At 41.8% G+C, this 144179-nt stretch overlaps 1 protein-coding gene across 7 annotated transcripts; it reads left to right on the forward strand.

Annotated features, from left to right (window-relative positions):
• The first annotated feature begins 16165 nt into the window (after positions 1–16165).
• On the forward strand, positions 16166–106594 carry ZNF462 (zinc finger protein 462). Of its 7 annotated transcripts, none has more exons than XM_026098265.2 (14): positions 16166–16786; positions 19693–19838; positions 56798–57049; positions 57636–63121; positions 64049–64213; positions 65835–66109; positions 69193–69311; positions 73556–73747; positions 88977–89241; positions 91429–91565; positions 97391–97614; positions 100025–100157; positions 104817–104931; positions 106215–106594. In XM_026098265.2, exons 3-14 carry the CDS (start codon positions 56830–56832, stop codon positions 106417–106419), a joined length of 7536 nt encoding a protein of 2511 aa, XP_025954050.1. In that variant the 5' UTR covers positions 16166–16786; positions 19693–19838; positions 56798–56829; the 3' UTR covers positions 106420–106594. The 7 variants fall into 7 exon arrangements, with proteins under 7 accessions (XP_025954050.1, XP_025954060.1, XP_064357808.1 ...); XM_026098275.2 differs by lacking the exon at positions 19693–19838 and adding an exon at positions 33451–33489; XM_064501738.1 differs by lacking the exon at positions 19693–19838.
• The last annotated feature ends 37585 nt before the right edge of the window (positions 106595–144179 follow it).

Genomic DNA, 144179 nt, shown 5'->3' on the forward strand with positions numbered 1-144179 from the left:
CTGGGAGAGTCTAATAGCCTCACCCTTTCTCAGAGATGGGAAAATCCATACAAGAAAGAGATACTGAAAACCAAAATTAATTATTTCTGCCACTCATGGAAGGCTTTTTTCTTCATTAAGCCAAGTGTCTTAAGGCCACAAGAGAGCTTTAAATTCCTTTTACTTCAGTTCAAACTTCTGCTCTTGTTTCCTTTTAAGACACCATCTATGTCTCCACTTACAGCACTTGTGAATCATTTTTTGTGATTTTCCATTCTTCCTGTCACTAACCCACATCTCTCCAGGAAGGATTCCTTTAAAAATAAAGACAACTTCTCTACAATACATGAGATGCCTCTATTTATACATGGTGTACAAAATACATGCCTCATATTTTTACCGTCTGCTGTCAAATTAGGTAACAGAAGATAATAGAGTGGGAAACACAGGAATAGTCCTACTTAGCTTTCCAGTATTGATGCTAATGAAAAGCTTAAAACTCTTTTTATTTTTTCTGAATGTTTACATTCCAAAACTTAAACATGTTTATAATATAGTTGCTCATAATTTTCTTTCTTTCACTCATGAAAAATGCAATGACAGATAATACATTCTGCTTGTTTTCATTAAAAAAAAAAAAACAAAAAATCCCCAGAAAGTCTGGAATTTAGCTTTCTAACAAAGACTGACAAGTTTAGATTTAACTGTTACTTCACGTGAATGATTTCACCCTGTAGAGATTCCAATTTTGTAATTAAAAAGTCATGAGGGAAAATTGCTCTGCTGGTCTAATAGTTAATATTTGACATAATAAACTTACGGAAAATTGAAGAAGGGCCTATGAAAAATGGAGTTTGTCAGAGGGCTTCTGTGGGAGAAGCAAAGTAGGTAGACTTTCAGTCCTTAATGTCCAGACCTTCATGCCTAATCAATAGCAGAGGCATGCCAATACAGACTTTGTTACATGGAAGTTTCTGGAATTATGAATTATCATGTATGCTGATATCACTCTCTACAAGTGTCTGGATTCCTGTAGTGGAATGGGCACTCCGTTGTTTAACCATTAACATCTCAAGCCAAAAAAGAAAACATGAATTTAGCTAAGGTACATAAGATTTGTCACATTAGGTCAGACCGATCCTATGACCAGCAATGACCAATAGCAGATTCTTGAGGAAGCAATAGGAAGCCAGAACAGCTACAGAAACATCTTTTCCTGTTACAGACTTCCAGATTTGGGAAGATGAGCCTATACAAACCTGAATATATTATTACATGCTGTGGGAATTAAGTTGCATACATTCTTACACACAGTAGTATGCATGATTGGCCGGAAGGGGCTTCCAGTCAATTTATTGCAGCCTCTCCCTTTGAACAGCAGCTGGCTTACAGGACAGTAAACCCAAGAAAAAATATCGGACCTGCTGCTCCCCAGAACAGAGCTTTAAAAATGAAGTCTTTGAATGTGGTATTAGAGAATAGCACCTTGTCAGGTCATTCTCCTTTCATTGAACATAGCTCAAATTTTCAGCTCTGCTCAGGCCAATTATTCATCCCAGGAAGCTTGAACCACCCCCTTAGAAAAATGGACTTAATTGGGAATGAGATAAAACACACATCTAAGCAACAGAAGCAAAACCAACATGGGATCAAACTACTCACTGTGCAGTGGAAGATCTAAACACAGAGGAATCTGAGGGCCTCTGGGGGAGTTAATGCTGAGGATGACAGTCACTCTTAAACCCAAGTGTTACTAATACTCAACCCTGTAAACTATTTGGCCAAAATAGAACAGGCAATCCCTTCATTTCTGTAGAACAATCCACACTATATTGAGCTTGGATTGAGAAGCCTGGAGCTTGCCAAAACTTTGACTTTATCAAATGTTCTTTAGTAGCCCAGCCAAAATCAACTTATTATGACTGGTTGAAGAGCTTTCTGTTCTTTTCTGCTTGGGGTTCATATAGCATGCTTATTCCTAGGGTCTCTGAGCATTTGCACCAGTGCATTAAGGAAGCCAGTTGAGGTGTGTTGCTCACCATTCTCTTACCCTCCTTTAACAGGTTATTTGGGATGGCAAGTATACATTTATACAGTTGTATGTGTTTGCATGCATACAACCTTCACATAATCATATGTTTGCGGCTATACATTTGCATGAGACAAATTTCAAAGAAACAAGCTTCCCTTTTTGAACATTGGAATAGTTTGCAATTGTTCTCATGAGGCCATTTCTTAATGTTGACTGCAGCCCTGAGAAGGTGCTGTCTCTTGTTCAGCAAATGTTGCCTTTATGGTGTGAGGATGCACTCTGCCATTGGGAGGAAGGACATTATTATTTTGGAAAAAGAGAGGGAAAGCTTACTTGAGTCCCATGGGACATTATCCCCCAGATGAAACTTCCTTCTGAATTAAAGAATTAAGGATCCTTTTATGAAGAGCAAAGGAGAAGTGCTTCTAGAAGGAAAGGCAGCTCTTTGTCAATTGGTCTAGATGGGTGGCAGGGAGGTGCTAATTTTTTGGAAAGAACCAGGTGAGAAAGCACATGAAACCTGAACAGACAGCTCATTAGCTCTGCCTGTCCTGCTGTCTCATGTACAGAGGAGTTTGACAGGCTTTCCTCATAGGTGAGACAACAAGCGGGATCATGGATGAGGAGAGCGTGGAAGTATTCTGCCTCTGCTTATGAAGCTAAGGCCAGGGTGAGCCATACTGGAAACCAATAAGGATGTTCCTCCCTTCCCACTCCACTATTGAAGCAAGTTGTGTTTCCAGCCTATGTGGCTGAAGAAAGAAAAGAAGAAAGTCAGCAGCTGTACTGAAGAAGAGGTGGCAGCTCCTGGAAATAAGGACAGCTGGAATACGTCCAAAGTGAAGCACCATTTGGTGCGAGAAAGAGTAGGTGCATGAGGCCCTCAGGGTTTGAGTCAAACCCCATTGTGGTTGATGGAAAGCTTTCCATTCATTTCAATAGAATAAATGAATGATTCATGACATATGTTGTTTAGATGATAGTGAGTAAGCAGTTCCCTATGACAGGAATATATTACAAAGGTGCAGGCTCACAATGTGTATGAAGTCTTTTTTATACATAGATTACACTACAGGAAGACTTTGGTCTTTGAGAAAAATCTTTACCCTCTCTTCACAATATGGGATACATGCACAATCCAGCTGGTATGTCCCCTGCAAGGCACAGTCTTACCTTGGTTTCACTTCTGCAACCCAAATGTGAGTGATAAAATGACAGGGCTGAAAATGCTGGGTGGAGAACAAGACCACAGGTTAGGACAGTTGTTCTCTTTATGAAGCATTGCTCTCCTGGTTTCCTGATTGATCAGACTGGATAAGACAGATTCAGTTTCTCACAAAGTTCCTCCTATATTAGGTTCCAGCAAGCTTTCCGTTCCCCACCCAGCAAAGCCCTAAGGATAGGACTTGTAGGTACTGTAAGCACGGGACTCATCACAACCACTCATGTTAGAGGTGGTAACAGGCATTGGTGCTTTGCAGGCTTGTACCAGAAAATAATCTACATTATTAGCCTGCAGATCAGCACTGGTTTGTGCTACTCTTTGCTACATGTAGTAAAAGTAAAGTGCTTACAGCTGCCAGAAGTAGAATAATTAATGATTCTTTCTTTATTTATTCACTTACCCAGCCAAATCCACCTATGCCTTAAATTGAGTACAGACCCTCTTTTCCTGCGAACGGCATGTTTCCTCAGGCAACACTGGTATTGAAAAGTTCACTTTACCTTTTTTGTTTCTTCACCCTTATTACAACTCCACTTAGCTGCAGTCATTGAAACGCGGTTTGTTCACCTTCCCATTTTTACTCTTCCTTCTTTATTTTGAATATATTGGTAAGCAACCTAATTTTGATAATACTTCCTTGGGAAACTTCTGTTCAGTGAGTATTTGTCTCCAGTATGTGCTGTGCCTACCCACTATTTTAAGATGCTTAGTTCAATTTTATACTGAAGTATATTACAGTTATCTATATTACAAATACTCATATCAAATTTACCATCACCAATGACATACAAATTCCACTTAAATAATTAGGTGTATCTCAATTACTATGGCTACAATTCTGAAATTCACACACTAGTGGATGAATCTGTTTAATAAACTGTGATGTCAAAAACTCCTAAGGGGTTGTGAACAAAGTGGCATGAAAATATTCAATCTATATTTAAAAACTCTTCAAATTCCCATATTTGTATTCACAGAATTTTTATAAAACCAAAGATATTCCAGTGAAACTATTCTTCTATTCTAAACCATTGTTGAAGACATCTAATTTCTTTTAAAACCTATGTAGTTACCAGCAAGCTATCAGGATTCCATTTATATGTTGCTAACAAATTATTATTAAAATTGGATCATCAGTAATCAGTTTATGGCCTACTGCTAGACATATACATAGATGCATATAAATATAATTATTTGAATGACTTTTGAGCTAACAGTTTTCATTGGAAGATGCAGTTTTACCAAAATGCCATGTTAAATTATGACTGTTATGAACTCAGTATTTTTAATTGGAAAATGAATCATTGAAATGAAATGTGTTGAAATATTCATAGGAATTTTTGACTTCTCATACTGAATTAAAGCAAAAACCAATTTCGAAATATCAAAACTCTCATGAAATCAAAATTGCATTTCCCAGCCAACTTTATTTAACATTTATTAAATGTAACATGCCCATTTATGAAAGAAACCCTAAAATAAGGAGTGCCAAAATTCACCAGTGTCTCTTTATGGTGTGTTTTTTAACCTTTAAAATAGGCTCAGTTGGGTTTCATTGCATGGCTAAAGTCACCCAGTATACCAATTGTTCTCAAGATCAATTGCAAGCCATTGCATCTTGTTTTCTTGCATTTCTGAGGAAGGGAGAGACTAGAGAATGACTTATATACACAAGACCACAGAGAAGAGGTCATTCTACCAATGGCACAGAATGGGATTAGCTGGACCTCTGTCCTCACCTGCAAGAATATTTCTTAGCAAGTCCAAAAAAGTAACCAACAGTCTTCTGGTTTAAAAGTTTTAAAGCTTTTTCTACCTTTCATATACTCTTTCTGAGACAGAAGAAGGTTAGACTGAAATCCAAGCATACATTTCCTCAGCTTTACAGCGTTTGTTTTCAACACTTTGTTCCAGGTCAGTTCTGAGGTTTTCAAGGCCCTCCCCAATGTCGACTCTCAACCTTCATCTGTATTCATTGCAGAAAAATAAGCTGCAGAAGAACAGTTAGGAGAGCAGGATAAAAGATGTGGTTAGAAGTAAGAAGACATCCTTTCATTTACTTCAAACAGGTAGGTGGGTCCCTTTTAGGCCTTAGGACTAACCAGCCCTGTTTGAAACCAGGTCCTAATAAAGGACAAGTGAGGCCAGTTTGTGTGGTCCCCAAAGGCTAAGTGTATGTGAGAGGGGAAAGACATAACTGGTAGGCTGAGCCTGGTGACAGTCAGGAGGACAGCAGTGGAGGTTAAGGAGACCTTGAGGGTTCAGTGGAAGGTCCAAACAGTACTACAGCTTTGAGTTTTGTGGTAGAAATATGGTTGAAGTTGTGAGGAAAAGGCCCTTGACTGTGATCTTGGATGCTATGTTGTGATGATTGTTTTCTTGGGTGAAGGGACAAGCCATCAGGCCACACAAGTTATCACATACACTACCTGAGAGAGTTTGAACAGTGGTTTTCTTACCTACTGGTGAAATTTACACAGCAAGGAGAAGAATTATAGTTATACAGTAGAACTTGTGTGTCTGTTCTTTCTAAAATGCGTGTCCAAAATGCTAAAATCTCCATTAAGCTGTGGCTGTTCTGGCTAGGGATCTTTTATAAAAAAACTGGGGGAATACTGTGTGAGGCTAATTAATACTGAATTACACTAAGCCAATAAAAAAATCCACCCTGTGTATTTGCATTTAGGTGTCTTCATAAAACACATCTGTCTATATCACTGCAAATCTGTTACATATTTTGGTGCTTTCTTCCCATAATTTAATAATGTCATGCGTAAAATAACCTAAAGCAAAAATAGAGAGAGGTAGAAAAGCATGAAATAAAGAGTCCAGAAGGAAGAATGTCATCTTTGCCTGCTGTTTTCACAGAGGTGAGTTGATGAAATCAGTGTCTGCTGCTTAAACAACGAAAAGGATTGAAGAGGCATGATGGAATTGCTTGATTTCATCAGGTAACACTAGAGAGAGTGGAGTGTATCATTTCCTTCACAACTCACAGGAGTGGGGGCCTCTACATCCATCTGTGTGAAAGTTAGCAATGAGGAGTAGGAATAAACCTGTTCAACCTCAGATGTGCATTCTGGCTTGAAGTTGTCCATTGCTTGGTTTGTTCAAGTTTGAACAAGGTTAGATATCCATGGACAGAAGAACAGAGAAGGATCTTGAGCTTGGCAAAAACAGAAGCATCCTGGCGGTTGGATGTATGTGACTTGGCTGAAGAATCTTTGCTGATTGGCAAAAGATCTGAATTCAGATGGGGTCCAGGGCTGCAATGGCAGGAAGCCTTGAACAAAATGAAAAGGCTTGGCATGCTTTGGAGCATAAGACTCATGCACATATTCCAAGGTGTCTGCAAGTGGGGCCATGGGTCAGAGAAGAAGATTAGTCTAAGGATATGTCTACACAGGAAATGGACTGGTTATGTTGAAATAATGATACTGCTATGCCTTGGCTGGTCAGTTTCCCAGTGTAAACAAGTCTTTAGCAAGGCTAAGAAATCTTTGTGAGAAAGGAAAGAAGTGAGGTTGGCTGGGATTTTCAATCAGACTAGACAGTGGTGACCCTGGAGCTGGTTAGTCTAAGGATGGCTTTCTGTCCTGCTTCTTGGGGAAGACCAAGGAAAACAACTTCTAACAGGTGGACATGTTAGCTAGGAAACACGAGTTCTTCTGGCCGTGAACACTGAAACAGAGCTGCACATTTCACAGAAACCACAGTGGTCATCTCCTATGACTCATACTTCTTCTACTAAGCATTCTTATGTTCTCATGCACAGGGGATGAAGAACAATTTTTTAATTTAAAGGAAGAGGAGGATGTTTAAATAAACTTGTAGACCACTAAAATACTGTGAACTGACATTTGATCAGTGCAATTACGTAGTCTTTGAAGGAACAAAACTGGTTAACATCAGCACTCTGACTCTGGAGTGCAAGATCAAGTGTGAGAAAGAAGTTCAGAGGTCCAGGCCAGCAAACCAGACCTGAGTTGGTCTACCAAAGGATTTTTGCTAGCATGAAATTCCATGGTAGCTTGATTTTTAGATTTAAGATATTGATGCATTATTATATGAAATTATTATATGAAATTAACTAACTATGAAGGCAATTAATCATTTAGCCCCGTAATCCTTCAGACAATTAAGTAGGTAGACAAATCAACTAATACACTGTAGTCCCAATGTTTTTTTTTTTGGTATGCCATGTGTTTTTGTATTGGCAATTCCCACCTGTAGCTTAAAAGTTATCAAGAAGAAAAGTAGATAGCATTGCAGCTCTGGACTTTCTCACCTGGAGGGCACAGGAGACACTTTGAAATTAGGGAATAAAAAACTTCAGAGTGTTTCTGCTGAAATGATCAAAAGAGAAATGGTTAAAAATGTGGAGCTATCTCTAAAGCTGATGATTAAGTTAGAAGCTGAAGAATGACAATTCAAGAGCCTATTGAGATGAATGGGAAGGTTCAAACCTCTTGGAGCTATTGCTCCAGGCTCTCAGCAGACTCAGACTTTATCAGCTGGTGTTTGAGTTACATTCATCAGAATTTCCTTTGTGGTCACAAAGGCTAGAAACACATTACACAACATGCTCACTTGGACCTTGGAGCACAACTGAGCGTCTGGGAGAAGCTTGCACAGGCAACAGCACCTGCAAGAAAAATTACCACCAGAGAACAGCACAGACAAGCAGCAACAGCAATGATAAGCCAGCCTGGTACCAAGGAGCAATTTTTAATGCCAATGCCACTGACCTGGATCTAACTGTCTCCAGCACAGATCTGATTATGACCCCTTCATAGATAATCCATGCACTTTTCTTTCTAAAGAGCTGCAATCTTGCTGTTGACCTCAGATTTTTTCCCCTTTATATTTATCCAAAGCATGAATCTTGACTGTTTTCCCCGAAGCTGTTAATTTCTCTTTGCCTGTTCTGTAAACCTCCGGCATGATTACTTTTGCTACAATCAGTGTTCCACAGGATTTCCTGATACCTGCTACGTCCCCTTCGATCTGTCCCACATACTACTGCCAAATATCAGTCTGCCATTACAGCTACATCTCAGTGCTCTCCTAAATCCCCTTCTCTGGTTAGTACTTGCACCCATATAAAATCTGAAGCTTGCTTTCTTTTCTTTCTTTCTGTCTTAGTCCTTTAAACAGTACGCTGCTTTTCTTTGGCACTTGAATGCTTCCTGCTTCCCTCCCCCTGCCACCCCACTTATTTTTAAGGACCAGACAGGGCTGAACTCCTTCTCCCTAATTGCTTGCAGTGTATTATCAGAAGGACCAGACTAAATGGAACTGGATTCTGTTGAACTAGGCACTGTACATATCTCATAACAGCATCTTCCATTTGGCTATTTAAAATCAAAGCATTTTTCCCTTTACTGGCCATATTTCCTTTCTTTTCTCTTCCAAGTCCTTCCTTAAGGTACACTTTCTCCAAGAAATTATCTCTCTCATTAAAGGTGTCTGTGTGTGTGTGTAGAAAGATTTAAAGATCTGAAGCAAAATGTCATGGAACTAACATATCTGCTAAATTTCTGTTCAATCATATCACTTCTCATTACATTCCATGTCAAGTTTTGATGCTCGGCATGCTTTACTATTAGAATAGTTACTATCAGCTTGATTGCAGCAGTATTTTTTGTAAGACTACACGGAAAAGAGTACCACCCACTTGCAGTTGTCAGATTTTCAGATAAATTAGTTCATTACTGAGGAAACGATGTTTTTTCTGCCATCTTCTTTTGAAATTAATTCAAATATTAATACATTGAATGGACAGGTGGCATTTACATAGAGACTGATATGTATAAATAATTGTTACCTTTCTGAAGGCAGAATGGGTTGCTGAAATGTTTTTGTAATTATAGGTGAGGATTTTTTCCAAGTGTACTAATACTATTTATGGACTTCCTTTTGTGCTCTTCTTTACTTTTTTCTTTTGTCCTTCCTTCCCCCTGTTAACAAGATCTACCCAGTCCCTTTGAAACCAGAGATGTAGAGTGGGTTTCAGGAGCCTGAAAATTCTGATACTGAAATGGTGCTGCTGAAAAGGAAGCAAAACACACCAAACCATTTCCAAACTTTAATGCAGAAATTTCACTATGAGCAGGCTCAAGCCACAGGTTAGAATGCTACAGGTTATGAAATATATTTTGAAGTCTACACTATAGCACCTGTCTTCTTTTACATATGCAGTTATTTTTGTGGGTGTGTAACCGCCCACCTCTTGACTTGACCAATATTTCATGGGCAACAGTGTAAATATGAATCTTACATTAAAAATGGTGTCTCTTTAGTTCACTTCTAGAGGACACAAGAGCTAGTTAAAGACAAAAGCTGGAAGCCTACTGTCTATTTCACAAATGGCAAAGTACTAGTCTAGATGGCATATTATAGAAGAAGAAAGGCACCTTTGAAATTTAGCAGATGGAAATAAATTAATGCACAGAGAAACTCAATAAAATACTATATTTTAAAAGGTAGGAAGACAAGGTGGGCATAAGGACACTTGGTAAGTCTGAAAAGAGCAGAGAGGGTAGAAGAAAAGAAACTTGAATTTTAAAAATAGTCTGTAGAAAATGTCAATAGAGAATGACACGTAATTTCAATACATAAGCACCTACAAGTACAAGGGGAAAAATTTAAACTACTGAAAGTCATTGATAAAGATTATTAACCGAGCTAGATGCAAGAATGAGCCCGTCGGATGGTTTAAATTAGCGGTATATCCATTGGAGTCAATGAAGCCGGCCAAATTACATCAGTTGAGGATGATCATGTGAAGATGTGGAATGGAAAAAAAATGTGCCATAAATACATGGGAGTAGAACAAATCCAATCTTTAATAGAGATAAATGGACAGCAGATGGATGAGGAAGACCTTCATTTTGTATTGGTCACAAGCTTAAGAACATGAGAGAGTACAGTCCTAAGTATTTACAGAAACATCTCCAGATTGACAGTAACAGCAACAAGCTCTCAGGCAGGAAAGGCGTGCCCCCAGCAAACGAAATTATTAGAAAAATAAGGTAGAGTTTTGGCATGCACTTTGAGAGTGTGCAACTTTCTGATGTGTGTGTCCCTGTGCTCACAGAGAAAATGAATTGGAGTTGACACACATGTACAACTGAGGACTACAGCAAAAGCTGAGGAAGAAACAACTTCATTAGAAAATAAATTGCAAGTTGAAGTAGTTCAGAAGTAGGAGAAAAAAACGCATTGTTTCCTTTCTATACCTTCAAAGACATGCAAGATAGGAAATCAACTATGCCTGAAACACTTCCATGGGATATGAAAACACCTATTGGAGTTTGCTTCAAAAAATGAAACTTGGGCTAAATTTGAAATGTATCAATAAAAATATCATAAAACTGCATACACTAGACAGATTATTCAGCAGCACCGGGCACTTCTCTACAAAGCCAGAGATGTCCTTGTTCAATTTTATAGTAGGTCTAGAAAAAATAAATATCAGACATACTGGCTAGAAAGTAGAACTCAAACCTATCAGAGGCTGTACATTATATAAGTAGAATAGGACATATAGAATAAAAATGATTTGACAGTCATTTGAGAGCTTAAGTTTCCAAAGTACTGGAGGGCTGGAGAAAAAGAGAGAGATGCAAGTGTTGCATCCAGATCTTAAAAAAGGGGGAAAATTGTGTTTTTCAAGGGTATGCAAGTATGAATAGCATTGTATTGAATTGCAAACAGTAAAGTATAGAGTGTGGCAGGGATTAAGAAATGTCTAGCAAATATAGCCACAAACCATTTATATCTCACCAACAAATTCAAAACCATTCCATAAAGCACTCAGTGTCTATCTTTTCTAAAGACAGAATCAAACTGTTTCTCTCTTGAACTCTTCATACTAGCAAGTATAATATAATGTTCAGACATAATGTTGCTACACTAATCAGCAAGCAGTTGTCATGATCCAGAAGGTCAGATGTAAAGTGACCGCAGTTTCAATCTCATTGACTCCATCTAAAACCATGCAGAAGTTAAATGAAATCCAGCTGTGTGTTGGGAAGGACTGAATTTCATAAAACTTAATTTGCACTTGTAGTAAAGAATGTTTTGCATCTAAAGATTTCAAAAGTGCAAAGTGAGTTAAATTAAGCTTCATGGTCACTGTTTTTTAAATAGTAAGAAGTGCAGTCAGGATGTGCCTTTCATTGCTTAGCAAACCCTTGCAATAGTAATTATGGATATCCCCCAAATCAGTTCATCGCCTGTCTTCTGATGATGGCTAAAACACCCTTTCAACTGATTGCATTTTATTTTTTTATTAAATCAAGATGATCATTTAAAAGAGGACACAGTCTGATGAATTACTTAGTAAGGATCTTGGGCCATTTGTGAGTCATGTTTCAGTTACTATGGATGTGCTCTGCTTGGTTCCAACCCAGTTAATTTTAACACTGAAGGAATTTCTTCATTAACTCTACTTGGAGTTTGACTGAGCTCTAAACGCAAGGTTTCTGCAGCCTGGACTTTCAGACATGTTCTGAGGTTGGAGAAGTGATGACCTGTGGTACTCACCAAATCCACCCTAAAGTTTACTGTACCTATTACTCCTGACTCACCCCTAAATTAAAAGGCTTTGAAGCAGGACTCTCCTCTTTGTAAAGTGACTTCTTGGATCCCAGTCCTGGTAAAGAGTTTCCGAAGAAGCTTGGAAGTAGACCTAAAATATAACCATGAATTTACCCAAACATCTGACAACTGAAGATTCAGTTTTCTCAAAGGAGCAAAAACAATGTTCCTAACAGTTGTGGCCTATAAATTTATCAGGTAATAAAGTGTCTTCAAATACCCAATGGGTACTTACCAATGTACTTTTCTTAACCATTCTCAGCAACCTAGAACCATATCTATCTATGGGTCTACAACATGTGTACTATATTCCGGGGTGCCCTTGAAGATAATAAAGTGATTTTATATTTGAAAAAGATTGCTTTCAGAGATTTCTGTCTGAGCTCTGCCAGAAATGAAAGATTTTAAATTTTATTAGCAGGTAAAAAGTTTTAATAGAAGGGTTCTTAAGGGTTGGGTCTAGGGGTCTGGATTATTTACAAGTATACCTTCTTGAATGCACTGTCCTCTAAAAGACGGTTTGCTAAAAGAAAATTTGCTGAGTAGATGTATTTGTCTTTCACAGATCTGTGTAGGATTTCTCTGCTTCCAGCCAACCAGTTTCTTCTCAAAGTCCTTCACACTAAGGAAACCCTTGGAGGTTAAAGAAATAAGTGAGTTGCCAGGGTAAAGGTCAGAACAGCACATTTCTAATCTTCTTAGATAGGAGAGTGAAATTCTCTCAATAGCTGCAGAACATAATATTCTAGAGAGATAGTGATGTTCAGTTCTCCAGTGAGCTGATACACGGCTTGCCTCTTGCATAAACAAGGCTGAGCAGCCTCAGTCTGGTAGGATAAAATACCCATGAAGAAGTGGAGAATAAATAAGAAGTTCACTCAAGCTCATTGCAGGAAAAGGAAGAAACTCTTCCATATCTGAGGACAAAAAAAGCCACTTTCAGTTCTGTGATGGGACATTAAGAACAGTGTTCCACTGTTGGTTATGTACAAAGGAGTGTATTTTTGTCGTGTTATTTCCCACGTTGCTTTCCTAAAGTCTCCTGCTCTCTGAGACTGTGCTCGCTGCCCAGGCTAAATGTACCTGAGCTTCTCATCCTGAGGAGCTAGCTAGAGCCCACAGGGAAATGGGGCTGGCTGAGAAAAATGGGAAGGCAGAATAGCACCATCTTGAGCTTCCTGCTGTCTGCTCACCCCTCTCTCTCCGCTTTTGGCCTTCCCTGCCATGGGGCTCGACGCAGCTCCCAGGGGCTGCCAGGGGCTCCGGGAGCAGGACCGGGGTGCCAGGCAGAGCAGCGCACACCTAAATCACTGTGCGCCGGCCGAGACCCGGCCTGGGCATGAAGCGCCTGAGCCCGCGGAGGTTTCCCTCCTGGGTTGCTCAGATTTCCAGGGTCAGGGCAGAGACGTCCTGACCCAGGGGCTGCAGCCCCTTCCCTCCCCAACCCCAACCCCAACCCCAACCCCTCCCTTCTTCCCCACATGAGGGGACATCACCTCTCCGCTCCACACTGGAGGGGGACGGATATTTTTTGTTTTTTCACCCAGAACCCATTTTTTTCCAGTGGCCTCGGCCAGCCCTGCGGCGAGGGGGAGACGGACAGAGGCCGAAGCCCCCCCGCCGCCCCCGCTGCGACACCACCCCCCAGGCGCTCCGTCGCCGCTCTGCCCCTGCCCTCGCGGGGCCGCGGAGGCAGCAGCGCCCTGCGCGCAGCCCGGCGTCCCGGGGCGCCCCCGCGGAGCCAGGTGCCGGCACCGGCGGAGGTGCCAACTGCCTCCATCCCCCTTAATGGACTGTTAACTCGCGAGGCTAATGAGGCCCGGGGGGCGCCGGCGCGGTTAAACCTCTCTCCCGCCGGGCACGGCGGCTGCCCCGGGCCCCCCCGCGGGGCCGCCGCGCCGCGCCGCGCAGCGCGGAGCAGAGCCGCGGGGACCGGCCGGTGTGCGCGGGTGCCCGCGGGCAGCTCGCCGGCGCCCGGGGCCGCGCAGGGATGGAAGAAACTCCCCGGGAGGAAGTTACGGATTAACCTGCCCGGGGGGCAGAAACCTGCCTCCCGGCGCTGCCGTCCGGCGCCGCCGCTGCCGGCCGCCCCCCGATCCGCCGGCCGCTGCGCGCAGGGGGGCTCCGCTCGGCTGCGCGGCCGCTGGGCAGGGCCCCCCGGCCCCTGCGCTCCGCTCCGCCCCGGCGGCCCCCCGGGCGGGGGTGCCCGGCGGGCAGGGGTCCCGCTCGGGGCGGGCGGCAGCAGCGACCCCCCTCCCCGGGAGGGGGAGAGGGCGGGGAACGATCTCCAGACCACCTCCACGACGGGGCATACGTATATATGCGCACATATATATTTTTATATATATATATATATATACACACATATATTGTCTCCAGGCTTGATGCCCAGTCCTCCCGAGAACCTTCATTTTGAAATGGGATTGTTGTTTCCCTCGAGGGTGGCTTGTCAGAAGTCAGGTGTTTTGGGGTTTGTGGTTGTGGGGTTGTTCTATTTCCTTTCTTTCTTTCTTTCTTTCTTTCTTTAATTTAAAATGTAATTTCTGAGAGACAAAGAGGTAAATTATCTGCCTCGGCGTTGATGGTACGTCAAAGATTGCAAAGCCCAGGCTCTCTCTTCCTGCGAAGAGGATGATTTATAGAAAATTGCAGGCAGAACACATGCACATTCTGGCAGCCGTAAAGACAGTCCCTCCCTTTTCCTTAATGTTCTTTTATCAGCTTCTTAGGAGGTGTCCGCTTCATTTGTCTGCATGAAACCAGTAGTCTTAGTAGGAATCCCCAGTTCTGATGTTTTTCCCCTTTTCCTTAAGAAGGATTCTCTAAATCCAACAGTGCTCCTTCTGCCCAGAAATTATTCATTCTCCTATTTCTCACAGCACTTGTTTGGGGGGGGGGGGGGAGTGGAGCGGAGAGAGGAGGAGGGAGAAGATCTTTCTCCTGTTTAGTGATTAACTTGCACGGCTCAAAGAAAGAAAAGATTTAATGGGAGAGATCTTGCCTGTGTGCTTTGTACTCACAGCAGTCTTGGGGATGGGAAGATCGGAGAGTACATGGGTTTAATATTTGACTAGTACCTGGGCAACCGATTTTTGTTATTTTATTTTATTGCTGTCATCGGTGTTTCTGCATTTGGTCTTCAGCTGAGCTGGGAGAGTTCAGACAATGAAGTTCTAACATGCCTGACCTCTCCCACAGCCAGTAAAATCTGGACTGCTTTAAGAAGATCATCTCAGCTTCACCACTCAGATAAAACTTCCTCAGAGCAGGGGAGGGATCTCCCCCTTCACCCGGACCGGAGCTTTGTGGTTCTAGTCTCTCTTCCACCCATGCAAATTGCAGTGCTTGAGGGCTCGAGAAATCCCAGCGATGTTCCAATACCAGTCATGCCCTTGTGTTCAGATTGATTTAGCCTCACTCCCATGCATTGATTTTCTGAGTCTGCACACAACCCCTAATCCCCCCGCCCCGATAGCCCCCCTCCCCCCACTCTCCGATGTTAGACAGAAACCTAGAAAGTGTCTGACTTGGTGTTTTGGGAAGAAATGGAAGGGTGGGGGGTGTGGGGGGGGCGAGAGAGATAGCTTAGCACAATGATTAATAGAAACGAGACTAAATAAAAATGCAGGCTACAGCAGCTTTGTCTTTGCTTTCTTGCCATCATCACCACAACACCTTTCTTTGTGAGCCTTGATCGTTTCTTTCCACGGTTTTAAATAATCAGCCACAAAAGAGCAGACAACTTAGGGTTGGAAGGCATAAAAGTTATTTTAAGTAGGATTATTTATTTTATTTTGCAGCTAAAAAACGTTTCACCAAGCTAGGAAGCAATTTTGGTGCTCATTACTACAAGCTCTCTTTTCTCCTAAATGCTTGTGAGAAATAAAAAACCTGGAGATGACAGTGTCTTTATTTCCGGGAGAAGACTTCAAAATACGTGCCAGAAATGGACAATTCGAGTCTCCTTTCTCCACATCAAATGAGAGCTGGAAGGGGGATTAAAAACCAACCACGTGGTAGATCTGGTTTTATACTTTGCAACCTCCAGCTCCATTTATGTTCTTTACCCTGCTCAGGGAAGATTAGCCTCTAGATGGATGTGTCTGAGGGATCACCTCAGGGGCAGATCTGCCTGCAGAAACCGGTTTTTGCCATGGCTGGAAGAGAGCTATGACCCAGCAGAGAGCTCCATCCGAGCGGCTCCCCCAGCAACGCAGGAGCTGCTGAGCGCTCCTGTGCAGGAAGCTTTGTGAAGGCAACAGCTTGGAAGGGGAAGCTCTTCAGATCTTTCCCCCCTCCTTCTCCTCCTCCCTGGCCTGTGAGTGATTCAGTGTCCCAAACCTTAACTTTTTGTTACCACCTTCCTCCTCTTAATCTCCTTCATCTTCAACACCTCCTCCTCTATCACTACCATCTTCTCCTCCATCTGTCTGCCTCCTGGATCTCTCTCTTGTTTGCTTGCTTTCCCCCCTCCTCTTCCACCTCCCTCCCTCTCTTTCTTCTTGCCTTTTCCTCCTCTCTTTTCTTCTCTTTTCTTTCTCTTTTTCCTCCTCTTCCCCTACACGTTGTTGTTGTTGTTAGAAAGGATTCTTGCACCCCCTGGTGCTCTTGCGTTTTGTGTGGTAGGAGAGGAGATTGTCTTCTTTCTCTCTCTCCCTCTGGTTGCTCATTATTCAGAGAGAGACACAGAGGGTGAGTGAGAGAGAGAGAGAGAGACGGATATCTCAGGTCATCTGCAGCTGCAGCAAACCAGTGAAGGAGAGAGAGAGGGAGAGAGAGAGAGGGGGGGAAAAGCAGGGAAAGATGGCGATCCTCCATTGCTGAGACCTGGCAAGGAGCACATGAGACTCACAAAACAACTTCCACAACAATAACAAGAAGAAGAGCTAGGCAGAGAGGAAGAGGAGAGGAGGCAGCAGCCAGAGCAGCAGTGCCGGGACGCTCCTGTAAGTTCTTGCAATTAAAACCCATCTCCGGTTTGGCATTGGAGAGATCATCTCTCATGTGTATATGTACATATATATCTATATCTATATATTTTTTGGTCTTTTCTGTCTTTCTTTCTTTCCACCACCTTCCTCTGAAATCCATTCATTCGGCCAAGGGAGGAAGGAGGAAGAAAGAAAGGAAGAAAAAAAAAAAGGAGAGAAGAGAGGGAGCGAGAGCGGGGTGTTTTGTTTGAGAGAGAAGTCTCTTGCATGGAGGAGGAGAAGAGGAGGAGGTGCTGGTGGTGGTGGTGGTGGTGGTGGTGGGAGGAGGAGGAAGGCGGTTAATTAATTTTTTGTTGTTGCATTAAAGGGGGGGGGGATATGGGGAGATAAGTGAGATATCAGCCGAGCTTTCGGGGTGGGGGGTGCCCGTGTGGATGTGTGTGTGTGTGCGAGGTCTGGATGGTGCTGTGCGTGTGGACTTGGATCAGAGACGGGAGAGACACGGAGGAGAGAAAAGCTCCGTGCTGGCACGACCCAGGCAATCGGGTGACCTCTTTCTTCCTTCCTTTCCTTCTTTCTTTTCTTTCTTCCTCTCTCGCTCTTGCTCTGCTCCTCTGTCCCCTCTGGCTGCCGTCCTCCTCGCCGCTGGCGAGGCTGGTCCCTCAGCCGGCGGTGGTGCCCCCTCCGCGGCTCTCCTGGAGTTGGGATGCGGGGGTCCCCGGCGGCTTCGGGGCTGGGGGGCTGGTGGTGCCCGCAGGAGGTTGCTTGGAGGAGGACAGCGTTCAGCTGGAGAGCAGGAGCCATTACACACGCTTCTGCTCTCCTCTGAGAGAAAGAGAGCGAGGAGGGAAGAAAGGAAGGGGAAGGAGCCCAGTTCTTCTTGCTCAGTTCCCCGATGTCCCTACCTTTAAACCAGGCGAGGGAGAAGGAGCTTCCTCCCCTGTCCCTTTCTCCACCACCCGGAGCAGCTTTCTCCCTATCTCTCCCCCTCTTTCCCTTTCTTTATCTCCCTGTCCTCCATTTGCAAGCTGTCTGCTTTGGTTCCAGTCCAGGCTCCACAACACAAAGCTTCTCCTCGCTCTCGCACACATGCACACACACAGTCCACAGGCTCTTTATGTCTTCTGGAGAAACCTTCTCCTTCCCCCCTCCGCTCCTCTTAGCATCGTAGTTTCTATCTTCTACACAGAGAGATCCTCCTGGAGCTTCATGTAGTTGTGATCTGATAGGATTTCTCCCCCCCTCACCTCCCTCCTTTGGGGAGAAAAAGGAAAAGTTTCATTCGTTTTTCTGGTGTTTGGAAGGAGAAAGACCTTCAAGTTTGAGTGCTTTCTGCTGCTGCTTTTGTGTGTGTGTCTGTGGGGGTCTGTTTGTCTCATGAAGCTGCTTGCATGTCTAAGAGGAAGTGACTAGTTTGGCAGAGAGCTGTGATCTGAGTCAGGTAAGCCATGTCATGTTCTCTAGCTCCACCAGAAAATGGAGGAGAGAGAGAGTAGACAAAGCTGAGATGGGAAGTGCTCCTAACATCGTGGATGTCTCTCCATGTTTTGAAGCTTTGCTGGCAGTAGCTGGCTTAATCATGATTTTTTCCCCTAGGGTTTCTTCAGCTTTTTCAATGTACAACATTGTGATGGGTCTTCTCTCTGACTTCATGCTATCAGGAAATGAGGATTGGAGGAAATTGCTCAGATTCTCCTTCACACAGAGAAACACATCCTCAGGCTTTTTTGCTCTTATGCTTTCATGTGGAGGTCACCTTTCTAGAGATTTTTCTTTGGTTAAAGACCACAGAATTTAGGAGGTTGATCGGTTGGCCAAAGAAATAGTGTATATATGTATATATTTATAGATTTTTGAAAACATTTGGAGGTAAGTGCCCACAGCTTGAGGCTGCTCAGGTTCTTCCACAGAACATCATGAAATGTTATTTTTTTAAAGTGATGATGGTGATGCCTGATTTTTGGGATTTTTAACTTCTGATTTTCAAGAGCATTTCTTCTTTTGGATGTATTTTAAATTAAGATGAAATATTTTTCCTCACTCCCTAGGTTGCATGAAAATGATACTGTGAAGCTTTTAGCAGGTTCCTCAGAGCACCATAAAACACACAATTTCTCCTGGAAAAAGCTAAACAGTTTTCATAGTTATCTTTTTTGGTGTCCTAAAATATCTTTTTTCTGAAAACTTCTGGCAACATTCTTGTTAGGATTTTAATGTCATTATGGAAACCTAAGATCTTTAAAGTAAGATAGAAGTTGAAAAGGAATTTGTTTTATTTTTTTTAACCCACTTTTTCATCTGTAATCATTTTGAGTAGTCTCAAACCAGGCCTCACTCTTTTTTCACCAACCTCAATTTGCACATCAGTTGCATAGTAGATGCAGTTCCTCAAAAAATTCAAACTACATGCTGAAATGCATAAGGGTACAGAGTGCAGTCCTAGGGAGTTTGAAGGCACAGCTCCATGGGAAGGTATCAGTAATTTTCAAACATAGACCACTCTGAGGAGCTTAAGAAGGAATGTTTTACATATGGGAGGTGTAAGTGATAGGATGGGAGAATTGATACACTCCCGCATGTGTACCAAGAATAGAAGGATTTGAAGATTGTAGTGACTAGTGATGAAGTTGGTATCCAGATGCTGCAAGGTTAAAATCAATGCCTTTCTTTTATTTTTGCTAAGAAGAAATTGTATATAATGTAGCATACTTGGAAAGCATGTTGCATTACCAACTGTGCATTTCCTAAGTTCTGGTTGCTGATAGGTCACCCAGATCACTGAGATAATGTGGGTACCTTCCATCTTTCTGAAATGAAACACTTTCTGAGGTGGGCCATGGAAAGTGCTATTTCGGATATGTTTAATGTTACATTTGGATGAAGTAAAGAGGAAATTTAACTGTTTTTTTTTTTTCCCTGAGGTGGTATTCACTGGTGCAGTTTGCAACCTCAATACAGGTCTCAATCAGAACCCACAAAAGAAAATGAAAAGCTCCCTACTGAACTTCGCTGATTTGGGTCAGATCCTAAGCGTCCATCCCCTTCATCATGTATATATCCTTCTTAGGTATCTGCCTGTATTTCAAGTTGTGAATTTCCTCTTAGTTAATGAATGGTCAGTAGGGTGCTTGCAATGTAATGTGGCCTACAGATACCTTGCTCTTGAACATGGAATGAACAATCCAAGAAGGGGTTCGAGATTTAAGCCGAGGATCTTTCTAAGGGGGGCAGGAGCACCTCCCCTGTGGTGACAGACACCCTAGAAAGCCAAACATTATTGGAACAGTTTGAGCTGGAGTGAGGGTGGTGCTACTTCTATGGGGATATTCTGCACTGTGAGACTGAAATCTCTTTAGAGAATAATATTCTTGTTAATGCTGTTAGTTCCTGTAGTTCTTTCCAGACAGACTGAAACTGAAGTTCACCTTGCTGTTAAAAGATTAGGCAAGGGACTTTTTCGATTTAAGAAACAACAACAACAAACAAACAAAAACTTCCACTCCAAAACAGGTTTAAAGGAACTCTAGAAAGATGATCTTAATTCATGAGGTAGTGATGACTAGCATGTTTCTGGTTATCAGTCACTAATTTCTGTGTTTAGACAATGGATTTCAATTGCTTTTGATTTGTGAGCACCGAGAAGTTTTTGATGGTGCAAGCTCTTTCAGAAGCTCCATATTCATAGCTTGCATATAAACGTATTTTTCTTAATCACTTTTCTCAAGAAAAAAAATTAGAAATAGTCTACAGACCACTGTCTAAAAACATTAGATTAAACAATGAATTGATTTCCTCATATGGTTTTATTAGGTTCATAATGCATTGCATTGTTGAGAAATACAGCATTTAAAAGGTCACATTTTGAATTTCTTTCCATCAGTTTTCAAAATTATTGTGTTATATGAGAAAAACTAAAAAATATGTTGTGTACGCTCAGACTGTGAAGAATATGAGTACATAATTGGATGCTGGGTATGGAAAGTCGAGAAACTGCAAGCAGAAGTGGAAAAAAAGATGATCATTTTAATTCAGTAAAGTTAAAACCAAATTTCATAGTCTTGTGGATTTTGACTTAAAGGAGGATTGATTTTTTTATGAAGACATGAGTGATTAAAAATTGAGTTGGTAGGTGCTGGAGGAGAACTGTGTTCTACGTAGATGTTTGGACATCTGGCAGATGTTACTCTGGGCCCTAAGGAATGGACAGATTTAATTTTAGCCTTAGAAAGGAAATGGGAAGAACTAGCATCTTATAATAGAACAAGTTACAGTTTGAGGAAGGTTACTTCACAAAAGCCTAAAGATACCTCTTGAAATTTCAGACTCCCAGAAACAAGTGTAAATGAGTTTTTCCTAAGATAGTTTTTGGATTATTTACAAACAACGTGTGTAGAGTTACAATATAAATTGAGATTGCTCTAGTTGGCTGTAACACTTTCTCTGCATGTTGTTGCAGATAATTTCTCAAATTGAGCAGAAGAACACTGCTTTGTAGTACAAGACTGTGGAAAAAGGACTTACATCTGTGAAATTGTTGAATAGCTATGTAGTATTCATTAACTAACTTTTGCTCTATTATGAAGCTATCACTAACCAAACCTAAGGACAAAAAGTGTAGATGTGCAATTATCCAAAAAAACTCCCACTGAAATCCTGAAAAGAGTGACTTGAAGAAGGATACTGGTAGAGGAAGGAGATCCTCTTTTGATAGATCAGAAAAGGTCTATGGATACCAATGTCTTTGTGTCTTTTTGCTTATTTTGTTCCTCTTGACTTTCTATTGTACTTCCAGTGCATTGCAATAGGAAATGATATAAATGCTCTTTTCATGGAGGTTTCTCTATTTTGAACTGAAATAATGTATTTTGTGAACTTGTTCCAGATGAAAACTGTCTACTGCTAGTGGCAGAATTGTATGATTTACTAAACACTTAAAGGATATGATCAAGTATGAACTTCTAAATACTGACTCCAGTAGGAATGTTTAACTTCATCAGTCTAAATGCTTGCTGTCTTTTTAAACAGTTCCTGCCTTCCAGAGTGCTAAATAATCAAGCAACCTCCCTGTGAAATATTTTTTTAATGGAAATATTTCAGGTGCTTAGTAAAATATATTATGGGCCCATAGGACTTGAACAGGAGTCTACAAAGTGTTAATTGTGCACGGAATGAGGAGAACTCCTACCTCACTCTTCAACAAGTGAGAGTAATTTTGAAGGAGTATGATAAGAATGAAGGCTGCTCAAATATCCTCTAACCTCTTGGAGAGAGGAACTCAAATTCTTTAATCAAAGAGGTGCTGGAGAAGGTGGTGTGATGCAAGTCTTCAGCTGCTGGCAGAGACACAGTTAACATTGTAAACGGTTGAACTTCAGCATGGCACTTCTCCAAATGAGTTGACTGTTGAAAATAAAATGTTCCAGAAGAACTGGGAGAACAGGAAAGAAGTTAAAATAGCATGGTTTGTATGCCAGTGCTGAAAGAAGAAAAGGGGGGAGGAAGGGAGATAGCTCAACTTATGATAATTATCTTGTTGGTTGTAGTGAAAAGGCTTTAATAGAAGTTTCCAAATGAGGGGACTAGATTTGATAGAATTCAGTCTTCATTTATGTCCTGAGTTTTGGAAGTATTCTTCTGCTTTCTGCATGTGTTTGGGAAGTTGAACACATGGGTAAATAAAAAGTCACATGAGATTATTTTGGGTTCTGTTCCATTTTATCCCTTTAACTTTGGAAACAATACCAAAGATCTAAAGTCTGCCACTCATCTCTTGAGTTTTATGAAGCTGTGCCACATGTTGCGGTACAAACACAGCTCTGAAGGGGTTTGAAAGATGGCTTAGGAGATGGGAAAAGAGGAATCTTTATTGCTAGTGTATTATATTTGAAACAGCAGGCTTGTGTAATGCTTGCCTAATCACTACTTGAAGAAACTTTTCTTTAAGCAGTGCTTGGGAAAGAACCTTCTCTTCACCTTTGGTGCTTGTGATCACTTTGTAGTCATTTTTGAGACCCGGGTTAACAGAGCATCAGTCCCACCTATAGCAATAATGCTGTGCCTCTTGTTTCCCCTTGATCTAAAGACCCCTTTGTACCTCTTTGGGGATTTTTTGTGATATACAGTAGGTTTTTGGCTGAGGCTAAAAGCAGTTTTTTGAGAAGGGGATAGCAAGGTTCCTCAAGGAAAACAGTCAGTATAATTTTATTTGGTACTTTAAATTTAAAGATGGAAATGAGACATTTCAGGATATGCAATCATCATTCTTGAGTGAAGAGTCAAATTCAGTCTTTTTAAGAATACATATTTAATAATGTCAGCATAAAGAGCTGTAGGCACAGCATCAATGTCATGAGTGATTAGGGAGGACTTACTGAGAGATTATCAGGGTAGCAATCACTGCAAGGCCAGCATGGTGAGGACAAACAGTTAGAGGAAAACACTTGATTCGCTGGGCTACTCCTCTTAGTTTTAAATCAGTTAAATCAAGAATCCAGTTGTTAAAGCATATTGCTTGTTTTTTCATGGTAGAAGATAAAACAGTCTAATTAGGATTGTGCAGAAAATTTGCGAGTTATTTCATGCTTTCGTGAGAGGAGAAGCTAGATGCCGGCATTGCGTGCCTGAATTTTTCCTTCTTCTTTCAATGGCAGGAATATGCAATTAATAACTTGCTAGTCATTTAGGTAATGGGTGATCAGCAGCACTGGGCAGTGTATCTGCAGCACTTGTTACAGGTACAGCCTCTATGCTGACCTGAAGATTAAGAAGTAGGATGTTGAGTGATGGCATTACTGTTGCTAATAAAAAGCTCTGGAAAGGGGCCTGAGAACCCCAGCTGCTGTCATGGTAGAGGAAGTCAGGCCTTCAAAGGATACAAGGATTAGAGTGTCAGGAAAAGTAAATGGTAGCATCAGCACAAGTAGAAAATAGGCAGAGCTATTCAGCAAACAGAAAAGTAGGCTAAGGCATGCCATAATTATGTGTAGTGGAAACTTGCTGCTAATAGAGCGATTGCGTGGGGTAGAGAGGCAGGAGAATGATTTTTCAAGACAAAACAAAGCAGACATTACAGAGAATGATATAGGAAGACTGAGGATTCAGTGTGCTCATGATAATGTGAAAGAGAAGACTTTGTTTTGAAAGATGCTAAAAATGGAATCTTCTGATGTACATGTGGTCACTGTTTCCGTGGCCTTGTAGGACAATAGGGGCTTCTTTGCACTGCCCGAATGAGCAAACTCTTCCTTCCCGCTGGTAGTTCCTAAGGTTCAGATAGTGCTGCTTCAGAGTAGTGACAGTGATTGTGGGAAGAAGGCATCATAGGATATTCGTTCTGAGAAGAAGATGGTTCATACTGCTGATACACAGCAAAGTGGACTGGTCAATTGTCATGCAAATGGATTCAAAATACAGTAGTTATTTATCTCAGGAGACCCAGGAGTACTTCCTTACCACACATTGTCCCCAGATCTTTGATTGCTGGCAAAGGAAAGGGGGAAATGGGAGAAGGTGACACCTAAAATGTGTGCTCCAGCAGCCTATTTTTTCACTTTTTCCTTTAGTTATCAAATAAACAGGGTGGATAAGTGAAGACTATGTGCTGGAAGATTTGAGTCAAGAATGAGTTTGACATGTAGGGTGATGTATTTACCTTCTAATGACTTGAAAGTTAGTTGACTGGTTGAAGACTTTAATTTAATGTCTAGCTGGGAAAGGGATCATTAATAAAGGACTCGCTGAAGTCTGAAAGTCAGAGTTCGGCTGTCTGATGATGATGATGCCAAAAAGACAATATTTTTTCCTTTCTGCTTTCCTCTTCTTTTTGATTTTAAATTGGCAGCTCAGATAGTTCCGTATTTCCTATGTCAGGTTAGGCAGAAGTTCTAAAGTGATTAGTGAACTTGGTTAATGTAGGAGTTGGTTGGTTGACAACTTCTTCCTCCTTCCTCCTTTCCTTTCCTCTCCTTTCCTCTCCTTTCCTCTCCTTTCCTCTCCTTTCCTTTCCTTTCCTTTCCTTTCCTTTCCTTTCCTTTCCTTTCCTTTCCTTTCCTTTCCTTTCCTTTCCTTTCCTTTCCTTTCCTTTCCTTTCCTTTCCTTTCCTTTCCTTTCCTTTCCTTTCCTTTCCACTTTTTTTCTTTTTTTTTCTTTCTTTTTTCTTTTTTCTTTTTCTTTTTAAACCAAGTGGACACTCCAGTCCAGGCTGAACTTGTGAGACTGCTTGGAGGAGTGCTGGTCTTGTGGTGTGTGCTGTGAATCAGGCATGAGTGTTTGTCTCTTGTTTTTCCAGAGACAACTTCTACTGTTTCAGGCAAATTGCTTCTGGCCAGAACTTCGAGAGGCCCCTTAATACTTGTTTATTTTAACTTAGACTTAGATTCTTCAGGTTCTGTCAGACTCTGCTGGATTCGTGGGCATGTGGCTCTTCCTAACTGGGTTTTAGGGGTCTCTGACCACTAAAGAGACCAAAGAATTAGTGGTCAGCTCTGGAAATCTTGCTCTTAATTTTTTGAATTCCTTAAACCATCCATCCCTCCACCCAGTAGAATAGACATAAATAGGATTTAAGAGGGGTACTAGGACTTAAGACCTTGGTGCTGCATTCTGTTGCTGTGTATGTTGAAACAAATGAATATATAGATAAGAAAAAAAGAAGCTCCTTCTTTGTGGAGTGGTTCTGGTCAGTAAGAGTGGGGCAGATCTCATCTGTTGTTTGCAAATACGGGGAGATCTAGGACTAGTGATATCTGGTTTCTATGTCACTTTGGTCATTCAGACTGACCATTTGTTTTCAGATATGCTGTTGACTGTGGTGAGTATGGAAAACATACTAAGTATCTATACAGTTTATTAGGTAATGCAGTAAAATCTAGGAAGGAAATGGCTATAAGGAGTCATTCTATCTTCTTCTATGTTGTATGACAAGTGGCACTGCCAGAAAAATAAATAAATGACAACATGTACAAATTAGGAATAATTTCTTTCCTTACTTGATTGGTCTCCTATCTTGCCTTTCAGTTTTTCCCTTCCTTGTCTACAATCTGGGTGGCTTGGCTACAGGATATTGAACCTCCCGCACTGGTGGGCTCTGAAACCATGCTTCTATTATGCCCAGCTAAATAACTTGACAAGTGTAAAAATGTTAACAAATGGCTGATGGAAAATTGAGAGCAGCCAGACAGCTCTCAGTCTAGTTAATTAGCTCCTGACTGCTGAATTGTTACTGCCCTCTCAAATAGCTGTAGCTTGCAGCCCTGCAAGAAAGGGTTTGGGTTCCTGGCCAGGAGTGCATCCCCAAAGTTGATCTCTGTAACCTGAAGTCCATGTGGACCAGTTCCTTTTGGTCTAACTGACCTTTTATCTTTGGTGGGGGAGGGCAGTGGGGAGAAAGCATATCAGCTTTCAGCTGTGTTAGGTCATATGGAGGTCAAGTTCTCTTGTCTGCAATCAAGCGTATGGTGTAAAACAGCACTGCCTGCGATAGCACCAGGACCAAGGGAGAGGAGGACCTTATCAGGCCTTCAGGAGGTAAATATGACCGAAGGCCATTGTGTGAATCAGCGTATATGATGTCTCTCAGCTCAGGGTTTGCTGGAGTTGGGTATTTAACCCTTCAGGTGCTGGCTCCTGGTGTGTTTCCTGGGCCCTGCTCTGCTAGGTTGAGAAGAAGCTGCTGTTTCTCAAGAGCTTGCAGGTTTCTCCTGCCAGGTTATCTGGGCACATGTGAGATCTTCTGAAATTACTGGCTCCAAGGGCATAATTGTATTACTCACTCAAGCTCCTGAAGGAGTGAGTCAATATATTTGGGTCTACCAGCTGCATGAATAAATGAGTAAACCTGAATTATTTTTAAATGATCAGATTACAGAGGTGATAATGTACTACAATGAATTTTCCAGTCCACACCCTCTCCACAAATGCTCTGCTCTATTTCCACCTTGGGGATATGAGTGTGTGTGGGGGAGAATACAAAATCTTCAATATGTTGGGCTCCGAAGGAACCACATTAAAACTACTGAGGTCATGCTCAGAAAACGTCTTTCAGACCAAAAGCTTTGAGTCAGAAGTTGCTTGGCAGGATGACAGGCAGTTGACCAAAGGTTGCGTGTGGTGTTCTGTTGCAAAACCCAAAATGTTCATTGCCCTCCATGGTTCTTCAGTGCTTCCAGAGGTTCACCCATGTAACTTCAGTCGTGTGGAGGAATATAATTTGCTTACTGGTGTTGTGATCTTATCTCTGAAGATACTTATTTTAAGAATTCATGTCTACATAGGTTTGCTAATACTGTACTGTAATATCAGATGGGCTGCTGAGACCTCAAGGGGGTGAGCAATCTATTTTTAGTGTGTTTGAAGGGTAGATGATGTTTCAGATTGTGGAATGACTTTCTGGGGGGCCTGTTACCATACACTGAAGTTTTGTATGTCATGGCAGTGGAGGCCAGTCATATGACGATGAGGTAGTAACTTAAATGGGACATAAAAAAAATCCTACTCTTTGGGGAAATTTTAAAGATAGATGGAGCTAAAATGCCACACGGTCTATTCTTATACTTGTTTCCTTGATATGCTGAAGACTTCTAATCCTCTTTACAGGTGAAATAAGCAGCCTGCTTATGGGCTGAATGCTGTGCCTGCTGATCTGTTGACATCCAGATTGGAGGGTTATTCATGTCTAACTAACAATTTTAATAATGGGTGACCAAAGAGCTCCTTTTTTTAATTGTCCAAATGGTGTGAGGATGATTTGTGATCTCGTTCCACACCAGAACTTAGTCACAGGGGGGAACTGGATAGTGGGAGTGCTGTTCTGTTTGAACGCATTTGAGATCCCAGCCCTGCAGAGGCTGGGAGCTTTAGTTTGAGAAGATTGCATCTGACAAATGCATGCTCGCAGGAATCTGAACAGTGAATCCAGCCTTGCTTTGGAAGCAATGCACTGTAGTGGTAGCCATGAAGAACAGATTTTAGTGATTTATTATGGTTAGATTTTATATGGATTGGCTTCCTATTTTCTTTGGAAGGCAGTAGAACTGCAACTTTTACAGGATTCTTCTTACATTCCTGGGAGTTTGTTTTGTGTGCAGGCGTGTATGCTTTATTTATTTATTTAATAAATCCTCACTGCCACTGTTAGAACATTAACAAAGGCTTTTTAATAGGTCAGACCTCAGCTACCATTGCATTCTCTTGTTACTGTAGCACGTTTGGCAGATGATAGAAGATGGGGCTAAAGCCCTTACCCTGCAAAAGCTTATTCATGTGTATAGTTGCTATGATCTGATTTTGAATTTCACTGCAGCTACTCCTGTGAGTAAACATTTGAAGATCAAATCCTTAACTACATGGACTGATTCTTCTGGAGTTTTCAGGGAGGCATTTGGAAATGGCATCTTAAATAGAAGATGTCCTCACCTTCAACACCTGCCACCTACATACATGAGATATTCATTTGTGGTTGCATGTGAGGGCATGGCTGTAGTTCATCTGCAAGAGCCAACAAGTGCTAATGCACTGGATAATTCTTTCACTTCCATTCATGTGCTCCTTTTTTCATTCTCACTCTTTGTATTGTGGCAGGGGGAGCATGCATGTGATAAATACTTAAGCTAGACTTCAGTTAATGCTGGCGTGTTCTTCATGTATGATTTCATATGGGTTTGGGAGTGTTCTGATGAGAACATTCACATTGCTTGGCTGCCTGCAGATGATGTTCATGCATTTTGGAGCCCCCTTACTAACTGTGGTGTTTTTGGAATCCACAGCTTTTGATATGTTTTTTTCCATGAAGACGTTCCTTTGAATGGTAATAGATGTTAATGAGGTAATTGCCTGTTCAAGACGGAGCTGCTTTGGATCAGGGAACATGCAGTCTAGGCCCTTCTACAATGAGAGGAGTGTGTACATTTGCATGTGTGTACATAATACAAGTTGCTATCCATGTGGTTCATACTGCTATGGTACTTCATCTGGCAGATCATTTAAATATTTACTCCAAAAGATCTTGTTCTCTGTTGGTGTGAAGCAGCATTTCCAGTTATTTTTAGGTCATTTTCATCTTAGCAACCCTGTTGGAGATAAACCAGACACAAGTGCTGTAAACTGTCCCTGCATTTTGATAGAATTTAATAAAATAAAGTTTAATGATTTGGTCCCAAGGGAAGGACAGACCATCTGGTTAACAGAAGGTTAGGCCGAGTAATGCAGTGTTGAGAGTGCCACAAACCAACCCAGAATATCTGGTAAAGTGTCCAGTTGCTGTGTGTATTAAGCATTGAAATGGTGCTTTCAGATCTGCAGAGCCAGCAGTTCTGTTACCACTGCTGTGACGCAGGAGATAATTCTGTTGGGCAAGCATCAGCATGGGGGTGGATCTACAGTACAGGATGTGTAATGTCAACATGAAGCATGGGAGCTGGCAGTAAGAAGGAAAGCAGCCATTTCATGCCAGTGCAGGAAGCCTAAATAGATTTTTCCCCTCTGCATCTTGTCCTTTTATGTTGCTTTCATACTTGGTATTAAATGATTACCTTCTGCTTTGTCATCTGAAAACTTCAGCCCAGCAGGGTTTCATTTCTTTCTCCTTTTGAACCTGTTTGTTTTTTTAAACAAGTGAAGTGCACTCCAAAAGCATGTCTGATGGATTATGAAAAGGGCTGGGGGGAGGCTGAAGGGCTAGGCAGGTCTGGAGAAAGAGAAGAGTTCAGTCATGTGAAAGTCCTGAGCTTCAGATGAAGTTTTGCTGTAGATCCTTCTGGCTTTAGTGCAGAGACAGTTTGCTCAAAAGCTGTAACCATGTGAGAACATTGTACTGCAGCTGCAAAATGAAGAAAGATAGGAAATACTGCAAGTGATATTGCATAGACTTTGCAATTCTGTAATTATTAAGAAGCTGTAGAAAAATATTGCAATTGTTTCTGCTTTCTTCTTAGCAGGAATGTCCTGTTACTTCTAATTTCTTTTTCCTATTTGGTTAAAGCTAGTGACAAATTACCATGGTACCATTACTTTAAGAGCCAAATCCAACAGTGCATGACTGTCTAAATCTGCAGAAAAAGAATTCCTAAATAATCTTGCCAGATATTCTGTGGACTCTTGAATCTTAAAAATCCAGTGATTTGATTTCTGTCAGCCCAGTCTTCGGTCTTTTTCTGTGTTGCCTTTTTTTTTTTTTTTTTTTTTTTTAAACATTTGGAGACATCTTCCTGTAGCTGCCATCAGGGAAGCTCTAGAAAACTAGAGCTTACTCAGTGAGGGGCATAGCAGAGCTGTGCTTCATAATCAGAGCTCTCAGGATTTCTGTTGCCTGTTCAGCAGGATTTTCAAAGAATAATATTACAGCTGCCCTTGAATGAATCCTTGTCTTAGATCCTGTTCTGTGGTAGCCTTGCAAAGGTATGACTTTCTTCATATGTTCTTAAGAGCTGGGGTGGGAGTGTGGGAGTAGTCAACCCACAGGTATGTTTTCCCAGTCGCAGTTTGGTGATGGGAGGAGGGGACGCATGTGAAACATGGCTTGTCTGTGAAGACTGTTTGTTCTCTTCTGCAGTAACTTCATCCCTACAAAGTCCTGCTTGCTCCATTGGCCCCATTCAAGAGATCTTTTGGTTAAAGCTATGGAAGTCTAGCACTTCTGCATAGGGTACTTGCAAAGAAATGGCACTGAAGAATTATGTGAAACTTGAACACGATCTCCCAGGGCAGAACTTTTTCTTAGGCAACTCCATGTTCTGGTAGCTGTTTCAGCATCAGAAGTATCATGGATGCAGTCAAATCAAGAGACTTTTTTAAAATAAGGTATGGTTGTTCTGTTGTGTCTGTCTATATAATTTCCCTTACAGGTTTTATTTTCCAGTACTGGTAGCTCAGTGATTTTTCTAGTGGTGTTAGACAGTTTCTAGAGCACATTGGAGAACTTTCATCAGAAGTGTTTCTTCATATGTAAACGAATAATGCCTCTAGATTTTGTCTAGAACATCTCTACATAGCAAAGAAAATACATTGTCCTTGACTTTTTCATACCGAAAAAGGTACTACTTGCTGAAGATAGTTTATTATAAATAACTACTAAGATGATAATCTCACCACAGCAGGCTTGGCAGCCTTCCACTGAGTTAGCCTGTTTCAGCAAGGAGCTGTCGCTTGAGATACAAAGCAATCTGCAAGGACATATGATCACACACACACAGAGTTTTCTCTGTCATCATGGATGCCTCATCATTTCCTGTGTCTGATAATTAGAAACTGGAATTACTGTCTGAGAGGCCAGCAGGATCTAGCACCAGAAGGAGGGACACAAGTTCCCAGCTCATAAGTATCAGGTGATAGGGAAGTTTTTGGTTTTGGAGATCCTGGTAGGAGAATGTCTGTTGGACATGGGTTCTTTGTTTTGTTCGCTTTTGTTCTGTTTTTGCCCCAGTCATATTTGGCAGTGGATATCTTCCTGAGTGATGGCCATATGAACTCCTTGAGAAACTCTTGACTTACGTATGGTCACAGCACACTTTCCTATTAGAAATGGTAGAGAGATATAGATCTACTACTGACAGTGAAAATGGTAGTGTAGAGGGAATTTTTGTTTTTTTTTAGCTATGTTTGCGTAAATAAAACAGTGACTTCAAAATCTCTGAATGCTTGGTTTGTATAGAAATATTACCCAAAGAAAGACTATGATGTAAAGAGATAAGAGTCCATATCCATTTTTCTGAGAGCATCAGAAGACTGATGTTAATATCCTTATATGTTCAACTTCAAGATTTGGTTGTAGTCACATAGCTTGATGGTGACTTATTTTGAATTTGAGAAGTTGATGCTGCTTTCTGGTACACAGCTCTTGAATTATCATGTTATTGCAACAGTTGTGATGGATATCAGTGACTGTTGCATGCAGAATTTAAGTAGAGTGTTGGCAAGTTTTGTATTATTAATTTATTTGGAAACAATTTAATGAGGCCATCTCTACTGCTTTTTAACAGTATAGTAAAAATCAGAACTTTGTCTAACCTTGGTGTTACTCAAGGATTTTGTTCCTTGGCAACTGATGCTTTTCAGAAGCCCAGCAACTTACCTTTCAAACCTGGGGTCCTGTGGTTCTTTAAAGATGTGGAATGTAGTATTTAGTGGAAATAAGAGATACGACTAATATGGAACAAATGAAGATACCAACAATGGTGTTGATTTTTATTCTCTAACAGATCATGCTAAATTCCATATGTATCTCAACAAGATCAAGGGAAAAAACAGAATATGAAGATTTTAATCAGACACTGACTTGCAAGCCTTAATAACAGTCATTTTTTGCAAACATGACAAGTGTTTGGAGTGGACTTTCATCTGGGAAATAATTTGCCCTTCTCTGAAAGGGAAGTATGGAAAGAGGCAGGCAGATGGTATCACTTTATCTGGTGATGGTGTCCCACCCCACAAACTGTACAAAGGCAGATTCCTGTGTTCTCTGCTGAAATTGTTGGAATGGATTAGTGATGGGATGGGTTGTCTTCACTGTTAAGGTGAAGAAATCACTGGAACTGATTCCTGATGTTCACTGAGCCATGCGTGTTTGTGGAGTGTTCTTCATCTCCTAGCATCTGACCTAGCTGCTTTAGGGATGAGGTTGGCTGTTCTCAATCTGTCGTGTCCAGAAGCTGCCTAACTCGGGTGACCTTGTGGCTTTAAAGAAAATCCCGTGGAATGGTTAGTTTCAACCTTAGTGAAGGACACATTCTGAAGAGCTAGCTCATTAAGCTAGCTTTGAAGGGTGTGCTCTGCAGAGCAGCTTCCTGTTATTTGGTTAATGGTTGACCTAGTTCTATTGCCATATGCTTCCTGGAACGCGTTCTAATATAAAATATGTGCTAAAGCAAGACTGGGATAATAGCAGGAAAGTCAAAGCCTTTATGAAACAGAAATCATGTAATGCTGTTGCATTTTGGAGGGTATTTTAGTTTCAAAAAATGGCAGTATCTTCATGGAACTGTATTGATTCTGATTGCAAACTCAGGAGCGTTAATCAGATCCATTTATGTATTTTTTCAGCCTGGCTTTGTACAAAAGGTTTGTATCAGTAATTCTTTGTGCTCTATGTGTGAAGCTAACATTAGAGAGTGCGGTACTCGGAGTGATACTATAGCTGTGAGGAAAGATTAGATTAGATTTGGTTAAAGGCAGGACAATTCCTCCCCCCCCCCCCCCCCCCCCGTGGTAGCTTTTTTTCCATTGCAAACCATGGATTAGCAAATCTTTTTCTGTTTAAAGCCTGGCTAGAAGCCAGAAGTGGGGATTCAGTCTTTTACCGGGCATCAGACATGATACAGGATGCATACTTACACTTAGGCATAATACAAGAAATTTGGAGGTAGTAGATAAATTTCAACGTCCAACATGAATGAGTACTTTGTGACAGACTGAAGTTCTGAAGAACCTATAGGCTGTGTTTTCTGTCTTTCTTAATATGATTTTCTGCCCTAGGAAAAAGGAGGATGTGTGATAACAATTGTTTCAAAAGTAAGTGTGCATTATGGTACGAGAAGGGAAGGGAAAATTAAAAGCCATCCTTTGTAACCTTTTGAGAGCTCATGACCGTATATCATTTATTATTCTGCTCTCAGTGTGGGAAACTGAACTTACTGCTTTGAATATTCATATGACCTGGCAGTGGCTAACCTGTGTCTCTTCGGTTGCAGATGGCTTGCAGGCAATCCAGGTGTGAGTTCTGGGCAAAGGTATGTCACAGACAGCATTGGGGGCTGCTGGGCCAGTCAATTTTGTAGCTGTGAGAAGAAGTGAGCTGTTGGGGTCTGTAAAGGCAGCTGTTGCTGATCACCACTGGGGGGGATGTATCCTGCAGAGAACTTGTCGGGTGTCTTGGGAGTCATAATCATTTTGTACCTAGAGGTCCTTGACTCGAGGCCCTTCAAGTGCCTCTTACAGCTCTGGGACAAATGAAAATTATGTCTGATTTGGTTAGGATACAAGTCATGACCGGGTTTTACACAGTTTCCCCTTCTTCCTTCCTCAGCACATAACTGAGTTGTATATTTGTGGGAGAACTCCTGAACTGGGGGAAGGCGGGGGAGAGAACCAAAACATTTGCAGTAGGACACAATGTGTTGTGTGAGCTGTAATCATACTGGTCACGAAAAGAATCTCTGCTCTGGGGACTGACACAAGCACATCTATTTGTGCAACCTGATCAGAACAAAGGATAATGCTACTGCTGCAACATCAGACAGATCTGACGCTTCAGCAGGCTGAGCAAATGAATGGAGGAAGTGGTCCGCCTCCTCTTATCCATTGTCTCAAAGATGCAGACTCATAGACAAGAAAGGGAGGTTGAATAGTGCTTCTGAGGGAATATGCTGCTTTGTGTTCTGTGGGAAGACAGCAAGCAGGAGTTCTGGAAGTTCTCTGTGTTGGCATGCTGACAAGCTTGTAATAGGAAAGTGTGGCAATGGACTACTGGTATTGAACAAGTACTTTCTCTTCTGTAGCTTGCCTAGAAAATCTTAACTGTTATTAGGAAGCTGACGAAATGTTCCAGGCTGCAATATGGGACCAAGCCTGTGTTGAAGGAAGCTCAGTGGGTGTAGAAATCCAATTAATGCTGACCTGCTAGTAAAAAGTGATTTAAGACTTCTCTTGTACATGAGGAAATTCAGAGATTTTTTTTTTCTTTTGTCTATCCCTCTCTCCCCTGAATAACTCATCTTTATATTCTGGGATACCTCTAAGTTGTGTTTATGATGGGATTTTAACATGTGGAGAGCTGAGTTGATCAAATTATGGGGATAGTCAGAATCTTCTTCTATTTGGGAGTATTTTTCTAGTTCTCTTGCTCCAGTTGTCATAGCCAAATTAGCCCAAGTGGAATTTCAGTACTAAACTCCTATTTTAAAGGAATAATGAGGCTGAGGAAGTGTAGGAAGTGATGGAGCAGGAGAAGGAGCTGTAATACTTGAATTTCAGGCTCAAAGGGGATTTCAACTGGGAAATTAATCCTTTAAAGGGAAAAGTATAGAAGTCATGGCAGTATCATAGCTGGTTAGATCTCTGTATGTTACCTTTTTGCATGGTCATTGGGACTGGAAATTGCTAAGAGTTAGGTTCCTTACGGTCAGGAGGTATTCACACATAACCAGTTTCCTTTGAAATGAGATATGCAAGTGACATTGTAGCAGGACACAGAATCAGATCTGTCGGTCTTGGGACCAAGATTAATCTCTTTTGGGGAGTTTGACTATGACATAGAAAACAGAAAGGTGTACTTGGGCAATTTATTTCAAAGATGTTGGGAGCACACTGCTTAAATACCTATATGCTTCTTTAAAACCAAGCTTTTCTTGGCTCAGGGACCATAGCTGTCATTTCTATAGAGAGCATACATTTTTTTCTCTTTTTCAAGTTAATGGTGATAAGATTGGTGTCTGCGATAGCAGAGAACCATCTTGGTGATCAATGCAAACACTTCCATCCTTCATTCTTCAGCATACTGCCTGGAAGGTTATGTTGATTCTACAGAGAAGTAATTAGTTCCAGAAGATACTGACATGGTCTATCACCACTGTGCAGTGGGGATGAAGATGTTGCCTTGGGAGCCCTTTTATGAAAACACATCAGAAAGTCATCGAACTCCTCTGAGTGGAAACCTATGTTGAAACTTTTAAATATGTGAGCTGTCATGACTGACATATTTTATATCCAAAAGCAATTGTGAAAATTTCCCGTTTGTTCTTAGGAAAGGGTTAAAACTAATCCCAGGGGGTGTGCTATGCTGGATTTGACCAACAGATACTTCAGTATGTATTTCCAAGTTGCTCTGAACTGGAGAAAACACTTCCGGAGAGAGGAAATGATGACATTAGTTGCTCAGCAGCTGAACTCTCATGACTGCTTTTCAACCTTTATACAACCTTGGTAACACAGTGTCTAAACTAAATCAGGGTTATTTAGTCAGAATGATCAAAACTGTGTATAGTCTTGTAAGAAAAAGTTGAGTGATCTTTTGGGTGATGTCTGGGTGTGAGAACAAGAGGGAAATTCTCTTGGGCGGACATGAATCTAACAAATCGAGGAGCATTCTCTCAAATGATAAAGGTTTGGGCACTTTGTTAAAAGAACAGTATCAGCCTTGTGCTAAACAAAGCCAGAAAGTCAATTGTGTATTGACAAAGACTTCAAAAGAATGTATTATCTTCTGTTTACTCACCTCTTCAGGAAGTAGGAGGCACAGCAGAGGATCTTGGCTAGTTTTGGAGATCTTCAGAACAGCATCCTTGGAAGCTGTTATATTTTCTAACTGTATAGTATGCAGTGGTTTTGACCTTTTGGGGGGTTTTGTTTGTTTGTTTGTTTTTAATAATAGAACTCTTTAAGATGCAGTTGGATATGTTGCTTTTTCCTAGGAAGTCAGAACACTGTAGGAATCATAATTGTGATAATTCTTTTATGAAAAAGATAGACTATAACATGTCCTAGACAACTGAGGAACCATGAAGGGTTTGTTTTGTAGGAATCTTTGAACAAGAGCAGTGTGATTGGTTTCTCAGTCATCCTTCAAGTGAAAGAGGGCTCTTTTGAAGTTCCTGTGGCCAAATGATGCATTTTGGCATTCATCTTGTGTCCTTAAAGACCACATCAAATTTTTGGGCAGTCATCAGATGTTCACAAAATAATTGAGCTGAAGAGGGGAAATCATCAAAACACATATTTGCACCATCTTTCAATGACAGTCTAACATTTTTTGTACTTTTTTTTCAAGTAAAAGGGATTGGGAATTGGGTTAGTTCCTTGGGGATCATCCAGATGGAGGCATCTGCTTTTGCAGCTCCAGAAGAAGGTGACTTTGGTACAGAAAACCTCACACAGAGAGCAATCTTAGGTCGCATTGGCCATTTGCTTTTCTGGTGTATCAGAAAACACTTTTTGGGCTTTGTATGACCAAAGTGAATGCTTACCTTCCTTTAATAGATCAAACAGATAACACCAGTGTTGTGCCTTTGAGAGCCCTTTAATCCCTGAGAGAAAACCAAGGATCTTCCTTTTTCTTTTGGACCCATTCCACTGCAAACAAAAACATTCTACAGGTCAGGCAAGAAGACTATCTGATGAGATTTTTAAAAAAAACTTTTCCTTTTTCCTTCTGTTCGCTACACCAGTAATTTATATTTAAAAATAAAACAGACTTAAAAGCTCCTCATTCAGCTTATATCTGTAATGAATAGAAAATGTGGAACAGCCTCAGGAGATGTCTTTTCTTCATAGTTGACATGGACTTCAAGAGTCTTGTCTTTCTCCTGAATTAGAAAATAGTTTTTCTGCAAAATAGTAGATACCAAAATGGTTAGAATAGCTTAGTGGACTAACATAGCATTTAGATGTATAAACAGAGGAGATACTGCTCAGGAGATGCTGCAGAGGAGGTATTCTACTGGTCTGTACAAGTACTGCTCTTGGAATACTAAATTTATACCTGAATTTGGCATTTCTTTTAAAAAAGAGAGTGGAAATGCTGTGGATAGCAATGATTTGAAGTCTTGAAAATTTTGCTTTACAATAAGAGCTTTCAGGAATTCCATTTTCCCCTTTCAAAGGTTTTCAGAAGTGACATTGAGAGGGCTGAAAGTAGTTAATTTGCCAGGCTATGCCTGATATTATAGGAATCTGGAATCTGTACCAAGCTGTAACAAGATGCAGTGGCTGGAATCTAAGACTAGAAAATGTTTGCTGTATAAATAGTTCTTTACTTCTAATTTAATAATGGAAAAAGATTATGAAGCATTGGGATAATTAACGGACTCAGTAGAAAGCACTAAGGTATCAAGTCTAAGTGTAGTCTTTCTCTGAACACAGTGCTGGGACAGGCACTTCTGGAAGGCGACTCATTCCACCCTGCTCTAGATGCCTAATGCTTTTGACTGTTACCATTGGGTTAGGTGTGGACAGCTGCCTAGCTGTAGAAGGTGAACTTTGAGCAAGATGACTCTCACCCCCCTATCTCATGTCAGGTCAGGGATACGTTATCTTAAAGAATAGCTGGTGGAAATGCTGTAACTTTGAGACATAGGAAGTCTTAAGGAGGTGATTTAAGTTAAGAAACATCAGACAGAATTATTTTCTCCTGGCATAGCAAAATGAAGCAAGTATCCAAGTCAAGTGAAACGATAAAGCTAAGTGCAGGTTTGTGGCATCAGTTTATGTTTGATTATCTCTCTTCCAAGTTTTCCTCCATTTCCCTGTCTTTTACAGGCTTAAAACTATGGAAGAGTGATTTGCATTTTGTTCTCAAAGTGGAATATGTGCATGAGGCTGGTGGCAGCAGCCTTTCCCTTACAAATTAGATATGCTTTTCTGTTTTCTCATTTCCATAGAGGAAAAGGTGAAACAGCCCTAACAGTCCTAACAGAATGACTGTACCCTTGCACATTGTGGTTTCTGAAAGGACAGTAGATCCCTCCAAACAAAAGACCTCTGGTTTCCTCTGGATGCTACAACCCAGTACTTTGGTCACCCTGAAGTTCAGTCCTGGTTTTACAGACCGGAACTAGAGATCTCGGTCCAGCAGTTACCACAGAGGTGGTTGTGGCATTAAAGCCCCATCAGAATTTAACAACAGATCAGTGTACTAGAATACATAACTTTCTATTAAAACTATCTCACCAATTATATTCTGAAAGCATTTTTGTAGATTCAGGAGACTTGATCCTTTCAGGAGTAATCTGTTTCAGTTTTCTGTCAGACATCTCTTTGGTCTGTTAAGGATGATGTATCTAAGAAACTTGGAGATTAAGTCTTTGTGTTTCCCATGCTAATCAAAGACTTTAACAATGAGCTCTGTCTTCAGATCCTCTGGGTTTTTGATAACTGATGCACAAACAAGTCAGTTTCTGGAAAAAGTGATACATTAGCTTGGTTCTGAAGGTCATGCTGTAGTAAAGGCCTCACTGCAAATGCTTTTCAACTTTTATAAACCAATTGTTTCAACAGGATGAAGAGGAGTTTTGATTCCCTAATTGACAAAATATTTTCAGTTCTTGATTTGTAGTTTCAGTTTTGGAAGACTGCTTTCAAGATTCAGAATGCTGTATTGCAGTAGTCTAATTGGATGAGTTAGAAGACAATGGGAGAACAAAGGAGTTCAGGAATGAAGAAGGGGAAAAAGGCCTGAGCTGCTTCCTCTGTGTTTCTTGGTTTTGGAATGAGTGATTATTTTAACCTTTGAGTAGTGCTGAGATTAGTGGCTGTCTTCCATCATGAAATGTGAGTAAAGTTAAGATAAGAAGGTAACTTCCTCTCCTCAAACTGTACCTCTCCATTTCTCTCCCATATTCGGTGTAAAATCTTGTCTTTCCGCTATGGTTGCAAAGGAGCCGTCTTGTCTTTAACTTGAACATTTCCTTTCTTCTAATAGTCAAGTCTACAGATATAGCCCCTGTGTGCTCAGCTGAAAAGGAAACCACTTTTTTTTTTTTTTTTTGACAGTGAAGCCTCACTGCCAAAATGATCTTGTACTGCAGGTGGCTAGAGGTATATGATACAAGTTAAGTTTGTCAGCTTTGGAACACATTTGAAGGGCAGGCTCTTCAGGAAGGGTGAACGGTAACACCAATCCTATGATTAGCAAGTCTGGTTCTTCCTCCTTCAGCTTCTGAGACCTTGAAGATGCATTGCAGGTTCTGCCTTCAGGTAAGGAGTGACTATTTCCTAATTTGACCCTCTATGTTATAAGAAATAGCTCTAGTAATTACTGGTCCATGTAAAGGTCTGGTTCTCAGCTGGGGAAGATTTGCAGAACTCCATCAAATTTCTAGAAATAAAAACTGGAGAAATCTCTAAAAGCAGAGCAGGTACTAGGACTTGCACAAAATTCTGCAGCTAGTAGGAATACAGGGGCAGGAGATGGAATGACACCGATGGCTTAATTTTTCTGTGATCTCTTGTTTTATGGGGGAAAAAGAATTGTTAGGAGAGAACTTTTCTCCTGTTCTGCTTGGTGGTGTTGGCTTGCATGGCTTTGTTTTTCTTTGAAAACTGATAGCAGAAGAGTATCCAACCTTCAGGAGTAGAGCCATTATATGTGGGGCTGTGCAACAGGAGCCAAAGTTTAAAAATAAAATACCAGGCTGCCTTCCTGAGGATCCAGACATAGTGTACGCACACACACATACGCAATATCTTGACTGACCACAGTTATATCAGTTACTGAGTTCAGAGCAACGGACAATGAGAACCAGAAAATGAGTCTTGTTCCTCAAAAAGAAAGAGGAAGAAAAGTTATGCTTCTGCAGCCTCAGATACCAGTTTGTGGAGTGCATGGGAGGCCCCTTGTCAGCAAATAAGGTTGGGAGACAGTAAGGCCAGATGACTGTCAGTCATTCTTGGTCTTGTCTGCAGTAGCCCCTTCCTACCTCTCCCTTTTCTTTCCCTCCTTTTCTCTGCCTTATTGGATGTAAGGCTCTGGGCAGAGCAGTCTCTTTTGAAAATATGCTCCTCTCTTGGTCCAGGAGGGAGAGGCAGTAGTGAGGTCTCCTATGGCTTTTATTTCATCCTGAGTCCTGAGGGACCAGCATACTAAATGTATTCAGAACTCCAAGACCAACTCCTTTGACCTCAGAGCTGCCTTAAGGATATATGGTACCAGCATCATTCTCTGCTAGGCTATTGAAATAGCAGATGGCCAGTCTGCATCTTCCCAGAAGCCCTGGAGGAGGAGTGGCCTACAGAGGAGACAGCAGATCTATCAGGGCAGAAAAGCAGAAATTTTGGGTTTAATGCCAGGAATTCCCCTTGGAAAGTGAGATAAGTGGTATGAGAAAGGAATAATCTTTTGCAGGAAAAGGTAATGTTACAAAGACAAGCAAAGTAAGAAAATTCCAAGATACAATTCTTGATCACTTGTTTAGATAGACAGGGATGAAAAGGAAATTTAACCTCAATTTTGTGATCATGCAAAACTGCCAAATTAATAGTGGCTTTTTTGCCTGCTTCCGCAAAAAGCTGATGTTATATCTACTTCCAGATTTTGCTTGATAATTGGAGCTGGGCTGATAAGGAGTGGGAAGGCAATGAACTTCCCTTGCTAGTCAGAGTGAGCCAACTCAGCTGCCTCAGTGTGAGGCAGCAGGTGGGCCTGTTTCTCCCAGGTGATAGGACAGAAACTGTGCACAGGTGGCACCCATGCACAGTCCATCTGCCTGCATGCCGCCTCAAGCTAGAGAACTAAGAAAGTGGAGTCTACTCTTTTGACTGCATAGAGTGGGCAGATGCTTTCCAGAAAATGTTCTGATCCCCTGGCGCCTCTCGTAGTAAGCACCAACTGGATCTTTAGCTCCTTCCAACTGTGGGGAGCATGTTTGTGTATCTCTGTTACACCTACAGGGAAGAAAAAAAAAGAAAAAAGGAGGTGTTACCACTTCGTATCTCTATCCCAACAAAATAACAGTCACAGCTGCCCATGACACACGTCGCTTTTGGCAGAAGCTCGGGCTGGTTTTGCTCTGCGGACTTAGGATCAAGCATGCTCAGTATGCTTCCTTCAGCAGGAATGCCAGCAGTATCTCAGACTGCTACAGAGAGTGCTCTGTTTCTATGAGCCTCTTTTGCAAAGCTTGGGTTCACATTAAACGGGATCAGGAGTCCTTGGTATGTTGCATATGTCTCTCAGCACAAGCTAATTAAGATTTTTGGAAAGAGGTGTTTTCTTAGACATCCAAACTCAAAATGGAATCATAGAATCACAGAAGGAAGACTTACTTTACTGAAGTACTTCGAAACAACATATTAGTAATGAAGCTGATGTTTAGCCTGAATCTTTGAAGGACTTGATTGTCTTACAACTTTAACTTTTTTTTTAATCCATAAAATATATGGGTCTAGTTTGTGGTAATGCCCTAACAATGAAGGGCAGATGTAACTGTCAACATGTGAAAACTAATTGCCTAGTTTGTTCTCATAAATTTTGTTAGCCAGGGTGGAGTGGAAGTGTGCATAAGCTTTGTGGCTCCAGCTAGCATGTGTGAAAGAGAGGTCCGATTAAATCAAACTTCCTCTTCTTTGGTTGTGAATATCTCCTGCTTACAGAAGACACTGAGGAAGATCTAGGTTGTTCCTCTTACGGATATTTTTACAGAGATGCTATGAAGAAGATTCCCTTTGATGACTTCTAGTAAGTTTTGATGTTTTTTCTGGACATTTGCTGGAACAGCAGAGTGATAAATACATTGTCTAATTTTTAGAAGAGTTTGAGAACAGAGTAGAAGGATTGATCAGTTTGGGTAGGATGATCTTAAGCAAAAAGCCTCTCAGCCTACAACAATATCGGTTTTTCTAGTTTTTGCTCCTTGGAAACAAATCATCTTCCCCACCCTCATATAAAGCTCCCTCTTTGAATTGCTTGCCTTTTTTCCATCTGCCTCCTCCTTCCTGAACTCCTGTGATCTTATCTAATATGAGGGGTTAGGTAATGTTCACCAGCCTTAACCTCTCTCTCCGGTGGTGTTCTCCTTGATTCTGCAGACATTTTGCTGAGTTGACCTAAATTCTTCTGCAAAAACCTGGATTCTGTGCAGCAAGCTGGAAATGGCAATTCCAGTTAAAAACAAACAAACAAAGATGATTAATAAAGAGCATTAGTTATTTCTCTGTGTGTGGTGTATGATTTACCCCTGCTGCCAAACTTTCAGGTTCCACTCTGCTGGAGAAACTTGCATTTGTAGCTGATGTGGTAAGTTAGCATTGGGATTTCAGAGATGCTGGCACAGAAGGATAGCGTGGTGTAACAGGAAAGGTCTGGAATATGGAAACCTACCCTCTGCTGCTGCCTGTGCCACAGACCAGCTCTGCAACCTGGACCCAGGCCACTTCACCTCCTTGTGCTTCTCCCTTGCAAGCTGAAGGAGGAAGGCTCTTCATGGTGAGACTCACTCAGCTTGCTTTTCACAGAGAGGGCCTACCAGAGTGTGGGCTCAGACTGCGTTATTCACATAAGTAGGTAGCAACTGCAAGGAATAGAGTATCAGGTATTGCTGCTTGATATATTTAATTCTGCCTTGTTGTTCCTTACATTCTATGAACAGATTGTGAATCTTCAGATTATGTTCAATAATTTGAAGCTCTTCGAAAACCAGGGAAATATTTCAGTCTTTTTTTCTGTGTGCAAGTCACTTTGGCTGTCTTAAACAACTTTTTTGACATAGATGAATGGAAACCTGAGCCATATGATACTGTCTTGTCTCCCTTTGGTGTTCCATAAACAGGAGGGAAAATGAGATTTCTGCAGGACTGATTGTATACTTTTGACACAGACTCTTCTGTCAATGAAGTCCTAAATGAATGTGAAACTTTCTGCATACATTCTTGCAAACAAGAACCCACGCTTGAACAAATGCTTGTTGCAAGAAACAAATGAAAGAGTATAAATGCCTTTATTCAAATGAGTTTTAAAGAAAAAATGTCCAGAATGGACTGTAAAGCACATTGCATTTTTGCTTTTCTGCTCTTCCACAGCATTAATGGGTGTTGGCTCATAACGGAGCAAATGAAGTGCCTCAAAATATTAATTGTATTTTGGTGTCATACAGTCCATGTATGCATCTTCTGGGTGAAAAAAACCAGGGAGGATATTCAACTGATCAGCAAGTGATGTTGCTGAATATTGTGTCTGAAGGGCTGTTCACTTAGCTGCATTCTTACTGGGAAGAGATACCTGTTGTTTCTCCCTGTGGATCCCCATGTCTGCTTTCCATGTGTAGTTGAAAAGATGCATCTGTCTCCTTCAACCAATGTAAATCTGAATACATTCAATTCACAACAGTTGAAGCTATGCTGTTTGTGGCTTAGGGGTTTTTGCTCACTTGCTTGTTTCCATCTTTGTTCCTTTGCTGAGAAGGAAAAAGATTTTTTTTGTATACAATTCTGCTTCAGAATAATCCTACTTCATTTTAAAACATACTGAGGTGGAGGATTCTTACGACATTTGAGGTACCTAAATTAGTCATGTGTACCTCATTGAAGAGCAGGTAGTTGGGAAATTTGTGAGGTTTTCCCCCTTAAGTCAAACATTATTTCCTTTTTTTCAAGTGGTTGTATGATGATCAATAAAACCAATTTCAGTTACGCACCTTTGCTTTTGAACTGTAGTATATCGTAGCACATTTTTGTCATTGCCATAGTGAATATTCCTTCTCTTGTGTAAAATGTTGTGAGCTGGATAACACTTCTTTTTGCTTTCAGAATGTTACTTCTGAAGGTTTCAGATTAATTAATGGGATTGTATAATTTTGTTCATATCTCATCAGGCTGAAAGTTCTTTTGGTGTTTTGAACGATCATAAGGCTTAGGTCCTCTGGGGTTTTTTTTTTTAGATGTTTCTTTTTAATGTATTTGCCATTTTTGTTAGCTTAAAATGTTTTGATTATTACCTTGTCCACTTGCACCTATTTTGTATGCGGAGTACCTGTCAGGGTTTGTCTACCCAAGCAGTTACTTAGGCAGAGCTGCTGCAGTTTCGAATAACACCCTCCTTCAGGCCAAAAGTGTGTCCAAGTGTGGATACAGTCTTCTTGCTGGTTCTCTTCACACACATGGTTAGTGTGACCTGCAGGATGACCTGGAGGTAGGTGTAGAGAACCGGTATCAGGACAGTAGGATGAAAGTGTTCTGTTGGAAGACTTGCTGAGATCAGTTGCAGAAGCCCATGTCGAGTAGGAAGGCAGAGAGGATGAGAGGACTGCTAGTGAGAACAGCAGTAGTAAATTGGTCTTTCAGAGTGAAATGGATCTGCTCCATATGCAGGTACACAGAAACATTTTATTTTTGTGTTTTGGTGATGGAGCTGTTGCAGCCAAGATATTTTGTCCCTCTGTGCCAGAGAGGGCACATCCCTGCAGCAGTTACTCTCTCTGCAGGTAAAGCAATGGCTAGTATACCAGTGAGGATAGAGGAGGACTGCTGTCTAGTCTCCTTTCCTAGAGCCAAATGTCAGTAGGCCAGACGCAGAGCATCAGTCCCAAAGAGTCTCTATCCCGTGAGTTTTCAATTGCATGCTGGGATTTGCAATGAAACGAGAGAGACTTCTCAGTACAAAGCTTATGAGAAGGTCTTTTCTTGGCATTTCACGTAGTGCTTCTCCTCAGACTTCTCTTTGTTACTTCTTAGTATTTGCATGCAAAACCAGAATCCTGGTGAAGTCTAAGATTCTCTTGCATCGGGTGCTGCTGCCTTTTCTTGAATTTCTCTAAGTATCTTGTGGGTCTTTTTCTGGACATTTTTTTCTTGCTTTGGAGAAGGTCCCATTGTTGACTAAGCACATGCATGGGAGCTTTCTAAAAAGTCTTTCCTCCTTGGACTCACCCCTGCATTCTAAAGTCAGGAAAACTGAAAATCTCTTCCAGTGTTCACCTTGCTTGGGCCTAGTGCTCTCTGGGGACCTGTGCTTAGTTTTCTACTTCCTGCCTCTTACAAAAAAAAGTAATTCAAGAATTTGGGTTCATTTTTCAGGTTACACAGATTTCCAAAGGTTAAAGAAATGAATTTATCCAAAGCCTTTCTCTGAAGAGGACTGTCCTATGATTCTCTTTTTCCATAATGAAGATATGCCTTTGCAGGGTGTTTGAATAAAACATGAGGGCCAGGTTTCAAATTGGTGATGGCCTGAGGTAGCTAAAATCATTAATGATCCATTTGTAAATTATAAGTAGCTGTTCCTTTAATTCACTGGGTTAAGTAGAAGGGGTGGGTAGGTGGAAAATGTAAGAAAAAGGTAGTCAGAATTTCTCTCTTGATCTTTCTTGTCACAAGGAGTGTTCATTTCAAGACTAGTTTATCAAAAGAAAAAGTTTACCTTTCAAAAAAACAAGAAAGAACATTTTATTTATATGTAGCTTGGCATTTGTGTGCATATTACCAGGGATAAAGTTCTGGAAACTAGGTTCTCTTTTATCATCTTTCACCCTATGTCTTCAGGGTAAAGCCAGAACAGTCCCATTTTTTTCAGAATTAAGGTAATCCTGAGGCAATAGGAGCTGATTTCTTACTCTAAAACTGAACTTTGTTTCCTTACTGCTTGTTTAAAATGCTTGAAATTTGCCATTTAAAAATGGTTAAATGTAAAGCATTTACAATCAGTAGGAAAAAACAGGAGATGTTGTGTAATGGGCTTGCAGAAGAGCTAAAAGCCAAAATAGTTCTGTAATGTCTACATACTTGTAAGGATTGTAGCTTTTGAAGGATACAGTTGGTTGTAATCTCTGTTCCCCTTAGCTATGGGCCTCATTACAAAGAAAGTCTTAGGTATTTTTTTTTCTTTATGGTCCATTTCCTGTTTGGGTATTTCTTAGGAGGAAGAAAAAGAAATTGGATCTCAGTGGCTGACCCTCAAAGAGCTTATTTAAAGCAAAAAAGAATAAACTAGGACAGAACTCCATTAGAAGCTTCAACATCTTACCACTTTTGATACAGCTCAGCTTTAATAATAGTTCTCTCCTTAATTTGAATATGTCAGGAGTGTTTGGGGGAAAGGACTGTTTATTATTGGAAAGATGAGAAGTAAGGTTAGCTAGAGAGCATTTTTTTTTCTTTTTGTGAGAGGGATTGTTCTTAATTATTACCTGCATAACAAAGTACACATTTCTTCTACAGACAGGGCATAGCAGCTTTTTCCTGTTTTTAATGTAATAGTTTCTAATGCCTCTTTGATCCAAACACTTTATGGCTGGAGAGCTTCCATTAACCTCAGTCAATTCATAGATACTGTGAACTGTAATACTGGGGTCACTCTAAATTCTTTTTTTTTCCTCCTTGAACTGCATTGTAGACATTCCACTTAGTTCCTTCTAGACACTGTTGATATCTGCATATTACACAAATGGTGACTGAGGCAGCATGTTTGCCGCATTTAAAATATTTTATACTTGGGTTGAATATATTATATAGACTGCAGAAAATACTGTTTCCTAGAAAGACCAGGTGGGTGGAGATGAAAGTTGAAGGGGGAGTGAAAGAAGCAGAGTTCTCTTTTTGACCTAGTATATTGCATTCCAGTGTGTATATATTATAATCCAATGTGTATTGTTATGGAATATATATAAAATTATAGTTTGGGATGAAGTAAAATATTTGGACATGTAAATGTTAGATGCAACTTGCTCCACTTTTTCAAGGGTACCACTTTTCAGCAAAGTCAGTGATGGGACCAGCAACTTGCTGCCACCATCCCAAATAGACAGAGGACCGTCATTTGCACAGCTGGAAAAGACCTTTTGGGAGTGGTGGGCAGAGGAGGTTGCAGTCCAGTAGCAATCACTGGTCTGAGATAACTGCTAATGGCATTTTGTCAGATGCTTCCACCTAGGGCAAGGATGTTCTCTGCCACACTGTGAGTGAGTCAGTGGGCAAATAATATTATGTATTCTGTCTGGCATTATAAATGGGTCAGTGATAGATTTATATTACCTGAGGAAATAAACTGCTGACAGAGAGGCTTCTGCTTGCTGCCCAACAAATGTCAAATATAACATGAAGCTTGGGGAGAAGTGGGGCATAGCAAGAGACAAAGGTGGTGTTAAAGTAGCAAGGAAATCAGTGGAGCACCACAAACAAAAGAGTGCTTCTGAAGACTATAGTGGAAGAGCAGAGCAATCCTTGGGCTTCTCTCATTAGTGTTTTCTTGTACACCAGTGGAATTTCAGTCACTGTCCTGCTGCTGTAGAGTGATGCTTGAGGTGGTTTGGGGGCCACATGAGATGACGCTCTGTTCTATTCAGCTTTGTTCGCCTGTATCACCGACCATGACTTCTGGTGGCTTGGTTTTGTAGGGTTAAAACCATTCCTCCAGATGCCCTTTTTCATCCTCTCCACATGCTCTCTGCACAGGGTTAACCCTTTGATGGTAAGATGCAGTGCCTTTGCAGCATGTGAGGTCTGAGGATAGACTGAGGTAGTGCACTGCATCATCCACAGAATCCTTGCTTAGCTGACCTTGTCTTGTTGAAGAAAGCAAGCGGTAGCCTTTGGCTGACTTGGATCTGATCCATGCAGCATATCTTTGATTCCAAACTATCTGTGAATTTCACTTACTTAGGGAGTCCTGTATTTCCACCAAACTGAGCACTGTATCTTAGGAATGATCACCAGAGTTCTGGCTGAAAGATTTTTCTTTTTCTCACCAGCCCAGTTCAGTCTCTGTCACTGCTGCCACCATGTAGGACCTGACTCCATGCTTTCAGGTGAAACATGTCTCAACTTTTCACATCTGTCTTCCAAGGTGGTGAACATCTCTCTTCATTTTGCCTTCTTGAAGACTTTCTTCAGTAGCACTCCCAAAGCTGAGCTTTCTCCTGGGGGTTGTTGGTGGTTTCTGAATGCTAGTGACTTGGTTTCCACCTGTGTGACTTCATGGAGAGTGCTCGCCTGAGTTGTAGGACAACCATGTTGGCTAGTCTAATCTCAGATCACTAAGATTAAAATTCTGTGGCACTTAAACTAGTGACAGAGCTAAACTATGCAAACACATGAAATGCTGGATTATTTTATGTGCTGTATTTAGGTTTTGTAAAAATACCATGCTTCTTGCAAGCCACCAACCACAGCTTTGTAAGTGGTCAGACCATGCAGTGGAGCACATGCTTTGTCGCAGATGGCCAGATTGCTTTTAAAGGCACTACTGGCTGGTAAATGTGTTTCTGGGTTCATTTGGAGTCCTGATGATCATCAGGGGATAATCTCTTCGCTCACAGTTCTGTTTCCCACTTTGGTTCATGGTGTAGCAGAGTGCGCAGTTGAGTGTGTCGTACCTGATTTGCTACTGGTTGGACCCTTCATAATGGCTCCAACTTCTCTTGGCAAAAAAGATCTTTGCTGAGGTTATGCCAAGCTGAGGAGTCTGCTCCTCCCCCTGCTCCTTCTAAGGTGATGCTGGTAATGCATCCTTTCTGTAAAGAGCTGCTAGAAGACATCATTTGCAGTGCATGGGAAGGAACTGGGTTGTTTCTGGAGTCCCCAGGAAGAGTGCTGCTGTGTTCTTCAGCACCACCTACTGACACCTTCCTCTGTGAGTCCATGTACGTGTGCACTTCAGGGAGTGCACTTAAGTCCTCAATCCAGGAACTAGATTTCATGAGGTAATTGACTGTGAACTGAAAATTGGAAACCCCAGATCCACTGCTTTTGGTTGTATTGTGCCATTTGGGAAGTACTGAGAAGCAAGGCACAAAAGCCAAGCTGCCTGACTCTGGTATCTTGGTTTTCCTAGATGGGCCAGCCCACTTGCCTTTTGAAAATGTGTGTCTGTGCAGAAGTGGTTGAGAAGTCGGGTTGTGTCACTGAGGTGGTTGATTTTGCTTTTTTCCCATGATCATTTAGTATGGGAGCCAAGTGGCAGACTTCATTTCTGCTCTAGAGTTTTGCCTCTGTGCTGTTCTTTCTTTTTATCTTTATTAGGTTAATGTCTGCATGGAAGGCAGAAGGTCTAACAGAGTCTTTCTCTGAAGTCACTTAATAGACTAACTTCAGGATTTAAACACTCATTTACCTGGAGAGTTTTGACTGGGAAAAGGGTTCAGTGCTTTTTTTTTTTTTTTTTTTTTTTTCCCTTTATCTCCTGGTAAGAAAGGAAGCAAAGTTTATACTGTAGAAAAGAAGGAGCCTATCTGATCAAAATTTCCCTCTGCCCTAATAAAATGGTTGTTACAGCTTCCTGTAGCATGTGGCCAAAGCATACTGTTTATTGTCTCATGAACCACAGGTAAACTTTCAAAAAAGTGCCTGTGTGTCTCCATGTATTTGCACCTCCACAACTTATTTTGTGCAATAAATGAAGTAACTGATGTAATGACTTTGGGCATTTAGCTGTTCAGTTTCTCAGCTCTGTATAGAAGGTTTTTGATATCTGTGGGAATTGCCGTGAAGTTAATTGAGGACATAAGAAAAACCCATCTTGGTCTTGTTTGGGGCGAAAGCATTTCATTTTTGAGGGCCTTCTCATAGGCCTGAGGTTCTTTATCCTGAGACCCAGTTGCCCATGCTCTACACCATGTAATGCCTGATGGCTAACCATTAGGAAGAGAAGACAACAAAATTGTGAGATTCACACTTTTGTGTGATGCTGTTTTAATTTGTCTTTTAATTAAGTAACAATCTGCTTTTATTTGAAGTTTGAAAAGCTTGCAGTTTGAAAGTATCCTTGAGGAATTCAGATGGTGGATCCCAAAAACAGAACAAGGAAAGATTATTTGTGAAAACTGGAAAAAGAATGGTTTGCATTCCAGGAGCTTGAAACAATAAAGTCCCAATCTGATGCCATTTGTGATTAGGTTACTTATATCTAAATAGCCTTTCTTGATCTGATTTGCTTGCAAGTAGCACTTAGGTTCAAGTTCAAATGTTCCATGTTGGCCTTTTGTCTTCCTTGCTGGGGAAGGCTTTTTTTTTTTTTTTTTTTTTTTTTTTTTTTTTTTGCAGTGAGATAATTACCTTTTTGCTTATCTCTGCTTGAGGCTAGGCACTGTAGTCTTTTCCACAGGATATGTAGGTGAAGTTGACATTGTGCCCCTATCTGTGATTCATCTTTCTTTCATACCTCCATATAAAATCTATGGTGTGCCTTTATTCTAGTAGTGTCTTACAGTGAGGTTGCTAGTATGCATTACTGTTCAGTAATAATGTAGCGGGTTTTTTTGTTTTTTGTTTTGTTTTCATTTTTCAAAGATTCATAGTCTTGGAGAACTGGTTCATCTGATAGCAATTTATCCATCATTTGGACCTGTTCTGGCTCATTTATGTGTTTATGTATGAAGGTCCCAGGAAGAAAAATAAGCAGAGATTCTGTGAATCCTTTTCTCTTCCTGAACTGAAAACACATCAATGCTTCTGGGCACATCCCAACACTGTATAGCATCTCTTCCACAAGCCTTAGGAGTAATGTAATTTTTGTTTCCTTTAAAGTGTAGAAGATTTTTTTGAGTTATGCAGTGGCTTTACCATAGTGCTTGTTAAATGGTGTCAAATGAATGACTGTGTTCAGATACTGAAAAGCAACATCAGTAAATGGCAGCTGTATAGATGTTAACCAAGTTGGTTGTGCTGCTTTTTGTGACAGGAAGATTTCTGAAAAGTTTGGCAGAGGAAGTACTAAGAATGTGCAGGAACACTTTCTCCTGTGGAATTTGACCTGGAGCTTGCCTCAGATTCAGTCTTCCAGATGGCTGGATAAACACATTTTAGGAAGTTTTGGGGTCTGTCCCTGCTCTCTTTAGGTTGATGTTTTTATTGTTGAGTTGTAGTGGATCTCTGATTGAAGTTTCTTTCCTGAAAACTTTGACATTTTACACTGTAATATGCTATGCATTTCTATGTAGGTCAACAGAAATGAGAACAAATTGGATGAAGTATTTACTGGAAGAAATGGGTGACAGGAATAAGAATCATCTATATCAGCTACTCTATTTGTCTCATGGGTATAACTGTTGAGTTTCAAAAAGTCATACACAAAACCCAAACCTGGACTTTAATATGGAGATTTTGATAATAAAACCTCTAACCAGTGATAAAGTTTTTCTTTAGGTGCTTTGCATGCAGACATGAACCACCAAATAACTGTATGGGAGTGAAAAGTTGCAACCCAACCCATGGAGTTCTGTCAAAACCCAACTTAGAAAAAATGAGAAGGAAAGTGGCATTTTATTTCAGTTTATTTTTGTTATCAGCTTGGAGGAATAATTCCAAAATCAATCCTCAGAGGACCAAGAATCCCAGTAGTTTGACTGGAAACAGATCACTGAAAAAGACCCACACGTTGAGTAAGTTGGCCAGGCTCTAACCAAGGGTTGAATTCGTTCTTGGAATTCCTCATTAATTATGGTCACTCATAAATGAAAGATAAGGCCATCTTTTTCCAACTTGAATAGCCTTCAGGTTTCCCGTTTCTCAAGTGCGTAAATATTCCCATGATTTTGTTTGGTGCTTGTTCTCCCCATTGCTATCCCATGAAACAAAAAGAGTTTATTTTTAAAAGAAAAAGAAGCCCTCAAACCTCAGGAAATCAGACCAGAAGCCAAAGCGTGTGTTAGCTAAATAAAGCATCCGATCGCGATCCAGCCCACCGTGGCAGAGGGCTCCCGGATGCACCTGCTGGTGCTTCCCAAGACCGAGACATCTGTGGCGGGGGAAAACGCCTGCCCTGCGGCGCTACCCATGGGATTTCAGGTTCGGTTTTCTTGGAAAATTTTGTAACACCTGTAATAGGCGGCAGCTTCCCGCCTTTTTTTGTCGGAGGCGGTAGCCCGGGCGGGTGAGCTGGGCCTCCGCCGGCGGGTGCTGTTGGCGTCGGGCTGTCGCGCGCCGCGCTGTGAGGGCGTTGCGTCGTGCTGGGGATGAGGGGCCGGGAGTGGCAGGAGCCCCCCGCCATGTCGAGCGGCTCGGCCGAGATCGGCGGAGGCCTGGGGTGTGCGTGTGGGGCGGGGGGAGGCTGTTGGGGCCCACGGCAGCCTCTGGGTCCGGCACGGGTATCCCCTGAGGAGCATTTCTGCCTCTGCAGCCAGCGGCGTCGCGGTGGGGTGTCGCGGTTTCACCCCGGCGGCCGTCGCTCCCGTTTCATTTGCCGAGGTGCACGTGAGGAAGCGTCCCCTGGCCACAGGAAGCTTTGGAAAATGGGAGGATTTCTTTGTTTTAAGCGTGACGTTGTTAGGGTGGAGCGGGGAGCTCATGTGGTGGGTGGGGACGGGCGCGCATGGTCTGCCTGACCTTCCCCGCCGTGGTTGTGCACGTGCTGGACTTTGAGAGGCACTGCCGGCTCCATCTCAAAATGTAATGGATGGGTAGTCAACCACAGAAGCTCAATTTTGAGGTCAGTGCCTTGGGCTTCACAATTAATTTTGTGTTTCGAAGCATTAAGACCAAACTTAAGCATAATGATTTGTACTGCTTTGGCTGCTGCCAAGTTCTGTAATGACTGTTGTTCAACAAGCACAATTATCTTTTGTTTTGGATTCTTACAAACCTAGAAATCTAATGCAACTGTGCCTCTGATGTTCTCCTCATGCATTCATGAGTGTAGCGAAAGAAGTTGAGGACACTTTGAGACTCCACCTTGCTCTTTGAAACTGTGTAGCTTTGAGAATCTCTTTTGCTCAATGTTTTGGAAGTTTTCCCCTCATGAGGGAAATGAGAATCCCTCTTCTCCATATTAACCATTACAGCCACCTACTTTAAGAAAATATTGCAATTGCAAAGTAGTTGGACGATGATGTTTTATCATCAGTTTGGTGAGGCTAGCCTCACATTAGTAGGGGTATTTTATAAGTCACATTATGTGTGGGCAATGTGGTCTCAAGAGATTGGCTGTGAGTGTTTTAGAGGACTTGTGGGATTTATGGATTCATTTTATGGTGGTTGTGTTTTGGGTTTTTTTTTCTTTCCCCAGACTTCCTGTTCTGCTTCTGATTTAGCAGATTTGGTAACCTCCCCTCCTCTCTCTCCCCCTCCCTCCCACTCCACCTCTATTGCCCCCAAAGTCTTGCTGTGGTGCTGTTTGAAAATTAAAGGGATTATGGAATGCAGGTTTTATTAAGCAAATGAAATGCAGAAGGTGTCATTTGTACGTGTGGAAGATGTTGCCGTAGCTGGTCACGGTGGACAAATGTGCAAATCTTGCTCTTTGTCTCCTTTGCTTGGAGTGCGCGTCTTGACACAGTATTAACATCTGCACTGGAAATGCTCTTTGCTGTTGGGTAGGTGGGTCTCTCTGAGTTCCATATCCCATGCAGACCAAAAAAAAAAAAAAAAAAAAAGAGAGAAAGACATGCATTGTGTTTCAGTTTCTTTTGATATATGAGCTCAAACTAGCAGTTTCTGTGTCTTTCTCCCCCTTTGTGCAATGCCTGAATTTTAAAGAAAAATGTGCAAATAGTAGAGCAGAATTCCTAACAAAACACTTCATCCTGCTTTCAGTGTGATGCTTGGTGAAAGCATCAAATTGAAGGCCATTCAGCTGTACCTGATGTTTGCTCTTCTCAGCTGCTGTAAGATTAACCTCTTCCATGACTTGGTGCTGCCTTTGTCATAGAGACCATACTGACATTAAAGCTAGGACCTGTTAGAAAGGCTTCAGCATTTTTTATAGTCAGCAGCTATTACCGATCTTTCAACTCTCTCAACATTTTGCTTTGTAGCAGAAGAAGGGTACTGTTGGTTTGAGATTGTCTAGACCACAAGCAGCATCCTTGAGGACAGCTTCTGAAAGTATCAGCATTTTAAAGAATTGCGACTGCTGGGGATGGGGATGGTGGTGTTTTATACCTCTTGAAGCGGTCAGGCTTATCCTTTTCAGAACTTCAGGTTTGCCCTCCCTTCTGATTTTCTATCTTGTAAAGCTGGCCTGAAGTTTCCAGAAGAGACACAGAGCAGAAAGGTTTTTTTGTGGTGGTGTTTCTGAAGGGGCTGAAGTTTTCAGGAGGGAGAGAGAGAGGGAGATTTGTGTGTGTGTCTGTGTGTGTTGTTTTTCCTCTCTTCTACACAATGGAGCTTTCAGAGAACCTCTCTTAAAAGGCATAGCTACAGCCTTTGTGTTGAAGGGTGTGTCTGCTGGCAGGGCTTGCTGATGCAGACAGGCTGGCTGGTGATTAACAAAGGTCATTAGACTTTGGAATCTGGCAGGGGAGTGGGGTGGTGTGTCTTCTGCGCGGAGCAGGAGGGCTCCCCAGGGACAGGGTAGGCTGGAGGCCCCCCGCCTGCCTCCCCCGCCGCCTCCTCCTCCTTCTCCTCCTCCTCCTCCTCCTCCTCCTGGGAGGCTCGGCTGTGCGTTGCCTCTGTCTGTAGGACAGCTTGGACCAGTGTCTTGATGCTGTAATGCTGGCACAAAGCATGGTGTGTGTCATCCATGGGACAGGGGAACCAACCCTGGGAGATGCTTTCGGGTGACCTGCTGAAGGGGAGGGAAGGTGCAGCTTGGGCAGCGTCGCGGGACAGCAGCTACATGGTTTTGGGAGCAAGCCACACAGGAGAAGGGAAGCTGTGCTCTGGGGAGGCTGATTTTTCAAGCATCACTCAAGGAGGAGGAGGAGGAGGGAAGAAAAGGGGGGGAAAAAGGAAAACCCTGGTGTGCTTGAGATGAAGCTGAGATAAGTGAGGCCATGTTGTGCACAGGCGAGAAGCTATGAGCCTCTGAGTGCAGGAGTTGTCTGAGCTAAAATGGCTGCTCCCAAAGCTCAGAGGACTAGGGCAGCTTAGTGAGTCTTAAAGCTTCAGTGACGCAGGGGCTCATATCTCTTGAAAGTGTGATAAACACATTCAGCAGAGCTGTGGCTTGTTTGGCTGAGATGAAAGGACTAAGCTTGGGGGATGGGTAGTGAAAACTGGATGATCTGCTTTTCTGTGAAGTGCTCTAAATGCAGGAGTCGTCTGCTCCATGGAAAAATTTGTTTTCAGGTCTAATGGACTGTGCTAAAGGAGACGTGGGGTGGGGCTTCACTCACTGCTGTAATTTGATCCAGAGCAGATAGCAACCTCTTCCACACAATTTGGTCTGGTGCTTGCACATAAAAGCTTGAGTATCTCGATTATTGTAACTTTGTTAGCTGAAAAGAAGCTGGTGCAGCGTTCATTTTCTTTATTGGTGGTGGGAGGGAGGGGGAGAGAGAAAGGACACATTGCAGCCGGCAAAGTAATATAGGTAAATACATGGAGTGCCTGTGTGCTCAGACGCTCCAGAATTTGACTTGCTAGAAGTTTATTTTAGCAGGCTATCAGAAGAAGCATTCTCTCATATAAAATCCTGATGCTGTGTCCTCCTTTCTTTCTGTGCTCTGATGTTTTGGTGTTTTCTCCTTGGTGCTGAGGTAGCTTCACAGTCTACAATAAATGCATGGGATTTTCAACATTTTGGGCTGCCCTTGCATCTTGAACTCTGGAATGGCTAGCTTATCTGGCCAGTGCAGCATAGGAAACTTAAAGAAGTAATTCATTTATTAACGTAGGAAGTTGCTCTTGTGCCCAAGTTCTCTTCAAGGTAGGAGGATCTCACCCTTTTGTCTTGCTTGTGTTTTGTGTGTACTGTCCTTCATGGCAGGACATAAACTTTGAGTCCTGTGACAAATACCCTCACAACTCTGTGATGCACGATTACTTGGTCACATACTGAACCACCATACTTGATCTTACCACAGCTTATGTTGCTTGGTACTTCAAAATATGCAGGGCTTTTGGATGAATCAGGGAAGTCATGATGTTTTTGAGGGAAGTCTTTGTTATTCATGTTTCCATTGTACTTAACACAATATTCCTATTCCCATTGCTGTCCATCTGTTCCTTCAGACATTGTCTTTCCCCATGCTCCTAGCCCACCAAGGATATATCCCCCAAAACACACTAAAAGAAACCGCTGTAGGAATTTCAATGAAGAATGGTGAAGCTTGGAGGAAGTAAGGCAGAGTGAACCATTCTACATTGCATACCTGTAGCTAGATCTCATCTTGCAGTAATGTCTAGGTTTTCCACCAAAATCAGGAATGATAAGATGTTGAGAAGAAATGCAGGTGTTTCTCTGTTGAGGTTTTTAACCTCTGGTAGTGAAGCAGACAGAACCTTGCAACTTCTAGGAAAGTTAGAGTGGGCCTCAAAGAGGCAGAAACCACTCTTCTGTGTAAATTTCAGTGCATGACTGTTCGGGAGTAATGTGCTGTTTCTCTAGCATACCCTTTCTGGTCTTTGGACGAGGCAGACTTCTGAACAACAGCCCTGTCCTGTGTAATGGGAGAGCCAAGAGGACAAAGTCCATTGAATCAATAGTCATTTGTCAGAAGGTTGACTGTTTGTAGTGTTGAGTCAGCAACTTGTGAGCTACCTAGATAGGACTTTCGGGTGAATCTGAATTGATGCTTCTTAAGATACATGGCAAAGGTTGAGTTTTACGCTGCAGTAATTATGGAATTTCTATAAACGACTAAGTCATCATAAGCTTGGTATTACATATTTTCGAAATTCATTAGGATGGCATTGATGTAAAACCTGTCTGTTTCTTCTCTACTTCTCCTTTCTTTCTTGCAGGATTTTCTAATGTAAAAGGTCACCCCTGAACCATGGAGGTGCTGCAGTGTGATGGCTGCGATTTTCGAGCTCCGTCCTATGAAGACCTAAAAGCTCACATTCAGGATGTTCACACTGCTTTTCTGCAGCCAACAGATGTCTCTGAAGAAAGCCCTAGCCAGCCAAGGTCTGGTTCCATGAATGCTAGCAACCAGACCGAGGTTGAATTTTCTTCTGTAAAGGATGAATTTACAATTGCAGATGAAATAGCAGGTAAATCTCAACTCTAACCCACTATTTCATGTGTGGCTTATTTCAGTGCATTTTAATTTGTATTTTTAATGGGATTTTAAAAACTCCATCTTTATTGCTGTGGCAGCAAACCATATGTTGTCTAGTTTCAGCCATATTAGTTCTGATATTTTTTTTTCTGTAAATGCAAACATGGAGGGTGGATTTGTTTCCTAGCTGCTTTTCATGTGTTCCTTCATACCGCTTTTTGGTTTTCAGATCTTCGTGGTTGTTCTTCATCACCAAGAATGACCCCAAAATTCTGAACTTTATTAGTGTACTAGCTTACCCCCAACACCCACCTAAGATTATTTTGGAAATGATCCATCCTAGGTTTTACACCATGGTCATGTATATACACATATTATGCATAATGTTTGGTCTTGTGGCTGTTATTATATGATAGGTCTAATCATAAATAAGTGAGGGAATCCTGGTGTGATTATTATCCAGTCAGGATGTGGTGGTATTCTTATGCATACGGGGGCGGGGTGTGTGTGTGTGTGTGTGTGGACTAAAAAACAGCTGATTTTATTTATTTACATACTCACTTTAACTCTTATTTTAGGGCAAAATGTGGCAACTCAGATGGGGACTGGAAGTTACTATAGCCAGAGCCAGAGTTTCTACAGTCAGCATATGGCTCCAAATCCTAAACCAACCAACAAGTTTTTCCAGTGCAAGTTCTGTGTGCGTTACTTCCGTTCCAAAAACCTCCTCATAGAGCACACACGCAAGGTTCATGGAGCACAGGCTGGGGGGAGCTCAGTGGGGCCACCAACCGCTGGCTCCTTAAATTACAACATCATGATGCATGAGGGGTTTGGCAAAGTTTTCTCTTGCCAGTTCTGCACCTACAAATCACCCAGGCGTGCAAGGATTATTAAGCACCAGAAAATGTATCACAAGAACAACCTGAAAGAGAGTTCAACTCCCCCGACTGCTGCTGCTGCTATATCTGAATCGACGTCTGCCTCTGTGCCCGTGCAGGAGCCCTGCAAGGAGCTGCCTGCAGAGGTGGTTGAGAGGAGTATTTTGGAATCGATGGTCAAGCCCCTGACAAAGTCTAGGGGCAACTTTTGCTGTGAATGGTGCAGCTACCAGACGCCTCGAAGGGAGCGCTGGTGTGACCACATGATGAAGAAGCACCGCAGCATGGTAAAAATACTTTCAAGCCTGAGACAGCAACAAGAAGGAACTGGTGCACCTGATGTGCAGAGTAAGAGCACCCAGAATGCCTCCCCAAACTCTAATTATATCTCCATGAATACGACAGGACGTGAGATGCCGAATGCTAATGTCTCAAACTTCAGAAGCTCTATGGGCAATTCCCTTATCAGGCCAAACTCTTCTACATCCTCCAAGTTTTCTTCTGTGTCTTATCCTCAGATGAAGCCTAAGTCACCTCACAACTCAGGCATGGTTAATTTGTCCGACAGATCCCGCTATGGAATCGCTGATATGACAAATTCTTCTGCTGACCTGGAAACAAACAGTATGCTAAATGACTCCAGCTCAGATGAAGAGCTAAATGAAATGGACAGCGAGAATGGCTTGAACTCCATGGATCACCAGACCTCAGGAATGTCTGCAGAGCAGCTGATGGGTTCTGATGGCAACAAACTATTGGAGACGAAGGGGATTCCCTTTAGAAGGTATATGAACAGGTTCCAGTGTCCTTTTTGCCCTTTCCTGACAATGCATCGCCGAAGCATCTCCCGTCACATTGAGAACATCCACCTCTCTGGGAAGACAGCTGTATACAAGTGTGATGAATGCCCTTTCACTTGCAAGAGTTCATTAAAGCTTGGAGCCCATAAGCAGTGCCATACAGGTGCAACACCAGACTGGGACACTGTGAACTCTCAGAGCGAAAGCATTGCCTCCTCTTTGAATGAGAGCACGGTGTCTTATGAGACTGGAAGTATAAATGGCAGGAAGTCAGCTGGGATGATGGAACCAGTGCCGCAGCAACAGCAGCAACAGCAGCCGTCACCCCAACCTCATTCGCAGCATCCCTACAAGTGCACAATGTGCAACTATTCTACCACGACTTTGAAAGGCCTCAGAGTTCATCAGCAACACAAGCACTCATTCTGTGACAACTTGCCAAAGTATGATGGACCGCCATCCAACATGGCACAAGAGAGTGAGGCAGATGCACACACCTCCGCCAGCACGGTGAAGAAAAGCCAGACCTCGATTCTTGGTCTCTCATCTAAAAATAACTTTGTTGCGAAGGCCCCTCGGAAGGTGTCAAATGACTTTCCTTTGGATCTCTCGCCTGTGAAAAAGAGAACTAGAATTGATGAAATTGCAAGCAACCTGCAGAGCAAAATCAACCAAAACAAACAGCAAGAAGATGCTGTGATTAATGTAGAGGATGATGAGGAAGAGGAGGAAGACAATGAGGTGGAGATAGAAGTGGAGCTGGACAGAGAAGAAGAGCAAACAGAACCGATGATAGAGGTTTCCAGTTCTTACACAACCCAGCAAATGTGGGGGAGAGAGGCTAGTGATTCCCAGAAGGAGGCAAGCTTCAGAAGCATGCAGCATGATTATAATTCCACCAATGGAGCAGAGATTGAGCTCACTTTATCTGAAGATGAGGAAGATTATTATTCTTCTGTCAGCATCAAAGACCATCAGAGCCCTAATGCTTCTGTTCTGGGGAGCCAGTCAAACATGTATGGTGCCGATCAGAACAACGAGAATGCAGAGTTTAATGACTCTGGCAGGCTTTATTATTGTAAACACTGTGATTTCAGCAACAAATCTGCCAGGAGTGTTAGCACCCACTATCAGCGGATGCACCCCTATATTAAATTCAGCTTTAGATATATCTTGGATCCAAATGATCACAGTGCAGTATACCGATGTCTTGAGTGCTATATCGACTACACAAACTTTGAAGACCTGCAGCAGCATTATGGAGAGCATCACCCTGAAGCTATGAATGTATTGAACTTTGATCACTCTGATCTTATCTACCGCTGTCGCTTCTGTTCTTATACAAGCCCGAATGTTAGAAGCCTGATGCCACATTACCAAAGAATGCATCCCACAGTGAAAATTAACAATGCAATGATATTTTCAAGCTATGTTGTTGAGCAGCAAGAAGGGCTGACCACAGAGTCTCAGACACTGAGAGAGATCTTGAATTCTGCTCCAAAAACTATGGCAACCTCCACCCCTGTGGCTCGTGGGGCTGGTATGCCAGCTGGTTTTACCAAAAGTGCCACCAAGAGTTTTAGTCCTGAATGTGAAAATCAGAAGGAGCCTTCAGTCAATACTGTGGTTGTTTATGACTGTGATGTGTGTTCATTTGCAAGTCCCAACATGCATTCAGTTCTAGTGCATTACCAGAAAAAGCACCCTGAAGAAAAAGCATCTTATTTCAGAATTCAGAAGACCATGCGTGTAGTCTCTGTTGACAGGGGCTCTGCCCTGGCTCAGATGTCTTTCGAGATGGGGACACCTGTCTCCCCAAAACTGTCTAACTTGGCTTCGCAACCTCCACCTCCACCACCACCACCCCCAGACCTTGCTACTGAACTCTACTATTGCAAACACTGTTCATACAGCAACCGCTCAGTTGTGGGAGTGCTTGTCCACTACCAGAAAAGGCACCCAGAAATAAAGGTCACTGCCAAATACATTAGGCAGGCACCCCCTACTGCAGCAATGATGAGGGCTGGTGAGTTGCCACCTGGTATTCAGAGGCCACCAGTGTCAATGCAGTTGAGCCGGGGTGGTTCTGAGAGCTCTATGAATCCTCCCGAAAATGAAATGTTCTTCTGCCAACACTGTGATTATGGAAACCGAACCGTGAAAGGCGTGCTCATTCATTATCAAAAGAAGCATCGTGATTTCAAAGCTAATGCAGATGTGATTAGGCAGCATACAGCCACCATTAGAAGCCTTTGTGATCGCAGCCAGAAGAAATCATCTGGCAGCATGCCTGCTCACACCTCCAGCACCGAGCGGGACAAGTCAAAGTTGAGAGCCCTCAAATGCAGGCAGTGTAGCTACACCTCTCCTTACTTCTATGCATTGAGGAAGCATATCAAGAAAGACCACCCAACTCTAAAGGCCACGGTAACATCCATTCTGAGATGGGCATTTTTGGATGGCTTAATAGATGCTGGTTATCACTGTGAATGGTGCATTTATTCACACACAGAGCCAAGTGGTTTGCTTGTGCATTACCAAAGGAGACATCCTGAGCATTATGTTGACTATACATACATGGCAACTAAACTCTGGGCAGGTCCCGATCCTTCCCCTCCTGCTCTAGTGATGCCAACAGAGACAAAGACCTATAAATGCAGAGACTGCATTTTTGAAGCATCTTCCATTTGGGATATTACTAATCACTACCAAGCTTTTCACCCTTGGGCCATGAATGGGGATGAATCTGTGTTGTTAGATATCATTAAGGAGAAAGATGCTGCTGAGAAATCTGGCACACAGCCTGACGAAACTGGGGCCAGGATTGGTTCTGAAGACCAGATTACAACATCACAGATGGATCAGGATGCAGAGTGTGCAGAGGACCCCAGCCTTTCCCAGGAAAAAACTGTCCAGCTGGCATCTGCAAACCCTGCCATTTCCTCCACTCCGTATCAGTGTACAGTTTGTCAGTCTGAGTACAACAACTTGCATGGTCTTCTGACACATTATGGCAAAAAGCATCCTGGCATGAAAGTAAAAGCTGCAGACTTCGCTCAGGACATAGACATTAACCCAGGGGCTGTATATAAGTGCAGACATTGCCCATACATTAATACACGCATTCACGGTGTCCTTACACACTACCAGAAACGGCACCCATCAATAAAGGTCACTGCTGAAGACTTTGTGCATGATGTGGAACAGTCAAATGACATCACTCAGAATGATGTGGAAGAGACGAGTAGGATTTTCAAGCAAGGCTATGGTGCTTATCGGTGCAAACTGTGCCCTTATACCCATGGTACACTGGAGAAGCTCAAAATTCACTACGAGAAATACCATAATCAGCCTGAATTCGATGTTTTTGCCCAGTCACCACCAAAGGTGTCCACCTCAGTGGAGCCAGACATAGTGACTGAAATCAAGGCCTCCCCAGAAATTACTGCTGAGGATGTTGGAGAAATCTCTGTCTCAGCACCTCATTTCTCCAGTTCTCACTTAGTGTCTCACACAGTTTTCCGGTGTCAGCTCTGCAAATACTTCTGTTCCACTCGGAAGGGGATAGCCAGGCACTACCGCATCAAACATAACAATGTCCGGGCACAGCCAGAGGGCAAGAACAACCTCTTCAAGTGTGCTCTGTGTTCCTACACCAACCCTATCCGCAAAGGGCTTGCGGCACACTACCAGAAAAGGCATGACATTGATGCTTACTACACTCACTGCTTAGCAGCCTCGAGGACCGTAAGCGACAAACCCAATAAAGTGATCATTCCATCTCCTCCCAAGGATGACACTCCTCAGTTAAGTGAGGAGCTGAGGAGGGCTGTGGAGAAGAAGAAATGCTCGCTTTGTTCCTTCCAGTCCTTTAGCAAAAAGGGTATTGTGTCCCACTACATGAAGCGTCACCCTGGTGTTTTCCCTAAGAAGCAGCACGCAAGCAAGCTGGGGGGCTACTTCACTGCTGTATATGCTGACGAACATGAAAAGCCAACTCCAGCTGAGGAGAGGAATGACTTTGAAAAGCCTGAGGTGGAGAGCGAAGCTCAGGAAATTGAGTGGCTTCCTTTCAGGTGCATAAAATGTTTCAAGCTTTCATTCAGCACAGCAGAGCTGCTGTGCATGCATTACACTGACCACCACAGCAAGGATTTGAAGAGAGACTTTACCATACTGGGAAGTGGCACCCGCTCGCAGAACGCCGTCTTCCAGTGCAAGCACTGCGATACTAAATTGCATAGCACGGCAGAGCTGACCTCACACTTGAGTAGTCACAATGAGGAATTCCAGAAGCGTGCCAAACGTCAGGAGAGGAGGAAACAGCTTTTGAGCAAGCAGAAATACGCAGATGGTGCTTTTGCAGATTTCAAACAAGAGAGGGTAAGGTTCTGTGTGTCGGGTGTCCTTCCCTGCTCTGTCCTCCCTGTGAGGGACAAGAAGGAAACAGAAAATGACCCTTCTGCACCCCAAGAGGCTCCTAAGTACTAATGCCAACTTGCATGTTCTCTTTGACAGCCACATGACCACAGGCTAATGAACGACTCAGCCTGCCAGTGAGCTCCATTAGTCAATTACACGTTCCGCTTTAAATTCCTCATCCTTTCCTTTGTTCTCCACCCCTTCCTAGGTTCCATAGGAAGCCCAGCTCCTTCCTACTGCTTCCTTCGGTATTTTCTTTGTCTTCTTTCCTTCCTCCCACCCTTCTGGAAGGCCATCTGTGTCTGACAGTTACTTGTTCTTTTGTTTCAAGGCTGCCATGTACTTTGTTACAAATTCTTTACAAAAAGTCCTGTCCCCCGTCTTCACTATACCACAAAATAACACACCAGTTTCCTTCTCAAGCTTGTCGCTTTCAGTACTTTCTCTGATAAAGAGCTGAATATTAACATGACTCTATTTGATGACTGAAGCTTTGGACAAGTGCCCATGAGCAGAAGGCCGAATTTTCCCCTTTTTTCTGCCTACTCCCCACTAATTTCTTCTGCAGTTTGAAATAATTGCAGTTGCCATGGAAAGCTCCTCACAGCTCTTGGGAGAGTAGTGGTTTTCCCTTGCAGTTGCAAACTGAACTGTCTTCTAGAGGATCCCTGTTGTGGAGAAACTCAATGTTCCTCCTATGCAAACATCTTGTCTGCTTATTCTGGGGCCTTTAATAGGTGTCAATAGAAAGTGTGGTTCTGTGAAACAGGACATCTATATGTTAAATGAAATTTTGCTTCAGGTGCAAAATCTGGTCTATATTCCTAAAAATAAGATATCAATGTTATTTCAACGTGTAAAATGTTTTATGTTTGTGTATTCCAATAGGCTTTTGGACACCTGGAAGACGTTTCAAAACTTAAGGAGAGGAAAGTGGTTGGCTACAAATGTAAATTTTGTGTGGAAGTTCATCCAACACTTCGAGCCATCTGTAATCACCTCCGCAAGCATGTCCAGTATGGGAATGTCTCTTCTGTGTCAGCTACAGTAAAGGTGAGAATTTAAAAAAGGTGAATAAAGATGACTGCAATTTTTTGTTTTGTTATGTTTGAGATTCGGGCCTTACTGAAAGCCCATGGAGGGCTCTCGTGGAGTTGAATGGGTTTTGGACTGTGTTCTCTGTTCAGTTCAGCATGACATTCTGATCTAACGTTTCAACTTTCTGCAGTGCATTTATTTATTTTGAGATGTTTTAACTTTCTTCCACTCTTAATCCAGGGACATGAAGACTATTTAATTCTCATTTCTTCTCTGCCATGAAGGAGTTGATGTCACTGATGACTGCAAGGCTTGGTTTATGAGCAGGAGACTTTCAGCTATTCTGGGCTACTCTTCACTTTATTTAAACTCTTAAGGAACTTTTGTTTTTGTTTGTTTTGTTTCCTTTTCTTTTGAAGAAGAGGAAGAGTGTGCTCCTGCAAATGTGTGAAGTTGCTTGTGGTGCACCTTTGCAGGTGCAGTTGCTTTGCTAGCTCCAAACAAAATATTCAAACTGGCCAGCTAAGCCACTGGTCCCGTTCAGATGGTTAGTTGTAAACACATTGTTGCTTTATCTGTGTGCAAGGAAACACCTTCTAGGACATCTCCAAGGACAGGCTGTGCCCCACAGCCCGGTTGTTTCCAGGATATTGGCAGGGGGAGTTGCAAGTGCAGTAAGCTTGCAGAAACTAGCTGTGCATTCCTTCTCCTCATGCTGTAGCGAGCACTAAGGATTCCTGCTGCAGCTCTCAGAGCATAGCTTTGAGTGTCTCTTTCATGCCATGAGCTGTGTGCTTTAAGTAAGCTGAGTCCTTCAGAGCCTAACCCATGCAACTTGAGAGAGCTTTCATTGTCCTACCACTGACTTTCTTTTAGCTTACCTGATGCTATTGACAGGTTGGGATGCTTTCCTCCTATCAAACTGTTTCCTCTCCTCCCTGCTTCTCAAGTGAAGTTCATGTGGGATCAATGCCATCTTTTGAACAAATAGATATTAAACAGCAGGGAACGAAAGCTCAAATCCAAAAGCAGAAGAACATGATGTAAATATTCTCATAAGTTTTAAAGTTGCTGCAAAATGCATTATCTGCTAATTAAGTTAGGAAAGGAAGCAAAAGAGAAACTTCTTCTGTTTTTGTTTTTTAAGAGCGTTCTACGGTCTCAGAGTACCAGCTTCTTTCTTGTGAATTTGACACTAATGGATAAAGTCTACATGGTAAAACATGCTGCTGTGGTAGTCTGTAGGGTAGCTACACCGTGAGCTAGAGGAAATGAACGACAATGAACTTGGTCTGTGCCTTACTAACGTTTATCAAATCAAATTTAGAAGATTCATGCCAAGAGTCTTGAAGGATAGATGATTCAATTCTAGTCTTTTTGTCTGGTCTAACACAGATTTGTTCAAACTGTGAGATTCTTTTCCACTTTTATGTATGTGTATATGTATATAATTACTTTTTTCCCCTTAAAAATAAGGTTTCTTTTTTCAGAAAGCCATTGGTATGGAGTTTGTGTAGGGATATATTTAGAAAAATGAGGCAGTGGGAAACCTAGACATTAAAATGAACACATGGGAAAGACTCAGGGGCAGAAGGGAGAGAGAATTGATGGCTTTGGGGGGGTATGTGTTTTTTAGCAGGAAGCTGAAGATTCTTCAAACACAACTTTGATGGAGGGTTGTGAGGGAGCCAAAGACCCTGGCATTGTGGAATTTACAGAAGCTGAATCTGGAGCATCCTTGGAAGATGAAACCAGGCCTGGGGGCTACCACTGCAGCCAGTGTGACCGGGTTTTGATGTCTATGCAGGGTCTGCGATCTCACGAGAGGAGTCACTTGGCTCTCGCCATGTTTACCCGAGAAGACAAGTACAGCTGCCAGTATTGCTCCTTTGTCTCAGCTTTCAGGCACAAGTAAGTTGTGGTTTTTATTTTTGTTTTCAAAAGAAGGACAGACTAGCATTGCTGTTTATAGGTTGACACTGAAAGAGAGTGCACGCAACTTGATTTTGCGCAACATTTTTCCCAATGTTTAGGTGTTTTCTGTGTGCCAAAACCTTTGGCTGTTGTCTGTGGCTGTTTATAAAAGGTCACATCTTTGTATCTTCTTGAATTTAGAGTCCTTTTTTTGTTGCGTGTAGGGGAAATGCACGCAAACAAAAGAAGACTTCTCTCAGTCGGCAAGCAGTGAAGCCCAGCACTTCTGTAGCTTTGTCAAAAGCATGAAATTTCAACAGGCGAAGAAGAGGAGAGAAAAGTATTTTTTGTTAATCTTTCATATATAATGAACTTCTGCTGCACATAGCTACCTTGTTTCTAATAAGTGCAGCTCTTTGATGTGTGACTTTTCATTTCTGATGTTAAACAGCTATCATAAGCCTATCTTAAAATTAGAATTTTTTGCTTTTAATTATGGTGTGCAGTTTCAGTCTGTGAACGTAGTTTTCACGCCAGCATGATATACTAGCAGCTTCCTCAGCCTGCTTCCTTGTCTGAGGCAGTACATGGAAAAATGTTAGGCATCATAAAGAGTCATGTTCGTTATGATTTCTCTAAGATTGACTTTGTCTTTATGTGGATAGTTTTTAAAATTCTTATCATAACTATATATATGTCTTACCATAAAGAAATGAGGTTTGTGAGATATTTTCCACTAGCATCTCAGACTGACACACATCTATAGCGTTTTTCTAGTTTCTGAGGAGAGAGCTGCTTACTTACTACTGCAACAACAGGAGAGAGATCCAGGTGCTCATTTGGTATAGAGGCATTCATAGCACTGTCAGTAGCCCTCTTGAATTCCAGGGAAGTGTCACTGTTTTGCAAACAAATGTATGTGAGAGAAAAAAGCATGATAAAAAACATTTTTAATCAATCCCCTTGGTTTGAAAAGCAGGATTTTTGTTAGTGTTACAGCATGTCAAATCAATGCCACGGTTTAGTCTGCCAGGTTGAAAAGGCCCATGGGACTGAGTGGCCAACAGTAAGGAAGGGCATGGAGGAAAGGATGGCTACCTCTGGGCATATCCTAACCTCCTTTGGCAAGACTGGCACTGGGGATGCCCTACCTCAGATGGCTCACAAGACCTGCTGCTTGCCCAAATAAAGTGGTTTGCTTCCAAAATCAGCTTGGTCTCTAGTCATTCTGTTTCCCAGGAATTGAATAAAGTGGTATCCTGTGAATAGAAGGATTGGTGAGTCAAAAGGTGGTGGATGGCAGGGAGGAACTGTGCATCTATCACCCAGCTTGATAATAGGTGGTATCAGTGTTGGAATGGTATTCAGCTTCATCTGGTATTTTTGATCCTGGTGTAATCACCCTCTTGGGAGATGAAGTCTATGAGAGAAGCCAAACCAATATTTAAGCAGCCCACTATTCCTGGAAATCTGACCAAAACCTAAAAACCTGCCTTTGGAAAATCTTGCTGGCAAAGTATCTGCTTGTGTATATATAGTTACAAGTATTACTGTGTAGAATAGCTTAAAGTACTGTATTATATACATCTTTGGCAGTATGGTTGAATTGTTAAGTAAGCTCATCCCTACCAGCTATTTAAAACATGTTGTGTTTTAGTAACTATTGAGTTTTATTAATTTAGGAGTTTTCCCCCCCTTTTCTCTGGAGAAGCTATAAATTTTATCATAGATGATAAAATTTGTGCTGGTTTTATATTAAATTATATTTCTATGAATGACCCTGAGATGAGACATAAGGTTGGTTTTTGTTTTTTGCTGTCATCAGATGTTTGAATACACAGAGTTCAGTGTTAGCACTGGTAAACAGGCATTTCCTGGCTCAAGCTCTTTCAGTGTGGGACTAAAGATCCTGTGATGATCTGTATAGTATGAGAGGGCTGGAACGGACTGCTCTTGATCTAGATGTTGATACTCATTTAAAAAGAACAGGACAATTTAGGTGAAGTAAAAGGAAATAAGGCTGAAGTATGCCTAGAATTACTACATTCTGATAAGTTACCCCGCCCTCACACTGCTATATCTGCCCTTGCGGTTATTCTATCACCATGCATACGGAGGCTGAGGTTAAGACTAGATTGATCAGAGAGCATTAATGTTTCCAAAGAAGATGCTGTATTGGAGGTGCACAGTGCCCAAGCTGATGCTAGCTGCATGCTTCCTGGAGACTGTGAACATGCGAATGTCAGCCACAGCATAGGAACTGCAGAGCTCTGCAGAACTTGCTCAGATGGAGTCAATCTGACATTGTCTTACAAACTGTGGAAAACATCCTTTCTTTCCTTCAAAATTTCAGTGAGCTGCTAGGAGAAGCTGTGGAGATAGCAGGTTCTGAACTCCCTCCAGAATCCAGGTAGCTTTCAGTTCCCCTATAGAAAGTAGAAGCTGGTCTTTGCCACCCCTTGGTCTCTTGCTGAGCTTCATGCAGGATCTCCCATTCTGTTATGTCTGAAACTCTGCTGCCTTTTAATCCTGGAACTCATCAACTGCAGCCTGCTGGCACCCTCCCCAGAGCAGGATCTCTAATCTGCTTTTGCTGCTGTAACCAAAAGAAGGCCTCCTCAGTAAAGCTGGTCAAAAATATCTTTCGCTCTCTCTCTTTTTTTTTTTTCCTTCATCAAGAGGACAAAAGGGGGCATATTTTCACAAAAACGTCTGCCAGGAAAAAAAATCTGTAATGATAATTTTACTGTTCTTGCCTGCTTCTTGTTTCTTTCAACTAATCTTTTAAGTCTGGATCAGGTGTAATTTAATTTACAGTAATTTTTCCCTGTGAGTTTATTTAAGTGGCTTGCTTTCTGCATAACAAAATTGGTGTTGGTTCTCTTCCTCAGATTAGATTCTGCTTTGTTCTGTAAGCAGACCTACTGGATTGTAAGAGATAGTATGAGAAAAGATATATGAGCCTGATCTGCCTCTTAGTTAATTTATTATTGCTGCAAATGTTTTGGTTTGCATCTGAAGAAATAGTTGAAATAATTTCCTGTTTTGTGTTTCCTTTTTCTGCCTTTCCTTTTTTGAAGTCTGGATCGCCATATGCAGACCCATCATGGACACCATAAGCCGTTCCGTTGCAAACTCTGCCCATTCAAGTCCTCTTACAACAGCCGCCTGAAAACTCATATACTCAAAGCTCATGCTGGTAAGTTTCTCTCTCTCTGTGTTTCGCAGTTCGCCAGCTGAAATGGCCCCTGTAAACTCGCTGATCAGAGATGCTGATTTCAGTCACGTGTTTTGTCACCAAATTTGGGTAAGATTTTCAAAGGCAAGTCAGGATTGGCCAGCCTCCACACCTCCTGTAATCAGTGGGATAATGTTTTTGTGAAGACAAGAATTTAAATCAATGTTGAGTACTTCAAGAACTTCCTTCTCTTATTTCCTTCTATTTAAATGAATTTTTGTTGTTATTTTTGCTTGTTTCCAAGAGTGTTCAGTCAGTCCACATATACCGTTGGTGTCTCAACTGTTTGGTTCTGAGCTTTGTTCCACTATATTTTTATTTATGTTTGTGCTTTAGGTGATTCTGGGAAAAGGACCGAGGATTTCATCTTGGTTTCATAGAATCTTATGGTGGCTTTCATGTTAAACCAAACACTGAAAACTTTGGGAGTCAGGTCTGTGTGCAGCAGACTGAGAGTGATATGGTTCCATTATTATACATGGAAATCTATCTTGCAGACCTCTATCTTGCAGTACAGGACAAATGCAAGCAAGCAAACATGCTTCTGATGAACAAGAATTGGGAAGGTGATGCGTCATACAGGATAGGTCACCTCAAAGTGTTGCACCTTTGGCTGTTCAAAGGTGTGAGACACAGAATGTCCTGGTAGGTGACTGATCTTTATTCCTTGGCCCTAGACTCCTGGCACCATCATGCATTGAAAGGTTATGTGAAGACTGGAGTCAAGAACCAGTGGCTCCATTGGCTTCCGTTGCGTCTTTTCAGTTAAAAAACAATAAACCCCTCTACCTCAGTCCAAACACATATCCTAATGCAAGTAGCAGAATATGGAGCAATCTAAAAAAACCTACAAACTGGCCCAGTTGTTACAGCTCACACATAGAAACTCCTGGAACAGATGACAAGGTGCTAGAAATACATTCCTTTCTTTACTTCTTGTTTCCACCACATTGTGCACTCAAGTCGGAGTGGAGGAGGAAGATGGGGAAAATGGGGAGGAGGGGCAGGAGGAACTTGTAGCTGTTGGCTCATAAGGTAATTGTGGCCCTTGATCCAAATGCACTTTGTAAATGCACAATGTAAAAATTTAGGAGGTATGTATGGTCTCTGCTGTACTCCATTTCCTATATCGATTTCAAATTTCACATTTGGATACTTTATCTTCTGATGATAGAGTGTATACCAGGACACTTTACTGTACTTGCATGGGTATTGTGGATTAACTTAGAAGTTTTCCAGCCTCCTTCTGTATGGGACTATGGCATTCTGTCTCTTCTAGGAAATTTACCTGTATGCAGCAGTTTCAGTTTATGAAGTCCCAGATGCTGTATGGAGGTGCTGATGTTCTCTGTCTTGGCCCATCATAAAATGTTTGCTTCTTTTTCATTTTCTTTTATGTCATTGTACAGTTGGGCTACTTTGTGTTACCTTGTTTGAACTTGCCAGATTTTAATGGCATGATTAGCATGTAGCTAATATTTACTTTACAGTCCTCTTCATGTAGGTCATTGATTTATATTTTACAAAGTCATGCCCTTGAACTCGATTAGTGGACCCATGTTTTGCATCATACCAGAACACCATTTCATAGTTGCTTTCTGCAGCCCATAGAGTGCTTTGCACAATGATTTGTGTAGTAGGGTTTCCAAAGCCTTTTCATCTGTTCTGCCTCAGTACATTTCTACCAAACAAATACTCACATCACATAAAAATTGATGGCATGTTTTTCAAAAGGAGTTTTGCTGTGTTACGTTTTCAGTCAGTCCTTCAGAAATACATCCTGCTGAATAATCATCTTACGGATACTTTTCCTCAGACTCCCTAGTCTTTAGTAACACAGTGTTTATCTAAATCTTTCTTTTGTTACCACATTTTCTTCTCTCATCAATCATCTCATTATTTTTTAATTTAATTTAATTTTATTCTTAGAAGCAGAAACCTGCAACATGCCCCTGAATTTTTGTAAAGTCTCCTGGGTATCTTTAAATTTCAGTAAAATCCTGGAGTCTTTCACTCAGTCTTCCTGCCTCCATCATCTTTTGGGAAGTGGTCAAATTTCATTCACTATGAAATATATTCTTGTCTAACAGCCAGGACCGGTCAGTGTTTCTGGCATTTGTTCTCATCCAGTATATGCCATCTTTTTTGGCATGGAGCAGAATAGTTTGCACTGTCTCTAAATGTGCTGTCAATTGTTTTCACCTCAAATGAGATTGTAAGCCAGACTGTTTGTCCTGCTCAGGTTCTACATAATCTGGAACATAATGCTTTGGGGATATCTCAGGTGTTGAGACAGTCCCACTTGGAAATTATTGAGATGTATTGATTTATATATTAATGCTATCATTTTATGAAATGCAAAACTAGCAACTGAAAATGCGTAAAACCCTTCTGTAGAGTCAAACCATAGCCTTGCCTCTGAAATCAAACATGTTCTCTCATACTGATGTCCACCTGAACTGTTTCTGCTGAACAGTAGGTATATTTACTAATTCTATCCAGAGTTCTTAATTTGTAATCATCCTCTTTGCTTTAATTTCTTGTGATAATTTTAAGTTAATGGTTGATGCCTACCCTCATCCAAGAATCTCTTAAACAAACTGAAGTTTTATGTGTGTATTACAGTAGTATCTTACACCTTGGGATTTCTTTTTCACAGAATAGTTAGGGTTAGAAGTGACCTCTGGAGATCATCTGGTGCAACCCCCCTGCCCCAGCGAGGTCAGCTAGAACAGGTTGCCCAGAGCAATGTCCACCTGAGTTTTGAAATCTCTGAGTGTGGAGACTTTTCGTCCTTGCCTTATCCTCTTCAGTTAAACAGTCTATCATACATACTATGTAAAAATATTTTCTTTCTCTTTGTAAAAAGGTAATATCTATCTCTGACATAATAAGCAGGTGAAGAATTACATTTGAAAACACATGTGGAACAATTTCTTGTTTCACTATTTCAGTCTCTTAAGTGATCTGTTCTTTTTCAGATGAACCAAAGAGGCTTTCCAGGAGTTGGTATTTTCTCCCTGTGATTAGCACAGTTTTTCTGGGAGAGGGCTGGGATTTATTTTTATGTAGGGAGGTTGCTAATCTTTTCATGTGGGCTTACTCTGACTTGCTGCAATACGTGTGTTTTCACATTCTCTTTTGATTTGCTTATTTCTGGTGTTTGAAACAAATCTGTTTGAGAACTTTGATTGATAATTTTTTTGAGAAATGGAAGACATTTCCTGCTTGTTCATTACGCAGAGCTCTCGTTCTGCTGTTACTGTTCATGAATATTTCACTCCTGCATTAGTTTTGGCACTTTATGTACAACTCATGTGTGGCCAGTGTTATCCTTTTACATGGAAGTGGCACTTCCAAAACAATAACTTGTTGCCTGTGTATCACATTGTTTATGTTGGACAGTTTCACTTTGTGTTACGGTTGCCTCCATGATGCTTAATGCTGAACAAATCTTGTCTCAGGGATTTGTTTCTCCCTTGTATTCTGTCTTTATGGCTTGGAATGTATTTAGAATTAAATTCACTACTGTTCATTACTTCTGTTCTTTCACTTCTTTTAAGACTTTTCCATAACACACTGTCACATAGCCCTGCAAATATGCAGTGTTCTTGGTATTGCCATGTACAGTTCTTGTAGTAAACCAACCTTGAGCTGGTTACCAGTTCTATGGAGATTTCTCCTGCCTGATGGCAGGTTTCACATAAGGAACATGCGATCTTCCTCAAATAGATTTTTTTTTTTTGAGGGACCTTTTGTAGCATTTTGTGGTCTCTTTCTTGCTTCATTAGTAACAATGCTGGATGTGCTGCATGCAAAAATGGATGACTTTGCCCTCTTTAGTTGCTGTGCTCTCAAAGAAATTTAGAAGTGCTATAGTCAAACAACTCCATCTTCATCCCAGAGTCTGTTTTCTTCCCATACCATACAACGCAGGCACGCTGAGAGTCTGATCTCTGTTTTTTGACGTCGATCACTTGACAAGGATCTACAGTTGTTAGTGCTAATTTGGTCCGAAGCAGGTGTCTGTACCTGCAGAGTCCAGACTGCTCCAACAGAGACCCATTTAGCTGGTTCTCTTTGGGATTAGTCTCACACTGAAGGAGTCCATGGGAATTTTACTACCGAGCTCAGTAGGAGAAGTATTGGGGCCCCATTTTGTTTCTTTTGTGAGCTGATGACTTGCCTGTATTTCGCTCACCCAGGTGAACATGCCTACAAATGTTCCTCCTGCTCATTTTCCACCATGACAATCAGCCAGCTGAAAGAGCACTCCTTGAAAGTGCATGGGAAAGCACTGACACTACCAAGACCCCGCATTGTCAGCCTTGCAGCCTCACACGCCCACCACACCTCCAAGAACCACACTGCTGCTGAAGAAGTGGAGGACTCTAATGGTAAGAGGTGTCTCAGAGCAAGAGTTTAATTTTCTAAGGTGCCACTTAATATCTTTATTAAAAAAAATATATGCAGGCAGCTTGCCCAAGATGCAGCTTCCTTTGGTCATTAAGAGGAATCAGAAGTTGCAACAAAACAAGAGTAAATACAGTGTTTTAGGGCATGACCTGCTTTAGAACCTCACCAAATCATACTTCACCAAATTTTCCTGTCACCACTTGACTTTGGAATATGTCATGGTGGCTTTACTTTCTAGCAGAGATTTAAATTGTAGAAAATTTTCAGAGCTGAAAGCCAACGGGAAAGAGAGCATCTAATTCCATTTGTTGTCCTGAAAAACACCCCTTTACCTTGTTAGGAGATCAGTTTAGTGAAGCCAGATGATTAAGCTTAAAATCTGTACCTGTAATGGTAGTACAAGTGACTATTCTCTCGTTCTTGCTGCAAAGAGCATAAACAGTGCCTCCAGATATTAAGCTGCCTCTGCTGGAGAGAGACCCTGAGACCTGTTCTCTTTTCCCTGCTTTCCTTGAAAGCTTTTAATGCATTTGTGCAAGAGAAGCATCCAGGAGATACCTAAGAAGCAACAGAGGAAGGGTTGCAGTTAACAGAGAAAATGTAGACTTGTAGGATAGATGTAGTGCAGCATTATAGCAAGCTTTAAAACATTTGCAGTGGTTGCTTATGAGACTCGTTTTAGGTTGCTCTCTACCAATTAAGAAAAGAATTGGGCCTTCGAGCAAAAAAATCTTGATTCTTGGACGAGTTGCATTGACAGGGGAAGAGAATGTAGCTGAAGATAAAATAAAAGGCTCAGGTGTTTGCAGAAATTTCAAGGAATTAGGGTGTGTGGGGGGTGGTGTTAGGAGAGGAAAAAAAATGTTCAAATCTTACCAGATTTCTTTTTTTAATAAAAAAAATTCTTTTCTTTTAACTAGTGAAATGAAAGGGGAGATAAGTGTCATAACTAATTGCTTTGTAGCTTTTTTGGTCTCCCATCATCCCTTCTTTTCTTTCTCATTGGAAAAAAGTGTGAAATAAGAAAGAATGAAAGACAAGAAATAAGTCCAGAAAATGGCAGAAAAGAATTTAAAGAGAAAAAAAATCACGATAGAAATAGTTTTTGAAGGAAAAAAAAAGTGAATAATATTTGTGTGGTTCAGCAAGTCACTTTTGGGATCAGAGTCTTTTGAAAGATTTTGACCAGCTGCTCTCAGATTGCCTTTTGTCAAAGGGTGTCTGGGACAGTGCAGTGAAGACTTACTAACTGAGCATTTATCTTTGCTAATGCTAGCTTAAAATAATCCAAAGAACAGAGAACATCTTGCGTAGTATCTATTACTTTTCTATTACTTTCTAAAAAGAATGTTCCATTACTGACTGTTCAGAGGTGGAAAGTAATTTTCAGTGGCTGTCCTGGTCTTTCCAGCTTGTTAGCAAAATTTTGCTAGTCAGGGTGGTGTTGAGAGATACAGAAGGACAGTTTTTGAGCTTGGGAAGGATGGTTCATTTACTTTGGAGTGTTTTTTTTTTTTTTAATTGATCTCAGGAGCACAAAGTCATGGTAACTGAAGTTACAAATCGAGTGCAGATCTCTGTAGAAGATAATTTTATAGCCTTTAATGTGAACTCTTCCTAAAATAAATAAAATAATGAATCTTAACAAAAACACTTCTTGAGGATGACTCTGTTACCTAGATTTGTATTGCAGCTTGAGACCAATGCAGAATCTGTCCCAGTTAGCTTGATCATCTTTAAACAGGGTTAATAGTTAAGTCACTTTGACAGTAATAGAAGCCACCCACTGGGGAGCTAGTCAGACGAGTACAGGTGTAATAATAATCATGTTAACATTTTCAGCATTGCTTGGGGAAGGAATAACCTGTTTTAAGTAATTTTTTGACATTATGAAGTTGGCTGCAGATCAAGTTAATGATCGCTGCTCTTGTGACATCATTTATTTTTGGTTTTTAGAAGGGAATGAATCAAGCTCTGTGTTACCTAGGCCTGCAAGTTGCAGATGATAGATAGGGCTAGATAAAAGACTGGTCCCAATAATAGGAAATATGGGTATGTGTGAGAGGCATTATTATGTCCAGCTGGAGGCAATATTAAGTGGGGCTCACACAGCGTATGGTAGTTGGATTTCACCCGCATTAGCCTGTATAAATAACCTGTGCTTGGGCTGTGATCAAATTAATGGGGATACAAAATTGAACTAGGGCTGAGGTGAACGGCAGACAAGAAGAGTGCTTCACGTTGTTATGGACTCATTTTATAGGTTGGTAGGTATGCAGCAGGCCAGTATAATTGAAATGGCAGCAGAAAAGGTCTCTTCTTGTCTGTGGATGAATATTGTAGTTGGAATAGGAAACAGAGCAGGATGGCTTGGGGAGATTTGAGAAGCTAGCAGAACTCAACTTGCCAATTGTTGAGCCTTGCAAAGATGGAGAAAAAGGAAAAGGGTACTGAATTGTAATAGCAGAACGCCTGTTTGAATAGAGCTGTTCTGGGACAAGAGCCCAGTGGAACTTCTGCTGCTGCTTTTTTTCCTGCAGAAATTGTTCCCTGAGGGGCCTTCCTTAGAACATTTCTTTTGTTCTTTTAGGTTGATCCATTTGTTAAAAGATGAAAATATATTTAAATTTGAGTGACTCATCTCTTTCAGTTCAGAGAGAGGATGTCTGAAATGTTCAACTTTATGTCCTGGAGATGTTTTGGGGCTTGATGTACTTTGCATGGAGGTGGAATTGGAGCAGTTTAGTGGTTTAGGTAGACCCATCCCTGGCAACTATGTTGTCATTAATAAGCATAACAACCACTTTAACGCTCATATGCATCTCCCAGGGCAGTAGCATAATAGAGTGTTTGTGGCGATCTCTGATGTGAGTCAGTGGAGAAGGCTTTGTTAGAGAGACATCACTGGAAGATGCTGCTTTTTGCATCCCACCTGGTTTTCCATGCGTTGTGCGATACTGTGATATGTAAGGAGTCTGCTCATGTTGTGCGCTAACCTCTCTAGAGGTAAAGCACTCTGTGCTTTTTACAAACAGCCACAAAAGACCAGCAAACGGTAATCACCAGTGTGACTTTTCTGTTTTGCATAGCATAGAGGCACTGAATGTTTTGTGATGTTCAGCTCCTGTTGAAAGAATGAAGTGGCCATTCTGGTAAAATGTTCTTTCGCTCTTCTAATAGTTTACAGGTATTTTTCCTTTTGGAAACAGAGATGGTGGTCTTCTATGTGTTTTCGGTTGTGTGGTGGGAATTTTTGTTTGCTTGGATTTACTTACTTATTTGCAGTACACAGCAAAATGTGGCCTAGGAGTTTTGAGTTCTTAGTGAAAATGCAGAATAAATTGAAATATTTCAAACTTATCAATCTTTGAGGAGGACTGGGTGAATCCCCTAAAAAGATATGTTTTGTTGTGTGTTCTTTCACAGTCTTCTTGAGAACCAGAACTTATGTGTGTGTTAATCTCTGCCCAGAAGGGTTGTATGGTTTTACTGGTAATATTGTCATCATGTGGGGCAAAATGTGTCACAGATAAGGGTTTACAGTTTCACACCGTGTGGAGTCAGCTCTGTTCCTGTTGCTTTGAGTGCACGGCAGTGAAATCCCACAGTCTGCATTGTCAAGTCATTACAATATTAAAAGAATGTCATCCTCTCTGTCAGTAAGGAAGGCTTGAAATGAAAGCCAGGCACAGACACAAAAGTACTTGGCTAAACGCTGGAAAACAGAGGAGCAGGTGTTACCTGCAAAGTGAACACTAGCTAAGGAGAATGCATGTATGAACAGACGCTTGCGTAAGGCCTGGTGTTATGTATGTTTGCTTGTATTCAAGGACTGTAGAGGTGGAGGGCTGCCTTCCTCTTACAGCCTGGAGAAATCCATGAGTGGAGCCTATTGTCATAAAGACCATAAAACAAAATGATTCTGTAGACAGATCAGTGATCTGGTGTTATTACTCTACCCTCAGCAAAAACTTCTTGGGAGTATGTAAAATACTTGTCATAAATTGCCCTGGCTAGAACTATTGTTCCTTTTGAGTAGCGCTTTATTTTGTGAATAACCCTTTTGGCCTAACTGCTTTGTAGAGCAAAGTGCCGCTCTATATTGATATGGCGGCAGATCTGGAGCTTCATGAATTTATTTGTGTCATGACTATGTAAAGTAAATCAAAAAAACATTTTTTTTAATTTTCAGTAGTTAAGAATTTGTAATTGCTGTAGGGACACAGTGAAGTGGAAGTGATAAACCAGGCAGATCTTGTGGATGTGGCTTCTAATGTCTTCGCATTCATGCTGCCATTGCACGAGATCTTTTTCCCTTCTAGTTGTAGCCAGCTCTTGAAATGTAGAAAGCAGCACACTCTGTGCATGCCCTTGGAGCTCAAAAATCATGGTTTTCACTGTTATGCAAATGAAACAGTACCTATGATTAATACCAGCACACATCACAAAACACATGCAGGGTCAGAGCTAGAAGATTTTTTGACTTTGCAAGTACACTGCATGTCAACATCTTCATTAAATTTAATTACTTGCAGCAGCAAATGCATTGAAAACTACTAAGTGAAACACCCAGTGCCCTATTCCAGCATTTTCTGAACTTTAGCCTTTGCCGGTGGAAAAGAACTTTGTCTCATGTAGAGACTGGAATAAAAATACATCTGCCTTGCTTTACTGGAGCCTGGCTGGTACAAACTGCTTGACTAAGTCCTGTCTCTGGGATTGTTGTTTAAGAACTGTAAATCCCTTCCCATTCCTGTACACTTCCTTTTCAGGACGGATAATGCATAATCAGGATGTGTGTCTTCTATGCTGCTTGACAGTTGAAATCCTGAGGGGTGCAGAGGGCCTTTAGCAGGTTTGCTAGGACAATTTTGTGCACTACCAGAAACAGAGGAGAGCTGTGGGGAAGAGAGGAGGCTTTTGAACAAATGTCTCTTGGCTAGTGCCAATGAGACAAGATTTTTATTGCAGTCCACTCAGCCCTAGAGGCACTCAACTCCCTCTTCCTTCCAGCTTCCAGAAGAGAGGCAAGCTTTCCATATGCTCAGACATGCTACCGCTGATTTTTTCTTTTTTAATGTATACCTTATTTTACAGCTTGACCTATTTATTTCTGTCCATGGGCAGTGTTGCTCTTGATAAGAGGTGTTTCTGTAACCTCCCAAGCAGGGTAGGAAGTCTCTGAGCCTGTTGCTTGTGAGGCTCGCTCTTGAAATTTCACCTTTGTTGTTGTTTCTTTCTCATTGTCACTATTGTGTCGTAGTGTTTTATGGCTACCTCTGTTAGGGTGAGACCACAGTAGGCTGGAATCCTCACAGCCCCGAAGCTTGATGTTGGAGCAGAATTGCCTTGTTTTTTGTGTTTAGGACCCCTAGCTTCTTTTTTTCTTTTTTTTTCTTTCTTTCTTTTTGGACACCACTCTTTTGAAGTCTTTTTACTTGTCTGTTGTTTGATCAGGGAGGCAGAGAGCCAGTAATGACTACAGGGCAAATTCAGGCAAAGCTTTAATGCCTAATTGCTTTAATTGCAAGGTGAGTTGGAAGGATAGCTTCCATATTAAGGATGCAAGATGGTGATCAGCACTTTGCTGATCAGAAGATGCCTTTGCTTTTGTAGCCATAGTCAGGGTTCAGAAGGGTGTCTCCTTGTTCTGCCTGTTTCCTTGGTTTTGTGCCCTGTAGGAGTGATACTGCATGCCTGTCTTCTCCCTCTCAAATTTCAGATGAACTCTTCTTCCTTTCACTCTGGTCCTTTTGCTCGCCTCATTCCTTCTTTCTCTAACCCAGGGCAAGTTTCCACTCCCCGCAGAATTTCCCTATCTTTCCTTCCCAGAGGTGCTGCCAGTGGCCGAGCTACTTGCCAATTCTTATTAAAACTCTCAGGTACTTGTTGGTGTGTCTTACTTCTTGTGGTCAGAATTACAGTAATTATCAGATGTGGGATCAAATGGGAACTTTTTTCTGAGTCAGATTGGCAGGCAGTGGTGGAACAAGTGCAGGGCTTGTTTCTCTCCTTACAAGTTTACTGAGCAAACTCCTCGTTGTTTCAAGGACCTGGGGCACTGGAGGTGCCCTTGTTCCCTGAAGCTCCTTCCAGTGGTGAATAACTGGCTCTTGGCCTGTTCCTGTTGAGAACAGTTTTGTGGCCAGTGGAACAACAGGGGATATTTATTTCGTTGTTGGCTGTGCTTTTGGGGATGTCAGTGTGCTGTCTGTTGTGCTCCTTTCTGGTCTTGAGCTGAATGGTCAAAGGCAACTGGAATTCAGTGGGATGGAGACAGGAACTCAGGCAGCTGGGAGAGGGACTTTGCTGCCAGTCTCTGTATGGATTTGGATAATTCTGCTGTGGTGGGATTGATGTGATACTGAAAGAATTGCTTAGGGTGGAGAGAAGATAGAATAAGGTTTTGGGGAGGATCAAGCAATAAACAAAGGAAGAAACATCTCTTGAATTCCTGTCCATTAGCTAGAAATGGATCTGATTGCATCCACAGAGAGAAGCAGCATATCTGGACCCCTGTTTTTTTTGTTTTGTTTTCTTTTTTCCCCCCTGGGGTTTTTCTTTCTGTTTGCTCTGATTTTTACTTTATACTAAGCAGAGGAGGTGAAACAGCAGGTGATGATCTGTCAGCTCTAACACAACTGTCGCTCTCCCTTTAATCTGTGATAACTCCAAACAGAATAAAAAGGGAGCTGTTGCTGTGAAGGAGTATGTGGTATGACTTGACCAACTGCTGAAGAGATGTTTCTGCAGGCTATCATTCCCACATGTTAGTAGCCTTTGTGTGTATGCTAAGTGATGTCACTTTCTGTCTCCTGAGACTGGAGTGATTTTCTATTGATCTAAAACCTGTTAGAGGGATTTGGAGCTTGATGGAGAGGTAAAACACCTTTGCTCATTTTAGCTGTAGATCTTACTGCTCAGTTTAGCTGTGTGTCTTAGTATCAACATAGCTGACAGTCTGGAGTTTGGCATTTAGGTAGGCAGTTTTATTTCTTCTTTAAGGGACATTGTTACCACACTTCGGTATCAATATTTGAAAATATTGTCTGAAGTTATCTGAGGTTACCCAGAGCTAGGGATAGATCTGAGTCTCTCTGGTTTTGGTGATAATAATAGTAATGTCAAGATACACGCTATCCCTCTTGGAGGTCTCCAGAACAAATTAGACAAGTTGTTAAGCTCTATCATTAGAGTGAATCAGATCCTTGACACCCATATGTTGTCACTGTAATAGCAGGGTCAGTTTTAAAGCAGAGTGCAAAAAATGCAGCACTTAATAGAGCTGGATTTCTTTTCCCTCTTTCTTTCAAGCGTTAGAAGCAAGAGAAGCATCTTGATGACAGCAGCATGCATGTTTATGTCTTTGTGTTAGTATTTGTGTTTATACAAACAAAGAGCCAGAGCAATAGAGTAGGAAATGCGGAATGTTCCTGAAAAATATCTGAAGAATTGCCCTTAAAAATAACAAGGAAATCACAAAGCACAGAATAGGAGGCTGAATTTGGTTACTAATGCCAAAAAATAATTGCTCAATAAATTATTGCCTGAGTGAAGAGTCAATAGAGGTGGAAAATTTTTGTAAACTCAGAAAGGAACCTGTTACCAGTAAGTCCTGTTGGCAGATTGGTTTAATCAACATCTTGCCATAGCTATTTCCAGACCTTTTTGTCTGTGTTCGTCTCTTCTGTAAGTGCACTTTCCTCTATGAAATTCAGTTTGTCTCAACAGATATGGAACAGCTGGGCAACTTTCTATGCATTTAATGGAAATGGGTAAGCACATAGAGATCATGATTTTTAAAATGCAAACTGCAGGCTTGTATTTAAGTGCTTCCTGGCATTTAGACTATGGAATTTTGCTTCTTCAAAATCAATGATGAGATGACAGGGTTGAAACATGACCAATAGGCTGAACCGTTCACTTGGTATAAGCTGGTGGCAGCAGACTCTCAGCCTGCAATGTTCTTACTTTAAACAGAAGGCAGTGGATGAACAGAGATGCCAGAAGTGCCAGCAGAAGGAGAACATGATGCTCTCCACATGGAACATCTCTATATTTTAAGGAAAAATTGCTATGGACAAAGCAGCATGTAGGTTACAATGCTATGCTGGCTTGGTGCTGACATTACAAAAGGATGCAAGTAGCAAAACAACTGCTGAAACACCCCAGGTTTGAAAAAGAGGATTGTATGCAGTGTTAGAGTGACTAGATGTGGCCAGATCACTCAAAGAACCACAGGAAAATTAAACTGCTTTGAAACCAGAAAAACAATGCTGTTGTGGGGAGAACAGATGTAAAGAGGGGATAACTGGAAATGAAGTGGCTATGTGATGAAGCATTTCTCCACCCCTAAAACTGATCCTTCCAACTTGCAGCATTAGTAGAACAGGGTAAGGAATCATGCAGTGTTCTTGACCGTGGTATACCTGTTCTGTGGATGAATGTAGGTTTTGAAAGCTAATGGTAGTTGGAATTTCTAGTAGCTTTGGAAACTCAAAAAAAAGAGGCCATGAGAAGCTCTTGGACTGGTCCCTCCTGTTAGATAGAAATAATATGGCACAACTTCTTTCACCAATTACTTTTCCTCCTTCCTAAGACTTACACAAGTCTTACTGCTTTTATTTGCATCTCATTATATGGAGTATTATAACTGCTTTCTCCTTGATCTCAAATGTGAAACTCTGAGATACTTCCGTAGGCAGTAGTATGAATCTCTCTGTAAAGAAATTTGAAAGATAAAGTTCTTTATTATTTTCTTCTTGTTAGATTAAGTTCATGTCATTTCTAAGTGATTCTGACATAAACGCTACGCAGCTTCTTGTGCTAGTCTCATTTGATTCGGAAATATGTGTGCACATAACTAAAAAGGAAATTCAAAGTGTTAAAGAACCGTAGATAGTTTCTCAGCTCCTTTGAATGACCAAGATCCCATAGTCCATGTATCTTTCTGATTGCCCTCTGCTGTTACCTTAGATATGTGCGGAATAACTTTTTCTTTTCAGATGCAAAAGCTGGTCCAAAGTGATCCAAAAGTGACCTTGATAGATAATGCTGAAAGAAATTGCTCCAACAAGGTTGTTTTGGTTTGGTTTGATTTTTAAGCCTTTAAATGGCAATTGTACTGAAGGAGTTTATTTTCTTTCCATACTATTCCTGCATCTTTCAGAGTTCGAGAATGAGGACACAAAGCTTGTTTCCATTACAGCTCCTTCACAACATGCTAGCAATGTAAATGTTCTCTAGTAGAAATCAGAACTATATCTAGGACTAGGTTCAAATTTTGTTTTTAAACATGCGCTGGATAGAACATCTTTATGCAGTATGCTTCCTTAAGCCTGTTCATCAATATTATGCTGCATCCCTCTGAATCTTGATCTGTTCTCTATCCTCCCCTCCCCCCAGTTTAATTTATTGCCAGAACATTTCACCCTCCCACATATTCTTCCTTCCAGGTCAGTGATGCATGGCATAAAGTGAACAAATGTGTATAGTCTTAGCAGTCTTTGTATGACACCCTGCTTTGCCACCTTCCCACTTTTCAAGCTGTTGCTCCTCGTGACTATATCCTTTACTCTGTGAGCTGGTAATTTTGAGTCCCATTGAATTTCAGATGGGATTATGTTCCTAACTCTGATGAGCTCCACTTCTAACATTATATTACTCCTTTTAAAATAATTATTGCTGATAGTTCAGTCCTCTTTGCTTTTGGCCATATATTTTGTGGGTTTTGATATAGTATTGCATCTTGATCTGGCTTCACAAGCATATTTCTATCCAGAGGAAACAATTTGTCTACTGCTTTTCCTAATTCCTTGGAATTTCTCTGACATTCTTCGTACAAATCTTCTCTTTGTGTGAACGCATTCACACTAAATTAAAAAGCATTCCAGATATTTTCCTTTTGGTCCCTTTAGGACTCTCACACAGATCTATAGTGGCCTAGGCCCATACTTGTTATTACATTCCCTTTTTTCCCCCAAAGAGCTTTCAAGAGCTTTCTGTGATTTGTACATTCTCTCTGTATTAGTTCTAAACTTGGGAGCCAAATGCCCGCTTTCCTAGTTTTAATCATTATGCAGATGCTGATCTCTCTGACTCTGTGGCTGATGTTCCAGGGTGGATTTACTAGGAAAGTGTGATGCCTTCAGATTTATCTGTTTCTCTCTCCTGCTGGTTATTAGTGCTTTGCAGATACAGTGTACTCACTTTCCAGTATACTGAAACTATGGCTTCTCTTGAACAATGTTTCTTCCTGAAGCACTGCTTTTTTTTTTTCTTTAGTAGATACTTTTTCTTCTAGTTCTTCAACTGCTACTCAGTTTCTTTTACTTAAGCATTTTGAGGTGTTCTAATCTGTTGTTCTTGTTTGTTTTAGGTGTCTTGTTTTTGAGTTTCATTGTTGTGTTCATGTTCATTGATATCTCTGAAAATATGTACAAATAACTAAAATGTTACTTAATTTCTGAGTAAATTTATGTAACTGGATCAGAATCTTAACTGTTTATTTTTTCCTTCTGAAAAGATTCCAATTTAATTTCTTTTAGCGATCTGACCCACATTTATACACTATAGACCATCCTTGAAAACCTGGATTTTCATTTTGCTTCTGCAGTGTATTCTCACTGTGTATTTTTCCCTCATGTGTGATCCCAGTGTGTACAGGTGTGTATCAAGCCTGTAGTTTTAGCATTATATTGCATCGTAGTGGAGACTGAATTCTGTTCACGTATTTAGGCTCGTGTGGTAGTGACTTTCAGCGGAGTTGACTGATACTTTGTGCCAGTCTTTGTGACTGTACTCTGCATAAAGTTTTCAGAATGGCAAAATCACTTAGCAAGCATTAAAAGTGTTTTAGGCACTTCTGGAAATGCTGTCTCTCTCTCCCCCCTCCCCCCTTGCAGAGACACTATAAGACTTTCTTATGTGTTGTTACCTGCACACAGCAATAATATATATATGGCTCTGTCAGTGGGGCACCATATGGACAGTAATCTCTACTGCTTTCCATTCAGATGGTCATTTCAGCTTTTGGGTAAGAGAACCCTGTGGTTTTCAGAGGGTGGATGCTGATGTCTTTTAGATCCATAGTGCTGGCAGGGATTTAACTACTTGCTAATCTTGTTACTTTTTCTGTGGATATAATTTGTAGATAGATCTGGCGGTTCAAAATTGTAGTCATGAGATTCGCAACATCGCTGTTGTTCTTCCATGTTTGATCAAGTCAGTTACTGCTAATTTTTGCCTCTTGGCATGACTGCAGGTGCCTTTCCTTTTACTTCAGAACATCTCATGCTGTTAGCTTGCTTTGGAAGTGGTCTGGTAAGTTCTTTACATTCGTTTTAGGTAAAACATTCATTTTAGGTTAAATTATTGTGAAGAATAGATCTTTCTCTCTCTCTCTCTCTCTCTTTTTAGCAACTGATGCTAAATATTCAGTTTTTTCCTGCTTATATTGAACACCTGAACATCTCTTATTTTCTTGTGGTGCTTTCAAGCTGTTTCATCAAAAAAAAAAGATTGTCATTTATATACTCAGTTCTTTGTCATTCATTTTTCTTCATTTTCTTCTCTTCCATGTTTTCTCTTTGGCTTCATGTTTTACCTTATTTAATATAAATTTTTTAACTCTTCCCTTTGCTTATTTTAGTGTCTGTCTTCTGCTTTCTGACTTTGATGTAGACTTCTAAGACCATTTTACTCTTTTCAGACATGGGTGGCTGGACCCTCTTCCAACTCTGGGCCAAGATTGTTAATGCTTTCCTGGAGTGTTCCCAAACCTTTGTGTTTGGGGTGCAGGAAAAAGACTGAGCTGGAACATGCAGCCATGACTCAGTTGTTAGGTAGCTCTGAGGGAAAAGCTCTACTCTCTTCCTCCCTGGTTCTCCACTCTTCCATACAGGCATCCTGTTCTTGCAGCAGGACCATCAAAAGATCTCCAACACTTTGGGGCACCCTCGCTCAAGGCCTGCGTAAATGCTGCTACTTTTATAACACTTGGTTAACATCTCAAGTCAACACAGTGCTAAGGGATGTGCTGAGCTACTTGGGACATCAGCTTGCTCTTTTAGCAAGAATAGTGGAGGTGCCCATGTAGAAGTGCTTTGCCAATTTAAGGTAGCACTGTTCCTTACAAATCACTGTTGTTTTGCTGCTTGGCTATGGTTTTCTGATGTACCTCCCTAGTCCTTTGCTCAGCTGCTGCTTTAAAAAGAAAACACCCGAAACCCAAATCCGTTTCGTGTTTGCTCACCATTCTTTCTGTGCTGTGTGCTAAAAGACATGATCAGAAGCAAAGGCAAGTCAGTTGGTATCTTTCCACTGCCTCCACTAGTTTTGGAGTAGATACGAAAAAGTGTGGTTCAGTGTTCACTGAAGTCAGTGAAAAACCTCCCATGCCTTCAGCCAACTTTGGATTCTGTCCGAAGTGTGGACCTGGGTGGACCTGGGTTGCACCTGTGTGCTAGGATAGCCGTCTGGCAAGCTGATTCTCAGAAACCAACAGAAGTCTTATACGCAAGTTCATCCTGGGAGTTTTTTATTCATGAAGTGCTAAATCTTGCACTCCAGAAGGACTGCAAAATAATGAAAGCCTTTGGCAAGGTAGGGGAGGAAGAACACATGGGTAAAGCGAGGGATATGCACGCTACCATTGTTGGAGTGTGAGACTCTCCACATAAGTTCTTGGGATGGCATCTTTTCTGTAAGTATCAAAACTGTCTTGATTGTAAAATAGCAATATACTAAAAATTGTAAGGTGGCCAGCACAGAAACACAGGTTGAAATTAAGTAAGAATTCAAATATTAAAGGTAGTATCTGCTTTTGGCTGTTTCTGATGACAAGGAAAGCTACTTCATGCATTTTTTTTCCTGTGGGAAGAGACTATCTAATTCTACAGTTTTGACATACCAGATTCCACAGAAGTATGTAAATACCCAATTCAGAGTTTGAAAGCCGGAATAATAGACACCAGATGATAGGGAAAATAAAAACATGTGAAACATAATGGGCCTTCCAAGCAACAACAAAACCTCCTCATTCTGGAGATAATCCTTTTTAACCCTGTAACAGTCTTAGCGATGGACATCACTGAGGTTTTGTCTGGGAATCTTGATGATGTGAAGGAAATTTTTGATCCCTTCTTTCTGAGGAGGGATCAGTAGGTTACAAACTAGATTGTAATCTGTGCCTTACAAATAATTTGATTGGTGCTCTTGGAGGAAGAACTATCTCCAGTGCTATGAACGTTTTTAGGATGTCACATCCTGGTTGGGAAATGTGTGCCTAATTATTTTGGGCTTTTAGAAGCACTAAGCCAGGTAGCCCAGACACTGTGCTGTAAGTTTGCAAGTTAGCAGATCTGCTCTGAACTCTGCATTGTTTTGGGCCTCGAGGCCCTGATCCAAAAGCAGGGAGAGCACATGGTTGCTGCCTTTGAGGAAGAGCAAACTTGTGCTGAGATCTGCAGCTCCTCAGGCCTACCCAGTGCCATCGTGGAGCCTGTTAAAAGGGAAGAGCAAGCCTTGAGAAGTGCATGTGTGGGACTCACTGCAAGCCTTCAGTAGTGAGCAAACCTGCTGTAGAAATGATGAAAACAGAGATGCTAAACGTTGCGTTGTGATCCAGTCTCTGTTCATGAGAGCTGGATAGGAGAAACAAAAAAAACTTAGTTCTTTTTACCAGAATATTCCATGTCTCTGCATTTGTCTTGGCTGTATACCTCTTGACGAAGCCAGGGGAACCTGGAGACGTTTCTCTCCTGCTTTGTGCTTTGTTTGTGTTTTTGGGTTTTTTTGCCATTATTGGTTTGTTTTTCATTTCTCAGGCATGTATAACCCCCTTTGTGGCAATGAAAAAAAAAAGCAAGCATTTTACTCTTTTGAAGACAGGTGGAGAAGTCTCAACACTGAGTGCTGTATAGGCCTGTTTGCCTTTTGTTTCTCTTTACTAATTGGTAAGAATGGCTGGTATTAAGTTCCTGCAAGTATGTGCATTAGAGAATTCCTACATATCCAGCCTCAGGGAATTACGCTTTGGAAAATGAAGTACTCATCAAAGCAGGAGGTGTCTGGTACAGTTTGTATCCCTACTTATTTCTTTTCTTGTCTTTTTTTTCTTCTCCTTTTTTTCCTCCTTCTTCCAAAAAGCTTAAGAAAAGAGCCTTTTGTTGTCTTTTCAGGAAAGTTACACTGAAATTCATCTGTGCTTTATTCGTCTGCTTCCATTTGTGCCATTCATGGGCAGCTGTGGGTTATATAGGACAAAGCAGATGAATTCCTAACATCCACATTCAAAACCATGCATTGGGAAGGGTTCAAGGCCCCTCTCCCTCCCTTGTTTTTGGGTCCAACGAAAGTATTCTAGTTTTCAGTTTCAGTGCTGAAGCATCTCTAGACTGTGTTTCTCCACACACCAATAAAATGGTGCGGCAGACTTCTACTGGGTTGTGTAAGGGACGCTTGTATATAGATAGTTGTATTTATATGAAGAGATCGTTTTCTTAGTATAGCAAAACTTAATAACTGCTAAGGAGATGTGGTTTGGAAACTTGCTTTACAGGAATTTATGATTATCTTTTTTAATGATAACTTGATGTTAAAACTATTCACTAGAAGGGCTTGAGTTCACCTTTTGTGAAGATGGCTTCAAATATGACAAAGTAAAATTGCATCATTTTCTTAGGTTTAACTTTTGATGGGGGCTTCTTGAATAATTCCATGAGTTTTAGAGCAAGGAAGAGTATTCATTCCTTTTTTCTTGCTTTTTTCTGTTTGTTTGTTTTAGATAGATTGTTCAGATATATCCTGTGCCAAATCTTCACCTGGTGTAAATTGGCATAAGACATTTGAGAGGATCTGGTTTGGTTTCTGCACCAAACATTCTGCAGGAGCACTTGGCAGTATGATTAATACACTACACCTTCACAAATTAGAAGTGTCTTGAAACCAGACTGTCACTACTTCTTCCATCTCCAGATCAGATCTAGAAAGCATAATTTCAGCTGATCACCTTTTAAATAGTAGAATGCAGATTAGATAAAGAAATGCTACACCTTTTTTTCTTTATCCCTTCAGAAAGCTGTCTGTGGATTTTGTAACTGAAGGCTTGATCAAACCTGTGTAAACGTTGATAGGCACTGGAGCAGGCCTTGAACCTTTTTAGATTTGTAGATCTACCTGAAATAACAACCTCTTTCCCTTTCTCTACAGACTCCTCATACTCTGAGCCTCCTGACGTTCAGCAGCAGTTGAACCACTACCAGTCTGCAGCTTTGGCCAGGAACAACAACAACATCAGCCCAATCCCACTTTCTGGGAGTGCTGCAGGAGTGGAAAAAACAGAAGCCATCCTCAACTGTGAATTTTGTGAGTTCTCCTCGGGTTACATACAGAGCATTCGGCGTCATTACCGTGACAAGCATGGAGGGAAGAAACTCTTCAAGTGCAAAGATTGTTCCTTTTATACAGGCTTTAAGTAAGTACTGTGCAAAACTGAACCCATAAAGGTTTTTTTAGCACTTGAAAAGACTTCTGAGATCTTTGAGAAGCTGGCTGTAGCTAAGAGAAACATGGCCACTGCTGACCAGAGAGAGAAACATAGGAAATGCCATGCCAGATCACAGCAGCATCCATGTAATCCATTTTCCTTTCTCCTACAACAGCCGGTACCATCTGCTGCAGGCAAAAGCACAAGAAATCCTTGCAATACGTCCTACTTGCTGGAGGAGAGGGTACAGATAGTGCTCTATTCTTCAGTATAAGTAATTAGAAGCTCATCTTTATCCTCAAGTGTCAAAGTTTTTCTCTCCAAAATAAGGTTATTTCTTGGTACAGCCAGCATGAAGTATGGGACAGTCAAGTGTTCTAGGCAGGCAGGAGAGTTTATATTCCCTCTCTGAAGGAATTTCTCATGTAATTTTATTTGCCCCACCATTTATCTAGCTGAAATGCAAAGCATTCTCCAAAGTATCTGATAACATATAGAAACATTTCAGCAAATGCAATTAGATGCTGCAGAGTTTAAGATCTCAGGTCTGTATGTGTGTGTCTGTGTGTGTGTGCACATTTTTAGCTGTTCTTCCAAGGAAAAAATGCTCATGCACTTGATATGCTGAACCCTTGACCATAACCCCCTTAGCTCACATTTGAGATCTCAAAGTTGTTAAATTCTTAAGAGATTTGTGAAAATAAGCATTATGGTTGGGTGAAGGAGAGATGTACTGTTGAAGAAAATGTTGAGCACAGACCTGTTACACATGAGAGAATCCATGCAAGAGCAACCTCCAGTTACAGATCTGTAGACTTTTTTGCTTCAGTTGCTTACTGACTTTATGGTGTAATTTGCTGCTTATGCCTTACATCCTAATTGCTATCTGTCTTAAAGATGACCAGCCATTGCCAGGTCCATTGAATCTTTTCCACATCTTGGTAGTGCCCTTTTCCCTGCCAGGATAAAGCGAAATCATCTTAAATCAAGCTGTAATTAAATATGTTCACAGTTATATAAAGGAATTATGTTCTTTAATGTGGTGTCTCAAACATTTGGGGATTAAGGCTTTCCTCTTTAGAAGCACAGTGTGTTCTCTATCTTAAAAAAAAGAAAAAAAAAAGGCAAAAACCAACCAAATTCCCTCTTCCACTCACCATAAAAAATTAAAAGCATGAAAGCATTCACTGAAGTTGATAAAAATACACCTGTAGACTTCAGCGGTCACTGGATTGGGCCCAAAGCCGGTTGTGTTGGCAAGTTGCTTTGTGTTCAAGCTAAGAGACTTGAAGAACTTCAAAGGGACTTTGAACTCCTTAATTCAGTACAGCAAGCTGCTTAGCTTTTGCAAGCTTTACCACTAGTTGAGGAAAAAATGACCAAGTCCTCTAAGTTTACAACACCTCTCATTTCAGTAGTTGAGCTTGTGGTTAGATAGGTGTATGGTTTATTTCCTCTGTACTCATGTCTCTTGCAACTTACAGAAAGTATGCAGCTAATGTAATGCCACCATGACATTTATTGTGCAAAAGTGTCATGGAGTATTCATTCTTCCCTCTACATTAATACATGGGATATTCTGAGTCCTGTGTTTTCAGATCCTCATAACTGATGCTTTAAAACTTGCCTACTCAGTGCCAAACTCACTGTGGATGCAAGTCTGTTTCATATCCTGAATCTGAGCAATTCAGCTGTTTTGGGACTCATCCTGCAAAGACAGAGGTGGTTGAGAACGTTTTTTGCACTCAGAAATAAGTCTGTCCTCCCCTTTGCAAGTCCAGAAATGTTGATAGGTCTTTACTCAAGTTGATAAAAATTAAATCTTTGTAAGATAGAAAGTACACAGAATATTTCAGCCTGAAGACAGTTAACGAGCATGAAAGATAGGAATTCTTTTGCTATCTTAACTATAGCAATGTGACTATACAGCAACCCCTGCAAAAGAATATCTTGTCAGAATGCGTGTCAGTTACTTGAGTATACAAGCCTGCAAATACCTCTGCTCATGTGTTACTCATGTGAGTAGTCCCGCTGAAATGCCATGTGGCATGGTGAAGACAAGGCTGAGTGGTATCTGTACGATTTTACATGACACTTCCCTTATAGAGCAGTGACACTTCAGCATTCCCTGCACACCTCTGCTGACTACTTCCATGTCTCTCTCCTGCTTCACAGATCTGCTTTTACTATGCACGTGGAAGCTGGGCACTCGGCAGTTCCTGAGGAAGGACCCAAAGACCTTCGCTGTCCTCTCTGCCTATATCACACCAAATACAAACGCAACATGATTGACCACATAGTACTGCACAGAGGTAACGATACCCCTGTATTTGCCTGTATCTGATGCGGGGAAAGCTGAACAGTGCCCTCTCTTTTCAAAGTGGTTCCATTAAGTTTTCTGTCCCCTGTTTGTGACCACAAGCATGTTGAATAGGTCACCAGCCCTTGAGTATCTTTTATTCTGTTTCTAAATGATGCATCTTACTTCTTTACTGTAAAATACAAAGTCAACCAATGCTGAAACACGGCAAATCTAAAATTGTTTTTAAGCTTTTCCTCCAAAGAGGTTAACAGTCAACGAGCACCTGTTTAGCAAGAGTTACACTCATTTACAACTGTGACCTAGGCCAGGGTTGTTTCCTGCATATGTCCTTGCTATGATAAAGTCCTTGCTATTATAAACATTGTGGCAGGGTGTATCAACTAATCCTAGAAGCCCCAAAATATCCCTTGATTACTTGCTTGAATTTTTTGTCTTCATTATCTGTCTTGCTGTTCTTAAGATCAAAACAAGAATTATCATGTTTTTGTTATTCTTTAAGACTCCTTTTCTATCTCCGCCCCCCTTTCTTTTTTTAACCCAGCTAAGAGTGGGATTAGGGATTTTTATATTCTATTAACTGCAGGCTTGCAAGCTCAGAAGAGACAGCTGTTTGGGCTCACTGGGCTGGGATTCCTGCCCATAGCTATCACACTTGATGCTTGTAGATGGTCTGTTGGCTGCCCAAATCCAAACCCATGTGTTGGGATGGCACTTTGCCTACTTGCAGGTTGGGCAGAGTTTCACAGTAGGGTATTGATGGTGAGCAAACACAAGTTTTGCATGCCATCTTTTTCCTGGAGAAGCTCCTGGTGTGACAAGTGTTATCATAATTTCTTGTAACATACCACTTTTCAGTGTTGGTTGCTTAAAGTCCTTCTTATACCAAAGCAGTGACGTAGGCAGAGTTCATACAAGTGTCTGTTTGCTGGAAGGCCTGTTCTGAAGAAACATCTGGGGGAGAAAATGACCTGTCAGTGATTCAGAAAGCACGTAGCAAAGCTTCCTTATTTGGTTGTAAGTGTTGGTCAGATGCTTTTACTTTGGTGAGGGCTTGTCTTTGAGGGTGTCACAGTATTGGGTTTTGCCCAGCTTCAGTGCATGCTCCAGAATTAGCTCACTGTGGAGAACAGAAGGGTTTGGTAGCCCCGTTCAGGGGACCCTGTGGTTTCAGGTGCTGACGGGGTGTGCGCTGGTTTGTGGCTGTGCCTGCATTCAAGTAGAGATGGCCAAAGATATAAAATATACTTAGACCGAACAAGGGAGGGCTTGCTGGGCTTAGGAAAATTTCCAGCAAAGGTTAACTTTATACTGACAATGTCCAGTTGCTGCAGTGGTGGAGCACTTCATGAGCTCAGGCAGCTGTGCTGGCTTTACAGAGCTGTTTCTGACCCACTGCAAGAAGGCAGCTACGTCCTAGATAAGTGGCACTGTGGATCTGTTCTTCTCTATAGCTGTTGCTTCAGTTGGACAAAGAAACCTTAAGACTTCATGCTGTTGAAAAAAACTGATGGCAAGGGATGTGATTATACACCCACTAGAGGGTTGGGGGAAGTAAAACAGAGTAAAGAAGTTTCAGTGCAAATGGGAATTTAGCTGGTAAAGATTCTCAGAGGCCCCTGAGAGACGGACAAATGTTTTCTCAGACGTGGAGCATGCAGGCATTAAAGAAGGGAGGGTCCTTCCTTAAAGTTTTTCTAGTGCGTATATCCAGATGAAAAACCTTACTGTCATGTTTAATTGTGTGGCAGCTGAAGCAGCTAATTTTGGCACAGTCTAATGTACGCTGAAAGAGAGAACGAAGGCTGCTGAACATAGTCTGAGATAGTCTTCCTTGTTTATAGCCATTGCATTGATAAAATGAGGACGTAGTCCCAAGCTGTGGTCCAAGAACATCCGTTTTCCAGGTAGACAGAGTGGTGCAGTGTGTAAAATCAAGAGTGAAGAATCTGCCCCTTTTTTCTGCCAACTTTCCTCCGGGGGAGGGGGGAACAGTTACAGATGCATGTCTTACATTATGGCTTTCAAAATGGTAGCATCCTGAGTCCTTCATTAGGCAGCATGTGGCTGGAATGAAGAGTGTATTTGCCTCTTAGTGAGTAGCTACGGAAGTTGATTCTTACTGGGCTAAAGCATTATGGGGTAAAAGACTGAATGGCTGTGAGAAAAAGCTTAAGCAAGGAATGTGCTTCCCATTAAGGGTGAAGGCCAGCAGAATGGCTCCGAGAGTTTTCTTCCATGTGTCACCTATTCTGCTCAATCAGTTTTTTGTCAGTGTAAAAGCTGTTTAACTTGCCTTCTGTGCAGACAGAGGGAGCACAGACTCAGCACCTTCTGGTAGGCTGGAGCGAGGGTTTGCTGCATTCAGAGGTCGCTATGCAGGCAGGTGAAGAGAGGATGTTTGGCTCTCAGGTTCCTCCTGGCCTTCTCAGCAGGCGTGCCTGAGTTGCTCTTGGACCTTCCACAAAGGACGCGGTGAACTCCTGCTCCTTGCCCAGTAGAGATCATGGCCTTTCGTTTAGTCTGGAGAATGCAATTGTATTTTATCATCCATTCCAATAGGTTTTCCCATCCCACATTTTGAAGTCGATATTTTTCGAGTGCTGAGTGCAGCTTAGCAAGATCAATATTAGGTCTACTTCTTTAAAATCCTTGGGGAAGTTTTCTTTTTTCTTTTTACTCCTTTGTTTTACTCTCTTCTTGGTACAAATAGCTATTTTGTTCTTCCATTTAATAGAAGTAGCACCTATTTCTCTGGAATAGTAACTTTCATGTAGAAGGGTCACATTTTCTACTTACTCTACATCCTAAAAAGGCTTCATTGTCACATATCCTGATTCCTTGCATGTGGATATTTCTGGCATTATCCCTTGCACACACAACTTTATTGATACATGGGGAACCCCTGTGCTCTACTTGCTTTTGGCTACTGGTGCACAAACACTCCAGTTCTATGACTGTAGCTTGGATGTACATTGATTGCAGGCAAGAATACATACATGCAAACCATCTATCTTACTGAATAATTGGTCTGTGCCTAGATAGCAGGACTGTTTTGTTTGTTCTTGGTTTGCATTTAAAGGAAGAAAATCAGTTGTGCATGCTGTGGTGTGTTGCCAAGTAAAGATTTTTCCTTACAGTTAAGGACTGATAGAGACTTGGGCTTTTTTATGCCTCGAACATATGTGTCTGCTTTGAGTTACTGTACTGCAAGTGTCTAGTGTCTTTCCATTTAGTCTCTGATCTCTATTAGAATTAGCCTGAATATTTCAATCTAAACTAAGGATTGAATTTCTTAAACAGAGATGATGCTTTTTAGGTGAGGTTTTTTGTTTGTTTGTTTGGGACTTTTTTTTCTTTTTTTCTTCTCTTTATTTTTTTTCTTTTTCTTCTTTTTCTTCTTCTTTTTCTTCTTCTTTTTCTTCTTTTTCTTCTTTTTCTTCTTCTTTTTCTTCTTCTTTTTCTTCTTCTTTTTCTTCTTCTTTTTCTTCTTCTTTTTCTTCTTCTTTTTCTTCTTCTTACACCTCTTGTTACACTGCTCTGCAAAAAAAGACACCCTTTTATGAGGCACATACAGTAGTCTTTTGTTTAGACACTACTGAACTTTGAAGTTTGCACATGGAGAAGGAAGCTAAAGCTTCCAGTTCGCACACAGAACTTAGAGTTTACTGAAATTTTGTCAGTTGCCCGGATATGATAAGTGTGTAGCTTAATGAGTAGCTAAATATAGAGAGCTTGGTGGGCGCAAGCGGCAAGTCGTAGAATGGCCAGAGATTAGAGCATCACCTTGCAAAATGCAAGGTTCTGGATCCAAATCACCCTGCAAGTTCCAAATTCGTTGCTTGAAGGAAGCTCACAGAGATGAATACATGCATGTAGAAGTTTTAAAACATTATTTCATGAAAGTGAAATCCTTCAAGTTAAAATTCCTGTTTACATTTATCTTGCTCTTTTCATGTTATTGTGCTGCCTTTGATTTGGCGGGGCAGGGAGGAGGAGGGAGGAGGAGGATTGTCTGTGAGATAATGGGTTTTGCTGACATGAATTAGGAAATGCTACTTTACTCCAGAGTGACAGATAAAATCTTATATACCATCCCATGTTTAGTGTTTTTTTTTTTAATCTGTGCCATGTGCTAGAGAAAAAATGAATTTTCAAGTGTCTTAGTTAGTCGATACTTCGCTTTTTGAAAAATTCATTTGGCTTTTTTCACTTCTTAAAAACAAGTTGCCTTACTTCAGTGAGTCCAAATGCATACAGCTGTAAAAAACTTCTCAAAGTCTTCTTCTGACCCTAGAATCACAGTTTTAAATTCTGTTATCTCGTAGACCCTATTTCTCCCCCCACCCACCCCCACCCCAAATGGCCACAGCTTGGCATTTTTATAGCTAGAGAAGCTGTTGCTGGTGTAGAAAAGAATCTCCAGTTCTCAGAGTTTTTGTCAGGCATGGCTTGGGGGAAAATTTCCACTTTTGAAGCTGCCAAAGAAGAAGTTACGTGCTAGGATAACTTTTGTGTTTATGGAGAAGCTGAAGAGGATGGAATACTTAGATGGGCTGTGAAAAAATCTCCTGAGCAGTGGTGAGACATGGATTGGTCAAAGGTGAATGAATTGTTACAGCTTTCACCACCTTACAGAAACCATAAGGGAGTTTGCATTTCCATAACTGTGTTTGGATGTGATGTTACTCTCCTTGCTGAAGAGAGGAACCCATTGGCTCAGATCTGTACCTTGCGTGGACTGTCGTGTCTCACAGAGTCCCTTACCTTTCATCTCTGCAATCTGAGATTCAGGCCTGTTTTTTTAGTTCATTTGTTTTAATATGTTGTTAGTGATGACCTGCATGAGGAAGATCAAACTCCTCCTTTAATCTGCGATCCATAGGGAATAACGGTACTAAATTTCAGTGTCCCAGTTCAAAAGGCCAGCTGAGTAACAAAAGCCCATAATGAGGGCCTTCTGGTGACCCTTGGCTGAAAGGTCAAATTTGGGATTTCCCTTGTGCGCACAGCTTTGAGAACCACAGTGCACAAGTGTTAAACACATCGGGATTCTGGCTCTGTTGAAAGACTGAAATTAATTGCCACTCTCTTAGATGTCTGTGTTTTGTGTGAGAAGTGGAGAGTTTAAAAAACTCAGTGAGAGCGTTTTCAGTACAGACTTGTAGCCGTAATCTGAACTGCAGGAAGTGTGGCATGACATGTGTGCAAATTCTGGACCAGAGCTGTTTAAAAGCAGAGGGTGGATTGGGAGTTTCTGCCCCTGGCTGAACTGCACAGCCACTTCCAGGAAAAGGTGCTGCCCCACACACCCTCTCCATCCCCAGGAAGCAGCTTCTGATGGGGTGGTGAGGATACCAGGCACTATTTTTACAAAGCTGGGAGGGTGATGCCTTGGGAATCACCCTACAGATTTCCAATTTATTACGTTTCTAGCAGCCGTTACTGGCTGCTGTCAAGTACTGAACCAGAATGGACTGCTGATCTGGCTGATTTATAGCTGTTTTTGTGTTCCCAGGCTCTGCTACGCTGACTCACAGATGGAGTCTCGTTTGCCCCAAAACCTCCATTCCCATCCTCTTCACCCAGCGAGCAGTTACATTTGTGAGGACATCTGCATTGGTAGCCTTGGAGGATTAACCCTGTCTTTGCAAGAATAGAAGTTGTTTATTTCAGTCCAGTTTAGCTCCTCAGTAGAAGGATTGCATAACCACATGGCAGATCCTGTTCCTTGTGTGGGTGGTGGCTTCCAGACTCTTGACATGTTACCTGATATTTTGTAAAATTTGTTAAACAAATGTTGTCCTCTTCCCACAGAAGAGCGGGTCGTTCCCATCGAAGTCTGTCGTTCCAAACTGTCGAAGTACTTGCAGGGAATTGTTTTCCGCTGCGATAAGTGTACCTTTACCTGCTCCAGTGATGAGAGCTTGCAGCAGCACATAGAGAAGCACAATGAACTGAAACCTTACAAATGTCAACTCTGCTACTATGAGACCAAACACACAGAAGAGCTGGATGCTCACCTTCGAGATGAGCACAAGGTAACATCCTAATAGGTTTAATTTGTAACAATCTACTCCTTGCAGTTGCTATATTTATTTTATGTGCATGTCGATTCTGATTAGCCAACCTGCCTTTTTTTTATTTCCCATAAAACTTGGAAACTACTCACTCCCATGCTGGGCTTCACTTTCTGTAAAGCATGTATTTAGGGAAAAAAAAAAATCAAGACTGAGGGTTTCTAAAGCTGTTCAGAGTGACCAGAATTGGCTGATTGTTGACTGCAGAGTATGATTATCTGGAAAAGGCACTTGTGTATGCTAAGGTTATTTAAAGAAAAGAAAAAAAAAAAAAGGTCTTGTGAAATGATATTAAGGCTGTGTGATTCGGCCTCTCTAAAAGCCAGGAGATTCCAAACTTAAGATTGCTCTGGCAACTTCAGCAATGTGACATGCCATGCATATTTTAATAACAAAGAGGGCAATACATCCCCGTTTACATTTAATGAGGGAAAGATAAACAGCACGTATAACCAGGTCCTAAGTTAAGGCTGCTTTGGTGTTTGTGTGGAGTCCCTGAGTACAGACCTGATCCAGTCTTGGGGAACTCATCAGAAGGCTTTCTACAGACTTCTGTTAACTCTGAATTTTTGTTGTTGTGTTGCTGTGGGAGAAACTTAAGTTCTAGAACTGAAATATGTTTTTGCAGTATTTATCAGAATACTTTCTTGTTGCAGTTCCTGTGGAGGCAGCTATTTGACTTCACACACTGGAGCTGAGCTGCCACAGTCCTCACTAAAAACTCATTCAACTGCATTGATTGAATGACAGTTTTCCTATGGCCAAATGTATATTGATAAAATTAGCATCAAAAGTCCTCGCAAAACTTTTCACACTTAAAAATACTTGACTGCCTGTAAAAACAAGCTCTGTAAACTTACACTGGCCTCTTATGCTTATCTGCCCTCTTTATTACTCCTTGAGAATCTTTCTACGCTGTGCATAGCACCCGAGATGTTCCACATCTCCCAGTCACCACAGCAAGGGCCCTGGGCTATCAAAGATGCAGCATTTCTCATTCTTTTGGCTTATTGCATCAGGCTGGGAAGATTGTTTCCTTACATGGCTCTCCCTTCCAAATCAGACCTGCAATGATGATGCCAATAGTTGAAGTCTTCCCATCTCTCTTGGTAACTTTTAAATATTATCACTCTAATATTTGTCCAGGCCCTGGGCTTAGACACACAACTGATGTATTGCACCTCAGTGAGCTCCTGTGCATGAGCCGAGTTGCATTAGGTGCCTTGCTCATGGTCATACTTGCTTACATCTCAGTAGGTAACCTGCTAAGTCAGAGAACCTCATCACAGCTCTCTGCATGGAGTAGTTCAAGGAACCCGATACCTGCATATTGCTGAATTTAGGGTAGTACATAATTCGGAGGTATACTACTGTCTGTGTCGCACATTCCTTAGATTAATTCACATTCCCTTTCCTGCAGAGGGATAAAACATAATTAGTGGGGTTGATATTTCATTCAGCATCTTGCAGGAGTTGTACTGCACGCATTCCTTCCTCTCCATCCTCTCTGTCTCTGTGGCTCAGTGCCTGTGCTGTTGGAGGGCTGACTTTTGCATGAAAGATAAATCCAAAATCCTGCCCAGCAGGGATCAATGAGCTTAGAGAGTGCTTGTCATCCAACAAGTATTAGCCATAGTGTCCTGGTCATGCTCCACACTGTCCACCTCTACTGTAAATTTGGGCTGCTCCTCTGCTGTTTCTGCTGGATATAGTGCTGTTCCTGACTTACCCATCCTAAGCTGCCGTTTTCCTACTGTTGCTGTCGGCTGTTAAAAAGCTGGTGCATTTCACCCAAGGGTTTGCTGAATTTGACTGCTGGGTGAAGTGTTCCCATTATAGTCTGTATATCAGTTTGCAAAGCACTTTGCAGCCCTTCATAATGAAAATTAATCTGTTATTAATGAGTGAAAGTGTATGCGGCACAGCATCCATGTGCTTAGTAGAGGACCTATCCTTTCATGCATGAAGCTGAATGAACCGGTCACAAAGGATTTTCCTTAAGTGGTGGTGTGCAATAGCAATGTTTGATCACAGTGGTTTAATGCTACCATGAAAGAAGAGTAGAACTTACAGTGTGTAGTGTTTCTTAGATTTTTTTAGTTTTAATACCTCAAAAAGAGGAAGAAATGAGAGGCATTTATTGAATGATATTCAGTTTTGAAAAGCGAGATTGATACATTGAGTATAAAAAGGGAAAGAAGAATCATTGTCATTGAAAAGAAATAAGTATTAATTTGACTGGGTATTTGCATGTCACCTGTAGTTATAGAAGGAGGTTCGGGGACATATTGGATTTCATTTTGCATATGAGGTAGTTTTTCTGAGTAGCTGATGGTGGTGCTAATTGCTGACAAAAGTGTTCCTTTCGAAGGTGAGTCGTAATTTTGAGCTGGTTGGACGGGTTAACTTGGATCAGTTGGAACAAATGAAGGGGAAAACAGAAAGCTCCAGCAGTGATGAGGAAGAAAAAGAAGAAGAGTTAAGCCCCAAGACTGAAGAGAGAGGTCAGTTCCCCCCCGCCTTTTTTTTTTCAATGGACTGCAACATGCCCCACTGGTCCCACCAAGCAAGGTCAGCTATTGACTCTACAGCACATTCCTGTAGAGTCATGCAGCATGCCAGCAAGAGCAGAATGGGGCTTTTGTCAAGACACTGTTCCTGGGGGAATCTCGTGTTTCTAATCCTTACTACAAGTTTTCTGTCTGTTAAAAAAAAAATACGTACTATGAGAAAATGCAGATAGCATCTGTGACTTATATGTCCATGCTGATAACATCTATAAGGGCTTGGAAAACTGCGTAAGTAGAGTATTTCAGTGGTCTATCAGATTTTCTGTGTTGGTAACCCATTTTCAATTTCTTGCTTGGCATTATTCAAACAAGGATGAAGGGTCGTGGCCAAACTGATTTTTGGACTGTTAACTATTAACTATGTGCTCAGCATCACTTCCTTCTCAGTGAGAGTCAGTCCTGTTGCAGTCGCTGTAGTTGGCAGCTCTGGAGCCAGGGTAGATCCATGCCCCACCTTCAGATCACTGCTCAGTTGTGTACCTAAGTATGTGCCTAAGTTTATGTCTATGACTAATCCCCCTGACTTCAGCGAGGCTAGGCCACAAGGTTGCTAATGCTTATGGTTCAGTCAAAGTTGGCTGAGTAGGGAAAAAAAAGTCCTCTAAATCAGAGCAGGGGTTTGTCCTGTGTGCCCCACCCTGCCTCCATATTAAAAACAATTTATGGCAAGCATCTGGTCTCAATTGCATATTGTCACAGCCTACTCTGGTGCATCAGTCCAGCGCAGTATGTTCACTACTCTTGAGCCTTGTGATGCCTGATCATCAGATTGGAGGGGTCACCCACCCTCCTAGTGCTGACAACTGCAGTTCGCCAAGTTTCTATGTACTTAACTAAAGGCATGCTGTCATGTTTACCTTTTTCCTCCTAAAGTTTCAGCTTTCAATGGAAGACTCATTTCAAACTCACTCAGGAGTTGTTCACAAGATAAAATGTGTCTCACTGAAGCTTTTCAGACTTTGGAAAATTTAGATTTCTAGATTCAGAGGTAGTTTACAGAACAGGAAGGGCTTAGATGATGCCTCTTACCTCACTAGCAGAACCCAGTGTCTTTCTTGGCTTTTGTTTCATGCCCCTACAGCATAAATTCTGCCTGTGCTTGTCACTAACATTTCAAGTGCAATTGGTGACAGCTTGTATTTAAATGAGAAAGAAAGTTAGTTGGATGGGAAATCATTTATGTTTTAATGAAAAATATCCTTCATGAGATCTTAGTTAGCAGCATTATAAAAAATCAGAGAAGAAGCTAAAGAGAGGTTGGTTCCGTGTGCATTTCAAAGCTTGATATTACTTCCTCCACACTCTCTTGTGGAAGTGTGCTCAGATCTGTCTGCTCAGGAAGAAGTTTGACCCTCAGGGCTTTAGGGCTGGAAGAATGATTCTGTACCTTCACTAAAGGACTAGCTCCCCTTAGTTGCACCTGTAGCAGGCTGATTAATGTTTGTGCAGACCCACAGCTTGCAAGGGGTGAAGAGTCGTGCTGTCCTTGTGAGGATTACTTTAGCATTAGATACCAACACAGGTGCTGAAATGACTCTGGAAAATGTGGCATCCAGAGCAAGAGGAAGAAGGTGCTATCAGCCGAGCCTTTCAAATCCCTATAAATGAACCATGGGGAGAGGGGAGAACCCCAGGTGAAGTTCATCATTTAAGTTGCATTTAAGATGCTTGATTTCTTGACCTTTATTGTGAAAATGTAAAAATATCCCTGCAAGTTTAAATCTCCAGCATAGAAGGTGATAACAGATACAAGGGATAGTGTTTTAGCAATTTTGTTTCTACTGGGTACTCTTTTAACTTGTGTCTGTGCTTTTCTTACCTTCGACTACTTAAAAAGTGATCTGTGTTTGATGTGTTCAGAGGACCCATGTAAAAATTCATATGTATTTCCCTGCTTGTTTTGCAGCTGTTTTCCTGGCTGCCCCTTACAGGTGACTTTGTCTGACTATTGCTAATTTTTGTCCTTTTGATCTAAATATTAGTTGTATTTTGTACTAGAATAGATAGAAAACACAGGAAGTGTTTATGCCTTCTACAAAAGAGTCTATTTAGAAAACATCCAAGTTGTATTGACTTTATTTTTCTTGCCAAGTTGTGGATTACCACTGTGAGATGCAAGATGCAAGGTAAATTTTTTAAAAAATGTTCTGGTGAGGTAGGAGCTGAATGCATGGCTGGATGCAAAGTCATGTCCTGACATCATCTTCTCCCAGTGGATGTTCAAAAGCCACTTTTAATGCAGAAACAGTTCACCCTGTTAGTAGAGGACCACACCTATGCTGTTAAATATTGCCTGTCACAATGGCTAATGGTGTCACTGCTTTCAAACCACATCAAACTACATAATCTCTGATAGCACTTGGTGCTTTGGACAATTTTAGCCTTTGTGGTGTTAGCAGGAAGTAGGATTTGCTGCGGGTGCCTCTGTGTGCTCCACGTATCTGGAAACAAACACTGGCTGAGCCTCTGAAGTCTGTGACTTTGGCAGAGCCAGGTTTTCTTCCCATGAGTCAAACCACTAGATTCACCGCTTTGACTCCAGAATGGTGTTCGCAGTCCTGAAGGCACAAAGAAGACCGTGTTGCTTCTCCAAAGGTTGGGACACTCTCCCAAAGAAGGGTTATATGTCATCTGGGCAGGCAGAGCTGGGCATGTCCTCTCAGCAGAGCTGAACTGACGTGTCAGGTGGGAAGGCAGAGGAGTCATCAGTTGTAGGTAAAGGACAGCAGAAAAAATAGGGACACGGGAGGAAGAACATGAGGGCGAAAAAAAGAGGATGACTGGCATGCACCATGAAAAGAGCAGCCGCCCTTGCTAAGGAATGCATCCCAGAGGTGCTGTCTCTGCTGACCTTTATATCTTGTTCTTACCAGAAACCTGAATCGAGAGGTATTTTTCCACAGAAGACAAAAATAAATGATTGTGTATGTGGTGCAGGAAAACCAAAGAGAGATCAGGTGTCTGTGCAGACCACAGGGAACAGGAGATCCTGATACAGTCTTCCAGGAGAGCAGTCCAGATTCACAGACCTAGAAACAAATTGGTCAGGAAACAGAGTGAAGAATATAGTGTATTCTAAAGCAATGATAGATTTACTAGGGTTGCACATGTAAATGAGAATTGCAAGTATAAAGTCAGCCTATTCATTTGAGCAAAGCAGCCTCTATTGTGCACGTCTTCTCTGCAGAGGCCCAGAATAAATTTCCTATTGTGTACTATATGGTAGGTATGTTCCTACACAGAAGAGCAACTGTTGTCTCCAAAACCTTTATCTGCCTTAGGTGTTTGTCCCTGTACCATGACTAGACTAAGTGTTGCAATGGTGTTTTTAAATTTGTATTACACATATGGTATTAAAATCTGGATGTAAACTGACGTAGGGGCATTGACTTACTTTCTGCTGTTCCTATTGGTTTAACATCTTGCTTTGTGATATTTAACCACATAATAAATCACTGACACAAAGAAATATGAAGTGAGGTTTTTTCTTCCAGAAGGAAGAGAGAAAAAATGGTGTAAAGCATCTTGAACTTTATTAAAGGCTAACCAGTGACAAATGTGTTGCAAAAATACCTTTACAGAACTTACACAAGGATAATAGCGAGTGTGTGTGCAGTTTTAGTTTCATGGGCTGATCTCAACAAAGTAAATCTGAGATTGAAGACACCAAGTGAGCAGAGATCAGAACTGAAATGAAGCAAAATCTCTTTTCTTTTATTATGTAGTTTGGGAGGAGTCGGAAAGACATTCTGTTGATTTCTTGCTTAAGATAATCCCTGCTAAGGAATTAATGCTCTGAGCAGATGGTGCTGTCTCATTTCCAGCAAAAAGAATCAAGTGAGATAGTCCATGCAATTATTTTTAATGGCTTGTGTGGTGATCTTCTTAATTTGTAAGAAAATGTTTCATCTTTTGTTAAAGCTGGCTCTATTCACATGGGGCTTGGCTTTCAGAAATACTGCTCCCTCAGCTGCCAGTGACTTCACTCCTATTACTAGGTGCTTGACACTTCTGCAAATGAGGCCCCAAGCATTTTGTATAAAAGATTAGGATGGGTTGGAACACCTATGCAGTTGAGATACAGGACTTTTCAGAGATACTCTTCAGCTCATGAGAATTCATGATGAAGGGATGTCTATTTCTTATGGAGAGCACATGTTCAATATACCAAGTCTCTGTTTCCTAAAATTTGCACTGCCAATTCAGAAATTACATACAGGCTCAAGTGGGATTTTGGGGTTTGCTTTGAAGCTATTTCAACACTAAACTTCTCTCAGTGTTGGTTTTGAATTAAAACTCCACAGTCTCTTCATTTGTTCAAATACAAGAACAGGGAGCAATAACTATATTAACACTTTTTTGCAGAGATTTTTTAAGAGTTAGGATGGGACTTGTGACCTGCAGTGTCACTTGGCTTTGTGGAGGGGAGTGTGCGTTTTCACTAATGCCTGCAGTATTTGATGAGGATCTCCTTTTGTTTCTCAGGGATGCTTTGTTTTCTCTTTGAGGGGCAGGAGAGGGGACCAGAGTAGGATCAAAGTGCTCCCTTCCTGCCCTGGCACTTGTGCATTTACAGTCCGTGTCCTTTTGCAGATCCCATGATGTTTCCTGACAGCGGCGCTCTGGAGAAGCGCTTCCCATGTGAGTTCTGTGGCCGGTCATTCACCGAGGGCTCTGAGTGGGAGCGACACGTGCTGAGACACGGCATGTAAGTTGATTTAGACTCCTTTGCCGAACAGCCAAGAGTAACAGTAGATCTTTATGCATTCCCCACCTGTTCCTCTCCTCCCAGGGAAAGCCCTGTGATGAAGGCAAATGAAGGTGTACGACAAGCAGGGATACAATTATCAGGTATCTTTGCACAAAGAGAAGTTCTTGTGCATTGTGTTTAACCCAGCAACCCCGGTGACTGCAGAGTTCAGATTTCAGGTGATTCTCTCCATATGTCCACATACCTTTCCAGTTTCAGTTCTGAATCAGATCTCAAAGGGAAAGAAACCTTTTTCAGTGGACAGACAGGGTTTGACTGTGATTCTAAAACTTAAGCCTTGTCTCAGGATGAATACCACTTTGGCCCAGGGTTAACTTTACTTCAGTCTACTGTTGATTTTGCTTGCCAGTGGAGCAGCATGAAAAATGGCAGAAAACTAAAAGGAACGTTCCAGAAGGAACTGTGGGTTTTTTTGTCTTTATTGTTATGACTTCTTATCATGCTTGCAGCTAAACTTGCAGAACAGTGTAACGAATTAAGTGCAGAGAAATGTCAAGACCTTCAAGGGAAATCAAATCAGTCAGAATGATCTCTCCCTAAAATGTTTGCAGTGAAGTTAATAGCAAAGATCTTTGCCTTTTTTGTGTATAAATAACAGTTTGTACACTGTGGGATGACACAGATAGACATCTCTGCAACATTCATTTTCCTTCTCTTGGTGATGATCTGATCAGTAGAAGAGATGTCTTTGCTGACCATAATTTCTTCAAAGAGTAGATCTCATTCAAGATTACTGACATGTGGAAGACATTTGAATACAATATTGCAGCTTGAATGTGGAGGGGTGAGAAATACTACTTCTCTTACCCTTTATCTTGTCTGCTTAAATAGGAGTACTTGAAAAGTTGCATGCTGTGAAATGCTTTATTGGATCATTAAGTCTTTGGGAAAAGTACTTTCTTTTCCTGTGCCTTTGTTTGGTACCTAATGAGTTTTGTTCACGAGGGAATGGGGAAAAGGAGATTGGGGTTCTTGCTCATTCCTTACTGCCCCAGCCTAGAATGAATAAAGATGTGGTTTCAAAACTAAAATGTAGAAGGTCCCACTAGCAGCTTCATTCCACCGCTTGTCCTCTTGAGCATGAGATGGCAGCAACGTGGCTGTTCGCTTTTTCAGGAAGTGAGCTGTTTCCCCCTGCCCGGTGTAACACACACAGATTGGCTCTCTTGTTCTCTGTTTGGGCTATAAGGATTTCTGTTTTCTGCTGCATTTCTTTGCAGGGCGCTGAATGAATGCAAGCGCAGGAGCAGCGAGGACAGCCAGCCGAAGGAGGACGCGGAGGAGACTGTTAGCACACTGCCAGTAGAAGAAAAGGAAGGCATTGAGAAAATGATGGTGGACTTTTCCCACAGCAGCGAAGCAGCAGTCAGTATGGTAGCTGCTGACAAACCTCTCCAAGAGAACTCAGAGGCCAAAAACGAATAAGCATTCGGTGTGATTTTAATCAACTTACTTGAACAGTGATGAATGGGGTGGGGCGGGCGGGTGGGGTGGGCAGAAGGAAGAAACAAAGCTGCTTTTAGGACTGAATGATCTATTTTCAAAGCACTGGTACCTGTGTGAGTGTGTGTATATTAAAGTTATTTAAATGATGGAATAAGTGGCTCCATTACATCACTGCATCTTTTCTTCTGGATCTTGACAATGGGAAGTTACGTTCGTCTTGGACTAATGAAACAACTCCCCGTGTTCCTACATTACACAACGTGCTTTGCAGTGGAGACTCGGATTGTTTGTGAATGGAAGCGTCGTGAGCATGGAAGCGGGGGGGCGGGGGTGGGGACAACTTTTCAACGCACAAATTTGGGTGCGTTTTTCTAGTTTTAATACATAACGCTTTTCCAGACTGAATGCAACTGCTTTAGAAAAGAAAAGAAAAAAAAACAAAAACAAAAACCAGAAACTGCTTTGCTTAAAACAGTCACCTGTTTCCTAGTACCTCAAAATTAACCAAGGGAGATCTCTGCATTTGTCAGTACTACCTGTTGTCATTGTGGTTAAATGTAGAGAGACTGCTGGGCAAGGTGGTGAAAGGAGGAAGAAAAAAGTTTTAAAGGAAAACAAATTGTGCTTAAAATCCCAGTGTGGGTTTTATTTCTTAAAATACTGTGATTTTTTTAATTATTTTAGTAAAAAAAAAAACAAAAAAAGAGAGAGACTTTAATTCCTAGATAACTGTTTGTGAATTGTCATCCTTTATTCCAGGTAAGCTGTTTGTTAGTATTCAACTATAATTTTAGGATTTGATAGATTTCATGTGACTGATTGTGCAGTTTTGTTTGCCACATGTTTATTTTCTATCAGCCTGAGGTATTACAAATACAGCACAATTAAGTTTCTCATGTAAAATGAATATTTCTTTTCGAGGGGGGGGGACAGGGAAAGGAGACTAGATCTTGTGAATAGAGTTTTGTTGTTGTTGTTGTTGTTAATTTTAAACATACGGATATAACAAAGAAGTTTTAACTTTTTTTTTTAAACTAAAGAACCAAACTTATGGCACAGCTATGCAGCTTGCGGGCCAAACATGTAGGTCCTCATAACCATTCTGTTGCTTGTCATATTAACATCTATCAGTCTCACACTAGTAATTTTTTTGTTAAGATTGGGCTGCCTTTTTTTTCTTCCGTCTGTGGTGTGTGTGTTTTCTTTTTGTTTTGGTATGGTGGGAGGGAGGGGTGTCTGTTAACACATCTTTTTGCAAGTGGAGGTGAAATAGTTACATATGACTTTGAGCCTGGAGAACTACTCTTACTCGATTGAAGATGGGAGTTGCTAATTTTTTCCCCTCCTCCTTAGCTTTTAGCATGAGGGGAGCAGCGTAGAGTGAATAGGAACCTGCATACCTAGTGGCTGATCCTGCACTTTTTCTTGGGTGGAAAGCCCACCAAACTGAACGGGACTTTTGCCTGAGCAAGGAATACAGGATCTGGTGCCCGTGGTATGTTCTGATTGTGAACAAAAAAAGAGTTTCTTTCCAAAAAGTAGAAAGTACTTGACTGAAACCTAGTTTTAGAAATGCATGTGTCTTTGTTTGTTTTTTTTGTTTTCGGGGGGGGGGGGGATTTAAGGGGGGAGGGGGGAAAAACAGGAAGCTGCTGAGGAAATGGTGTCCCAGAGAGCTTCACATAAAATTGATGGCAAAAATGTTGCATTTGTGGAATAAGTGCTACTTGAGAAGCATGGTGTTTTGCTTTTAAGGATTCATCAGTTGTGGGTTTGGGGGATTCTTTTGTTTTTTGTTTTTTTGATTTTTGGTTTTTTTGAAGTAGGGAGGGAGCGTCATGTGAAAAACACATTGGAGGGACAAATATAAATACACATTTTGTGTCTGTATTTGTTTTTTAATTGGCCTCATTTCAAATGTATTTAAACAGTTCCATACCTGGATTGGGTGTTTGTAATGGTTACCAAAAACAAAAAAGAAAAAAAAAAGAAATGATTGTGACATGCTTTTATCACTACTTTATTTTTCAAATAACATGTAAATATTGTAATCCATTGGATTTTGTTTTGCTAACCTGTTAATAAAAATATGGGACCATTATCCTTTTAACAAGCCTAGAATGTCATATTTTTTTCCTTTTTTTTCTTTTCCCAAAAATGTATACCTGATATATTGTGGACACACATTTTAGATGCATTATTATGATTCTGTTGACTGTAATGACATAGAATTGAAAATAACATTTTTTTCATTGTTTAATTTATACAGAGGACTTTTTCAGAGTTTGACAGAAGGAAATAAATAGCAAAATGCTAACCCATTGGCTTCAGCACTCGGTATTTCCTGATTTTTAAATTACTGCTTACTGATTGGGGATAGGAAGGGGATACTGAACTGTTGCACTGACGGGTTTGTTTTTTAAAAAAAAAACAATGAAAATTAATAAAAACTTTTTAAGAGTGTGTGCGTGTGTGTAGAGTTCTCTCTTGGCTACTCTGATGATAGGGCTGTAGAAGTGTCTATGTGACTCCGTCTTAGAGTTCAACTAACAGCTCTGTGAATGAGCAAAACACCTTTTCCCACCACTTCCCTCTTTCCTCCCCAGTTTCAGATAGGAAATTTTGGACATATAGCTGGGGTGGAGTGACTCTCCATAGCTCATACTGGTGTAGGGTCTCCTGCATCCTTGAAGAATGCCCTGCACATCCACCAGCCCAACATCCATGAGAGACCAAGGGCACACTGCCAAGGTCTGCCGACTCCTGAACCCAAACATAGAAACAAATGGCAGGCTGTCCTGAAAGGTGAAAATAGATGGAGACAGGCTGGTATTTGGATTATCAACTCAATCTCTGCTTGAGTTGGGATACTATATGCTTCAGTATCTGATGACCCATTGGATCCTGTGCTGAGGCTGTGCCTAATCACAGTCAAATATAAGCCCAGTAAGCTGGAGGAAGGGATGGTATTTTTTCCTCTTTCTCCACTGAAAATTTAGAGTGATGTTTTTGGTGCTATCCTGGATCTTACCTTGCTAAATACAGATTTTTTAAAGCACAGTGGAAAGATGTCTGAGGTTTGTTTCTGGGGGTGTTTTAATCAGGTCGTGTTTCCAGTTAAGCTTTTTGATTTTACTGGAACTGAAGTGAATGTATAGGATAATAAACATTATGAAAAGTTTTCTCATCTGATAGCTTTACATACTTCCACTTTTTTTTTTTACCTCTCTCCCCAAGAGTCAAAATATTTCTCATTAGGATACTTACTCACTTACCCTATGTAGAAAATCAAATTTACATATTTCAGGCTCTTACATACCGCTTTTTTCCAGTGTCTTTGGAAACAGTAATTTGTTAGGGAGACCTACAAATAATTTGCGCAGTGTATATTCTACCCCAGAGCTAACCTGCATTTCCACCAATTTAAAAAAGAGAAAGGGTTGTTCAGTGATACATCACTAACAAGAATTACATAACTAATTTAATAAAAGACCATGGGTGAATTCTAGAGTTTTAGAGTTGTGTTACTCCATTCACTGCAGTGGCAGGATTGTATAAGTGAAATCAAAATAAAATCCTTGACCTACTGAGATACACATTTCTAGCTGAATGTGGCTGGTTCACCTGTCTTGAGAGTCCTGTGTTGAAGTGAAACACAGCTTAAGGGAAATGGGGATGAAGAACCAAAGGAAAAAGTTAAAAAATGAGCCTTTACTCACATTATTTATCTACCTTGCTGGTCAATTCCCCTGTGGTAACTGGCAACCCTCAGCTTCATGGAGAGCAGCCGTGCCGTGGGACATTTGCTGTTCTGCGCACACTGTATTCCCAGGCTCATTGTCCTTCCTTTTCTTAAGAAGTCTGAGTAAATGTTTGCTACCTTATTGCTAGTTGACTACCGAGATTTTCCTTTGGTTTTGAGGCTCAGTGTCTGAATTCCCTCCATGCAGTGATCTTGGCTTCGTGTGCATGCTGGTGCAATGACTTTGCTGGAGTTGCCATGGGAAAGGAGACCGTAATCTCCCTTGCCTCCACACACGCACCTTCTCTCTCCATGGAGAAGGGTTTGGGCAGGCTATAGCACAGATTGCCCAGGGACTCATGGGCCAAAACTTGAGCAAGGGCTGGCAAGGTTATGGCGAGTAAGGACTGCAGAATCACAGAGCTGTAGGGTTTCCCACTGAACGTCTGTTGTTTGCAAAGTGAGAGGGTCTATGTGAAACTTTGATGTTTGAGGCTCAGCTACTCTGGAGGGGCCTTGGAAGACTGGGTCCTTATGGAAGACTTCTTTGTGATCTTAAACAGCAAAATTTTGTCTCCCGGCTTCAAGAAAACACCTAGATACAATTGCATGTGTTCAGTATGGTTTAATGAGAAGTGCCCCAAGTTTCTTCGCTCCTCCTCATCCTGAAGTGTTTTTTATTTAATACTTCTCTGACAACACAGGACTTTTTCCCCATAAGAATCAGGTATCTGTCTCTAAAGCAGCAATAATGCTAAATAGGAAAGGGCTTGGATAAGAATGTTTTTGAGGTAAAGATAGGTTTACGATGGTGCAGAAACCTCTCTTCTTTTGCAGAGTGGTTAACTCCGTTCTCACCACACCACCTGCCACCAGAAACAGGGTGTTCAGTTTGAGCAGTTTGGAGTACAAACTTCTGCCTTGAAGGCTAAGATCCTTCTAGGATGCATCTTGAGAATCTTTTGATGTCTTCTCATCTTTCACTTGCCAAACTGCCCTCAGATAGATCAGGTGTGGGCAAACGCCTTGTAAACCAAAGGTGGGGCTGGTGGCATGAGTAAAATAGCAAAGTCCTGGCCAAAGTCTTGGTAGGTAAGGCTGATGTCTATTTGAATCAGCTGATGTTTGGAGAGCTTAGCTGAAGGCATTGTCATTCCTGCTGTGTTTGCAGTTACCTCACCTGTGTGTGGAAACATGGTACATGTTTTATGAGGGTGGAGGGGAGAGAAGGAAGACTGATTCATCAGACACAAGATATACGTGTGCATGAATATAAAGGAAGAAAAAAAATTAGAACAATAGAAAAGCTTTTCTATTGGGAAAGTGGTGCAGCACTAGAGCAGGTCACCTGGTGAGCTGGTGGTATCTTCATCCTTGGTTGTTTTTCAGATTCATCCAAAGCTATGACTGACCTCATCTACTGCTGGCAATAATCCCACTTTTGGCAAGAGGTTGGGCCAGAGACCTCCTGGAATATCTTCCAGCTACATTTTCTAGTGCAGAATAAATTTCCTCAGTGTTCTCTTAACCTTTAATTTTTCTAGCATGTTACTGACTTTTTGCAAATCCCTGGCTTTTTTAAGAGTGAACTATTCTATGGATATGCTGGCTCATTCACAGACTTTTCTCAGACAGCAGCATTTCTCTCTGTCCTATGTCCAGTCATTTTTGACTGGACAGTAGAATCAAAACAATTTCTTTAACAGAATTTCTCTAGAGGTTTATATGCCTCATGAGGGGGAGTAGCAATGAACAGCTCTTAGCTTTGGAAGATGGCTATCACGTAGGAGGAGATGTCTGTCTTTACTACTGGGTTTCATTATGGCTAAAACTATTTTACTAGTTCTGATCTGAATTCTGTAACTCCTGTTCTCCAGCACGCCCACAATATGCTACAAATCAAGTGAAATCCCCAACAAAATAGTGCCGGTGTGATGGGGTTTTGTTTTTGTTTTGCTTTTGTGATTGAGCCAGTATTCTCACTTGCTACAATTGGAGGAATTGAATCCAAAGTCCTGCCAACTTGAAAAAAATGAGGGGAAAAAAAACCAAGAAAAATAAGAAAAAGAAAGTATGTCCTCATACAATATACTCCATAGAGCAGCAATAGATGGAGCATGCAGCTAAGTGTCAGGTAGCACTATTGACTTTTCTTTTACTGCATTTGAGATGTATTTTGCTCTAGTAGAATGTGGAAGTTCATATGACCAGATCTGTTCTCCATCTAGTTCAGTGTCTTGACTCCTAAAGGAAGAATCAAAACATCCCATGATGAGCAGGAAGGGAATAATCTGTGCCTAACAGAAATTTCATCTTAATTTCTTCTGAAGACTGCCTTAAATTCAGGAGCATAAGTCCTTTCCCTTTCACACTCATTTTGTGATATACCAGTATAACTCTTCACTTACAGTATTGTTACTGCCAATCCTATGTTAAATGTTAATAAACTCTTGGTTTCTGTCATGAGAAAAGACAGGTAAAATATTTTTTTTTTGGTTAATAATACTTCTGCTATTTTATTATCCTAAAAAGAAATGCTTCCCAAAAGTTGATTATGTGGTCTCTGTTATTTTTACATTGTTCATAAAATAAATTTTACATGTATATAAAATAATGTGTCAAGAACTCCAATTGATTCATTTCATCTAGGATGCTTAGGAAAATATAAAGTCAGCTATTGGAATGAGAAAAGACATGCTTCTCCTCTACTTCACAAATAATTTGCCTCTTTGAATAGTTGGTGTAAAAGCAAATATGCCTCAGCTTTGATTCATGAATTCTCTACTGAGTTTACACTTCTATTAATGAAGAACTCAGCTTAGTCTAGCCAACTGCACATGCATGGCTTCCAAATCTAAGTGAAAAGTGTCTCTCTGCAGCTGTTCTGTTATGCTCTCATCAGTTCAAAGACAGAAATGTATTTACCAGCTATGTCTCAAATTAATTTAGCTTGTGTTGAAAATGTTGGACTGAAATTTTAACTTTTCTTTGCAACTAAAGGAAATCCTGTTAAGCTACTGGGTGAAAGGATGCTTTAAGTCTTTGTGGAGTCATTTAGACTGAAATCATTGAAGACTTCTGCCAGAGATGTGGGAGTAAGAAAGGTGGTAGTTTTGGTCTATATGACCCACCAGATTATTAGAAGACAAGGTCCATGAAGCAATAAGTACATTAAATGTTATCTCCAGAGAATGTTTTCTTCTGCTTAGACCTTCAGGTTCTCAGCTATGTTATTGTTATAACCACAAGATTTAAGAAATAGTGATAATGCAAAGCTAGAGGAGATTTGGCTTCCCACAGGTACATAAATATACAGCATGATAAGGACATTGCCTGCACAAAGAAGTAAGACCTTTCAGCTATTTGCTACAGCTGCAAGGTATTTCTAGCTGTTGCTATAGGCATCTCCTTCTGGAGCACAGACAAGAAAGGAGATTCACTTCCTGCATGCCCCAGCTGCTCCTGGAGTCACCTTTTCCATCTCTCTCTGAGGGATAGCTTCAATAGAGAGCAAACTCTGACCACTGTGAAGCTGACAGGAGTTGTGGTGTTGAATTGAGGACAGTGAGAAGTACCATCAGTCGCTGGTGCTACAGGCACCGGGGTGACACATCTGCAAGACTGAGACTATGCAGCTACCATCCCTGCCAGGAAGGGAGGGCATATAGCAAGGCAAGAAAAGAGAGCTGTCTACTAGGCTTTGGTTGGGACCAGGCATAATCAGTCTGGTGCTCAAAAGAGTATCTTCGTGTCTGCCCTCATCAGCCCTTATAGTCTGTTCTGGAGGGGAAGCGCAAACAGGATGTGTGCTGTTCTGGCTCAGTCACAGAAAATTTAGTGATAATATAGAACGAATTTAAACATGCCCGATCCTGCTCTGAGAAACTGGCTCATCTTCTGTCCTCTCCACCAAAAGCATGAGGGGACAGGTGATCTGATGTAGACATCATGTCCTATGTAATTAATTCAAATGACAGCAGCCACAAAAGAATAATTATATTCTTACCAATGGATTAAATGTACATTGTTATTTAATCCATTTAACATACATGTTTAGCAATTAGAACATCATTCTGCAGGGATTCATGCTGTAACTTAGATTTCTTTCCATGTAATTTAATTGGAAAGCTGACAAGGAAATGCTGTTTTCCCATTAGTTTATATCAAATGGGTGCTGTCTGTGAGTGAGTGGGCTGCGCACAGGGATGCTGTGCAGTCCGGGAGAGCCTTAGAACAAGACGGAAAGGAGGAATACAAGATAAAGGTCACCAAAACAATATGCTGGTTACACACGTGGTGGTAAAAGGAAGTAAATGTGTTACTTTCTTGACAGCCTCCTTGCCTTTAAAGAGCTGAAATAGTAGGATGGGATTTTTAGAAGTTTTGAGGGGCCTATTGATAATCCTTCGGTACCTGAACACTTTTGAACACATATGAAAATCACCTTTTCCATGCAGAAGTGAGTTCACGGCTGCATTTGGGAGTTTGTATTGTAGGTGTGCTGGTGGCCTCAGGCTCTCCTGGCACTTCTTGCTTATTTCAGGCAGAGAGGAGAGTGCTTCCTACATGGAGTCTCCACTCATCTGGAGCAGGAGACTCACCCACTCGCTGCAGATCTGTTCGTCTTTGCCTGGGAAAATAAAGAGACTTACTCCTCAGTGTCATTCTTGAGCATGAACTCCGTGATTACGTGCTCTGCACTCAGGCAGAAGCATGATTAGATACAGCCGTCAGTCAGTGACGGAAAATGCTTTGCTTACAAGTGGTTAATCTTTTCAGGGAAATGGTGATCACTTTGGTTTTAATACAAAGGGGGAATCTTGAATGAAATGAGCTGCAATGATTTCTCAATTAAATTAATCAAATTGAATTTCAGAGAGCTCCATCTTGATACGAGCACTAGCAAAGAATGCAAGTGAAATGGCAAGGGTGTAATACAAACGGGCTGTTCTCCTGCACCCAGGTGAGCTTCTGCCTTATGAGAGTTTGCTGATTGATTTTGTGTTTTAGCCATACTTTCTGCAAATAATGAGAACTTCATATGTAAGTTGTTTGTCTTTTTAGCATGATAACTTAAGTCTCTGGGGCCTGGCCATTATGTTTACATTTTCCAGATGTCTGAGGTCATCGCTAGTGAACACACATTTGGCTACTTCTGAAAGCTAATGATGGAAGAAAAAAATACAAACCCGGAGAGTCATGATGCAAGCTTGCTTATTAATTTCTGTCCATGTGGTTACCTGTAACTACCAGCCATGCTTACATAGTGCTTTTCCTTACAGACCGCAAAGCAGTGGATGAAGTGAGGTAAGACATAAATACTTCTTTTTAAGCACTGGGGTGTCAAGAATCCATTTCTTGTCTCCCCCATCCACTCCTGCTCCTGCCCCTAAGGTTACAGTGCTTCTCCAAGGGCTACTTGATAAGAATAGGCAGTAAATAAGCTATTCATGCTGCACCTTCCATGGCAGGAAACTCCTGCACTCACAGACGGATCCCCTGGGCTCCATCCCTGTGTGAGCAGCAGCGTGGTCTCCTCCCCAGTTCCCATGGGCAGCCCAATCTCTCTGGGCTGGAGCTGGGTCTGGGCTCTCCTCTCACATCCAAATTATCCGTAAGCCCTGGAGAAGGCAGGAGCTGAATACTGCCCAGTCCCTGTGGTAGATCAAACTGAAAACTTACTTAGAGCGTGTCTGAATCTTGATGAAAACTCTGTGGCTTGAATCCATCCCTAATCCTAACATCTACATTGATCGTTCCTAAATAACCTCTCTGTGCAGCTGTTCTGTTGTTGAACTGCTTTGTTCTCCACAAAATTTTCCAGACATCTTTAGCTGTCTGCGACCAGTGAGGAATCTTGTTTGCTTCTTCAACAGCAGGTTTCCAGCATAGCTTTAGTTAGTCCAGATTGTGTCCAATTTCAGGCTGTGATTTTTTTTTTAAGGTAGTGTTATAGCTCTCTTGACTAAATTCCCTGTGTCTTGAACAACGTTCATTAGATATATAATATTTAGACTTTAAGTCCTCTCAAAAAACTTGAGCAGGAAGAGCTGTGCAAACTTACATTCAGAATTCCTAAACTTGAATTCCTGTTTGTACTTCAGTGACAGACAAGGGCCTACAACCATTTATAAATGTCTCTAGTAACCATTTCAAGGTCCCATTTATGGAGGATATATAGCACTGGATTCTCACTTTTCTTTTCACCAATGGCAGTCATAATTTCAGCAAACAGAGTAAGTATTTTGTGCTAGTATACTTTGTCTGTAGTGCTCAGTCAAAGAAAATAATTCACAGTTAGAGGAACAAGACAGTGATCTTTTTGTGCATAACAATAGCATAAAGAAATCATGCCACAGAAGTGTTTTTATTGTGCTTGATGGAGTATGAACCAAGCAAAAACCCTCCACCAAAAGGTCTTACAATCTAAGTGACAAACAAGTCATGACTTATTCCTGCACAAGACAGAAGTTTCACTGTTTTCATTTATGATGAAACGCTGTTGTCTTGGGGAAGTCTATTATGTCTGGGAAATATACTCTGATAAGTTGGGTTCTTCTCGGGGATCTTAATCTGAAGACCTGCCTCTTCTGCCAGAATAAGAAAATAAGATAAGAAGGGACTGCCTGGGTCACAGATCTTGATCCTGCCAAACTAAGCTAACCTTGAAAGAGGTGTTCAGTCCTGAAAAATGCTCTGAGCATCTGCTCCCATGAATGGAAGGACACTATACTCATTACAGAACCTAGCAAAAATGCCAGACTAAGAATAAAAACCTCAAGGCCCTGAACATGCTATGTCATAGTTTAAAGAGATCCTTTTTTTTTTTTTTTTTTTTTTTTTTTTTAATCCTCCTGAAGACTTGCAAAACTTGTTCAGATACAAAGGAGAGGAGAAATATGCTTCTTCTGCAGGCTGATTTTTTTTCTTTGTATAGTGTCTTACTGTCCAAACTCTTGCTAAGGACACAACATGGTTATGTTATAGATGAGATGATGCCAGGACTCGTGCTACTTTTGCTGATGGTCATTGAAAATATGAGTCAGTTTGCCAGGAAGTATGGGCTATGCACCTCTCAGTCCCACAGCTGCCTGTATTTAAATCCATCATCTTGGTCAGTGTACAGATATAGTTGTATTAAGAGGAGAAATGCTTCAAGCTGAACCTTTGTACATGAAAGGCATACTTTTTTTGTACAATATATCTTAAAAACTGGTGAAGTGCCACGAATTCAGTTTCTCTACTAAGATGAGTAAAAATGCACCCTAACACAGTCAAAGGATTTAGACGAAGTTAGTGGGTGCAAACTTTTTTTCTGAGGGCAGGCAGATCTGCCCGCCTGCTTGGGGTCTGTTAAATGACTCTTCTGGGGAAAGGGAGGCCTTCTGTCCCACTCTGCGGAGAAGCAACCACGCATCTGTGTGTCTGGTGCCAAGAGAAGGCCCTTCCTGTTGGACCTCCACATTAATCAGATGCCCTTACGTGTCCATGGCCTGGTGGGACGTTCTTCCCCTACCACTTTCTTCTACCAGAGCAGAAGCACAACAGCAGAGCTCTCTCCCTGCGGTAACCTGCCCAGCTTGCTGCTCTCTCTGCCTTCCTCTTTGCTGGCTGCCAGCGATATCGGCACTCCTCTGAAGCTCCGACACTAGTAAGTCTGCAGCCGTCTCAGACCCACAAGGGTAACGAGCCAGGCTGGCTGGGCACAGACCCCTTCCACTCCTCCGCCTTTCCTGAGACTTCACACAAAAGAGCTGAGAGCTTCTGTGAAGAAACTCGTCTCCCGACTGTGCTTGGCAGCCTTAGGCCGTGCTGCTGAGGTGAGCGTGTTATCTCGCCTGGAAAATGGAATTTATCCTTTCGTAACTCATTGTGATGGGGAGGATGGTAACGTTAGCTCGGGCAGCAGATGGCTTTTTCAGGAAGACATTCTGGGAACATGTTCAGGTTTCGCCTTTCATGTGGTGTGTGTGCATACTGGCAGCTGATTTAGACTAAACAAAGAGTAATTCTACATTGTGGTTTCCTTCTGTCATCAGGCTGCGGGATTGGTTGAAAAGTTCCCAACAGCGTATATCAGCTATTATTTTCCTAACCTCTGGGGTCTCTAGTAAGTCACTGTCCTGACTCCAAGTCAAGTCCAAGCCCCCACCTTACCCCACCTTTTCAAACTCCTGTTGTGATATCTAGTCACCCACTCCTGATGATGATGATGCTGGAGGCCTCCAGCTCTCTGGTTTCAGCTCCCCTCTTCCTTGGCCTCTGCCACAAGTCCACCTCCTGATTCCACTGGAAATGCTATTAACTAACGTGAACTTCACAGGGGTAAGAGCTGAAGGCCTTTCTCAGGGGCGTCTCTTCGTGCTGTCCCTTCTTCGTCTCCTGGCTCTCCTGAGAACTTCCAGTGTTGCTGTGATTTTGGAGATAGTCGAGCTGGACAATACATCATTGTCCCTGACAGAGCATGGGACAAGGCTCACATAAAAGTACTGAATAGCAGTTGAAAGCTCCTAATTGCTAGAATGGCTTGAGCACTGCATGTTGAGGGGTTGGTTCGTATGGTTAATGAAGAGCTCAACAGTATTTTAGCAATAATTTGATACTTAACTTTTAGCCTGTTATGTAAGTGCTAATTAAATGTTTTAACATGCTGTACATGTTTTATGTATTAATAAGCAATAAGTGTACAAGTTACATTTTTTATGTGATTTAGAATTAATTGCAAGGTGGTGAGATTTCCTCCTTTATATACCTATTAAACCCACATAACTGCTGTTTTTACAGTTGATTGGTGTTCAGTTAACATACAGTAATTGCTCTTTAAAGGCTTTAGTAAGTGCATATTTGAGACAATTTACAGTGTTAGCAATTTTCTGGTAGTATTCCTCAGAGGTATAGGAAAGCTAATCATGTTCAACACTGGAATTCTCCTGGAGTCTGCTGTGTGTTTCCCACAGCGGACCATGCGAGGAACATGCGGCCATTAGGGACATTCAAAGACGATAAACACACAAGAAGATACACTTTATTGGTTATGAAAAGATGCTGCTATGTGACTTGCTGTTGCAAGGCAAGCAACTGGGAGGTAGGGACACACTGTTGGAAAACAAATCAGGAGGGGGATAATTCTGTGTTTTCTGTTTTACTCTGTGAAGCCATGGAGAAAAGCAACCGGCTGTCCTTCTTCCTCTTGGTGGATCACCCACTCCCTCTGTGTTTGTCTCTTGTTTAAGATATGGGAGTTGTAAGTCTGAGTCCCCGCTTCTCCGCACAATCGCTGCATGACCTCAGGCAAATCACTTAGTGCCTCTGTGCCTTACTTCCCCATCTGTGGATATAACACTCTGCCTGACTTTACTCTCAGGGAATACTGTTCATTCCAGACTACAGAATCCTCCAATACTAAAGCGATCAAATGCATACTTAAGATAGATTTAAAACAGACAAGCAGCACCACCCCTCTGTCCCATTAATTTGGAAGTTTTGAGGGCAACAGAAAACTGATTGCTGCTTCCTAAATGACTGAAGCAGCAAGGTGCACAATGTACCTGCCATCTAATTGACACAGCTATCTGGAATCCAATCTGCCAGGCAAAGTAAAGGAAGAATATGGTTTGAAATCTGTATGCCAGTGAGAGAAAGTGCATCAAAGAGAACGCAATTTTTGTTTCACATCATTCCTTTTGCATAATGTTGTATCCTTTTGACAGGGCTGCATAATAAAGCTTAACTCCCTCTCTGCTCCCCACCCTTCAATTGCTGACTCAAAAGAAAACAGCAAAGCCCTATCTTTAGTGTCAAATGAACAATGGGCACTATTCCAGCAAGAAGAAATGAGCTGCTTTTGATAGAGTTGTGGAGAAAAGTGCAAAATGTTCTATAAAACTTCACATGAAATAAATATTTGAATGATAGTCACTTGACACATCTTCTAAGGTGTCAGGGTAGGATTTGCACTCCAGGTTTACGTGAAATATTGGCCAGGGTAGTTGGGGTGGCCAGAAATCTCTTACTGCCAGTAAGAAAAGACACAGATACAATAATATGAAGGATTTTCATGTTCAAGACACTTCAGAAACATTAATTAATTAATATTCCCACTGCAAGATGATATATTTCATCCTAAAAAACTGACGAAGCATGGCCAAAGCTTTCCAGGCAACCTAGGGGATATCGAGACATTGATTTTAACAAGACTTAGGAATCTCAGTCCCTTAGGCAGCACTGCATATTTCAGCAGAAGCTTGGGGCTATGCTAGTCCAGCTTGCATGAAACCGTAGGATGTCACTCAGTGCAATCAAAGCAGCAGGGAAAATGCTTTCTCCTTACAGGATGCTGAAGAATTAATGAAGCAGCACTGGCTGACACCAGCTAGGAATCTGTTCCACAAAGTTCAGGGCTAGGTCTGAAGTTTTCCTGGAGCCATGAGGCATTCAGACCAGTGTAACAAGCTTCCCTGGCAGAACTCAAGAGCCCCTGTGTGTCTCTGCTTTCCTCATTCTGTCTCTTTCTAGCTTGCTTTTCCTTCTTTCTCTTTCTTTCTTGCTTTCTTTTCTTTTCTCCTTCCTTCCCCCTCCTTCCTCTTTCTTTCTTTAGTTCATTCCCTTTTCTTCCTTCATTTCTTCCTTTCTCTCTTTCTCTCTCTTTCTCTTTCCTTCCCTCCCTTCTTCCTTCCTTTCTTCCTCTCCTCTCCTCTCCTCTCCTCTCCTCTCCTCTCCTCTCCTCTCCTCTCCTCTCCTCTCCTCTCCTCTCCTCTCCTCTCCTCTCCTCTCCTCTCCTCACCTCTTCCTTTTCTTCTCTTTTCTTCTCTTTTCTTCTCTTTTCTTCTCTTTTTCCCTTCCCTTCCCTTCCATTCCCCTTCCCCTTCCCTTTTCCTTTTCCATCTTTCTCTTTCTCCTTCCTCCCTCCCTCCCTCCCTCTTGGAAAATATTTTGCTTATAGTGCTTAGTTTCCTGTTGTTGTTGCTATCAAAAGCTAATGGAAAGTTTTCTAAAGTTAATCTTTAAGACGTTAGGGCAGGTTAAAGGATTGTGTTATTCCCTCTATTACCATCATAGATTTATTATTACTGAAAGAATATTTTCATTCAACACATTTCAGAGGTTTTGGGAGTGACTCCACAACTTTTCTTCCCCTTTTAGAAAAAGTCATCAGTGATGACAGACCAGGTGAAATGCAACTTTTAACATGTTCACCACAAAATGGTAATGATAACAAAATAATCCTTTGTAAGCCTGTGTTAGGTCTTGTGCCCACAAGAATATACACATTAAAATGATAATTTAAGTGGATGTGCACAATGTCATACTGCAAAGTTCCGCTCAGCAGCTGCCTTGGTTCTGGCAGATGTGCATTGTATCAGTTACTCATGTGTCTCCCAGATATGTTCTTCCTTTGGTGCCACCACATATTTCCCATTGATGATGATGGGTCAGGACTTGCAGCACACAACTGGAGGAGGGAAAACAGACTTAAAGGTCAGGCCTGTGGGCAAGGTTCAGATGAACTGTGTTGTCTTCTACACCACATGATGATTCTGGTTCAATTTGATGTGAATGGTGCTATCCTATATAATAGGAATATGGTAAAAGCAAATTCCTTAACCAGCTCAAGGCAGGCAAGGAAGTGATTAACAAAGGACCTATGTAAACCTGGCCCATAATGTGGGCTGGCATTTTAGGTAGTCTTTTGCCTGAGTCTCATTATCTGATACACCTTCTGATACAGCAGCTACAGTAAAATGATGTCTAAAAGAGCCATCCGAAGGACAGCAAAATGTGTACTCAGAACTAGTTACTTCTACAAAAATTAGAAGTATTAGAAATTCTGCTGTCTTAGCTAACCTTACAATCTGAGATCATTTATAGGAGGAGGAGGAAGTTTTCACTGGAGTTATCTCTATAGTTAAATGTAAACATTTATCCTGGTTGCTATTAGTGTTTCTAAAGTTGCTTCTTGCAAGTAATTCACATTATCCAGAAGTTTCTGTGGTAGTGAGAGTGAAGAACATACATACTCACGTTAATTTGGCAGAAGGCAACAATGTAAACATTCATAACAATGCTCATTGCCCTTTGCAAGAACTGGAAGTTGGAAAAAGATTTTGCATTAAGGGCGTGGTGACACAACCTGCTCTGGAAATCATCTGGGTTTCCATGTCCATCTGAACTATGATTCAGTGTTGATGTGGCAGTGTGATTTGCCCTAAGCACTATCGCCAAAGTAGGGAAGGTTGGAAACTTTCCAAAAGCAAGATTTCCTATCAGAGAGGTGCTGATTCAACAAATGCAAAACCTGCCCTGCAAGCGCATTGCTGTGGCTGGAATCTCCTTGCGAATCAAAACAATTGGTTTCAATTGTCTGAAGTCCTGAAAGGGACGAGCTTTTATTGCCGCTTAGAAATAATGTGCTGCTAAAAGTTCAATCTGAAAGGGAAGATTTTCATTTCGATTGAAACACAGTGTTTCCTCCCTCCTGTTTGGGAGTGATGCAGTTCACCTTTTTGCCCAGCATGGGTTATTTCCAGGGGCTCGGCTCTCCTGACCTGTGTATTGGGGTGAGTCAGGGGCCGAAGCTCCATCCTCAGGCAGAGGGGAATGAGTTCTCCTGCAACCCTGCACCAGTGTGTGGCAAATGTCACCTGCTGGCTGCAAACCCGCGGCATGGGCCTAAACTGCTCCTGGCAGCCAGATCTGGCTCAGGGGCATGGGCTGTTCAGACTTGCTGCTGAGCCAGTGCTGCTGTCTTTCCCAGGGATCCTGCTACCTGCGCTCGGCTTGGCCAGGGCTTCCAGTTTCTCCTTCCCACTGCCTGTCCTGGGCACAGCCCTGGAGGTCTCAGTTCCCCTCCGTGGGGATTGATCTTGCTTGGACTCTTGTGGAAAACCCGACCAGAAACCCTCCCTTCTGGTGCCACTGTTTGCAGCCTGAAGTCTACCTGCCTGAGCAACCAGGAGCAGGAGCAGCTCCTCTCCTAATCGGTGTGGTGGGGACAATATTGTCTCCTGCTCCAGACCAAGCCACCCTTCTTGTTTTTGCACACTCCTAGTTCGCTGAGTCCCACAAATCTGCTTGTTTCTTTGCAGGGGACACCCGACACCCTTTCAGAGCCAGAGACTTAATTAAAATGAAATGGATACTGTATGGTAGGAACCCATGTTCTCCAATTTCTGTTAAAGCTAATGCAGGGGGTGGGGGTGATTAGTGGAATCAGACAGAACAGGATGGATTAAAACTATATTCTCTCACTTCTGTGGACATGGAGTGGAGGGGCAGGGAGAAGGGGACTATAAAGGTAGATTACATCTCCGTTACAATGGCAGAGGAGGTTGAGAGTCATTGCCTTCATGCTGACAACTTCTCTGAGGCTTGGTAAAGTGGCAGGCGACTGCGATGACAAGCTTCTGTTATCACCTCTGGATCCAGGTTGGACACCAGAGAAAAAGATGAGGTCAGGATTACAGAAACAGCACAGACGGGGGAAAGGCAGAGCATGTCAGGCAACGTTTCCCTGGTGTTTTTCCATGACCTCATTAGATTCGCTTTCTTACCTTCTAAAGCCCAGGAGGGATGCAAGGAAGTCACATGGACAGTGGATCCTGATGACGTGCATGCACTTCACACTGTCCTGCTGAAAATACCAACATGTTAGGGAGCTAGAGCATGTCTTAAGAAATGTGAACATCCCCCAGTAGTTGTCTCCCACCACTAGCTCTTGCTAGACAACTTGAAACTTTTCTTCTCTCTCTGCCTTGCTAATACCTGCACAGCTCCAGCAAACTTGGTGCAGCAATGCAGATTTTAGCAAGGCCAATAAACAGTGTATTCAGCTCTCAGTGGTGTAGGTTTTTTCTCATTACACACAGGTTTTCTTAGTTCAGGAAAAGCTGAGAATCACAGAGTGCCCAGAACCGTAATGCTCCTTCACAACAACCCCTGTCTTGCTGAACTCCATGTTTGTGGCCTGTTACTCTTAATGAAGGAGCCTTCAAAAAAACTCAAAACTTGCCTCAGAATGTCCTTCCTCCCTCACTCTGGTCAGCTCTTACCTCCTGTAGCTCAGGCTGCTGCAGAAAGGGAGGAACAAAGGGTTCTGTCAAATTACCTCCAAGAAGATGCAATAAATACAATAAAACCCTAAATATTGTTAAAAGGATATTTCAGCAAGAGAAAAAAATGCAGTAGCTTGAAAATTTGAAGGGATAGAAAGATAACTCCTGAACGATTTTTCCCAGCTGAGGGCAGTGACGGTGGAGCTGCTGGCTTCTGATCATCTGTTCCTGGGGGCAGCTGTGGCACTAGGTTTTTGTCCCACTTCATGCTCTGCAGGGCCTGAGGCACAACCAGGGCTAATGCTGTCTCACAGGGATGGCCATGGAAGGTGGTATGGGATACAGAGCTAGGAAGGGGCACTGTGCAGGGGATGGACATGAGAGGGAGGACCCAGAAAAGGGCCAGTTTAGCAGAGGACATGAACAGAGAAAGATGGGGGCACTAAAGCATGGAATTAGAGAGGTGGAAGTAAAGTTAGAGTCTGCATATCTGTGAGACAGCCCTATTTAAGACTGTAAGCAGCCTGGAAGAAGTTACTGATTCTCACCCACTGGCAGAAAAAAACTTTGCTATAAAACACTGACAAGAGCTTCGCATATGCACACATATGCATTTTGCAGTGTCTCTGTAAAAGAAATTTCCTGAGGAACTGGAATGTGTGACTAAAGCTTTTGTGAAGTTCCCCAAGGGACTGGCTCTTCCATTGGCATAAATCAGCATATCTCTATTCACTCTGATGGATTTACTTCCCTTTGTGCCCCCCAAGATTCATGCCAAAGGCACAAGCTCCCCTTTGTTGCTCTGCGCAGTACGCAGCGGTGCAGATTTGCATGGTCAGGTACTTTGAAATTCCATGCTTTGGTTCCAGTGACAAAATGAGTCATCTCTGAGCTTTTGCAGTGACTTGGAAGGTGCTCAGATGTCGCTCTATAAATAGCTAGCTAGATCTAGCTCTTTAATGTTTCTAGCGGTGATTGCAGTGAAGCGAATTGTGGCTCATAAATCCGTGATGTTCCATGTATTGTTGCTCCCAGTATTTGGAATGCAAAAATCGAGGCTGTTTTAGGATCTGACTGCATACATCATCTCAAAAACATAAAATACCACTGAAGTTGCGCTAAGCCAGGGGGGCCTCATGTAACAGAGCCAAACATTTGTATCTGAAGTGGGATGTAGTAGTGTGGCCTCGACTATCTGAGCGTTGCCTTCTGAGGTTGAGTGTTACTTGACACAGTGTTCAACCTGTGGTAGGATGAAGGTAGCACTTGCATTGTGTTCTGGCTTGTAGCTCATGTGGAAACAAGAAACAGGCACTTTTTGACAAAGAGATGTGCCTGACTGAGGCTCAATCTTGCCGCTGTGAAGTACCACTCTGTGCTAAGTGCCTGGAAAAGTGTGCCGTGGAGCTGCGTGCTCAGTTCGTGGGTGACCTTCCCATCCTGTGCGCCTGAATACGCAACAAAATGCCCCTTATTTCTCACCTGTCAGGCTTGCGTGCTCTACATCAAGTGCAGAGACCACGTGAGATGTGTTTGTCCTCCTTTGTAAGCGACAGAAGTGATGGCTTTACAAGGTGGTAATGGGAGCTCAGGAAACAATTGGGTGATGATCTACAGCCACAGACTAACCCAGTTCATGTTGTCTCAGAGATGTCACCTCTATGGTGCCTAGCAGAGAAAAAATCAGTGAAACACTTTCATAACTCCTTGGGTCACTGAAGTAGCTGAATAAACACAGAGGATCCGTGCTCTGCTGCAGCTTCCTGACAGGCGGAGAATAAATGTAACTAAGAACAGGTGAAATAAAAAAAAAAGAATGAGGGAGGGGGGGACTGTTCATAAGTCCTTTTGATTTGGGATACTCATCAGACACGCATTCAGGCCAACAGTGGTTGGGTTTTTGGTATGCTGAGATCACTGGTTACTGTGATGACTGATGATTTATTTTTCTATACTCTCCCCCATCTATCTGTGCCTTTCTCTTCCTAAACACTTGCATTGTAAGTAAGTGTTGCTTTCTGCAGCTGGGGCTATCTTCAGGCTTGGCACAGCATCTAGGGTGGTGGGGTCCAGGGCCTTGGCCCAGGCTCCCAGGTACTCCAGGTACCAATTACAACACAGTACAGTTTCTGGAGATCGAGGGTTTTACCAACGATATGAGGATCCCTGTCTCTGTTTTCTGGAAGGGGAAGCTATGTTATGGAGACAGGGAGTGATTAGTCCAAGGCCATTTGTTGCATCCTGAGGAACTGAGAATCTTGGTTTCTAGAGTCCCGAGTCTATGACACTGTGCTCCCCCACCACTCAAAACTATTCAAGGTGGGATTGGAAAGATATTCCCAACTGTCTTCAATATTCTTGCACATTTCTTTTAATTTAAATTTTCTAATAATAAATCTCTATTTTAGTGCACGTCTGATAAGCCCCTATGGCAATTTCTCTGGGTGACGCACCTGGGGGAAGAGCAGCATGAACAATACAGCTAAGCTCGTGTTGTGTATATATGAAAACAAGGTACAACCTGACCTTCTACTTCCCAGGATGCCAAACCTGAAATCAGTTTTTCCCATTGTTTGTTTTTTAACCTAGATGCTATTCGATCCCACCACCTGATTGACAGCATTGTGTTGGAACATATGGGATGACTCTCAGGAGATTACTAGGCAAGCTGGGAGGGGTCGTCTGGTTTACATTTGCTGTGTTATATTACACTCAGAAATAAGAAAAGCCCAAGATTTGTCCTGATTTTCAGAGGTGCTGAATGATTGCAGGTGCCTTTGATTTGGAGACTTGGGTGCTTTCAAAAAAATCAGGTCAGGCTGGGGTTTCTGGGAAATAGATTTTACTTTTTGATTGAAAGGGGAAAGAAAAGCTTCCTTTTTTATGAGAATTAATCTGTATTCAGGGCTTGAGATTTTTAACATTTAGATACCTTGTCAGCGTGCTGGCTGCAGAACTGTTGGCTCTATGCTTTTAGCCGGTAAGCACACAAGCTGTTCCCTCACTGAAAGTTTTGCAGAGCTTCTGATGGTTTTCTGACTCTGAAACAGGGTGAGGGAGCAAAAACCAAGTTTTCTTCTTGGGAATGGTCCAAGTAATTTCCCTGGAATTAGATGAGATTTTATCTATGTTACTGGGAAAGCAAGGTGAGAGTTTGGCTCCACGATTTACAATGTCTGATGGCAATTGAATATGACGGCAGAGATTCCTGAGCAATTGCCATCCAGCTCTTCTATTTACCATGTTTTTTCAGTTCTCCTAATTGTGTTAGGTTGGGTATGACACTGAGGTGGTTATTCTGATACCAGAGCAAGGCTGCTGGTTACAAGAGGTTGGAGGCTACTCAAAAATCTGTTAGCAAATTGTTAGGAGACCTATCTACCTTTGTACTTCATTAACAGCTAGGCAGTGCAGAGACCTTTTTTTTTTTTGGTCTTAATCAGAAATCTTTTCTATTTCCTTCACAACTGAGGGCGGTTATGCTAAGGGTAGAAACTTGATGTAAAAACTTAGGTTGCCACCGCACATAGCCTTGTTTTCAAAATCCACCAGACCTTGTGTTTCTTATTGTGAAGAGTGGGCATGGAAAGGTGGCGGTTCTTTGAGAATTAAACCATTTCTTCACTTTCATGTTTTCAGATATTGATGGTAGCATTCTAGAGAATAAGTTGTCTTTCTTGGGTGAACCTAAGATTGAGACAGGATTTGGTTTTAAATCTGAGCAGATAAGGCAGGATCAAAATTAAAGACAATGATGAAAGCACTAGGCTTGGAAAAATGCTATCTCAGAATTTGGAAGGAAGTAGTAAAATACCTAAATATTTTCTTTCCTCAGGGAGGTGCCTGAGAATGGAGATAGAAACAGAGATTTGGAAGAGAGAGAATTATAAAGGGGATATATTTATAGGGAATAGTTCCATGTAATACAGGAGAGAAACTAAGAAAGAGGGAAATGAAAGATGCATGTTTTTTAAGGGTCATGTAGACAAGGAACATGCTAGAGAAAAGTGTCCACTTGTCTGAATTTAAGATCCAAAGATTTTATTCATCTCTCTTTACCTATTCTGCATGTGGAGCAATCTCAGCTGAATTTTTGCACTTGTCCATTTGTATTTTGTCTCCTGTTGACATACCGGGGGGACCACTTACATGATAACCGCAAGGTCCTGGCAAGATGCTCCCTCTCCAAAGCATATTCACAGAGGTGCAGTCCATGCTGTTACACACCCTAAGGCAGCCTCCTGTGTCTGTGGAGTAACTGCAGTTGGTGTTAAGTATCTAAACCCTTGGTGAGCCACTGTGGGGTGGTGCAAAAGGTGTCATCTGAAGATGAATGCTCCTCTTCTCCTTTCATTTCAGAAGGATTTGGGTAATAGAAGAGGTTTCCTGGACGGATGAGTGTGACTCACCCAGCTTGATGTACAAGGGAGAGGAAATGAAGTAAGGGGCCAGAAATAATCCTAAAGACATTAGCTTAGAAGGAAGGACAAAACAGAACACAGACTAGAAAATAAAAGACCCACAGTGATGTGACATTAAGACCATCTGGACAATGTTTGGCAGCAGTGGAAAAGCAAACAAAGCCCTGAGAAGGGTTTCTAAAAGTGAGGAGAATATAAATGACATACTGCCTAGCAAGTGCTTAGAAAGTGTTGGGATCTTCTGAGCCGTTTTGGTATTTCCAGTTTTGAAAAGGGGGCATCCCAAAGGCAAAAACTATCCGGGGGTGTTTTGGGAGTAAGACAGTTTGAAGATGGATTTAACCAAGTCTTGCCTTGTGTATACTTCAACAGGCTTGCTGAAAGATATGGCTGAGACAGGGGTGTCTGAAAGGCAGGTAACATAGTAATGCTAGCCAACTATGCGAATAAGTCCCAACAACTAAGGAGGAACTTATCGGTTGAACCTGCAGAAAAGTGTGAATGAATCTGTATGTTTGTACAACATCTGCCAAAATGATTGAGGTTACTAGGTGCTATTGCCAAAGAAATAAAGAAATAGTGATCATATTTTATGCAGTGTAGGAAGAAAGTCAAAGCTTTGAAATTCATAATACAAAATATGACTTTTGGGGGAGTTCTTGCTAATTGCAATATTGATCAAGTTGGCAGAAGTGTGACAATTATTTGCTATGAGAAACGATGTATTTTGGTGTAAAAGAGCGGGTTGTTGTCTATAGTGAAAAATATATTTTCCTACAAACATTGTTTTTTGAAGAAAAGCTATTTGATTCTTCCTCCCCCTTCCCTGATAACACTCATTTTGATCCAAGTGCCATAGCAACACCATTGGGAATGTTTCTCCTTTCTCTAGGCCAAGATTAGAGTGAGGGAACTTTGCTGGCAGGCAGCTAAGCTTTGTGTTGGGGAAAACATATCTGCACAGACGATCATGAGCTGCACTGCTTTTGGACAGCACCAAAGGATGTGGGCCCTTATCCACTCAGACTGATGGATGGAACAGAAGTTTTCCTACCATACAATTGCCACAGATCAGATCAAGCTCTTAAAAACACTAAGACTATTGATATTGATAGGTGTCCTTCCATTAACAGCAATGACTTTGGATTGGGTGATGGTTTTTCATCCTTCCACACAAAATATTCATCCCTCTCTTCTGTCTCTTAAGGAATTATAAAAGTGAGCATCAGCTTTGGGGGGAACCAGATTTTTTGTGCATTTCTGGCTGCTTTTTTTTTTTTTTTTTTTTTTTTTTGTGGTGAACAGGGGTCCCCCTCCATGCTGACTTAAATTCCTCCTACCCTTTCCTTATTCTGACTCAGTTTTCTCCCCCTCAGCACTAGTTTCTGGATCCTCTTATCACACTGCCCAGCTGTAAAGTTCCTTCTTATCTAAATGAGCTCATGTGATCATGTATCTGAACTCCAAGCACAGAGGAAATGATCCATTGCAGGAATACAATCTACTGAGCTTCAGACTGCTGATTTCACGCGGATTTCCCCTGGAGCTGGCAGACAAGCCCACAATTGATGGGTTGGGCACTCTTAATTAACAGCTGCACAAAAACTGGGTGTAGGAGGTGAAGTGTTTGAGGATATTTAGGAAGAGGAATAAAGGTTCATCAATTAGAACCTCAGCGCCACCAAAAATAAGTGAAATTTTGAACTCTGCCTCCACATAGACCTCCAGCAGAGAAGGGCAGAGAGAGATGTGATTTTACTAAACCTGGCTGCCCCAGGCTTTTCATGCTGCCTGTTTGTGAACAGAACTGGGGAGGTAGGATCAGGATATACAGGGTTCGGGCAGATGATCAGCCACAGGTTAAGGAGGTATCCCCTATCAGCTGAGCTGTGGTGACTTATGGCTCAGCGCTCTCGGCTTGTGCTTGTGTAGAGCAGACAAAGGTCAGCTCAGACTCCTCAGGAGGGACATTTTCCCTCACACGTTTTACTTTCAGTTTTGCTATGAGTTAAGATGCCCTTGAGCAATTCATTGAGCAGAAACAATGTCGCTGAGCGACTGACCCTAGAGGTGTCAGGGTGATTCCACCTTGTGGACTGTGAGCATTTTCCCTTTTCGGAGGCCAGCTATTTCCAGCAGTGTGAGTCTCAAAACAAGGAGAGTGGAGAATACATACACAGTGATGAAACTGCTACAAAGCTTTGCTCGCAAGCTGTCTGCAACATGAAATCGACAAATGGACCTGAGAAAAATGGAGGAAGTGAGTCTGAGAATCAATAACCCTTTCATACAGTGAAGAATAAAATTATCTTTCAAGGTAGGTGGTTTATTTAAAAAGGTAACTTGTAAATACAAAACCACAGACTATAGGTCTAGAAGAGGTACCTGCTTCTTGGCTGTCCTCCAAGGCTGGTTCAACGTTACCCAACTTATCCATGACAGATGTTTGTCTAATCTCTTTGCAGACTTCTCCAGAGATGGAGGTGCTGTTCCCTCTCTGATAACTCAGCCTTCAGGGCTTATTTATTCCTCTTAGTTGAATGTTTATTTCCTGATGTCTGTTCTATAGACACTTTGCTTCAATTTGCAGCAAGATTTTGTGTTCCATACAAAATGGAAATGGAAACTAAATCATTCCATTCTTCCTGACAGCAGCCTCGGACCTAGCTGAAGACTATTCTCGTGCCCCCTTCATTCTCCTCTGACCTGAAAAACCTCTAATACTTCCAGTTTTTCTTTGTAGGCCATGATCTATAGCCTCCCAATCATGTTGCTGCTCTTCTCTGCACTTTTTATTGAACTTTGGTACCACGAAATTTCTCAGAGTAAATCCGAATAAAGCTTCGACAGTGTGAAGAAGTGGAAGGATGGCTTCAGATGTCTTAAACATGACAGCTGTGTTCCTGCATCACGGCATATATTGCCCTCTTCTTAAGGTATGTTGTTTCTGCATTGCATTTAGTTTGTGACCAGTGCAATCCTCAGAAATTTTTGTCCTGTATTTGTATTGTTGATTATTCCTGCCTCCTTTTTTTTACTAACCTTTTAAGACAATTAAGTTACTTCTTTATTCTTCTTCCAGATTATTTCTCCATTTTGTCAAGATCCATTACCATCTACAAATAGATGAATTTACTTTCTAATACCTATTCTGAGCTATTAATAAACAAATAGTAAAATATTGAACACAATCCTTATCTGAATATTGTTGCAAATAGATATTTTATTGTGGAAGATAATATCTGTTCCACTGAATAACTTCTCCCTAAACGGAAGCAAGCAAAGGTGCCTCAGTTTTGCCTCATGCAGTGTAGTGCCAGTTTCTGACATGGATCATAGGAACAGAGATTTATGCAAGGAAAGGAAGCAGAGTTTAGCCGTAGACCAGGTTTATAGCTGATATTTCAAGCTGGTTTTGGGTCTTACCAAACTGACTAAAGACATTTAGGAATCTCTTCCTCACTGAGCAATATAACCAGGAATGTAGCTCTCACAGACTGCCAAAGTACGGTGACTCACTCGGCATTATAAAGGGACAAAACTGTAAAAGCGTCAGACCTTCATTTTCTTTTACTAGTTGATAGTGGTCCAAAGCTTCTTATAATATTCACCAATAATTACACAGACTGCCTAAGACTATCCTTTAGCATGAGTATTTCATCTGCATAATACAGGGCTTTATGCTCCCCACTGCTCTTATGAATTCCTTTGGTTCTTGAATCAATTCTTATTGCAACAGCCAGAGGTGGAAGGGCTCATATAAAAAGAGAAAAGGTGATAATAGATGTGTCTGCATGTTCTGCCATCCAAAGATATGGCCTGAGACACCTATTTATTACTGATTCTTTTAGCTGATGCTCTATTATATAAGAAGCCTCCAACTTTTTTAGGACCTGAACTAGTTTGTCCAAGTTTTGAACTTATGCAGTACTCTCTGTATTTTGCCTCACTCTTACAGCAGAATGCACCAATTTGTTGAGTATGATCCAGTTTGCCCTGTCAATCGGAAACTGTTTGTGTTGTTGGTTTGTCTATGAAGTATATATTTCACTATAGAAAGAGACATCTCTTTTCTGTTGCAACCGTAATTAAACACTGCTTTCTTATGGGATACTGATTCAATGAAGTACAACTTGCAAATGTTCAGTTGTTCAGCTGCATGTCAGCTTGAAGAATCCCATTTTTGGTGTAGGCTACGATTTACCTTCTCCATGCTCCTCTAAGCCTTTGGAAACATGCACACAAGTTTTCCATCCTTTAAAACAACCGAGGCTGGAAAACTGCATGGAAGCTGGAGCTGGTGCTGTCCCTCGGGTGAGGCTCCTGATGCCAGCATAGCTAACTCTTTATAACCTCTTTCCATCCTACCCAGTGCAGCAGGGAGAAGCAGTTAAAAATACATGCAGGACAAATAGGGCTCTATGCAGTCTTTTGTTTATGGTAACCCGAAGTTTTCTTTAGGCTGTTTTTTAGGCTGAGTCAGTAAGTGCTACATACGTTCAATAAGAAAGTTGCTGTAGATTCAAAGGGCAGTGGACCAAGTGCCCGATGGCAAAATGCACTACCGTTCAAGCCCCTGGTTGCTCTGCTGATACTGGGCTGAAGGAAACAGTGAAAAGCTATTTTCCTCTCCGCTTCTCACCCCTCTTCTGCAAAAATAAGCTGAGTTGCCTGCTTCAACCTGAGCTTACAGGAGGAAAAACCTAAACTGCTGCCTTAGCTCCAACCTCAATCTTCGCTTTGTTTTGCTGAGCCTTAGAAAGATGTGCATATTTCCTTTGTTGATTTGTTTTTTGAGTGTTGATACTGCTAATTTAATCCAATTCCCCTCTGACCCCAGGGCCTTGGCCCCAGACTGGCCACTGTACATGCATGCACAGCAACGGCTTCTGGGCCCTCTTGGAGGAGGTCAGCGTGCCAGTGACTGTCCACTCCAGACAAGCAGTTTGGAAGTGAACTGTACCCACAGCGTCTCCAGATCTTTCATTGCATAAGGTAATGCATACTCCTGATGTCACACTATAAAAATGACACCTTGATAAGCTGTATATAATTAGTTGGTGCATTGTGAACTGTAAAAGCATGAAAAAAAATTATTCTTTTCTCAAGACAATGCTACTCCTCAAAATAGGAGTTCAGAGGAGACTCAAGCCAAAATCTGTGCAGTGTGAATGTGGCTTTTCCTTCCCAGTAGTTTCTAACCCTGTGCACTGTTGACACAAACCAGTCCATATTGATTGGAGTGGAGGCCACCAGGCTTCAGTTGACCTGGTCCACAGCAGTGGTATGGACCTAGCTGATTCATTCTCAGAGATCTCCTTTCCCCGAGGAGAGGAAAGCAAGCAAGAGGGAACTTCTTCACGTTATTTTCTGCATAGCATGAACTTAAAGATTCATCAGTCACTCATTGTGAGCTCATCTTTTCCTTCTTGGTGAATGTTATCCTTATATCTCAGGCTCTTGTTTATTGTGGGAAGTCTTTGTGGTGTTGTTTAATTGTTTATTTTCTTTCAGGAGTAGGAATGCTCTTACTGTATAAATAGTGGTTGCTCAGTTTTGCTCACCTACCAGTCCTAAAAGAAAAGAATATTCTTGATTTCAAAAGGACAAAGCTAAGGTCTTCCCTGAACATACCTAGTGCTTCCACCAAAAAACAGCAAGTATGTAACAGATACCTTAAATAGAGCACAATAGAATCAAAGGAAACAGAGTTGGGAGGAAGTTTGGCAGGTCATGTTGTCCAGCACTTGGTGCGTTACGGCTGAGTTTTTGGCCTGTCTCTGCACAGCTTCACCTCTTAGCACTGAAACTGAAAATGGTTTCATTGCACTTGTTCATCCTTTCAGTATATAGTCAATCTTCAAGCAAATTAATTGAGATATCTTACTTGGAGATGTTATCAGTCCACTTACTTGTCTCTTTACAGCCCCTTTTATTGTAGGGTCTGTGCATGTTATGAGGTTTCCTGCATTTTTTTTTTAATCTCAGAAACTGTTGGAAAGGAGGGAAATACATTTCCTTATATTTTGTATTTAAGAAAACGACATGGTGAAACTAGATGAAACAGATCTTGCACTAACTTTAGATGTCTAACAGCCTAACATGGTCCCCTCACCTTACAGTCCATCAGCAAACAGATGACTTCTCAGCAGTGCCTTGGGTAACCAGCACGTCTGACCCTTGCTCTAAAGCGATGCTGGTGGCATAGTGAAGGAAATGAAGGGAGGTCTCTCCCAGGAAAGCAAGTTAATTCCCAGGCTACTCTTCCTTCCAGTTTTTCTGGATACAACTCTTAGCTGGGCAGAGCTGAAGGTTTGGTGGGTAACCAGGAGCTGGCTACTCCTGGGGGGGCCTTTTGGGCTACCTCCAACTGCCTTAGCCTTCTGGCATGCTGCTGAACCACACTCCTGTCTCCATGTGATGGGCTCTGCTTGCATTAGTTCATTTCAGTGGGAGGAGAGAGCAGCGCAGTGTGAATGAAGCTCCGTGGAGAAGGGAGGTGGTGGTGTAACAAAGGGAAGCATGTTTTGTTATCAGTTTGAGGGTGGCATCATCTGGCTGTACCAGGAGCTAGAGGTGAAAATGAAGCTGTGAAATCATATGATTACGTGATTTTCTCCCTGTGATAAAAAGTAAATTAAAAATAGATGTTAAACTGTTCAATTAATTAGAGTGTAATAATGTAGTCTGTTCCTGTGCTCTAATTTGTGCCATGTTGAAAATAGCTGCCTTCTTCCCCCTCTGCCTCCTTATAAATAAATCATATGCTTTCTGGATCAACTCATCCAATTATATCTTAATTGTGTCTATGAGGAAACCTCACTACTGTAATAATTGTCATACAAGCATTTGTTCACACAGGGCCAGATTCCCATTGGTGATATTTTAGTTATTATTACAGTGCCAACGTGGAATTCAATAGCTTAGTAACACTAGCGGGTTTGGTAAACTTTTATCAGCAAACGGACACCAAAAGGAGTGTTTCCTGGGAGGATTTTGGTAATCCCTTTGCTTATTTCTTTATAACATTTCTGAAGAACCTGGAAATCTGACTGGATCTCAGGACCCTGATCTGGGTATTGGAGACAGATGGAGATGTTTCTGATACCATCAACCCCACAGTGATGTTTGACATGCACTATATGCATATAAAGGAGATAGATATACTGTAAGACAGATAGCATGTGATGAAAAGGAGGGTTTTTTTTTTAAATTTTATTACAATGACATTTTTTTAATGTAGAGGGCCATATAAAGTTTACAAATAACATTTAGTCAGCTAGGTGCAGATTTAAGTGAAGTTTTAAAAACACTTATCCTCCTAAGTCAGTTAAGTACTGTTGAAATCTCCAGGTCTTGTATGTGTATTTTAGCATGAGCTAATAAGCATGGCTGAGAGAAGCCAAGCAGATGCTGAAACACGTAGTGTCTCCTTTATATTAGAGTTTGGCAGGCCTGGAACTTTGTGACAAATAGGTCTTCCTACTTTTGATTTTACTTCCCATGTGAAACACTGATTTTTTAAAATATCACCTTTGTTTCTGAGTGTTCCCTTATAAAACAAAAAGCTTTTTCGGAGGGAAACAAAAATATTGGCTTACCTCAAACAAAGCTGTTAAGCTTTTTTTTTTTTTTTTTTTTTTTTTTTTTTTTTTTTGTCCTCTGACTGGGATTCGAGTTTTGAAAGCAAACAAATGAACAAATGAACAGAAGGACTTATGGTGACGGACGTCTTTTTGAGATGAGAAATCAAAAAGTGGTGAATAAGCAGTGGTGGCTCAAGAAGGGGTTGATATCTCCCTTTATATCTTAAGCTACTCTATAGCTATAGATATATAGATAAGCTATAGATATGAGCTTCCTAAAAGTTTTTGTTCACTGGGTTTTGCATTTTCAGTGATAGGCTGGGGGAGAAGAGCTCCACCCAGCCTGAATGGATTGGCTAATAATAACCATGCCAAGGCAAAATATGAGCATTCAATCTGCACCACATCCTTGAACCTAGACAAAACCATCCCCCACTGCAAAGTGAGAGCAGTAGCCAGGCAAGCTTCCCCAGACCTTCCCAAAGCTGTTTCTCACCCCACCAGAGGAAGGGCCTTCTCCAGGGCTAAGAGGGGCTCTGCACTCAGCCCCTGCTCTTTGATGTCTTTGCCAAGTCTGGATGAGGACAGCAATTTTATGTCACCTAGAAGCATGCTAGGTAAATGAACCGATGTCTCAGAAACCTTCATGGACAAGAAACCTTTCATCACCCTAAGGATCTCGTAGTGTAACTCCATGGTCTCCCACAGCATTGTGGCACTCCCAATTTGCATTAGAAGGAGAGAGGTGAGAATTCTCTCCTGGAAGATTTATTCTGTTAAGAGGCTTATTCATGGAGAAATTTATAGAAAAATGTTGCAAAAATCTTGTTCTCACTCTTCTCTTTTATCTAGGCTGATATATTTTCTCTGTTTTCCAAACAGAGAAGTTTGCAGCCACAAGCTCTGCACCAGGACACCTGGTCTTGGATGTAGACCTGATTTTCTGTGTGACTTTGTGAACTGCCCTCAGCCTGAAATTCAGCTCTGCAAAATGATCAGCCACCTCTCTGTTTCAAGGGAAAATCTCCCTGAAGGAGGGCATTTTGTACAGAGTCTAGCACAACAAGGCTCTGTTCTTGGTTTAAGGACCATCTGGGCTATGTTACTTTATTGATTAATCAATAGTGATGTGGTTAGAAATAAAATGAAGAACCGCGGCCTTCGGAGTGTAGCAGTTCTTTGGCTAGCATGCACAGACATGCACATAGTTGGGCTCCCCTGAGGCCAAAGAGTGAACTTTATCTAGACTTAAGCCTGAATATACTATTATTTCCCTTTCAGTAATCCACTAGCAGATAATCAGATGTATGTAGTATAAGAGAGGAGGGAGACCTGTTGTAGCTGCAGTAGTTTGAATGAGAAAGCAAAACTGGAGGCCAACGACAAAGTGCAAGTATCCAGACTCAAAAAGAGCTGGGCTAGGTTAAGTGGTAGGGCTAAAGCTCTTGATAGAAATGTTTAACCAAACCTGAGAGAAGGAAGAAAATGCTATTGACAGAGCAACTCTCTGTATGCAGTGCTCAGCCAAAGGCTGAGAGGATGCTTGTGGAAAAATGGCTGAAACTCTCATTAGGCAAGAGGGTCCATTAGACAGTGTCGGACAGACCTTGCCTTGGGCTGGGAGACAGCGGTGCAGGCTCTGCAAGCGCGGCCCCACCCCTGCTGTGCTTTGGCACCTCTGGATGGATGTGTGGTGGGCAACGCGGAGACCTGTCCCATGGCTGGAGAGACCTCTTGGCCCCCAAGGAGTGCCCAGGTAGGTGGCCAAGACCTGCTTCCACCTCATTGTGCCCCTTGAGTCATGGGAAGTGGCCAGGAAAGGGAAAGACAGCTCAGAGAGGATACAAGCCTGTTATTGCATGTGTTACGGCATCTGTTGGACTTGAGATGGGATGTGCTATTCAGTACCGCAGACTCTACTGCCAGGGCAGTGCCTGGGAGAGGATACCAGCCAGGATGAAAAGTGTGATATTAAGTTCCAGGGGGGAAAAAGGAAAAAAGGAAAAAAAAAGAAAAAGATAAGAAAATGTTAAAAAGTGAGATTAGACCATCTGGATTTATTCTCCTGTGAGGAAAAAGTTAGGAGGGAGATTTCTAGCCCTTTCTCGTTGCAAAAACAACTGGACTGTCTAAACTGAAAGTGTAGACTCTTTGTGCCTGCAGCCAGGCAGACTGAAGCAATAGCATCCAGAGGGCCAGATACTTTCCCTATTTCAGCACAGGCTTCTGTGCCAGATGAGATCCAGCTAATGCACTGTATCCCGCGTGGGCGGATATACCATTGCTAGAGTCCCACTGAAAGGAGTGGCACAGCAGACACTGGCATCTGCAGAGCATGCAAGCAGATGCATGTTTTGCCAAGCAGTCTTTTGCTTGAGGTGTGGCAGATGCACGCACACTCCTGCTGCAGGCAAAGGTGCCTTTACAGCTCCAGCAGGGATGTTTCTTAGGGAGGACAGGCAGACTGGCGAGCCCTGGGATGCAAGCCTGGCACCTTGTTCAGCTCCCTGCTCCACCCATCGATGTGCCACATTAAACTCTTTAGTCCTTTGGTGTTGCAGATCTCCACGTGAAAAAGGAAATATTGGCATTTCCCCATCCCACTTCCATAGAAAAATGAAAACCAGGATGAATGCCTATCCTGCCTTGGGGCCACAGGCCACAGTGCAGAGCTGGGTTCATTAAAGTTTCTTCAAGACCTGTTCACACTGCAATAGGACTTCTCACGGCATCTCAATAGTAAACTGGTGAAGATAATCTGAGCTTTCTCTTTTGTTATTTAGTGACTGCTTTTGACTACCTTAGTAGCACAAAGATGTCTTAGTTCAGGCAGGAATTCAGTTTTTGTGGCTCAGAACCTAAGATATGAGGAAAAAATCTCTTTGCAGATAGTAACTCCGATCACAAATCAGAGTAGCAGGTCACCAAAGAAGGCTATTGGCACTGACAAGTGATAAGAAGCATTTCTGGACTAAGTGAAGTATTTAAGCGATAAATAGAAAACAGGAGAGCACTAACTGGCTCTTCCCTGTTTCTACAGATGGAGAAATCAAGCATAAAAACACAAAGGTCAAAACCAGAGACAAAACCTTTGACATTCAAAGGTTTTGTAGAAAAACAGTCAGCAGAAAGACTCTAGAAACCCTGCCAGTGGCTTTCTGAAGTACGAGCTGGAGGAGCAGCTTTGTCTGTTCTCCAGCAGCCCAAAACTCCCTGTAACGTTTTCCACAAAGCCACAGGAGTCGGAGTCCCCCTCACACTGCTCTAGCACCATTAACCGTCAGGCTGGGGGAACACAGTTAAAGTCACTGCTAAGGAGACCACTGGTCTGAGAGCCCTGTGCATAGCTTTTCTTTGAGACTGTTTGAGAGGGAGTTCTTAATCTCACCCTAAAATCTCATTTTTAAGATAAATGGAAGTCTGTGCTTTATATTAGTCAGACAATATCCTTTGGCATATAACCAGATAGGCACAAATGGACACTTCATTCAGAGCATGTGTATACATGGGCATTGTCATATTCACATTTCCATTAGGCTTTCTCCATCTTCCCTTCGTATCTGTTTTCATCTTCCTTTCTGCCTCCCTTTTCTGATCCATACATGCCCTTGCTGGAGTAATGGTCTTCTAACAATTCTTTTCCTTCTTTTAATTACAAAATGGGGACTTTTTCGCCGCTAGACATAAAATCCTATGTACTTCAGTGTCATCTTCAAAACTAACTTAACCTCTTGTGAATCTGATGCCCAAATGAAAATGAATTAGAGTTGAGATTTGAAATTTCTGAGTCTCTTTTGAAAAGGATACACAAACTCCTACTTCAAAGCACCATAAATGAGATGAATCCATGGGCCAATCCTGTTCCTAATGAGAAACTTGTGTTTCTGCAATGACAGGTGAGAAGAAGAACAAGTTGGAGGTAACAGGTTTTTTGTTTAGATTTTTAACCTGACTCCTCTTCATTCGTCTGGGTTTGTGAAAGTATATCAGGTCTTTTAGCTGGGCACCTGTGCAACACTTTCCCACTGCTGTGAATGTGGACTAAGTCCCTGCTGATCATCTGCAGCATTTCAGTTCTCTGCAATATGTACATTGGTATAAAAGGTATAAAGTTCAGCTTCGAGAACAAAAGCTGATCTCAATGCAATTGTACAAAAATCCATAATAAAAGGCACAAAATGATTACAACTATCAATAAGAGAAGGAAACTTTCCACTGTTTCTCACCACTGACACTCTTACTCATTCTAGTAACAATGGCAAAGATCACTGTGGACCATTCTTAGAGCATAGACCTAAATATGACGTTGCTATTCACATGCAAAAGAACTTATGTTTGATTACAATGTATTTGTTCCTCACTGTCAATTTTGTTCAGAAGTTATTATTCACAGCATGTTTTCTTATGTAGGTAACTTATTTATACTTCATAGGATATTTCTACTGTTGCCACTAGAGGTCTATTCACCACTACAAATATAGTAGAAAGAGGCAAGCCATACATTATCTTCTCCAGAGTTTATTACTTGTAATTGTTGTTCAGTATTAGTACTGGAGTAATGACCTAAAGTTCTGCGGCTGCGGATGCCTTGCAGTAATAGACATTAGGTCAGAAAGTGCCAGTATTTATTTCTTTAGAGTATATATAATTTGATCTTCCTAATGTCATCATTTTGGTTTGGTAACTGGCACTTTTTGGGTTTCATTTTTTTTCTTTCATCATGGAGCAATTATCTCTTGTGTCCAGACTCATGCGGCCCAGCTATGAATCCTGCTAGCTTTATAAATACAACATCCTCATACAATAAACAAAAGAAAAGGAGAGTGTTCCCAGCCTTCCCAGTTCTGCCCCTCACTGGCTTCTGCAGGATTTGTGTGAGCTCACGGAAAGGCAGAGTTTGGCCTTTTGTTCCCAGTGCTTGCTTGCTCCCTCTTTCTTTCCTTCTTTCTTTGTGAGAATCTATGTGAGCACTACCTTCACCCAGTTTATCTTTTCATCCCTTGTTAAGTGCAGTCGCCTGTTCTGCTATTACATCCCAGCGTTTCTGAGGCTGATAATCAGGTTTCTAGCATTTTTCCCCCTTTGGTTGACTTTAAATGCAGGCTTTCTCGCTGATTATCTGAAACATGCCTCTGCTCAGTGCTGGGGGGAAGGAACAATACTGCTCTGTAAAGGTGGGGTTTGCAGAAGGGCTCAGCCTTGACTTCATTCAGTTCCCATTGTTAATCAATAGTAAAATTCCTGCTGATTTCAATGCGAGCAAAGTTAGGCTGAAACTCATGGCATTTGAAAATCCCCCCTTTACACCCTTTGGATTCATTTTCAAAAGGATCAAAATTAGAAGGCACTTACTGAACCCCACCAGTTTTCTCCTTGGGCAGTTTAAAAGCTGTCTTGTCTGTGCTTTGCTCTTCAATCTGTATAGCTGAGATTAGCTCAGAACAGGATCATGTCTTACCCCAGGAAGAGAAGCAGTAGAAGGAAATCTTGCACAAGAGAGAGACTTTCCTCCAGCATTTTTCTCAGTCTTTCTCTCAAATCAAGAAGTGAAGAAAGTGCAGGGCTGTCTCTCAGGTTTGTCGCCAGAGCTGGTGTCCGGTGTGCATTTCCACCCTACTCCAGCCCTATGTTTTTGCCTTTGCCTGTGCCTTTGCCATCCCTGGGCTCACCCTGGCTCGACTCCATCCACCACCAAGCAGGATCTTGGATCCACAAACTGGCCTCCTCACACAGTCCAGAGGCTGTAGGAGTAATGTCTCATGTGAAAAACAAGACAGTCCTGGTGCCTGAGCCTCTTATTCTCTGTGTAGGCATGGGCTTGGGAGGAGGAACACCATCTGGGCCAAAGCCTGCTGTCTTAGATTTACAAAACAGTAATGCAAGCCCAGATGTGAAACTAGTGATTCAGGTGCTGGGAATCTCCAGCTTGCTTGGTTTTAATCCTTGTCCCCTTGTTTCACTACTGTTTCCATGTGACATGTCACCAGAGCCCTTGGAGCCCTTGGCATTGGTAGTGTAGCTTCAGTCCCAGGAATCATACAATCACTTGAGCATCTCCGTCTGAAGCTCAAACCCCTTATGCCAGCCCTGTGCTGTTTGGGTGGAAGATCCTGGCTCTGGAACACCTGGCATTTGCAAGTCCTCACCCCTGAAGTGCATTGCACTCCAGATCCAGAATGAGATGCTGCTGGTGGTACAGCGGTAGCCTAGCAGCCTCTCTGTTTATTTCTCCCTACACTGCTTCCCCTTCCACATGCTTTTGTTGCCCTGTGGGCTGTAAAAGCTTGGGAAAAGTCTGTTTGGTGAGAGAACTTACTTTTATCCAAATTGCCTGCCAAGCATATGAATCTTAGGAAGTTTAACCCTTTGACTATATAGTCACATATCCCTTGCCTAATCATTCAGTTGACTGATCATGTGAAAAATACCAGTTTTGAAAGGATTGGTGCATGCCCCACAGAGCATTATATAAATGAAATTCCAAGTTTCCTCTTCCCATGAGTGACTATTACTAATGAAGTTGAACACAGGCAGGGAGGTCATTCATCGTGGCATTAAAACAGGAGAGTCTGCAGTAGGAGAGGCTCAGCACCCTGCAAAAAGATCTCCCATTAGTCCCTTCCCTTCCTTTCCCTTCCCTTCCCTTCTGTTACTTCTCTGGAGAGCTGGCTTTCAGGACACTTCTGACACTCCAGATGCTGCTGGTGGGCAGCTGTTATGCGTCTCCCACTATGCTTGATGCAGAGAAATGATGGTTCTCCACTGTCCCACGATGTAAACACATCCCAGAGGGACACAGACAGTGGGAAGCTCTTTCTTCCTGCCAAGTCCAGCCTCTTGTCTCAGGCCTCCTCGAACAAAATGTTTACATGGACCTTTTGGGTCCATTCATATGACCCCAGCCACTGGCAAAAGGAAAGAAAGGTCTTATATTCAGGCTCTGGGGTGGGATCTGGTGTGGGGTCCTCACTTCAGGTGCCCACAGAGCTGAGGTCTGGCCTGAGATGGGTTCCTGGCCTTGCCTTCACTGTTCCCTCATGCCATCTGGTCACAGGGCAGATGACTAGCTATAGCTCAGTAGCTTAAAGCCACTTCATATGCTTGGGTTTCTGTGTTTCCCTTCTGCAGTGCTTGAAAACTGTTCCTCTCTGTGGTATTAAAAAAATGCCTCAAACCATGTGCACACAGAACAGATAATCCTGCCCTAAAAAACTCAGATGCAACCATTCTTCTAGGACCTAAGGTTGGGTTCTCCTCTCCCTGACTCCCAAAGCCATCCACTGTAATCAAAATGGGCTTCGAGGAGAAGTGAAATTCCTTCTTTGATGAGCATTTTGAAGTATGTGTTTAGGGTAACCCCCACTGCAATCATAGCAATCAGACTGACAGGCACCAAAAAAAAAAAAATACACACCTTTGCTGGCACACATAAATCTAAAAGCAGAGCTGGGGAGGACTTTTAGAAGTCTTCTTGTCCATCCCCTTGCCCCACAGCAGACTCAACAAAACGTTATCACTCCTAACACACATTTCTCTGCACTGCTGCTCACCACCTACCACAATCTTCTTAAAAAAAACTATTCCTCTGCTTTGCTGCCCTTTCCCCTTCTTTTTTTCCCTTTGCATCATCCCCAAATCTCTCTTGCTGCAGTTGGTACCCATTATTTCTACTTGGGTGCAGCACGGGGAGTGGTTTATTCCTCTTGTGCCATACAGCAAACTTCTGAAGGTTTGAAGGTTGATCTAATGCCTCCCCTTGGTCTCCCTGTGTGGGCACTGAGCAGGCCTCGTCCTTTCAGCCCTGCCTCATGGGTCGCAGGAAGGCGGGTGGGGAGCAGGGCCTGGCCCTGGGCAGTGCTGTCTCGCAAGCCTGGTGCCCTCGAGGAGCCAAACCGATGCCTTGCCTCGGTTCTCCAGCTGCCCCGCAGACTTCCAGACC

The sequence above is a fragment of the Dromaius novaehollandiae genome, chromosome Z (assembly GCF_036370855.1).
Source record: "Dromaius novaehollandiae isolate bDroNov1 chromosome Z, bDroNov1.hap1, whole genome shotgun sequence".
NCBI classification, from domain to species: domain Eukaryota; kingdom Metazoa; phylum Chordata; class Aves; order Casuariiformes; family Dromaiidae; genus Dromaius; species Dromaius novaehollandiae.

What these genes read in the sequence shown, in the direction of transcription:
- ZNF462 (XM_026098265.2), top strand. Translation starts at nt 56,830, where the DNA reads ATGGAGGTGCTGCAGTGTGATGGCTGCGATTTTCGAGCTCCGTCCTAT. An exon ending in CTGTGTCAGCTACAGTAAAG is followed by an intron (nt 64,214 to 65,834) that starts GTGAGAATTTAA and finishes TGTGTTTTTTAG; the next exon opens with CAGGAAGCTGAAGATTCTTC. An exon ending in ACCTTCGAGATGAGCACAAG is followed by an intron (nt 97,615 to 100,024) that starts GTAACATCCTAA and finishes TTCCTTTCGAAG; the next exon opens with GTGAGTCGTAATTTTGAGCT.